This window comes from Stenella coeruleoalba (assembly GCF_951394435.1).
Source record: "Stenella coeruleoalba genome assembly, chromosome: 3".
In the NCBI taxonomy this organism is placed as follows: Eukaryota; Metazoa; Chordata; class Mammalia; order Artiodactyla; family Delphinidae; genus Stenella; species Stenella coeruleoalba.
This window is the reverse complement of record NC_137148.1, coordinates 126,064,309-126,205,264: the sequence shown is the minus strand read 5'-3', so window position 1 is coordinate 126,205,264 and position 140,956 is coordinate 126,064,309. Positions and strand designations below refer to the sequence as shown.

The 140,956-nt window shown below is 52.3% G+C and overlaps 4 protein-coding genes across 11 annotated transcripts in view; 2 read left to right on the top strand and 2 right to left on the bottom strand.

The window, feature by feature from the left end:
* The window catches only part of NDST1 (N-deacetylase and N-sulfotransferase 1), a 67,656-nt gene extending 24,591 nt beyond the window's left edge, over positions 1-43,065 (bottom strand). The window contains exons 1-4 of one of the 2 annotated variants that reach the window (XM_079916988.1): positions 42,677-43,065; positions 11,386-12,288; positions 4,458-4,952; positions 1,512-1,599 (exon numbers count right to left, since the gene is read on the bottom strand). In XM_079916988.1, coding sequence (XP_079773114.1) covers positions 1,512-1,599; positions 4,458-4,952; positions 11,386-11,898 — 1,096 coding nt within the window. In that variant the 5' untranslated portion in view covers positions 11,899-12,288; positions 42,677-43,065. Of the gene's footprint in view, positions 1-1,511; positions 1,600-4,457; positions 4,953-11,385; positions 12,289-42,231; positions 42,382-42,676 lie in introns of those variants that run through there. The other variant, XM_079916987.1, reaches the window with a different exon arrangement.
* A 23,803-nt stretch (positions 43,066-66,868) lies between these two features.
* RPS14 (ribosomal protein S14) lies at positions 66,869-71,347 on the top strand. Of its 2 annotated transcripts, none has more exons than XM_079917008.1 (5): positions 66,869-67,004; positions 67,871-68,021; positions 68,526-68,687; positions 70,217-70,293; positions 71,230-71,347. In XM_079917008.1, the coding sequence occupies exons 2-5, from the start codon at positions 67,873-67,875 to the stop codon at positions 71,295-71,297; spliced, it is 456 nt and encodes a 151-aa protein (XP_079773134.1). In that variant the 5' UTR covers positions 66,869-67,004; positions 67,871-67,872; the 3' UTR covers positions 71,298-71,347. The 2 variants fall into 2 exon arrangements, with proteins under 2 accessions (XP_079773134.1, XP_079773135.1); XM_079917009.1 differs by having other exon boundaries at positions 66,949-67,000.
* Positions 71,348-90,710: 19,363 nt separating this feature from the next.
* Positions 90,711-99,871, top strand: CD74 (CD74 molecule). Of its 2 annotated transcripts, XM_079915345.1 has the most exons (9): positions 90,711-90,940; positions 94,899-95,071; positions 95,300-95,373; positions 95,913-95,975; positions 96,745-96,840; positions 97,116-97,203; positions 98,234-98,425; positions 98,918-98,980; positions 99,251-99,871. In XM_079915345.1, the coding sequence occupies exons 1-9, from the start codon at positions 90,864-90,866 to the stop codon at positions 99,259-99,261; spliced, it is 837 nt and encodes a 278-aa protein (XP_079771471.1). In that variant the 5' UTR covers positions 90,711-90,863; the 3' UTR covers positions 99,262-99,871. The 2 variants fall into 2 exon arrangements, with proteins under 2 accessions (XP_079771471.1, XP_079771470.1); XM_079915344.1 differs by lacking the exon at positions 98,234-98,425 and having other exon boundaries at positions 90,713-90,940.
* Positions 99,872-101,245: 1,374 nt separating this feature from the next.
* On the bottom strand, positions 101,246-140,562 carry TCOF1 (treacle ribosome biogenesis factor 1; the record flags this gene model as incomplete). Of its 5 annotated transcripts, none has more annotated exons than XM_079916679.1 (27): positions 140,432-140,562; positions 137,971-138,026; positions 134,982-135,133; positions 132,846-132,919; positions 131,696-131,882; positions 131,061-131,134; positions 128,991-129,218; positions 127,936-128,118; positions 127,485-127,712; positions 127,103-127,309; positions 126,758-126,940; positions 126,370-126,624; positions 126,083-126,280; positions 120,489-120,626; positions 120,111-120,296; positions 119,777-119,983; positions 116,445-116,552; positions 111,540-111,723; positions 110,007-110,143; positions 108,333-108,446; positions 107,778-108,024; positions 107,228-107,313; positions 106,506-106,686; positions 104,026-104,565; positions 103,236-103,333; positions 102,440-102,483; positions 101,246-101,646 (listed from the first exon to the last, which is right to left on the bottom strand). In XM_079916679.1, the coding sequence occupies exons 1-26, from the start codon at positions 140,537-140,539 to the stop codon at positions 102,457-102,459; spliced, it is 4,386 nt and encodes a 1,461-aa protein (XP_079772805.1). In that variant the 5' UTR covers positions 140,540-140,562. The 5 variants fall into 5 exon arrangements, with proteins under 5 accessions (XP_079772805.1, XP_079772806.1, XP_079772804.1 ...); XM_079916680.1 differs by having other exon boundaries at positions 101,246-101,643; XM_079916678.1 differs by having other exon boundaries at positions 101,246-102,483.
* Positions 140,563-140,956: the final 394 nt, after the last annotated feature.

Below are 140,956 nucleotides of genomic sequence, written 5' to 3'. Positions count from 1 at the left end.
ACCTCACACTGGTCAATATGGCTATCATCAAAAAGTCTACAAACAGGGACTTCCCTGGGGGTCCAGTGGTTAAGACTCTGTGCTTCCAATGCAGGGGATGTGGATTCAATCTCTGATCAGGGAACTAAGGTCCCATATGCCACGCAGTGCAACCAAAAAAAAGTCTACAAATAATAAATGCTGGAGAGGGTGCAGAGAAAAGGGAACCCTCCTGTACTGTTGGTGGGAATGTAAATTAGTACAACCACTATGGAAATCAGTATGTAGGTTCCTTAAAAAACTAAAAATAGAACTACCATATGATCCAGCAATCCCAGTCCTGGGCATATATCCAGAGAAAACCATAATTTGAAAAGATACACGCACCCCAATGTTCGCTGCAGCACTATTTACAACAGCCAAGACATGGAAGCCACCTAAATGTCCATCAACAGACAAATGGATTAAAAAGATGTGGTACATATATACAATGGAATATTACACAGCCATAAAAAAGAATGAAATAATGCCATTTGCAGCAACATGGATGGACCTAGAGATTATCATACTAACTAAGCCATACAGAGAAAGGCAAATATATCACTCATATGTGGAAGCTAATTTTTTAAAAAATGATACAAATGAACTTATTTACAAAACAGAAACAGACTTACAGATATCAAAAATGGTTACCTAACTTATGGTTACCTAAGGGGAAACATGGTGGGGAAGGATAAATCAGGAGCTTGGGATTAACATACACTACCATGTATAAAACAGATAACCAACAAGGACCTACTGAATAGCACAAGGAACTATACTCAATAGTCTGTGATGAGGGAATTCCCTGGTGGTGCAGTGTTTGGGACTCCACACTTTCACTGCTGAGGGCCTGGGTTCAATCCCTGGTCAGGGAACTAAGATCCCACAAGCCAGGTAGCACAGCCAAAAAACAAAAAAAATTCTGTGATAACCTATGTGAGGAAAGAATCTAAAAAAGAATAAATATATGTATAACTGAATGACTCTGCTGTACACCTGAAACTAACACAACACTGTAAATTAACTATACTCCAATAAAACTAAAAAAAAAAGAAAAACTCGTGACAGTGCTCATCTCTGGGGTGGGTACAGTTATAGGGCATTTTCATTTTCTCTGCTACATATTTCTGTAAAATTCTTAAAATTCAACCAATTCCTTTCTAAGGCTTAAGTAGTACAAAGAATATTAAAAGGTGGTGGTGAGAGGGAGACAAGAGGGAGAAGATGCCCACCCCCCTGAACAGCAGAGCCTGAGGCCCAGGGACAGATGAGTGGGGGCCGTCGTGTGTTACCGCTGTCTCCAAATGCCCTCTGCCTGGGGCTGCGACTGCTCTGTGGGCTGTCTGGCTCTGGGAGAGGCCACAGAGGTCAAATGTGGCCCTAAGTGGGCCCATCCGCCCACCTGCTGACCCCACGGCATAGCACTCCGAGGGTCTGGATGTTGAGGGCCCCTGGAAGTTGCTAGTGGGGGCAGAGCCAGGCCCACTTACCTGTGTGGAAGAATTTCCCTGAGTAGCCCAGGTTGAAAGTGAAGTTTGGGATGTGTGTCCGTAGTTCGTTCTGCGTATCAAATAGGGCCTAGGATAGGCAGAGTGGGGAGAAAGGGGTGAGGGGAAGCCAGAAGTTCCCCGCTCCTCCCAGAAGGGTTCAGCTCCTGCAGGACCAACTATAAAGTTGGCAGGGCCCATGGAAAAATGAAAATAGGGGCCCTTGCTCAAAGATTGTTGAAAATGTCAAGAAGGAAATAGCAGAGCATTATCTTGAATATGGGCCCCTTCCAAGCATGGGGCCCTGTGTGACTATACAGGTGCCATACCCACGAAGCCAGCCCTGCGCTGCCACCTCCACCAGGCCTCTGGCAAGACAAGACATAGACTCTAGCCTGGTTCTGCCATGCCCTTGAGAAAGCTATGCAAATCCTCCAGGCCCCAGTTTCCCCAGGTGTGAAATAGGGATAATAATAGCTCCCTTATGGGGCTCTTGGGAGGATTAAATGAGATACTGCATGTAAAACAGCCTGGCATTTTGGTAAGTGATGAAAAACAGTGCCATTATCATGTCTGTGGTCACTGCCACTGTGAGCCTCATGTCTTCATCTGTCAAATGTGGGGGATTTCACCTCGTTGGTGACTGCAAGGCTGATGTCAAAGGACCACAACTTTTCCAGAGACGTACTGTGTGCCCAGCAATGCAGTGTTTCCATGCACAGCTCACCCACTGCTTTGCAAGTCAATGAAGGGATGCTGACACTTGTGAAACAAACATACAGTTGTCCTCTGGAGTCAGGACTCAAAAAAATCCCTACCAGGTATGATGCACAAGCCTGCTAGGAAACCTGTAAGAAGAGCCCGCTATCAGAACGCTTTGCAAACAAAAAGTCCTGGCCCTCCTTGGGGCCACCACCGGCACCTTACCAAGGCCATGCACTACCTGGTGGACGCCCATGCTCTAGCTGTGTGGCCTTGGGCCAGTTACTTCACCTCTCTGAGTCTTAGTGTCTGTAAAATGGGCTTTAAAACAATACCCACCTCACAGAGCTGCTGTGAGGATCAGATGATGCAATGCACAGAAAGGGCTGAGCACAGAGCCTGGCACTTGCCAAGCCTTGAATAAGCACTGCTGTTGGTATCATTTAAGTTGCACTGTACAGCCCGTACTGTACAAGTTAATGAGGCAACATTCATGTCTCTGCAAGGAAAGCTCAGTTGTAGCCAGTCCTTGGGATTAAAGAAAAAAAAAAAAACCTGCCCTTTCTGACTCAAAAGGATGTTTAAAGCAAATGGGACCTGGCTGGCATAGAGCTCTACAGTCTGCACTGAGCTGAGTACACTGAAGAGGGCATCTCTTTTGGTATTCTTCTACAGAAAAGGCTCCAAACTGCTAGCATTCCTCTCATTCCAATAATGGGGAAAATAAGAACCAAGAAGGGCAAGCCCAGGGTTCACAGGAGACACAGTGAGCCTGGCAGCCTGATTTCCTCATGGGGTCGACCCTGGACCAGTCTCAAGGACTCATCCTGGACAGGAAGCAAAGACCTAGGTTACAGCAGGAGAGAGCAAGGTTGGGCCACCTGAAGAACGTCCTAAGGAGAAAACAGAGTAATCTACTTTGCTAGAGGTGGGTCGGGGCATTGCATGACGCCTCAGAGCTGGAAGGCTCAACAGGAGTCGTCTCAAAACTTTCTTTCAGTAGGGGAGCCCCTGAGGAAGCGAAATCTCAGGAGCAAACCCAATGGGTAAAGCAGATCAAAGCAACACTGCTCTGTCCCAGAGGTAGATCCGGAAGGGCTCAGAGCCTGGCATCTGCACATGCCCCCTCACCCCAGCCAGCCAGGTCCTTCCCATCCACCCCATCTTGTCATTTCACCGCTGAAGCTCAGACAGTGGAAGGGACTTGCCCAAGTCACCCAGTCAGTTAGGGGCAGATTGGGACTGGAACCCAGGTCTCGACTCCCCAGACAGTGGCTGCTCCTCAGCAGCATCTACTCTGCTCTCCCCTGGAGGTGTACAGAGGAGCAGAGAGTTCACTCTAGACCAAGGCAGGAGGACGATGGACCCCGCCCCCTGCCCCAGCCCAGGGCCTTCCTTCCAGGACCCACGGCCAATCCCAGCACAGCACCCACACAGACGAAAGCATTCCTCTTAATTAAGTCTCCTTTTCCGTCCTCCTCCTATCGTCACAAAGAAGTCTTGGTTTGGTGCTAATACGTTTCTAACTCTCACTAATCTCGTATAAGAGAGGACAGGTCATCAGTAGGCAGCAGTACTTCGCTAGAATTTAATCCTCTGTTTCGTTTTCATTGGATCTACTGTTATGGTTGCCCTCTATTTATGGCAACTAATACTGATTTCCCCATTTACACTAGTGATGTTGTTCCTTTTGCATCCAACTCTGAGTAAAGTAGTGAGTAGATGAAAATGGTCTTAATTTGCAGGCTTCTCTTTTATAGTGATACATGTGTAAAATTTCATGGTTTGCAAAATGCTTTTACATACAGTTAGTTTAGTTTGGTCCACATTTTTTGAATTAAACACATGCCTTTCACTATCTATACAGACCGCAGGTAAAGTAGGCCTTGTGTATGATTCACACTCTAATTCTTGTTTTTTGAGTTTTGGAGGAGCTTTGGTACTGACACAAACATTTTTGAGAGTTAAAAATCATGTCTGGATTAAGAGGGAGGTACTCTCTGCACAGCTACCATCTCTCCGTAGTTACATTCTTGAGCTCCATATAACCAGATGCAAAATTCCTGTATATTCAATACTTCAAATAATTTTAAAAGGCACTTGCTCCTAATAAGACAATAAAACCAAGTGGCCAAGGGAGGGGGACTGACAGCACAGAGGAGGTGCAGACAGCAAAGTCACGATGGGGACAGTAAGGTCTGAAGGTGGCGAGGCCCACCCTACACGGTCTGGCGCCCCCAGCCATACCTTCACGTCCTCCACCTTCATGCGCGTGCCCTCCTTGCCCACAAAGATGTCGTCAATGTCCACCAGGATGTAGCGGTCCAGAGGCAGCGAGAGGCGCTTGCCTGTGAGGAAGGCCACGGCGTCGACGAAGACGAGCTTGTGCAGCCAGAAGTTGAGGTTGTTGCCGAACAGCACGCGCTGGATTCCGTCGTGGAGGCCCAGGTCCTGGACCACAGTGGCATGCAGCGCGGCGTGAAGGCCGGCATCCGCGCCCAGGTGCGGGATGGACTCGGACGACCGCGTTTTGGCCAGGAGCACAGGTTCGTAGGTGGAGTGGTTCGACTGGAATACGGTCCAGTCCTCGCCGGGCAGCACGCCCTTCTCCACCTCGCTGGGCCGCGTCACGTACAGCAGCGGGGACTTGGGGTTGATGCTGCAGTCCTTCAGGCCCAGGTTGGAGTGCAGGAACAGGGGGAAACCTTTGAGCTGCGCGCTCAGCAGGCTGTTCTCATTGGCCTGCAGCCGGGTGGGGTGGGGCAGGGCGGAGGGGGGGGGGGAAGAGAGCCGTCAGAACCACAGCCCCAAGGGACCACGGAGTATCAGTTGTGGACTCATAACAGTCATGTCAACAGTACTCACTAACATTCACAGAGGGCTCGTCACATTCCTGATCCTGTGCTGACCTAGCGGTGCAAACCCCACTCTGCCTGTCATCGTAATATACCAGCTAACACACATGCCGTGCTCACCAAAGCCAGGAACCAAGCTCGTGCACTTTACATGAAGGGGTGCCGTAATCCTCACAGTGACCCCACGATGGAGGCATCACTGCCATTCCCATTACACAGACAAGGAGACTGGGCCCAGAAAGGCTAAGTAACTTGTCCAAAATCACACACAGGAAAGTCTAGCAGTGGAGAGCATGGATTCTGCCACCAGACTGCGTGGCCTTGGGCAAGTCAGGTAACCTCCCCGCGCCTCAGTTTCCTCTGCTGTAAAACATGGCCAAGAATGGTAAATCCCTCAAGGGGTGATGGAGGAGGCTGAGCGTTGACTCCCGCAAAGCGCTTAGAACAGGGCCAGCGGCATCGCCCATCGCTCGTTCAGTCCTCACATCAGCCTCAGGAGGAGGGTTCCTCTGTCATCCCCGCTTCACAGACGAGGATACCCAGGCTCTGAGGGCGGTGCTGCCCTGAGTTGCACCGTGGTCAGGACGAGCCACACCTCACAGCCAGATGGCTGACCCCTGAGCCCACACACCTGACCACCAGGCTCCCCTGCCTGGGGTTTCCAAGCTGGCTTTTGTCACAATCCTTTCTTCAGGAGAAATCCTGGGCGGATGCCAACAGAGAAGAGATCAAAGACGAGGTATCTTCTGGGAGTGCAGGAGCAGACACTCTGCCCACTGTGCTCCCAACCCCCATGTGCCCCCAACACTCCCAAGGCTATGTCCCAGAGGAGCCCAGCTCCCTCTGCCTCCCTCTCCTCCCAGGACCCGCTGCTGTCAGCTCCCTGGGAACCTGCAGGCAGTACCCACAGCACCCCCTTTTCCTCTTCCCTAGACTCACAGCCCCTGCTCCTTATCCCTCACCCTCCCAGCCACCTGCCTCTGGATACAGTACAATTTGTCTTTGTCCCTGTGCCAACTCCTTTTGGTCTTCTTGGCCTGACAAACTGCTCATCCTTCAAAACCCCATGCATCAGGACTTCCCTGGTGGCACAGTGGTTAAGAACCCACCTGCCAATGCAGGGGACACAGGTTTGAGCCCTGGTCCGGGAAGATCCCACATGCCACGGAGCAACTAAGCCCGTGCGCCACAACTACCGAGCCTGCACTCTAGAGCCCGCATGCCACAACTACTGAAGCTCGAGCACCTAGAGCCTATGCTCTGCAAAAAGAGAAGCCACAGCAATGAGAAGCCCGCGCATCGCAACGCAGATTAGCCCCCACCCAAGCCCACATGCAGCAACGAAGACCCAACGCAGCAAGAAAGGAAGGAAGGAAGGAAGGAAGGAAGGAAGAAGGGAGGGAGGGAGGGAGGGAGGGAGGGAAGGAGGGAAGGAGGGAAGGAGGGAAGGGAGGAAGGGAGGAAGGGAGGAAGGGAGGAAGGGAGGAAGGGAGGAAGGGAGGAAGGGAGGAAGGGAGGAAGGAAGGAAACATGCATCTACCCTCTTCTCATTGGCCTCCCTGGGGCATTAAAGCCTCAGCTGTAGCACTTCTCACCTTGGCTGCTGCATTATCTGTTCAGAGTCTCCCCACCAGTCTGCACCCTCTCAAGGGCAAGTACTATGTCACTTCCACCTTGGATCCCTGGTGCCAGCACAGGCTTGACACCCAGTGGGAGCAAACGCATATCGGATGAGTAACTGGATTTTTAAAAGGAAAGAAGAACAGACAGATCCCAAATACCTGGCACATGACAGCTTTTCATTACGGGTTTCATTTGTTTATCCCACAATTGTTCACTATGCCAGGCACTGTGTTAAGTAACAGGGATACAGTGAGAAAAACAGACATGGCTCCTGCCCTCGTGAACTGTAAAGGCGAGCAGAGAAGAGAGAGAGTAGTCAATATAGCAGAAATATACGTAAACTTCAATGTGACACATGCTACACAGAGGAGGTTCATAGTCCCAGAAGAGTAGATAATTGGGCATAGTCAGCTGGCTCAAGAGAGGCTTCCTGGAGAAAGGGACTGAGTAAGCATCAACTAGGGGAGAGGTGGGAGCCAAGTTCAAAGAACAGCAAGTGCAAAGGCCCTGAGGTTGGAGAGAGCTCAGCACAGTCAAGGAATATCAAGAGGCCAGCAGAGTGATCAAGAGGGAGGAGAGGAGATGAGGCAGAAAGGTCAGCTGGGACCAGTCCTGCAGGACCCTAGAGGCTTGAAGTGGCAGTGGGAAGCCATCAAAGACTCCATCAAAGGGTTCTGAACAGAGGGATGACAGGTTCCAATTTGCATGTTAAAAAGGTCCATCTGGCCACTGTGTGAAGAATGAGTGGGGAGGGATGAATCAAGAGTGGACAAAGGGCAGCAAATGAGGTTGGAGAAGCAGGCACGGTGGTACACAGGGCCACCCTGGAGAGCTCACCACGTGAGCACTGACAAGGACACTCAGCTGAGGGCTGAGCCCTGGGCCTCAAGTAGAGCGACATCTGCCCAGGGGGCCTTTTAGTAATAACCTTCATGCACAAGTGCTTTTTTCTAATTCCCACGAAGGCTCTGCAGGGCCCTTGCCTCGTAAACTGAGATAAAGGGCCTGCATTTGACTCTCCACACACCAGGAGTACCTGCCAACTCCCACCCTGTCCCGAGCCAGCCTCTGTCTGGTGTTGACAGCCCCAAACTGAGAGGCCCCTCCCTCAGCCCCCGGCTCCCCAAGACCACTAAGCCAGCACTGGGGACAAAGGCAGGGGGGGCCAGTGACATTTCAGGCCCTGTCCATCACCTGCTGTGGCCTGGGAGGCCACACTGGATCACAGGCACTGAGGGATCCCATTTCAAAGCCCCGACTCTGAGCTGACTGCCAGGCACTGGCAGCTCAGCCAGCTGCCCAGCTGGGAGGCATGAAGGAAGGGAGGAAGCCAAGTTGCCGACTGTCCACCCCAGTCCGCAGTGAAAGCAACCATCTGGGGAAGGGAATGGAGAGTAAGCCTAAGCATCGCAGAGGCTGACCCCCACTGCGGGCCTCGCCCCACGGGAGGGGAATCCCTCCTATTGTTCGGCGCTGGGGACCCACGCAGGAGACACCAAATCTTCCAGTGGGGTCATCAGGCAGAGGAAGGAAGAGCCCTGATCAGGGAATGGGAGACCTAGTACAGACTTAGGTAGTATCTGGCTGCATGACCTTGGGAACCTCGGGGTCCCCAAGGTGCTACCTCTCAGGGCCTCACGTCCCACATCTGTCGGTCAGTTTGCTCCGACGCGCTCACCCGTGGTTGGCTTACAAGGGCTGAGCGTGGTGGGCGAGTCCTGGCTCTGACTGATGAGCTGTGTCGGTCTAGAGAGCCACGCAACTTTCTGAGCCTTGAGTCCTCACCTGAAGATAAAGTGCCCACTTCACAGGGTAGCTGTGAGAATTACATACGATAAGGTCTGCAAAGCCATGAGCTCACGGTATGGCATGTAGCACGTGTGCGATCAAGCATCAGTGGCCCTTGTCAGGCCTCCACCGGGATGTGCTCAACCCCGGGGCACCTGGAGCTGCAAGGCTGAGCCGGGAAGTGGGGCTACTGATGAAGAGCCGCTCCCACCCTCAGGGTCCTGAGGGGCACATGCTGGCCAAGCCACAAGACGGATAAAGAGCTACCACCAGCTGTGTGTGCTGAGGTGAGACGACAAGGCATGCCAGCTGCCATTTATTGGGTGGCTCTGGGTACCAGGCACTGGGCTAATGCTTCCCATCCACTGTCCCGTCTTCAACATGGCACAGTGAGGTGGTGCTGGGATTGGCCCCCACTTCACAGATGGGTGGAATATCCTGCCCAAGGTCACTCTGCCTAGAAGTGACAGAACGAGTTGAACCAGAGTCTGGACTTTTCAGCCCCTGCTCTCCCACTGACCTGGGAATCCAGTGCCAGCGGGCATTGGAAAGTGAGTGTCTCCAGATCCCTGGAGTCCCAAGCCCGATGCACAGCATTGAAGCAGGCCTTGCGGAAGAGCAGAAGGATGCAGCTTGACCACCAGATGGCTCCCGTTAGAGCAGAAAGTCACAGGCCCCTGATCAAAACCAAGGAGGGGTCTCGTCTTACACAGCAGGGTAGGAAGAGCATGGAGACCTGGAATTGCCACTGACCCCACAGGGAGACTCTGAGCACCTCCCTGCCCCTCCTTGGGCCTCGTGTTCACCTTCTGTAGAGCAAGGAACTGGGGCCTGATAGGATCCAAGCTATGTTGTACCGACCGTGCCCAATGACCACAGCCCACTGCTTGGTCCCCACAGACCGTGGGAGCTCTGTGCACCAGTTGTGGCCTCTGATGCAAATTCTACTAAATAGAATAAATGGTATTTGAAGTTCCTGGACTCATCCCACCGTGTAGGAATAAGCCTCTGGAGCCAGACCACCTGGGTTCAAATCCTAGGTCTGTGCTTATTAGAGGTGTGAGTGTGGCCACATTGCTTCACCCCTCCTTGCCTCAGTTTCCTTCTCTCTTAAATCAGATGACATCCACCTGGCTTGGAGGATGGTTTATGAGGGTCAAACGTGTTAATTCACATAAAGCACGTAGGACGTGCGTGGCACTGGGTGAGCACTCAGCAAGTGTCGGCCATTGTGATGTGTTTCAGGCCTGGGGCTCTGAATCAAGCCTAATGAAGTTCATGGCAGGAAAGGGAACAGAGTCCAGGAGCAAAGGGAAACAGACAATGAAGCTGTCTGACGCTATGCCACTACCCAGCCATAACCCGGGCCAGCGTTTCCCAGACAGTGAGCCATGAAATAAAGGGTTTGTCATTAAGCCAGCCGGGGAACAAACCTCACCAGGTTGCTCTACTGCAGGACTTCTAAGGGCCTTCAATTTCTTGGCCCACAAAACCTGTTTTAGTGGCAGAGCAACCCGATCCATTAGTGCATGAAAGAACACAGCCGTGAGAAACCCTCAGCGAGACCAGGCTCCTCCCAGCACGGAGCACGGGTCCAGGGCGAGGCTGTGCCGCCAACGCCTGGGGACGAACGAGCAGCCATCGGTGGACACGGCCCACTTCTGACCCATCTCCTGCTCCTCTCCCCACTCACACCAAGCAAGAGCCGGCCTTGGGACCCGTGTGTTTACTGTCCCCTCTGCCTGGAAGGCCCTTTGCACAGAGAGCCGCGGGCTCCTCTCACTCCCTTCTGGTCACTTTATCAAAGATGACATCACTGGTAATGCATTCTATCAAAACCAGCACCAACTGCCCATATCCATCACCCAGTGCCCTTCCCCGCTTTCTTTTTTTTTTTTTGTACTTATCACCACCTGTCACATGGTATGTTTATCTGTTCACTGTCTAGTCACCCACTGCACTGAAATGTCCGCAGCACCACAGCCGGGACTTTGCACACTTCGATAACCACTGTGTCCCCAGTGCCTAGCAAAGGACCTGGAACATGGCAAGCACTCAGTATTTGCTGAATGATGGAACAAACACCCCCGAGCACCCAACTACAGTCCCAACCACCCAGCTTGCGCGTCAGAGTTCTCTGACCAGAGCCTCTGGATCCCCCATCCAGCTGTTCACAACCTCCTCCCCAAGGACAGCTCCTCCACGACACTTTCAGCAAGGGCTGTGGGCCTAGCAGTTGCTCTGGGTACCCCGCGGAGCCCAGAGCAGCTCACCGGTCCACTGGGATTTCTTTCTTCCAACGCAAAATGGCTCTGGTTCAAGAGGTACATAAACTCCACACCCCTCCACAGCCAAGAGGAAAGGGTGCGGGACCCAGAGCCCCCAACTGTCTAAGTCTGGGTTCAGACCCTGGCTCTCCCACTTACTGGCTACATGGCCTCCTGTGACCTAACTTAATCCTCCTGAGCCTTGGTTTGCCCATCTGCAAAACAGGGACACACCTCATCCATTGGGAGGACCGACATGAAAGGTTTTGAGGGACCCAGCAGGGCATATGCTCTCCTCCCTTGCACCCATCCCTGGGGCCTCCCTTAGGCACGAGCCTGCTGTGTGCCGGGCCCCATGCATGGAAGGCAATGCCCCTGTCGTGTGCTCCCAATGAAAGCTAATACTTAAAAAGTACCTACTAGACGCCAGGCACCAGGCGCTCCAAGTGCCTTACCTACACTCACCCACTTACCTTTTTTTTTTTTTTTCCCCACGTACCTTTCATGACAACCTAGGAGGAGGCGTTACCATTACACCCATTTTTCAGGTGAGGAGAGTCAGACACCCAGTTAGCAAGTGTGGGGATAAGAATCAAACTCAGCTGGAGCTCTCCACAGCTCGGGGACCCGCTCCCCACATACCTTGAAGAAGCCGATGATGCCCACGCCGTAGGCCACGCAATACTTGTCCAGCAGCTCCCTGTTCCAGGCATCCAGGTTGACGTACTTGAGGATGTTCTCATAGATGATGAGGGCGAAGCGGCCGCGGCCCTTGTCGGTGAGTGTGGGCATGTCACCCTTGCCCGGTGCAATCTCTGTGCGGTACTTGAAGCGGCTAGACTCCAGGATGGCCACCACCTCCTGGCCCAGCTGGGAGTAGAGGCTCTCCACGAACACCAGCACCAACGGGTCCGTGCGGGAAGGGGCAGCCACCTGTATGGGCTTGAGTGGCAGCAGGCGGCTGGGGGCCACGGGCGGCGGGTCCCCACAGTCAGGCTCGGGGGCGTCCACCGAGGGCTCCAGGCCCCGCTTCCAGCCATATAGGTAGTAGGCCGAGACAAAAACGCTGAACAGGCAGAAGGCGAACAGCAGGAAAAGTACAGCCTGCGGGGACATGTGCCGACACAGCCTGCGGAGGCGCGCCAGGGCGGGCATCCTGGCCCCCGAGACCTCGGCCACCGGGGGCCCGGCCGCCCCGGCTGCCCCAAGGCCCCACGCAGGAGAAGACTCCCAAGTTGTCCACCGACCAACAAGTTCACAGAGACTCAGCGAGCAAGGCCCGAAGTGGGCAGTGGCAGTGGCAGTGGAGGATCCGGGCCCCAGCCCTTCCTCCCAGCCAGGGGTGCAGTCCGCGGCTGGTTGCGCTCCTTCCTTCCTCCGCGCCCCTTTATGTCACCATGGCAAACCCCCACGTGGTCCTGTGCACAGCAGAAGTGCCCCAGGGCGTTAGGGCCTCCTGGGGGGGCTGGGCAGTGGGCTGAAGGATGCTGGGCATGCCTGGGGGTGCCGCATGCCGCTCGCTCGGTGGGGCCCCCGGGGCTAAGGCTGTGGAGAGAGGAGGAGAGTCAGAAGGCGGAAAGTCAGAGTGTGGGCTCCGGGGGTCCGCTGACTGTGGACCCACACAGGTCCTGACCTCGCGGTGGGCCCAGATTCAATGACCGCTACCCAACCTGAGTTCATGATTTGGGGCAAGCTTGTCAATCTCTCTGAGCCTCAGCCTCCCCGTTTGTTGACAACAGTACCTGCCTCACAAGAGGCTGGGAGATTACATCCACTAATGTGTATAAATCACACTGGGCAGTACCTAGCATATGATGTCTACAATGATAGTTGCTATTTACCATAATGATCAGTCCAAGACTAAACCAAGAAAACTCCAGAAGCAGGAAGGACAAAGTGAGACAATAAACATTTGCAAGGCCTAGGAGCTAGAGGTGGAATTCTAAATCACGACCCAACACCGCGTTCTCACCATCTTCCCCTCACTTCCCCACGTGCTTCCCCACCCATTTCTCTGAATGCACCCAGCAGCCCCATCTGACAGACGAAAAGACTAAGGCTCAGGCTAGGATTCAAACTCAGGGCTGTCCTCAGAATGGGAGAAAATATTTGCAAATGAAGCAACTGACAAAGGATTAATCTCCAAAGTTTATAAGCAGCTCATGCAGCTTAATAACAAAAAAACAAACAACCCAATCCAAAAATGGGCAGAAGACCTAAATAGACCTTTCTCCAAAGAAGATATACAGAGTGCCAACAAACACATGAAAGAATGCTCAACATCACTAATCATTAGAGAAATGCAAATCAAAACTACAATGAGGTATCACCTCACACCAGTCAGAATGGCCATCATCAAAAAATCTACAAACAATAAATGCTGGAGAGGGTGTGGAGAAAAGGGAACCCTCTTACACTGTTGGTGGGAATGTAAATTGATACAGCCACTGTGGAGAACAGTATGGAGGTTCCTTAAAAAACTAAAAATAGAACTACCATATGACCCAGCAGTCCCACTACTGGGCATATACCCTGAGAAAACCATAATTCAAACAGAGTCATGTACCACAATGTTCATTGCAGCTCTATCTACAATAGCCCAGAGATGGAAACAACCTACGTGTCCATCATCGGATGAATGGATAAAGAAGATGTGGCACATATATACAATGGAATATTACTCAGCCATAAAAAGAAACGAAATTGAGCTATTTGTAATGAGGTGGATAGACCTAGAGTCTGTCATACAGAGTGAAGTAAGTCAGAAAGAAAAAGACAAATACCGTATGCTAACACATATATATGGAATTTAAGAAAAAAAAAATGTCATGAAAAACCTAGGGGTGAAACAGGAATAAAGACACAGACTTACTAGAGAATGGACTTGAGGCTATGGGGAGGGGGAAGGGTAAATGGTGACAAAGCGAGAGAGAGGCATGGACATATATACACTACCAAACGTAAGGCAGATAGCTAGTGGGAAGCAGCCACATAGCACAGGGAGATCAGCTTGGTGCTTTGTGACCGCCTGGAGGGGTGGGATAGGGAGGGTGGGAGGGAGGGAGACGCAAGTGGGAAGAGATATGGGAACATATGTATATATATAACTGATTCATTTTGTTGTGAAGCTGAAACTAACATACCATTGTAAAGCAATTATACTCCAATAAAGATGTTAAAAAAAAAAAAAACTCAGGGCTGTGAGGCATCAGCAGCTTGGCTATGCTAGGAGCCCCTCTCAAACACCAGTGGTCTCATCTGGAAAGCACCACCCCTGCAGCATCGGGGTGGGGCCAAGGGACAAGTGAGTGAATCTGTCAGAGGAGCCCGGCATAAGCAACACTCAAGAAATCGCAGCTGTCGCTATCTGCCCCTTAACGCAACAGGCATCTCTCATCCTCAGGGTACGTGCCCACAGTGGCACAAGGACAGCAGGCGACTGAGCCCCCCAACCTGAGGATCCCAAGTTGCCCAACATCCTCACCCAAACAGTGCCCCCCCATACCACGGTCCTCCAGTCTCCCTTTAACATGAGTGGAGGCAGCTGCTGAAAGCTGGCAGAAGAGCTCCCCTGGAGATGGGAGACGGGGACAAGGACAGAAGGTGTGAGGGACTGGGCTGCTGCCAGGGAGGGAATGTGAGCCTCAGACCCAGAATCGGGGTTGCAGGGAAGATCTTCAAAATCCCTCCCAGCCCAAGACTATATGATATGCTTAGCGTGGATACAGTATACTAGAGACCCTACAATTGTACTTCTAGGAATTTATCCTACAGGGAGTAATTGCAGAAGTGTGTCAAGATTTCCCCACAAGAATACGACTCCCAGTGCTGTTTATAACAGCAACGGATGTTTATAATAGCAAATGCCCAACCATAGGGGATTGTCTTTAGCAATTATAATGCAAGCATGTGATGAAATCCCAGGCAGCCATTTACAATATGTTGAAGGAGGACATTTACTGACATAGAAATATAATTACCAGGACTTCCCTGGTGGCGCAGTGGTTAAGAAGCTGCCTGCCAATGCAGGGGACATGGGTTCGAGCCCTGGTCCAGGAAGATCCCACATGCCGCGCAAAGCAACTAAGCCCGTGAGCCACAGCTACCGAGCCCATGCGCCACAACTACTGAAGCCTGCGCGCCTAGAGCCCACGCTCCGCAACGAGAAGTCACTGCAATGAGAAGCCCGCGCACCGCAAAGAAGAGTAGCCCCCACTCACCGCAACCAGAGGAAGCCTGCACGGAGCAACGAAGACCCAATGCAGCCAAAAATTTAAAAAAAAAAAAAAAAGAAAGAAAGAAATATAATTACCATATATATTGTTAAAGTGGAAAACATTTATAAGACCGTATGCATGGTCATACTTTTGTGAAAAATTTTATGCATAAGCCAGAAACTGGTACGAATCCAAAAAACAAAACAAAAATGGTAACAATTATCTCTGGTTTTTATTTGCCTTTGTTTCCTAAATTTTCTACAATAATCATTTATTATTTTTGTGAATATAAGAAAACAAATGTTTTTAAAAGATGTGCTCAGAAGCAAGAGGCAGGGGTGTGAAATGAGGACATGTCTTGGACATCGGGTCTGCTCCCAGTTCTGCCATAACGTGCTGTGTGACCCCAGGCACACCCTGCCCCTTTCTGGGCTTCTTGCCTGTTAGAGAGGGGCCTGGGCCAGATGGCGTCTGGGGGCTCTTCCACCTCTGATATTCTACAGTTCAGTCTCTACTATGTGCTAGCGTCACAGGGAAGCTGGGGCAGCCAAGAAAGCAAGCACCTACAATGCAGGGAGTGTGACAGGGGAAGGGAGGGTATTTGAGAGAACTGAGGGGCACTTAATCCCCCTGCAGGAGGAAGGGGGAGGACAACGGAAGGCTTCTTGGAGGAAGTGGTAGCTGAACTGGCCAGAAGACCAAGAAAGGGTTGACCAGGGGTAGGAACAGTGAGGGACACATACACAGCTTGGAGCTAAGGCAGTAGGCAGAGCTTTCCAGGGAGTCCCTGCAATTCCACCTGAGAGCAGGACCAGAAGGGGCAGGCTTCCTGGGTGGAGCCACAAGAGCTGAGGTGACTGGCCCTGCAATTATTCCCAAAGGGCACCCATGTCCCACTTCCCATTGATAAGGGCAGCCCTCTGCCCTGCAGCCACAGCGAGCCCCACCCCTTGGCCCGGGGCCAGGGCAGGAACACAGTGGGTGGGGAGGCAGAGCTGCCTCAAAGGTGCCCTGCCTGCTGCCTGGGGGCACCTGCCTACTCGGGCCAACTAGCCCCACATCCCCTGCAGGCCTGGGCACTGCGGGTCTCCGGCCTTTGGTCTATTGCATTAACAGCCTTTCCACATGTGTGCTAATGATGACACAACCAGCAGTCTCAGGCGTCTCGGGGGCACAGACCCCTGTGTGAATCTGACAACACTTCTCCATAAAAAATATGCACACATGCTAGAAAATGTTTTAACAATTTCAGAGTCCAAACCCCGTGTCCCCTACCCCATCCATGGACCTAAAGCCCTAGTTAGTAGAGCCTAAGGATTACGTGGGCAGACTAGAGCCAGGCAGCTTCGTTCAAACCCAAGCCCTACCACCCAGTAATTTTGTAATCTTGGGCAAGTTATTTAACTTCTCAGTGCCCCCAGCTTCCTAATCTGTAAAATGGGAAAACTTGACATACTTCCCAAAGCTGTGAAAATTAAATGAGTGGATACCTAGGAGGTGCCGTGCCTGGCACACAGTGCTGAGCAAGGGTCAGCCGCTGTTTTCATGCACTCCCGTTGCCTATTTAACATACTCGCGATGTGGGTAACACCTGAGCGCACACAGCACCATCAAGTTCCGTGCTCTCTCTCTCTCAAGTCTCTAACAGCCCTTGGAATCCCAAATCCCCATTCTGAGAAGCCGTGTCTTGCTCGGGAGCTGGATGGACGAGCAGAGGCCAGAGAGAGGCCAGCAGGCTAGGGAGAAGGCCATGCAAAGCCCAGGCCCGAGAGAGGGTAAAGGGAGAAAGAGAGTGGGCCAACTAGCCCCCGTCCCCAGAGAAGGCCAAATACCCTGGCAAAGTGCTGACCACCAGTGAGCTGGCAACGGGGGCCTCCAGCACTGGCCCCACTGTGACCCCTCAAAGGCCGGGCACCAGCCATTCAAGGCCCTCCGTGCCCGCCTGAATTCCTGTACCCCTGTAGCTCAAGGGATGGCAAACTGGGGGTTTCTAACCCCTCTGCAGCCACCCAGGCCTCAAGGACAGCCGGGGGGCTGAGGCCTCAACACCTCCCTCCCGCCCTGGGCCTGCCTGGGCCTTGCCGACATCACCAGCCGTTTTCCTCAACTCCAGCCTCGCCCAACCAGTCACCAATCTTGGTCATGCATCTAAGCCTTTGCTAATGAAGTTCCCATTGCTTGGAACGCCTCCCCCTACCCCTTGGGACACTTACTCATCCTTCAAGACCCTAGTTCCAATGTCATCACCTCTCTGAAGTCATCTCCACCCATCACCCCATTTCCCGCCCCCATGTCCCATTCCTTAGGCTCCCACCCCATCCCTAAGCTATAGCATGGAAGCTGAAAACCAGGACCCTCAAGCTAAAACAGGATGCAGCATTCTTGTTCCTTGACAGCATTTTTCTTGGAGATTAGCTATCAACATCTTAAAATCAGGAGATTTCATATAAAAGTCAGAACTTCTGACTTCTTTAAAAAGAGTACATTTTAGGGACTTCCCTGGCAGTCCAGTGGTTAAGACTCCGAGCTTCCACTGCAGGGGCACGGGTTCGATCCCCGTTCAGGGAACAGAGCTCCCGCATGCAGCACAGCATGGCCAAAAAAATAAAAATAAAATAAATACATAAAATTAAAAAAAGAAATATAAAAAGCACATTTTGGTGACACACGCCCACTGGCCACCATCAGCTGACACTATAAAGCGCCCGCCTCAGATGGGTTAACACAGTCCCATAACCAACCTCCCTCTCTCATGTGGCTTCCTGCCCAGCCCGAGCACATCTGAGTGTGTGGTCCATGCAGAGCAGACTTGGGGCATTTCTACACACGGCTCTGTGCCCTGGAACCTGCAGATCACGGGGCAGAACCAGGATATACTGACCTGTGCATGGGCAGGCCCTGCCTGGTACCTGGCACACAGAGGGCTTCCCCACATGCCTGGGTGCCCCAAAGGGCAGGGACAAGTCTGATTCATTGTGGAAGCTCCCATCACTTTTCCCAGCAATGGTCCTTACTGAATACTCAGGATATAAATGATGAGCAGCTGTTATTATTCCCAGTTTACAGATAAGGAGACTGAGGCTCAAGGTGAAGTGACTTTCAGTCCTCCATGAAGCCCAGGTGTTTCTATAATAAAAATAATAGCAATAATACCATTGTAATTATCATCATTGTTATTTTTAACTGCATTTACCCTGAGCCAGGCACTGTGCTAAGCACTTTCACATACTTTCTCTCAATTAATCCTTACAACTAGTACTGTCATTATTCACACTTACAGTGGCAGAAAATAAGGCTCAGAGATGCTAAGTCACTTGCCCAAAACCATATAGCTAGTCAGTGACAGAGCTGAAATTTGAACCCAGACCCCAAGAAATGGTGATGGATCCAGAGCCCATAGGGGAATCTTGGCAGGGACAGGGGAGAGCATGAGGGGGCCTCAGCTACCAAGGCCTCCAGCCCTCGGCCAGGCTTCCACTGTGCTCTCCCAGCCCTAGGCCTAGCTTTCCCTGCCAAGGTGCTGGGGATAATGAATGAGATGCTCTGGTTGTCATGGAGATGCCATGGCAACACTGCACTTTCGGGAAATACCACGGTAACTGTGGCCACTGCTCTGGAGTTGAAAGTCATTCACAACCCCACCCGTCACTCCAAAATGCTCTGGTGCCCCCACAATCCTCTCTAGGACCCAAAGGAAAAGGAGGCAGAGGTACAAGGGACTTCTCGGAGACCAAGCTGTCTAGAGAGCAGGACTGGGGAGGAGGTCCAGCTCTGCCATGGATAGACAGGTGGGCTCCAGGAATGAGACCAAGAGCTCCCTGTGCCTTTTATGGTAAAATGCACTTAACAACCCAACTCCCATGTACTTGCTGCCTACCATGTGCAGCAGGTCTCTTGTGAAGGGCCGAATGCATCATGCTGTTTCACCCCAACCGTCTGAGGGGCAGTGATGCAATGGCTGCTAGCATCTCTGTTAAAGGCTCAGACTGGAGCCAGCTTACGTGGTCTTGAACCTTGCCTCCATTATTTACCAGCCTGTGACCTTTGCACAAATCTCTCAACCTCTCTGAGTCTCCATTTCCCCAAGTATAAAATAGGGTTTATACTAATCTATCTTGCAGGGCTGTTGCCAAGAGTAAGAGAGATGATATGTGTAAAGCTGCTCAGTGCCTGGCACATAGTGATACAGGCTAACAAAATGATTATCCATTTAATGGAGTTGGAAACTGAGGCTCAGGAAGGAACTGACCCAAGGCCCCATATCAAATTGATAGTGGATCCAGAAAGAGGAAGAGACGTCAGGCTTGGGAGCACACTGGAAGTTGGGAACAAGCAGAGGATCCATTCCCTGCTCCCTCATTCTGTACCTGAGCACCGCCAGGTACCAAGCCTGGCACTGGGCATTGAAGATGCAGGCCTTTGGGCTCCAAGGTTTTATCTGGTGTGATGCTGTTGCCGGGTGAATGGAGCAGGTCCCCAGAGCCCCGCATGCTCACCCAGCCCATGCTCACCCTGCCTGGGTCACTCCTGACCATGCCCCCTACTCCCTCCCCTCTCACAGGCACACGAATGGACAGGCAAACTCACATGGTGCCGAGATGTTCCAATGGTGTCATCACGGGCATCTGGGTCACAGGCACGAGTATGGGGCGGGGAGCTGAGAGGAGTTCAGGGAGAGTCCCACAAGCAGGCTCAAAATTATTTGAATGGGCACCTGGCCTCGGGGAGGAGGAGTGGCTGCCAGCCGGGCACTGGTAGCCCCACATGCAATCCCAGGGCCACTCCCCAGAGCTGACTGGGCCCCTCCCATCCTGTCACACCCCCAGCACAGTCACGCCACCACCCATTACCCAGCCATACCCCACAGCCATGCTGCTCCACCAGCTACCCCGCCCTAGCCTGCCCCACCCCCCACATACAGCAAAGAAAATCCTCCACATTTGCTTCCCAGCTGTGCAGGAGTTTCTCCAGCGCAATTACACCCTTGGGAGGCGGAGACCAGAAGCAAATCCCTTCCTCTGCTGTAATCTGCTGCACACACCATCCCCCATAGCCCCGCAGTACCGCCTGGCTGGGGGCTAAGGTGCCGCCCATCAGTCACCCCGGAGTCCACGGTTGCCACCAAGGGACTGGCAGGAGTCTGGCTCAAGGGTCTCAGGGTGACAGAGTGTACAGTCCATCTTGCAGTGAACACATGGGGACACTGAGGTCCAGAGAGAGAAAAGGACCCCCCCCCCCCCGTGGCGTTGCCAGGCCTGCCCCACCCCCACCTGCCTTGGCCCATTTTCTTACCCACTAAAACCCTGCACGTCCTCCTCCGAGGCCAGCCTCAGCCGCGAGCTGGACTCTGCCAGCTGTGGATGTCAGAAGTCCTAGATGAGCTCTCCGGCTCCACACCCCACCATGCAGTGGATTTATGCTGCCAGATGTCGGCTGCAATTATAACTAGAACACTGGTCCCCAACTTCACCTAAAGCCTTCCAAGGCAGAAGCGGTCTCCCACCCACAGCAGGTACTTAAGAGCAAAGTGCCCTTGCCGACGACCTTTCCCTTTTTGAATGTGCTATGAGGAATCGCCAAGCTAAATGCATTAAAACATGAACTTCCATTTATTAGACATGATATGCCTGCACTACATGCCACTATTAATCCTTACAAGAGCACCATGACCTACGTTCCCTTCGTTTTACAGATGAGGAAACCGAGGCCCGGAGGGGGCCCATGACTTGCCCAGCCACAGAGCTAACAAGCGGGTAACTGGGAGTCTCAGCACAGAGGCGCCAGCTCATCATCCTTCAGCAACACACGCCCTCCGTGTTCACCTAGGACAGCTGACATAAGCCAGCGCCCATACACCCCATGCTCCACTCCCTTTGAATACCACTTTCCGTTTTCATTTTCATGCATTTTACGTGTGTTTTAACATCAAAAGCAGCCTCTAACGATCCTTCTTGGAAGCAGACCCACAAATCACGCATCAGTTGACAGGCAAACAAAGCATAAAGCGCCGGTTCACTCCCCAGTTCTCAACCTGGCGTTTGTTCTGGGTTCCCCGGAGGGGGACGCCCAACAAAAACCTCAAGAACTTATACCCGCCACTTGTTGAGAATTTGTGTTTCTTCCAACAAGCCCTGAGTTGAGAGTTTATCTTTGCACCAGCTCTGAAGAAAAGAGTTTACTGAGCAAACAAACAAGACAGCTGGGGGCAAGGGGGTTTGCAGAGTGGGGAACAAGACAGGTCAGGACCAGCTGCCCTCTGGTGCCACTGACGCTCTAGGGCAGACCAAGGTGGGCAGGACCCTCACAAGGCAAGCTCTTCGTTAGCCCACGGAACTCCCCAAAATAGGACTCTCTCCACCCAACCCCCAAATCCATCTACGCAGAGTCAAATCCATTCCTAGCTATTTTTCTTAGGCTCAGATCACAGGCACTTGAAAAAAACAGAAAGATATTTCTTTGCAAATATCATAACCTCCCTCGCTGACAGCAGCCAGCACTGACTGAGCTCCTGGTAACCTGCCAGCCCCACACCAGCTTTCCCTGATTTATCACACTCAATCCTCACGCTGAGAGCTGGTGTCGCCGATATACGCGCTCTCACAGGCAGGAAACCTAGGCTCAGAGAGGGTACGAAGCAACTGACTCAAGGTCACACAGCTGGGCAGGGGGAGAACCAGGACAACCCCAAGCCGGCCCACCTCGGAGCCCCTGCTTGTAACCTCCGGGCAGCTGCCCAGCATTCCACACCATTCCTGAACCAGGTCGGCGGCCCAGAACGTACCCAGAGACAGGCTTCCTGCAGGTAACCAGCCCCAGCTGCCTCAGCGCAGGCTGATTGGCTCCTCTGGCAATGGGAAAGCCTTCCTTCACGGGCAGACAGGGGCACCACAGATCCCCAGAGGCAGGACCTCAGCCACAGGGTCTTCACCTTCCCCCACCCCGGGGGCCTGTGTCATTCCCAGATAGGCAGAGACCCCACATGAGAAAGGGAGGCTGCCTCTATGCCCCAGGCAGAGGCCTCATGCTGAGGAATGGGAGAGAGAGGTGGTGAGGCTCAGACGCAGGAGATCTCAGCTAAAAGGGCCACAACTCAAAGGACAATGGTGACTGGACAGCCTCACAGGTCTGCTGCACGCCAGGTACAAGCACTTCCCAATCACGACCTCAGTTATTTGTCATCTTCTCTCAAAGAAGTACAGACAAGTTTACCATTATTCATTCCCCCATCTGCCACCCCTGCAGAGGAGCCGGGAAATGCTGGTCAGCCCCGGCCCCTGCCCTCCCACTTGCCCACTCCAGGTTGCCATATGATCCCTGACAGAGAAACAGGTGTATGGGGGGTGGGGGAGCCCTCCATCTCTAGGATGTGGAAGCAAACTCCGCGTGGGCCTGGAGTCCACATCAGCATTCCAGTGCTTCCATTGGCTCCCTCTGGGCAATACCCTTCCCTTCTCTGAGCCCGTTTCCTTACCTGGACAGCAAGGGGTAGAGATTAGATCAGAAGTTTGTGACCTCCTGCGGTTACAGAACCCTTTGAGAGGACTTCCCTAACCAGTGCAGTGGTTAAGAATCCGCCTGCCAATGCAGGGGACGTGGGTTCAAGCCCTGGTCCGGGAAGATCTCACATGCCGCGGAGCAAGTAAGCCTGTGCGCCAAAACTACTGAGCCTGCGCTCTAGAGCCCACGAGCCACAACTACTGAAGTCCACGCGCCAAGAGTCCGTGCTCCGGAACAAGAGAAGCCACCGCAATGAGAAACCCGCACACCACAACGAAGAGTAGCCCCCACTTGCCACAACTAAAGCCCATGCGCAGCAAAGAAGACCCAACGCAAAAAAACCAAAGAAATAAAAAATAAATTAAATTAAATTAAAAACAAGAACCCTTTGAGAGTATCATGAAGGCTGTTAGTGGACTCTCCCCAGACAGATGCCATACTCCATACAAATTCAGGGAGGTTGTGACCGCCCCCCTCTCCAAAAGCCAAGTGGAAAAAGCCAAATGGAAACTCTGTAGCAGCCCCTCTGACTTAAACAAGCCATAGCCTCACCGTCAAGATAGGACTGAAGCCATGAATGTAACATCTGAGCCCCGGGGACCTCGTCATTCCAGCTCCCCCCATGGCCTTGCAGTAAATCTTTAACTCGCAGACCTGCTGGCTTCAGGTGGATTTGTGAACTTGCTGAGCTGTCAGGAGAAGCTCAAAGAGAAGCTAAGCCCTTCCTTCCCACCCCTCAGCCATGGTCTCCTTTTCCATCAGGAATCTGCCAGGTCAGCCCTGGCCCATTTCCCTGGTGCAGTACTGGGGGCTGGGACACTTGAGGAACCCACTTCTGGTCCTGAATGCAGACAGGACCCGGTGCCAGGCTTAGGGGCCAGCTCGCCCTAACCCCTGCACCCCCTGGCCCCCTCCTGCATTGGTATGAACACGTACACACTGTGGGTACACACACATCAGACAGACCTGGGAGGACTGGACGGGAGGGAGGGGACACGGGGCTGTGGTCAGAGGGTACAGGGAGGCTGGGGAGAAAATGACAGGACCCACCCGAGCTCCAGGCAGTAGCCGCTCAGCTCCACTCCACTTCGCATCACCGCATCCTCTTAATGGCTCCACGCTCCTCACGTAACACAGTCACAACTAATCCCAGAGCCAGGACAAATAGCATGACTGTCCACCCAATTCCCTCTCTGGGAGGGAGCGGGTGGCCCTAGGGCACCCTGAGCCACCAACCACGTTCCCAGAAGCCTCCAGGCCTCCTCACCACCATGTCCCTTACCAGAGGCCACCGACCCCTACCTCCTGAACCTCAGGAAGAGGATGTCTTGTCTGACTCTGCCCCATGCCCAGGGGACCCCTCAGCAGGCAGGGATCCCGCTCGCTCACCCCTGCCCTGCCAGAGGTGCCTTCCATGGAAGAGGAGAAAGCATGTCCCTGACCCTGATGCCAATGGGCCCTAGGCTTCCTCTCAAGAAAGGTGGCAGCCAGGAGCAGCTGAGCCCTCACTGTCAGCAAGGGTAACCGGGCTCTGGCTGCAGCCCTGCCTGACTGCCTATGCGATCCAAGCAGGGCCCTTCCCCCACCCCAGGCCTCAGTTTCCCTGCCTGTCCTGAGAAGAGGAAGAAGGACTGATATCTCCTATCAGGCCAGCAGGTGGTCAAAGCGCCTGTGATGTTGGCTTTTGGTCCCTGACCCAACCCCACTCAGTGGCCAGGCCCTTCCATTGTCCTCCCTGCCCCGTCCCCTAACCCCCGCAAAGAAAGAAGGGTAACTGCCAGAGTGCGGAGGTGCTAGGGCTGAAGAGGGCCTTACAAAGCCCAGAGAGGAGAAGCAACTCGGCCATGATCACACAGTTGTGGTGTGTGGGCTTCTCATTGCGGTGGCTCCTCTTGTTGCGGAGCACGGGCTCTAGGCGCGTGGGCTTCAGTAGTTGTGGCTCACGGACTCAGCAGTTGTGGCTCACGGCCTCTAGAGCGCAGGCTCAGTAGTTGTGGAACACGGGCTTAGTTGCTCTGCTGCATGTGGGATCTTCCTGGACCAGGGCTCGAACCCATGTCCCTTGCATTGGCAGGTGGATTCTTAACCACTGCATCACCAGGGAAGCCCTGGTATTTGCCTTTTTAGAGGACACCAAGGAGAGTACCAGGAAGCTTGCTAAGTAGCAGAATTTCAGGTCCCAAGAGCATCAGTGGGGAAAATAATGGCATGTCTGTACATGTAGGGCCTGGGGATGGAAACTGCTGACTGTCCAAGGCCCCTGACATCAAACCACAAGGGTGGCCTAGGCTCCTGCCAGCGCAGGGTGATCCCAGGAACCCCTGCAGGGATTAGCAGCTGTGGCCACCTCTTCACAGGTCACCTGAGGCCCAGCCTGCAGGCCTGGAGGTGGTGACGGGGAGATTGGCCCAGATGGACACCCCAAGACCAAGGTTCCCAGAAGCCTTGGGGAAACTGAAAAGGCTCCAGGCCCTGTGGCCAGAGTGGAGGGAAGCCAGGTGCACTGGGGGCAACAAAGACGAAGGGAAAGCCTTGAGGCACTTGGAGCCACAGAAGCCCCCTAATCTCCTGGAGGCCTGGTGGGCACAAACCAGGCCTGCTAAGACCAGGGAAGCTTCATCAGGGCCCGCATGAAAGCAGCCTCGTCCCTCCAGACTCGCTGGGGCTTGTCCCGTGACAGAAGCCCGCCGCTAACATGCCTCCCCTCCAGGGTGAGGGGCTCAAATGCTTACATGGAGGCGCAGCTGGCACGGGAAGGGGCAGCAGGTGGGGAGAGGGGGCGGGAGGACCTCGCTTTCTCTGCATCACAGACCACTAGAGAGCAGAGACAGAGTAAAAAGCACCGGGCAGGTGACCTATTTATCGAAGGTCCTTTTTAAAGGGGCCAGGGGACCTTGGTGAGCCTCTACAAGGTAGCTGACAGGTGTCCCCAGACCCCCAAGGTTCGGGGACCAGTTCCTGGGGTCAGGAGACTGGCGCTCTAGTCCTAGACTGGGCTAGGGTGAGGCATCCAGGCAGCAGGCACAAACATGAAGGAGGCGCCCACTCCCAGGCGCTGGCATGCACCTGCATGACACTGGCCAGAGTCGCACCGCGGCCCCTGAGTCCCCCTCACAGTCTGCCTCTAAGGGCCTCCCTCGCCTCGCCCTAGGCCCAGCCTTGCACTAACCTGCCAGTGACCCCACCAAGTACCTGTTCCTGTCAGGCCTCGCTCTGTTCACCAGTAAAGTGGAATGATGCCAGATGACTCCAGGGGCCCTTCTAACTCGAAGCTGGGCAATTCTGGAGTGTAAGTGACCTCCACTGCTCATCCCCAGAAATGGGCACAATGACCCCCACTCCCGCCACCCGTAAGCCCATCAGGCACCATGCTCCACCACGATACAACCTCTCCCTATAACCGTGTGCTCTGCCCTTTGCTAAACGCTTGGCCTCTGCTTCATCAAGGCCTCATTTTACAAATGTGGAAACAGGCTCAGGGAAGTTAAGCAGCTGGCTCGAGCTTCCAGTTGGGAAGTGCAGAGCTGAGATTTGAACCAGTGCCTGGCTGTAATCCTACATTCCATGGGATCTGCCACAGATAACCCAAAACTCACTATGGCTCAGAAGATGCCATCGGGTCTTTGCACCTCCTACATCTTCGAGTGTGTGATGCTGAGGCTAATGCTAAAGGCGGGCTGCTGGAGGCGGGAGCAGGCAGGCAGGAACGGGAAGCCTGTGTGGGTGCTGAGCATTTGCAGACTGACCAGCCTCCACCCCAGCCAGTTGTCCACTGCTGTGGCTACAACGTCCTCGTCGCCATCGGCACACCACAGCCACCACTGTGCCATTTTTAAATCACTGCAGATGCGAAGCTTTTTCACAGATGCTGCTCTGGCATCACATGACAAGCTTCTAAGATCATGGCAGGGATTTCTTCCCTCCTTCTCAAATGAGGAAAGTGGGGTTCCTGGAGGAAGAGTGACTTCCCAAAAGTACACGGTGAGGCAACGTTTGGCAATGAACCTGGAGCCCACATCTTCTTCCTCCAGGTCCAGAGCTTTGTCTACTCTACCATGCCCTCCTTGACTTTTCAGTTCAACCAGCACTGATGGGTCTTTGTAACAATGACCTTTTTTTTTTTTTTTTTTGGCTGTGTGATTGATCTCAGTTCCCCGACCAGGGATTGAACCCAGGCCACGGCAGTGAAAGTGTCAAATCCTAACCACTAGACCACCAGGGAACTCCCAACAATGACCATTTTTGAGAGCTCATTCTGGGCAGGTATTATACCCAGCACTTCACGTATTATCTCATTTAGTCATGAAGACAACCTCATAAACTACGTACTGCTACTGTTTTCATTTCGTAGACAGAGCCACTGAGGCTCAGAAATGTGGAGTATCTTGCCCCAGTTCGCTGTGTTAGGAAGGGGCAGAGCTGGGATTCAAACTGAGGTCAGTCTGGCTCTGGGGCCTGCGCTCAGAGCCTCCGTGCTTTGTCTGGGACCAGAGGGGAAAGGAGGGCAGACACACTCGAACAGCATGTGTGCCTGGCAGGTTATGGCAAGATTAGGATAATAGGAAGACAAACAAAGCTCTTAGAGAGCCCAGAAGATGGAGGTTGTTTCAAACGTCCGGGCAGGAGGCCAGGAGTCTGAGCAAGGGACACGGGAACAGAGGGAGGTGACAGATAGGAGGGAGGCGGCCTTGTGAGACCTTGGTCAAGTGCCTTGCTCTCTCTGGATCTCAATTTACCCAGCTGTTAAGAAAAGTTCCTGGAATATCTCCAGAGCCCTCTCCATCCCGAAAAGCCCTTGGACCCTGGGAAAACAAGCAATGCCTGGTGACAGCCTGGCTGCCAGCCCTGGGGGAATCTGAAATGTCCTTGGCCGTCCGGACACGATTCAACTGCTGGGTAACAGGCTTGCAAAAGCACAGGGCTCGGCCAGCATGCCTGGGCACCACTGAAGTGTGGGTCCTAAGGGGGCCACATTCCGCCCATTGTCAACCTCTCCATGGTCCCAGTGGAGCAAGCACCACCCAGCCGGGACCCAGACCAGCAACCGAGGTCACATCCAAGTGCCCAGTGGAATGTCACTCCAGGCCTGCCCTGCCCCCGCTGATCCTGTCCAGACAACTCGAGTACATTCAACATCACCCACCCTCAGAGCCCCACACTCACATTCCCTAAGGTCAGCCATTGGGACGTAGAGACAAAGGGTTCTGTAGGAGATCGTCGGGAAAATGACCACCCCCATCCCCAAGGGACCTGTTCAAGACAGAGGTTGCCAGGGCTTCCCTGGTGGCGCGGTGGCTGAGAGTCCGCCTGCCGATGCAGCGGACACGGGTTCTTGCCCCGGTCCGGGAAGATCCCACATGCCACGGAGCGGCTGGGCCCGTGAGCCATGGCCGCTGAGCCTGCGCGTCCGGAGCCTGTGCTCCGCAACGGGAGAGGCCACAACAGTGAGAGGCCCGCGTACCGCAAAAAAAAAAAAAAAAAAAAGACAGAGGTTGCCCGTGCCAAGTCAGTGAAGACCCACAATTAAAGGAAGGGCAGGAGAGTCCATCAGGGCTGGCCCTCAGTTCTCACTCCGGCAGGTGGAAGGGGCTCAGCCCAAGTCTCCGAACTCACAGCAGCCTCCTCAGACCACATGAGCACCAGGTTTCTACTCGATAGCCTTCCATGGCCCCCACCACCTACCAGGCAAAACCCCTTCACCTGACCGACTGCACAGTCACTAACAGCCCCTGATAACTGGGTGTGGTGTATACCAGGGCCTTGGCTAAGTGCTTCGTGTGCATTTTCTCATTTAACCCTCACAGCAACTCTGGGATGCAGGTACTATGGTTGGCCCGTTTTCACAGATGAGAAACTTGAGGCTCGGAGAGGTTATGTCACTGCCAGGGTCTCACAGCCAGGCGGCCAAGCAAGGATTCGCACCCACACTGGACTTCAAGCCAGGTTCTTCACCTCTGCGCATCCAGCCTCCTCAAGTGCTCCCTGCCACCCTCAGAACCCGGGGGGCCAGCCTAACACGTCAGTGTGCAGGAGAGGAAACCAAGGCACAGAGAGAAACCTCTCTCTGTTGGCAGCCGAGCCAGGGCAAGGCCTGAGGCCTCTGGCCTCCCCTTCCAGGGCTCCCCCTAGCCCCCCACCCAAGAAGCACGGCAGGCAGAAAGGCCAGGGCCACCACCAAGACAGTGAGTCCTCAGAATCGGCCTTTTTCCTCTGTCCAGGAGGAAGGGAAAAGCAGGGGGAGGTTTACAAAGAAAGAAAAAGAACACGAGAGGCCCAGGAAATACTTATTCTTACAGACAGATTCTCAGAGTTCGGGAGGTCCTACAGGGCACCCCTCACACCCCTTCAACGACAGGAACGTGCAGGCCCAGGACCAACCTCTACCCATGTGTCTCCCCTCCCACCAGGTATGCTCCAACCTAAAACATCTGACCTGAAATCTCCATTTCTCTCCCCAAACCTGCTGTCCTGCAGCCTTCCAGTCCCTCAGGCCAGAAACCTTGCCATTGACACCTTCTTCCTCTCACAGCCCACACCTAATCCATCGGCACATCCAGTGATACCAATTCAGAATCTGACCCCGGGCCGCCTCCCACTCTCCACGCTGAGCCGTCCTCCCTCACCTGTGGCACCCACTGGCTGGCGGGCATCCCGCTTCCAGCATCCAGGCTTCTCTCCACGCAGCAGCCCACAGGATCCCTCTCAAACATGTGTCAAAACAAGGCAGCCCTCAGCCCCAGCCGCTCAGCAGCTTTTCTTTACTTTACCCTTTACTCAGACCAAATGGCGAAGTCCTCTCGAAGGGCAGGAGGCCCTAGGCAATCCCCTCCGCCCCGGGCAGACTCCCTCTGGCCACATCTCCTCCCAGGACGGCTCTTATTCTTCCGCCCCTGCCACACCAGCCTCCTTGCTGCTGCTCCTCGAGCACACCCTGCCCCCTCTTGCCTCAAAGCCTTGCGTTGCTGTTCCCTCTGCCTGGAATGCTCTTCCCCACATACCCCGTGGCTCCCTAGCTCCCCTCCTGGAGTCTCCTGTCCCCTTACCAGAGACTTTCCATGACCCCCAACACAGCAGCGCCACTCCCTTAAGTCACACTGTCCACCCCCAACCCAGCTTTATTTTTGTGGCAGGTACTTCTTGCCAGTTGACAGGTAGCTAGTATTCTTTGGTTTGTTGACTCTCTCCCACTGCCAGAGTGTCACCCCCAAGTCCAAAACAGGGACTGGGCTGTTTTGTTCACTGCTGTGTCCCAGTGCCCAAAAAAGTGCCTGGAACAAAGTAGATGCTCAATAAAAATGTGTTGGATGAGGGACTATGGCTGCCCTCATCTGAGCACCTTTTAGTTTCTGCAGTCCCCTAGGAGACCAGGGTTGCCTGGAGGCGGAAATGAAACTCCACCTGTGCCAGCTGGAATCTTGATGGCTGTCACATGAACAGTCCTGGGACAAGTAACTGCTTGGACCAGAACAGGACTTACGCCGGTTCCTGTCCGATACCTTTGCCCACCACTTCGGCCACTTTTGGGTCTGACAGCTGGGCCCACAGGGCGGCTCCAGCCCCAGCGGGAACATGGACTGGGCTGCAGCTGGGCTCCCTCCCAGCCCACCAGTGCTGCTGGGGTCCAGCATCTGACAAAGCCTGCCCCATGCTCCCAGCTAGAGGAGGCGGAGGAGGGAGGCCCCGTGCCATGCCTGCCCTTTTCCCGTTGTCGGCAGGAGGACTGTCAGAAGGAAGCTTTGTTCTCAGAATAAAGAGCGTGAAGCCCAGTGCCAGGCGGAAACGGGCACAGAGGCAGCCGGCCCACCAGAGACAGTTTAAGGAAAAAAAAAAAAATGGGATGGAGGATGTTTGAGAGGTAATTTGCACACCCAACCGGTTTCATGCCTCCAGGGTGGCTGTGACGATGGTGGCTTCACTTTTCCAGGCCCAAGCCTCAAGGCTGTCACAGACAAGCAGACTGTCCCAGCTGGGAGATCTGGCACCGACCCTGCAGAGTGAGGTGAGGACAGAGGAGTGGGTTCTTGCCCAGGAGTCAGAAGATCTGGGGTCCAAGCCCGGCTTTCCACACACTCACGTGTGACACGGGGGCAGTCCCTCCCTCCATGTACCTTAGTTTACCCTTCTGTAAATGGCTTGTATAGGCTTGTGCTTGAAGCCTCAGCCTGCCTGACACAGGATCACACATCAAGGTGCCCCTCAGCCTGTGGCCAGGTCACTGGGCAGCCCAGGCCAGTCCTCCAACCTCGTTGGGCACAGACCCTGCCCACTCAGACCGGGGCTTCCAGCCTGCCTCCTGCCCTGACATCAGGGCATTCCTCTTCTGAGCTGTTAGCTGAACAATGTGAAATCTCTGTGGGCCCTGCCCAGACACTGGCACCTGCCCGGATCCCCCGTCATCCCGTCCAAGGATGGCTCACCAGACGCTTTCAGCCACAACCAACAGGAGGAGCCCAGCGTATGAGTGCACCCAGGGTAAGAGAGAAGCCCGCAGAGGGAAAGGGGTAGGCGATGTCACACAGCTGCCATTCAGGGGTCCTCCCTACCAGCCCTGGCCTCCCTGAGCTAAGGCAGGGTCCTCAAAGCGTGTCCACAGACCCTTGCGTCTGAATCTTCTAGGGAGGGGGACACTGTACCCTGAAGGAATCAAAGATGGGGGCCGGAAACCTGCATGCTTTTTTTCTTTCTACAAGCTTCCCAGGTTTTTCTTGTCCCCAGCACAATTGTGACCTCTCAGCTAAGACCTCTTCAAGGAGGAGATAGCTTAGCCGGCCTCTAGGGAAGGTTCGGATTTCAATTAAAAGAGCGAAATACGCCTTGGACAGATAGATAGCTGGACAAAGAAGCTGGTGGCTAAAGCACACACTCTAGGAGCAGAATACAGCAGAGAAAGGCCTGAAGGAGGGGAAGCCTAGTCCACGGAACACCTGAGCTGATCCTTCCCCCCATCCCGCTGTCTCCCCAGGATGCCGAGGTCTGCACTCGATGCCACCTGAAGGCTGCTGATCCCAGCCTCCCTCTCCCCGCAAGCTCCTCCAAGCCCCCTGGGAGAGTGAAACGTGGGGACAGCTTCAGGAGAAACGTCCCTCTCCTTGCTTATACCGCACCGCGGGGACAACCCTCTGAGTGACTGTTTATCCGCAGCTTAAGAAGCTGCCTGGGTCAGTGGCTAAGCAGCCACAGCTTATCTGGGAGGAGGACTCTCTGGCCATGGGACAGGCTGATCCAGAGGCTTCCATTAAATGGAATCTTCACAGCTGGTGAGGAGTAGCAATGCCCCGCCTTCATTCATAAAGGAAGCACTTATTGTGCTCCTGCTGTGTACACAGTCCTGAGCCTGAGCACAAGGCTTCGAGGGACACAGAGATGAGTCAGACCCCCACCACCACCACCAAAGAGCCCACAGAGCAGACAGACGGGGGACCACACCACGGCGCAGGAGAGAAAGCTGGCCGTGCCTACAGGATGGGGTCAAAATTCAGACACCTGGGGGCTAGAAAGACTGTATAAGTGTGCGGGCGGGGGAGTGGGGCAAAGAGGAGCTTACGTGCTTCATCTCCAGTAGTGGCCACTGGAGCACTACACTCAAAGTTGTATGATCTTCTCATTTTTGAAGCCAGAAGTTGGGATTCTTACGTAAAATCTCCCGTTAGCAACTAGCTCAAGATTGGGCATGGGTCAAGTAAAAGCTGCCCGTGGGGCGGATGTGGCCTGCCAGTCTGTGGCCTTTGTTTTCTTAAAGAGAATAGAATGCAAAGCTCAGGAGATGAGACTTCCCTGCAGCCAGGGTACCAGGGAAGGCTTTCTGGGAGAGGAGGCTTGGCGCTGGGCTGCAAGGATGGGTAGGTCACTCGTGGGGAGGGAGTCATGGTGGGGGAGGGTACCCGTTCAAGCCATAGGGGCCATGGGTCAAGGGTGCCACCCCCCAGCTTATAGCCTGCCTATCCCCCTAAAAAGGGGGTCCGGTCTCCACCCCCAAAGCAGGCACAGAGGCATCAGCTCTGTCTGTCCCCAGGTAGCCAGGGGAGGGGCCGCTTGCCCAGCAAACCTCCAGACTAAATCAATTGGTGGCAGAATAGCGCGGGTTCAATTTCATCCCTGGAGCTTGGGGAACAGGTCAGCTAATGCAATAGCCCTGTGGGGGGAAGGGAGAGGAAGAGACAATGGAGGACAAAACGAGGTTGAGAATCATGTCCTGCCTGGCCGGGCCCCACTGGTTACATAATCTTGCCTTAGGACAAAGCTATGTTCAAGGCACCAGTGAGGGCCTGGGCTGGGGAGCCGGGGGATGAGGAAGGTTCCTCCTCCCTCCCCTATTCTCCAACCTCGCCCTGCAGCTCCTGAAAAGCCCAACAGAGCTGCAGGTGGAGACTAAGACCCCAAGATAAGACACTTAACAGGATCACACAGCAAATTAGCAGCCAAGCTGAAACTGATAATAATAGCAAACTTTAACCAAGTGGTTACTTTGTACCAGGCACCAGGATAAATTCTTTAAACACATTATCTTATTTGAAAGCCTATAACACTGTGAGATAACTATTCTTATTTTTCCCATTTTACAGATGGGGAAATTGATGCACAGACACAGTAACTTATCCAAGGTCACACAGGAGCTGGCTTAGAGGAAGAGCCAGTTTAGAGAAGCCAACAGTGGCCTCCAAGACCATACTCTGAACCAAGACACTACACTGCCACCACGCTACTTTCGACTAGAACCATACTGCCTCTCCAGCAGCCTTCTCTCAAGGCTGTAGAGCATGCATTCGGCCCCCTGCCCTCCCATCAGCACTTTGGGTGACACCCAGCCCTCCGACAGCCTGATGAGACCTACAGATGTTCTCTGCAGAAAAAGAATCCACGGAAATGCCCACAAAATGTTGCAGAAGATTTTAGGGGCTTACATACCCCTGCACTAGTGAGAACAGATGGGTCCAGATCGTGGAATACTCCAGAGATAGGAGGTAGCAGAGGAAGAGCACTCCCCCAGGTTCTCTGGTCTCCTCATGTCTGAACTTGGAGCCCAAACGGTTGGCCACTTTAGTCCACAGGCGTGGGCACTTATCAGGGCTCAGGGCCTAGTCATCCCTTCAGGGCTAGGAGGACAGAATGAATCACGATATACAATAGTCCCCGCCTCTGCACCCACTGGGTGTGACTCTCAGCTCCCAGCTGCTGGGCAGACAGTGCACAGCTGGGCCCCAGCATCTGGACGGGGGTGGCATCACCAAGCATACCACCATGCTTCCCCACCATGCAGGTCACCATCCAATGGGCACACCTCACCGCAGACTGGACCTGGCCTTGTCCTGACTCTAGCAGCTCTGAGTGTTTCCAACAGGGGACCCTCCACGGTCCCCGCGAGCCTCCAGGCCAGCCAAGGCCACGGGAACAGTAAGTCGAGACAACCGCCCCTTAAAAGGCACCGCAAGACCCAGGCTCCCATCCCAAGTCTTCTGTGCCTCACTGCGCAGCCTCAGGCAGCAGCCTCCTCACCGCACCTCTCAGAGCCTCAGTTTCACCAACTGTAAAGTGGGAAGACTACCCTATCAAGTCTTTCCCAGCTCCACAGCCCTGAGTCTATAAACAACAGCATCTGAGAAACTTCACAGAGCCCTGGGATCCTGCTTTCAGGAAGTTACATAAACATCCTTCAGAGAAACAAAAGTCAAACCTAAAGACTCTACTTTCTTTTTTTGTAAGGATATCGAGAAGCCCTTTTTATAGTCTGACTTCCCCCATTCTACTTCCATTGTTCCAGATATCCTCTCAGGACCTAGAAAATACATTTGGTTTCCGTCTGGGGTCTGGGCTTCTTGGTGTTCTTTCTCCTGGATGCTGCCCCACCCTCCTCGGCAGCTCTCTCCCCCGGACACACCCATCTCTACCCCCAGCACTGGTCTGGGCCACTCTGAGGGCTACAGCTACCCAGTCTGCCAAAGGAGGGGTGGGGGACAGGGACAGTTTTCAGGAAACAAACCCTTCCCTGGTCAGAACAGAGACAGCTCTGTGTCTGGTCCCAATCGTGACGCGGTGTGTGGCCCTGTGCGAGTCCCTGCTCCTCTCTGGGCCTCTGTTCCCCGCTGAGAGATGAAGGGGCTCCTGCACTGTGTCAGGAAAGCCCTTGGGCTCCTGGACCGTACCCTGGAGACACTGAGGCGGAAGAGGAGTGCAGGGTGGACACTGGGCACTGATCTTGACACCCCACCTCTCCTGCAAGAACCAGAGAAGACCCTGGTTTTTTCTCTCCGATTCCATCTCTTGCCCTGTGGGACCCTGAAGTCAGCACTGTGCCTCTTTGTGCCTCAAATGGTCCATCCATAAGAGGAGAATGACGGTGTCTGCAGTGGAGGCCCCAACTTGGAGGCCTGAGCCCTAACCATCCCAACACAATCCCATCACCCCCCACGGTAAGGCCCAATTTACTCATTTGATAGAATATATATTTCTGCAGCTTTATAAAGCCTGCTACCCAAACACTCCAAGACAACCGTCCACCGCCCTTCTTCCAATGGGATCATGTTTCCAAGCACCCCTCAAGGATTCCTAGATTCTACCTCCTTATGCCTGTGTGCCCTCAGTATTTTCACCTATAAAATGGGGCCAATAATGATGCTGACCTCATAAGATTACTTTGGGGATTACTCCAGATAAGATTACATGGAAGTGCTTATCCAGCACGGACAAGCTCTCCACAAATTGAGCAGCAATTATATGATCACCATTATTAAATTACTGAGATGCTTAAAACCACTGGGCTGGTGACAGCTAAGGCCCCTTGGCCCTCTTGGACCACATCTGGACACTGTAATCACACATGCATGCACATACCCCCGGCCCCAGCACACACCCTTCTCTGCGGCAGGACCCACTCTCTGACCCCAGCCCTGGCCCCAACCCTAGAACACAGCCAGCTTGTTCCCGGCACCCATCCTTGCCACCCACAAAGCCTCCCACCTTCGAGTCCCCCAATCCCACCTTCTTTAAGTGGCCCCAGCACTGTCTCCTGTAACCATGTTGGGGTTCTGTTCAACGGAACCCCATCACTGTGGCACAAGATCGTTTCCTGGGCAGGAGAAGCTGTTATAAGATGGTGGCTCTTTGAAGACAGGGTAGAGAGAAACTGGGCTTTCCTTTGGGTCCCCGACCTTTGCTGGTGTCTGAATACGTTAAGAGCCCAAAGAAAGAAGCAGCAATTTTTTTTTTTATTACCTAACCAAGTGTTTGTGGATGTTTAGCATGCACTGGAATCACCTGAAGAACTTCAACAGCTTGTTCGGTCCTCCTCCTCACCCCCGCCACCCCGCCCAGTTTCTGATTTAGTAGGTCTGGGGTGGGGCTAGATAATCTGCGTTTCTAATAAGTTCCCAGGTAATGCCGACGTTACTAATCCAGAGACCAACCTTGAGAACCACTGACTTAACCTGCAGGTGAATCAGGGAGCGCTTCTGTGAACAGGTGATGCTAACAGTCCTGTAAACGCACAGGCAGGAGCTGCCAGGTGTGAGGAGAGGAGGGCGGGGACCTGGGCAGAGGGTGCAGCCTGAGTGAAGGCCCTGCAATGACACTCATTTCTCCTCACCTGGCCTCTGCCTGGGCACGCAGCATAAACCAGCAGTGGCTGAGCAATAACCACAGCAAACCTCCAGCGACCGACAGCCCGGACCTGCCCGGACAGGCCGGTCCTCGGTCAGCCCACAGGTGAGGAGAATCCAAGCTACGCCTCGCGGACCAGACCTCGGCTCCCCACCACTGCTCAACCGCGTGAGCACCAGGATTCTGCCCCACACCTCCGGACACAATCCCTTCCATCCTGGCCAGCTCTGTTTCCTCGTTCCCAGTGCCTCACACAAGTCAGTTTCATCCGACCAGAGCAGACCCTCGAAATCACCAGACCCCGATGGCAGTCCCCCGAGTCTGAACCTCTCCAGGCCGAGCCGTCCGCCTTGCCGGGACTTAGTCACCGTATCTGCTAAAAGGGGGTGGTAACACTGCCCATCTCCCTACTGCTGTTGGGAGGATTAAAATAAGCTTCTTAGTCATTAACTACATCATCAATTACAACAATAACCATAACTAACATGGACTGGGTTTGTAGGTAAGCACCTTCCCTGCATTTTCTTTCTAAATGCTGTGAGATGGGGACAATTATTATCCCCCTTGTACAGATGAAGAAACTAAAAACAGCTTGCCCAAGGTCCCATAAGTACGAAGTGGCCCATCAGAGATTTGAACCCAGATCATCCAGCCCCAGAGCCTAGTTCCCAGCCTCTTCTCTATCTGTGTCCTAGTCACCCACCTTGAGTGAGATCTAGCCCAGGGCACCTCTCCCTGCCACCGTCCTCTCCCCCTTCCTGGGGCCCAGGGAGGCTGAGCAGGAGGTCTCTGGAGGCTGCAGCCTCCACAGTGTCCACAGTCTAGGGTATGGGTCCCTGGTCTCGAGGGCAGTCACAAGGCCTGCCAGCCAGGCCAACTTAACTGGCCCAAGTTTTAGACACCACTCAACGTGGCCACCAGGGAGGAGGCTGGCACTACAGAACTTGAGCACCTTAACCTTGATGAAAGAAGAGAAGAGGAAAAACAGGTGTAACCGAGAGAGGAAATCCTGCCAGGCTTCCAGGATAAGACGGGCAGGTCCCACACCCTAGGCAAATTGCCCTTTCTCTCCAGGCCTCAGTTTCCTCATCCATACAAGCCTCAAGTCATTAGACAGAAAGTTTAGAAACTCAGACTCCAGAGATTCTTCCCTCTATCTCTAAAAGGATAGATCATCTCCTAGGTATAAACAGTAATTATGACAACCATTGTTAGCTTTGAAAAGCTCCCACTTACTGGGTTCTTACAGTGGGTCAGGCACTGATCTGCTCAATCTCCCCAGCAAAACAGGACTGTTACTATCCTCACTCTGCAGCTGAGGAAAACGATGCCCAGAGAGATTTAGGTACTTTGATCAGGATCCCACAGTTAATGGTGGCAGAGCTGGGATGTGAAGCCAGGACTTCTGACTCCGCTCTGCAATGCTGCCCACAGCCACTGCCTCCAGAGCACAGAGCCTGGAGGAGATGAGAACCGGAATTCAAGACCAGGTGTGTGAAGGGCCCTGAAGAGGCCCAGATAACAGACTGTGCACATGGAAAGCAGGGAGCAGGCAGCGCGAGCTCTGCGGAATTAGGAAGAGGTCACGCTGGAGCTGGGCTGGGGGGGGATTTTGGGGTGGGTGAGGGGAAGTGACTGGGGGGCAGCACCCTCACTGTGAGCAGAAATGTGGAGGCAGGAGGGGGTAGGCGCACACAGGGAGGGAAAAGTGGCAGTGGGTGAGGGGCACTGGGAGGTGAGGCACTGTGGTCACAGAGCAGGCCACCTCCCACGCCTTGGCCTCAAATAAATAAATGCTCATTTGCAATGCACATTTTAAAATTAGACTAATCCAATCTGTATCAACAAATAAAAGAGGTAGGAATAAAAAGGGCCAGGAGGCAACTTGACACAAACCCTCCATCAAGATAAGAGCTTCAGGCCCCTCTGTAACTCCTTGGGTGACAGACTGGCTTTAGCCCTGAGGCCACACAGTCCAAGACATCCACATCCAGCCCTTCCTCGAAGTTCCCAACCTCCAAGCTGAAGCTGATGGACAGAGCTTTGTGCCAGCCCCACACGCAGGAGAAAGCACCTTGGCTTGTGACCCCTCAGGCCGGGAGGCCCGGCTTTACCCTCTAATGAGGGGAAGGAGGGGGACAGCCCTGCCCCCCCAGCCCACGCACCCCACCCCTCCCACTCCTCACTTTCAAATCCATCAGCCCTTTCCTCCAGCCCCTACTGATTCATCCTGACCCGTGATTCAGCCTTGTTTCCTCACATTTGAGGAACGAGAGACTGAACCCATTTCACAGACTGAGAAACGAAAGCAGAAGGTTCCAGTCCTCTGTGAAACCACAGTCCCTGGCAACCCAGACTTTGGTGGCTGATCCAGAAATTCTGAGGGGCCCCTCAAAGGTCAGCTGGGCTGAGTGTTTTCCATGGGGCAAGGGCTCTCCCAGGCAGAGCGCTGCAGGGGAACTTCTAGAAGGGGCAGCTATGAAAAGCTATGAGAAAAACGGAGTAGAAGTGGGCCGAGCACCACCCTAAGATTCTCGGGTGAAAAGGGAACTGAGAGAGGTCACCCAGCCATGACCCTCCGGTACATGCCTCCGGCACCCTAACTCTCTGGCCTCTTTGCATATACTGTCAGCAATGGGGACCTTGCTGCCTCCCCAGGCACTTAATTCCCGTTAGCTTCACTGTCACCCTTGGTGCTGTCTCTGCCCTTGAGAGCCACACAGGACAAGACTATGCCCTCTGCCAGTAGACAGCCCTGCAGGGAATTGAAAGCAGTGACACTGCCACTTAAGGGTCCTTCCCCAAACCCTAGACCACCTGTGATGACCCTATCCCCAAGATACCTACAAAGTCCTGCAGCCTCCCTCTCCTTCCCTCTCAGTCCCATGGCCTGAGTCAGACCTTTGTTCAACTTTCTGCAAGACCACAATTAGCATCATCTCTGAGCTGGTCTCAACCCTGCCAGTCTTGGCACCACCTTTGGCCAAATGACCCCTGAGAGGAGCAGCACGACAGGGCAGAAACTGTTCAAGCCTGTTCACTTACAGTTCTGTAAGTGACTCGACCCCTCGGAGCCTCCACTTCCTCATCTGAAAATGGGGTGGGGCTGGGGGTGGCCAGCAGCAGCTACTTTGCGGGGTATTGTGAGATCTCAATGGAGCATCTGTAAGGAGCCTGGCACAAGACACAGTAACAGGCATCGACTCAACGAGCTGCTTACAACCCTCTGTCCTCTCCACCAGCCACAGACTGAAATCCAAACCCCCGAGGAGGACACTGCAAGCTCCCCACGACCCCATCTTGCCTCCCACAGCCCCCTTTCCCACTGCCTGCACCCTCACAAACACTTCCTCCCCCAGGAAGCCCTGTCGACATAAACTACCAGAAGAGCTTTTCCCCTCCACTGACCTTCCAAAGCCCGTCTATCACTGATCACATCCTGCCTCTTCGCCATCACTTGATCCTTGCCTTCCCTCACCTGTCAGATTAGCGGCCTCTCCAGCCAGAAAGCAGGAGCATCTCACCTCATTTCATTTCCCAGTCACCCCCGTCCACAGACATTTTCCATACATATTTAACAAATTACCCTAACGTTCCAAGTAAAGAATGTCCAAGTCCTCCAAACAGTCCAGATATTTCAAGCCATACCCAAAACCAAATTCCAAGCCAGCAGAAGTCTGCCCAGTCTCTAGGGACTCGCAGGCCTGGCTTTGACACCAAAGTGCAGAAGATGGGTCAAGCAGGCCCAAAGCCCAGGGCAGAGAAAGCTCTGGGCTGCTAAGACCAGAGTCCATTTCCAAGTGTCTCACGTGCAGGTCTCTCAGTTGGCCCCTAGGTCAACCCCCAGCCTATGATTTCATATTCTTAACCACATTCTCAACTTGTGATTGTAAAACTGTTCTTTGTATACCCCTTGTGATAGGAGACTCACTACCCATCTTTTCATTCTTGCTGGCTCCTCCTCCCTTCACCTGTTGATTCTCTTGCTCTGATCTCAAGGAGAGTCTGACCACACGCCTAGGGTCATCCCCATCCCTCAGGAATCTTTTCAGCCCCTCCACTCAATCCCCCACACTTCTGGGCCCCCTTAAAGTCTAGCTAAGTAGTGGAATTTCCACTCTTGTTCCTACCAGCTGGCAGTGAACCGTCAGCCCAGGAGGACCCCCTATCCTCAGGGCCCAGGAAAAGCCTACGGACACTGCAAATTCCAGAAGCAGTGCTGGCACAGCCCTCGGAGAAGTTAGAAGAGTAATGCACAAACTTTCCTCTCCCCAGGACTTTTTTTCGCTATCTGCTCCCACTCCATTGTTTTAAGATATCATTCACTAACTAGCAATTTGTTTTCCATTTTTTTAGAAATTATTCAAGGCCCCCGCTCAGAGCCTGACCCACAGTCATGGGATGGTACCCCCACCAAAAGGCTAGGCCAGCACAGGGCACTAAGGTGAGTGAAAGTCTGGGCCACCCCACATTCACTCCTGGGCTATTTACATGGAAAATGCATGCCCTAGGCTCAGAAACCCACACACGCATGCATTTTCCATAAGGATTCTGCAATTGAGACATGTGCTCAGAGTCCACCCTTCATTACTGCTCTCAAGGACCCTTGGGGCTGGGGCATTACTTTCGCAATGAGGACCCTGCTGATGAGTCAAACAAGAGGACACCTGCAATATAAATCCCATCACCCCACGGGCTCCACTCCTGGCCCTACCTCTGCCCCCTGCTGATCTGAAAGTGACCTGGTCTGGATGGAGTAGAAAGGCTCTTCGGTCCCCTGGGTGCTGGGGAGAGGCCTGTTGACAAAGCCACCAGCTGTCCCCAGCCAGAGCCAGGGAGCACTCCTCCCTGCACCACCCATACTATGAAAGCGTTCCTACCACGGACCCAGCCAGCAACAGAACTTGGACCCTTAACGGAGCTCCAGGCCTGGGCTCCAGCTGCCCACAATAACAAGAGCCAGGGCACAAGACCTCAGCCCACACCAGTACCAGACAGAAGGAGCATCACCTGAGGGTAAGGGTAAAGGGAAGAGCGGCCTGTGTCCTCATGATTTCAATGGAAAATGAGCTCGGTCACAGCAGGATCTTATAAAGCCTTGTAGTTGAGACTCAGGCTGGGGGAGGGGAGTCAAATCCAAGTTCCACCACATCACAGCTGTGCGACCTTTAGGATTCTGTGCCTCTGCCCCGCTGTAAAATGCTGCTAATAGTAACATGGGAGAATTAAATGAGATAATGTATCTAAAGCAATTGGCCCAGGGCCTGACATATAGTACACATGCAACAAATACTTGTTGAATATAAACATGCCACCATTTACTAAGGTACCACAGGTTCTCATTTCATCCTTATTCTGGCTGATTCTATACTTTGCCCATTTTACAGGTGAGGAAACTGAGGCTAGGGGAAGGTAAGGAACCAGCCCAAGGCTACAGAGCTGGGAAGTGACAGACATCCAGGTCAGTCTGAACCTCAAACCAGGGACAGTAATGCCGCAGGCCATTCCAAACGCTCTGGGGCAGGGGTTGGGGGTGGGGGCGGTTTTACAGCACCCGGGTGTGATGGTGGGATTCTGTATCCCCTGGGCCTGGCACGGCTCCTAGCTGACCCGCGTGCTTAAATCTGGGAAAGAGCCAATTTCCCAGTCTGTCCCAGAGCCCACGCGTCCACGTACGCCCCCTCCTACCCCGTCCCAGGGTGTTAAAGGGCAGCGTTCAAAGCAGGGGTATAGTTGCTCCCGAGAACCTGAGGGAGAAGGGGAGTTAGAGACCAGGCCGATCACAGCCCACAGAAAACCGGTCCGGCTGCCTTACCCTTTCCGAAGCGGGGACCTAGCCTCTAACCCCGTCCCTCGCCAGACAAAAGTTTCCCCTGTTCGGGAGTAGAGGAGGGGGAGGGGGCATTCCTCGTGAGTGACATTATCCGTGACCTACAGCTGCCGCGCTGCCCTCACCGGCACCCCGGCCTGCCCCCGGCCCCCGCCCGCTCCCCCACCCCTTTGTCCTCCCACCCGGTTGCGCGGGGCCCGGCAGACTCTCCGAGCCCGCCCGGCGCCCGCCCGCACCAAACTTGCGCCGGCGGCCGCTTGGGCCCCGCGCGGCCTGCACGCCCAGCTCGGCTCGGGCCCCGCAGGCTCGGCGACAGGGGACTGGCCCGCCCCGGCCCTCTCAGCCTCTTACCTGCCACGGCTGGGGCGCCACCCGGGGCAGGGGGCACTCCCGGCGAGCTGCCGGACGCCTGGGTCCCCTGGGCTGTGTGCGCGCTGCCAGGCAGTGGCCCGGGCCGGGCTTAACCCCTTCGCGTCCGCCTCCCGCAGCTCCCACCCACGCTCCACGCCGCAGCCGGCGTTGCCGCCGCCCGCCCCGCCTCCCGCCCGCTCTCCTCCCCCTCCCCCTCCCCCTCCCTCTCGGTGCCCAGCCCCCAGTCCCAGTCCCCGGCACTGTGCTGAGGCAGCGCGCACCCTCCCCCCTCATCCCGCGGTGGGAGGTGGGGGTCTCCCTTTAGACTGCAAGTTGGGGCGCGCCGCCTCGCTCACCGCGGGCCCGCGGAGCACAGAGGGGCGAACCCGCGCGCCAAGGGGCCCCCAGCCTGTCTCCCCTTACCCACTCCGTCCCTGGCGCCTACCTCCCCGAATGTCAGCGGAGGGAGCGGGGTTCGATCCCGTGATGGAGCGTGGGTGCCGGCCGGAGATCTGCTCCACAGGCCCGAGCGGCCGGCTGGCGTGCGGCGCGCACCCCGGGGCGGGGGCCGGGGCGGGACCGGGCGCTGCTATCGGAGCTGGATTTCTCGGCTTCCACCCGGATTCTCCCTCGGCTCTCCCGGCCGATTCGGTGCTGCTCGGCGACCACGTGACGCAGGCTGCCTTTGACCCCAGTCTCAGAGCGGGTAGGGGGTGGGGGCCGGAGGGGGTGTCAGATGCGGGACCCACGAGGGCCCGAGGCGGCTGCCGGGAGTCCGGGAGGCGGTGACTCTGGGGAAACAAAGCCCGGGGGAAGCCAACAAGTTATTCGGGGGTCAAAGAGGGAACAGCACTGGGGGTCGGAGAGGCTGCAGAGAGACCGAGAGAGACAAAGACCCGCGCCCGCCGGGAGCGCCCTGGCTGGCCCGAGGGGGCCTCCTGGCTCTACCAACACTGGGCCGATGACAACCCTCCAGGGCCTCCTCAGACGGCTCCCCAACAGCCAGGTCTCTGCTGGAGTGACCCCTTCTGGGCAGTCCTTCCCAGCCCCACCTACCCCTTTGCCCTTACTCTCGAAAACCCCTTTATTTCCTTTTTCGTGATTATCTGGTTCACTTACTGGTTGCATTGTTTACTAGAATGTCATCTCCCCCAACAAGTTGTTCCCAGCTGAATTCCCAGCGCCTGGCACATAACAGGCAAATGAAGAGGTTGATGACATCGTGCAAATCTCTTCTCCCACTGCGCCTCAGTTTCCCACCCCCAGTGCAACCATCTCAAGGACCCTGCAAATTAGGCAAGATTACACTGGTCATCGTCATTACACAGATGAGAACAGCGAGGCCCAGAAACACAAAATGATTTCTGGGAGTCTCTGAAGTGGCTGAGAGCCCCAGCCTGCACTCAGATCTGACTGTTCCAGGTGGGGCTTTTTACCATCCATGAGCCTGCCTGTAATGAGGGACTGGGTCATTAGTTGATTGGTTGATTAGTGAGCCATAAGGAGCTTGCTAATGATGTAGATCACCAGGCCACCCTAGAGATCCCGACTCTGTGGGCCTGGGGTGAGACTAGCAAATTTGGAAAACAATGGATCGGTGGTTTCCGAAGGACCTTCAGAGGCTCGAGATTACCTAATTGTAGGAGCAAAGCTTAAAAAAAAATATGAGCAACCAAAGCAGAGCCAAGAGAGGTAGAAAAGCCAAGCTTGACATACGAAAATAGGACAGAATCATCCCAATTCCCCTAACGGGTAACCTCCTGTGCTGGGGGGAGGGGGGGAAGGGGTTTCAGCCAGCCCATTCATGTCTCGGAGGAGGAAAGACGCTGAGGCCTGAGCAAGGTTGATGCTGGGGAATGGGACCAGGCTCTGGACTCCCAGTCATGCCCATGTGACAGCTTTGCATGGAGTGTAGTCAGTAGGACTAAGCCTAAGGGTGGTGATCACAGGCCCACACTGATGTTCAAAGATAGGCTTGTGACTTCCTAGTGCACACTCCAGCCATGCCACCAATTTAGCCAGGGAAAGCAACATCCACTAGCAAATTCTCTTTTATAATCTACGTTCCTGTGGTCAATGATCTAAAGTTCTTGAATACTGTCTGGGTCTTGGGCAGGTTAAACAAGCCCCTAGAATCTTATTTTCATCCACATGAGGTCCTGTAGCATCTTCCCTGTGCCAGGCACTGTGTTCTTGGTAACAGGGTTGAAAGAGACATGGGTCTGCACTCTCAAGAAGTGTCGGGGTGTGTTTGGAGGTGATCTGCATGTCCCTCCCTGTGTCCGGAGGCTGGCTGAGCTGAGGGCCTGCTGGGGAGACCCAGGGCAAGTGCTATGGCCTACAATAAGAGGGGAGCAGAACAAGGGAACTTTGGGGGGAGGCAGCCTCTGAGCAGGATCTGGAGGGACCGGAGGGGATCAGGGCGGGGATACGGACATTCCTGGTACAAGGAACAACCTGTTACAGGCCACATGGAAAGCGTTCAGGAAAAGCTGAGTGTTGCATGGAGGGGGGTGGGGGGGAAGGGTAGAGGAAGCAGGAAGGAAAGAATGAGCAAGAAAACTGGAGAGGTGAGTTAGGAGCAGTTTATGGGTGACCTTCTCTGAGGGGCCCAAAGGAAAGGACATTATCCTGAGGGCCAGGTGGAGTGAGAAGGCTATAAGTAGGTGAGGGAGGTAATAAGAGCGATGCTATGGGAGGGTAGAGAGGGATGGAGGCCAGTCAGGTCACGGAGCTATTCTCCTGCCCAAGCTGAGCGAAAGCCAGTATCTCACCAATGGAGTTGCAGGTCCCGAGCATTGGCAGGGGGGAGGGGGGACAGCTGTGAGCTGGGGTGACTCCCCATCACCGACAGCTCTTCCTACTCTTTTCAAATCTTCAGTTACCGTTCACCAAGTTGGGCCCAAGGCCCTCCAGCTCACTGTTACCCAGAAAGCCTGCAAAAAGGCAAGGCCCAGGCTCCACCCTGGGCATTGGCCTCCATGGGTCTAGGTGAAGCTGAGGACTCGCATTTCTAACCATACCCTGGGAGGTTCTGAGGAAGATTGTCGAGGTGCCCTGCTCCTCCACCCCCTCAGGACCCACCCACACCTCCCAGAGCTTTGGGGCCCTTCTTTGTGCTGGTAACTTCCCCTGCCCACACCCCCTCCTCAGTCCAGTGTCCTCCCCACTGGCCACTTGACATGCTCCTTGGCTGCCCCAAGGTCCCCTTTATCCAACTCTGTAAACCAAAGGCTGAACTTCCAAACCTGCATCCACCCAAACCCGCTTCTCTCCCTCCTCCTATGTGTCCAGTTCACGTGTCCAGTCCAGAAATCTGTCACCAGCCCCTGTCCCCACATCCCATCCATGAGCCAGGGCCACTGGTTCCGCCTCCAGTTTTCTGCTCTAACCCAACCCCATCCCTTCCTCTTCATCACTACCACCCTAGTCCAATCCAACATCTTGTCTCTGCCTCAGCCTGTGTTAACAGCCCCTTCACTGCTCTCCCTCCCCCCGCACTTTGCCTCTTCTAATGCAACCTAATCATGCCCATTTCTTACTTAAAGCCACCAAAGCCTTCCCATTGCTCTCAGGATAAATTCCCCACCTTGTTGTCCAGCCTTACCTCTTGTCCTAAGTGGTATGCCTGGCCTTCCCCTTTACCTGACTAATTCCTCGTTCAGAGTGTGGACTACCTGGGTTTGAATGCTGGCTCTGCCACTTACAAGCTGTGTGACCGTGGGCCAGTTTTTTTTTTTTTTTTAAATAAATTTATTTATCTTTTTTTTTTGGCTCGTTGGGTCTTCGTTGCTGCAGGCAGGCTTTCTCTAGTTGTGGCGAGTGGGGACTACTCTTTGTTGCGGTGCGTGGGCCTCTCATTGAGGTGGCTTCCCTTGTTGCAGAGCACGGGCTCTAGGTGTGCAGGCTTCATTAGTTGTGGCATGGGGGCTCAGTAGTCGTGGCTTGCAGGCTCTAGAGCGCAGGCTCAATAGTTGTGGCGCACGGGCTTTGTTGCCCCGCGGCATATGGGATCTTCCTGGACCAGGGCTTGAACCCATGTCCCCTGCACTGGCAGGCGGATTCTTTGCCACCAGGGAAGTCCCGGTGGGCCAGTTTTTCAAACTTTCTATGTTCATCTCTAAAATGGGATAACAGTCTGTACTTCCTAGGACAATCGTGAGAATTAAATGAGTTAAACATGTAAAGCCCTCAGAGTGGTGTCTGTCACATGATAAGCACTATTAAAATGTTAGCTAAATGGTTAATTTTTATTTTTGGGGTATCAGGTTAAATTTCATTTCCTCCTGGGGCTTTTCCTCTGTCCCTAACCCAGACCACTTCCTGGTCTACATGTCACAATCCCTCTTCATCATCCTTGTAGTTACTTGTCGGCTGCCTCTCTCTAGAGTGTAAGCTGTGTGTGAGCAGGACCACATTTGTCTCAGACACAGCTGAGCTCTGGAACCCCACACAGAGCTATAGTCACAGGGCAGGCAACCAGCACATATTTGCTAACTAAACAGATAAAATGAAAGTCAACAGATTCATCACAAAACAAAGAACACTGCCTCCCTACAACATGCCCATCCATGGTACTTCATTCATTTAGTCATTTGACATTGATTAGTACCTCTCCTATAGTCTTCCTCACACCATCCTGGTGGGGGAGGAAAAGTAGAGGGACATAGAGATGAACATGACAGATGTGGGCCCTGTCCTCAAGGAATGTATGGTCTACTGCAGAGACAAACATGTAAATGCACCAGAAGATATGACGCAATGTAACCATGTTGTTATACTGGCCTGAAACAATTCTGCTTCCCAGGAGGTCTTTGGGACAGGAAAGTGAAAAGTAAATGAAAACAGACACTGTTGCCTACTTTAGCCCCTACCGCCAGGTCCTAGCAGGGTTGTCTATAACAGAGCAGGAAGGGTAGGTCCTGTCCCAAGGGCATTAAGATCACCCCCTCTTTCCCTGCCTGGAGACCTCCTATTCAGCCTTCAAGGCCCCACTTAAGCAGCACCTCCTCTGGGAAGTCTTCCGGTTCCTGCCAGGGCTCTCTATGGGACTTCGTCACGGCTCTAGTGATTTTCTGGGACTATGGTGGGATTTGTCACAGAGAACCCAAATTTCATGTCATTTGCTTCTTAAAAAAGTAAAAGGTGATTCAATGAATGTGTAACTACATGTGATTTCACGTTTTGGACTTCAGTGGAGGCAGAAAATAGCCTCTGTCAGACCATGTGACCTGATTTGTGGTTTGGAGAACATGGTCACCGTAATTACAGCATTGACCACATGGTGTAACAGTTTCCTCTCTCCTCTCTCCTCTCTCTCTCTCTCTCTCTCTCTCTCTCTCTCTCTCTCTCTCTCTCTCACACACACACACACACACACACACACACACACACACACACACACGCAGTTCTTCAAGGACAGGGACTATTTGCTTTCTGGCAGACCTTGATATCTGTTAAGCAAATGAAGGAGAAAAATCTGTGAAATGGGCAGGTTATCCATGCTTCAGATGGACAATGGATATAAACTGTTCTGAAAAGCAACCAAAGACTGTCTGAGGTGGGGGATGGGAGTAATTAACAGCAATTAATTGCTTACTCTGGTGCATACTACCTGCTTTCCGCCATTTGTTATTGAGCAGCCCAGAGAGTTGTAGCTCAGAGAGGTGAAGCAACTTTCCCAAGGTCACCCAGACAGGCGTGGCAGAGGAGGTTTCGAATCCAGCCCCACCTAACTCGAAGGTTAAGTTCTTAGCACTATTACCGCACCTCCCAGTGCCCGGGGGCAGTGAGCCTCCAAACTGTGCAGGACCACCTGGGTTCTGTGCCCTAGTCCCCCGCTTCCACAGGGTTCGCCCACCCTTCCCTGTTGCACCCCCACTTTCATCTACGCTGCTGCTGTCTGAAGAGCACTTGCAGCTGGTTTCCAAAGCAGTCCCGTCTCTGGGGCCAGGTTTCCTGTTTCAGGCAGAACCCACCCAAGGATGTGTGTCCCGCCTTCCCCAGCCCATTCCTCACTCCCAGGAGCTGCCTGGGCCAAGGACTCAGCTAGCACAATCCCTTGCACGTGCAGCACTCTTCCTGTGTTTTCTAAAGCATTTCCCAATTCTGTAAACCAATTCCCGGGGACTCCACAGCAGTCCTGAGGATTTTTCACAGTGGAGGCTTTTCACCCCCATTTGATGATGATTTTCCACCCCCAAAGGTGAGAAAATGGAGGTTTGGCCAAACCGTGGGAGATCCCCTCAGCTGATCAGAGAGCCGAGCTGCAGCTAAACACCATTTCAGACCACCGCCTCCTTCTTCCAAGTCCCTGGAAGGTTCAACTTGACCAAGAGAACGGAGATGAAGGGTGAAAGATCTTTGGAATCCTCACACAGAGAAGATAATAGCTTCTGCAAACAAATGTAAATCGGTTAATTTCCCTTTTTACTGTGTTGATTGTGATGCACTAATTACAACCTGGCGAAAGAAAAATACAAGCGTGTGTGGTCTCTAAATGACGCTACCACAATAGGCTCAAAGTCCTCTGAGGGCAAGGCAGGGTCCGGGGCTCAGTTCCAGCCTGCTAATCTGGGAGCAGAACCCTCTTCATGTGAGGGCAGAAGCTAAGGGCGGCGGCGGAACTGTTCCTTCCCAAACCTCTCCAGAGGAGCTCAGCACTGGCCTTGCCCTCACCCCCAGGCCATTTCTCATCCACTCCTCCACTATCTGGCCTCCTCATTCTTCAATTTCTTCACTTGACCACCAGGAGCTAACTCCTTTTTTAAAAAATTGAAGTAAAGTTGATTTACAATATTGTGTTAGTTTCAGGTGTATAGCAAAGTGATTCCGTTATATATTATTTTTCAGATTATATTCCATTGTAGGTTATTATAAGAATAATATTGAATATGGTTCCCTGAGCTATACAGTAAATTCTTGTTGCTTATATATTTTATGTATAGTAGCGTGTATGTGTTAATCCTATACTCCTAATTTATCCTTCCCCCACCGTCTCCTTTGGTAACCATAAATTTGTTTTCTATGTCTGTGAGTCTATTTCTGTTTTGTATACAGATTCATTTGTATTATTCTTTTAGATTCCACATATAAGTGATATCATATGGCATTTGTCTTTCTCTTTCTGACTTCTCTTAGTATGATAATCTCTAGGTCCATCCATGTTGCTGCAAATGGCATTATTTCATTCTTTTTTATGGCTGAGTAATATTCCATTGTGCATATATACCACACTTTCTTTATCCAGTCATCTGTTGATGGACACTTAGGTTGCTTCCATGTCTTGGCTATTGTAAATAGTGCTGCTATGAACATTGGTGTGCATGTATCTTTTTTAATTTAGAGTTTTCATTGTTTCCAGATATATACCCAGGAGTGAGATTGCTGGATTATATGGTAACTTTTTTTTTAGTTTTTTAAGGAACCTCTATACTGTTTTCCATAGTGGCTTCACCAATTTACATTCCCACCAACAGTGTAGGAGTGTTCCCTTTTCTCCACACCCTCTGCAGCATTTATTATTTGTAGACTTTTTGATGATGGCCATTCTGACTGGTGTGAGGTGATCCCTCACTGTGGCTTTGATTTGCATTTCTCTAATAATTAGTGATGATGAGCATCTTTTCATGTGCCTGTCGACCATCTGTATGTCATCTTTGGAGAAATGCCTATTTAGATCTTCTGCCCATTTTTAAATTGGATTGTTTGTTTTTTTGATATTGAGCTGTATAAGCTTGGAGCTAAATCCTTTTAACATGACTCAGATCAAAAGATTACATTCATCAAAGGCAGGGGGGGACATTTCTTCTCAAGATTCCCATCAATTATTCCAGTTAATTCTCACCACTCCCATGGGGTGGGGGGTGGGCACCACAACCCCCACTTTCTAGTTAAAGAAAATGTGGCTCAGGGTCCCAGCACCTCTGGCAAGTGAAGCAGGGAGGCTGGGCCAGGCCACCTGGTCTGGAGGTTGTTGTCCGGTTCTCCTGGGTCCCTGCACTCCTTACACATACCCAGCCTCCCTCATTCGTTTGCATTCTCCTCCTGGGCTACCTTGTCATCTTCGTTTATGATTCCTGAACTAATCCAAACTGCCTTTTTACAGATATGGAGACACTGAGGCCCAGAGAGGAACAGGGGTCTGCCCCCATCACCAGTGAGGCAGCCGAGCTACGACGACCCTTCCCCATTGCCCAGCTGTGTGTGCATCAGAAGCTGAGAAGAAGGGGGCACCAGTAAGGCAAGGATGCCCAGGGTCAAGTCTAGACATCATTCCTGGGTCCTTGGAGATGTGCCAGCGTATGGGGGGAAGGGCAGTGTTGACCCCAGTGGGAAGTTGGCTCTGGAACTGGCATGGTGGCCAGACTCTTGTCTGGGGCTATCTGCTCCAACAGGCATGGAAATTCTTATCATTCCAAGGCCTCCTCTTCACACAGACCTGTCTGGGCTGGGTCTGTCCTGAGATGGAGCTGGGGTTGCGGGAGGGGGCAGGAGGGAAATGGCAGGGATACCGCCCCCCATTCACACACAACATGGTCACACGCATTCACCCATCCACTGCACACACCACTCACCCCACCCACCTCCCTTTCCCCCAACCTGCCCTCCTTCCAGTGCTTAAGAGCTCTGGAGCCAGACTATTCTGTGTGGAAATCCAAGGTCAGCCTTCACTTACTGTCACTTAACGTGGCTTCAATTGTTTATTTGTAGAATGGGGATAATAGTACTTACATCGTAGGGTTATTGAGAAGATTAAAGGAAATATTAGGAAACCACTTAGCACCATGCCTGGCATAGCTATAGTTGTTACTGTTGTTTTATCCAGCACTCCCCTATAGCTCACTGGAGTTCCCCCTCTATTGTACATACACACCCCTCCCCAGAGGCCAACTCCCAGGCTGCCCTCAGCCAGCTGAGCCCACCCTCACAGCCCTACCGCCCGCCCTCTTACCCCTCTACTCCAGGCAGCCTGGGACCCTCAAGGCCTGGGTACCGGCCACGTGTGCCCAGCATTCCTTCTGCCCAGAATACCCTCCTCTCCACCTCTTCACAACTCTAACTACCCTCTCCTTTCCTTCAAGTCCCAGCTCCAGTCCCACTTCCTCTAGGACGCCTTCCCTGACTGACCTCTGATCTTCCTCCTCGGAATTGCTGAGGTGCTCTGAGTGAGTCATTGCCACTTAGTACTGCCTTGGAATTCCTGACTCTGTCAGTAGGAAAGCCTCTTCCTTCTTCCTCCCCACAATCTCTTAAAATTGAAAACAGCATTCTACAGGCAGATTTGAAGCACCCTAAATCAACCTGCTGATTCCTGTGTCACCCCACATCCTAGCACCTGGAGTCACCCATCACACATCTTCCTAGAGCTGGGAACAGGGTGGGGCTCAGAGACCACGCAGTGCAGGCCAGTTACCCAGACAGACAAACAGAATACTCTACAAACTGGGAGAGGCTGGAAGGATCCTCACTCTGTCACTGGGGTCCGTCCCAGGAACAGTTCTGCTGAGGAATGGGGAAGCAGAGAGGGCCATCTGGAGCAGAGGCTCCCTGAAACTCACCTGTAGGAACAGGTGTCGAGGTAGACCCTGCAGCCTGTAGAACAGTGGCCTGGGGGGAGAGGAGGGAGGGGCAGGACTCAGACTCCACACCTTTCATGGGGAGAAGGATGCAGACCTGTTCTGGGAGGCCCTGGAAGATGCTCTGGGAACCAACCATGAGGGTGGAAGAAGCTGCAGGAAGCAGATCCCACTCGACACCCAGGAACTCTAACCATTCCAAAAGCCCAGCAGCCACGGCGGCAGTGAGTTCTCCACGGGGAAGGTGGGGGGAAGGGGTAGGCAGAGGCTGGTCAGTGCTGGTCAGGGTGGGCTAGAGGATCCTTGCACTGGGTGGGAGAAGGATCAGGATTCTTCTCAGATTCTTTTAGGCTCTGAGAGTTAGTGTCTAAGACTCAAAGTCAGCTAGCAATATAAAGATCTGGAAATCTGGTTCTAAAATTCTATTTAAAATTCTGAAATGAAATACATGAAATTAAAAATTTTCCAGTAGCCATGTTTTAAAAGCAAAAAAAAAAAAAAAGTGAGATTCATTTTAGTAATACATTGTATTGAACCCAATATATTTAAAATATTATCATTTTGACATGTAATTAATATAAAGAAATTATTAATGAGATGTTTAAAATTCTTTCTTTTATACCAGGTCTTCAAAATCCACTGTCCACTTTGTATTTTACACTGTCCACTGTGTAATTAATATAAAGAAATTATTAATGAGATGTTTAAAATTCTTTCTTTCGTACCAAGTCTTCAAAATCCACTGTCCACTGTGTATTTTACATGTACGGCCCATCCCATTCAGAGTAGTCACATATCAAAGGCTCAATAACCACATGTGGTTAGTGGCTACAGTGTTGGATGGCACCGTTTGGAAACCTAAAATCTATGACTCACTTGTCTGAAATTCTGGGATGCTGTGCCTCTGAGATTCTAGAATTCTGCAGCGTACTCACGTTCTATAATGCTACAACTGCGATTCCACCAGATTAAAATGTTGCCCCAAGTCTGCGTATGGAGAAGGCTTCTCCCCACATGTCTTTTGTGTGGAAAGAAATCTAGGCCCCTTCAAAGCCCCTGGGTCGGGGGAGAGGGGAGCAAGGAACCCTCCCCTCAGCTGCCTCCACCATCTGGCCCAGCCGGTGTTAGAGGGGTGGGCGTGCCCGTGTGACCAGGGCACCGGCCTCTCCACGTGGAGCTGCCTCTCCCACCATCCCTCCGGCTCGTCATTTCTCCATCCGTGCACACAAGCCTGGCAGTGGGACTCCTGCCTTTGAGTCCTCCTGGGGAGGGGGCGTGACCCGGCCCCCCAGCCTTGGTTTCTGTCCACTCTGGAGAGCATCTGGGGAGGCTGCTGGAGCAGATGGAGCTGGGGAGTGTGGTTCAAATCCCAGATGGAAGCCCCTGAGGATGGATCTAGTCTCCATCTGCTCGAGCCTAGGGCCCAGAGACCCACCCATTGCACCTCAGAAGGTTCAGAGTGGTCCTGTGATATAGCCTCAACAATGCAGATGGGGAAAGTGAGGCCCAAAAGCAGAAGAGATTTCCCCCCCAGGCACAAGTCGAGTGTTGTGATCTGCCAGAAGGATGCCTCCTGCTTAGCCATGGGCCTCCTCTTCCTACTCTCAAACTCCCGGTTCCACCTCTGCCTGTGGGGAAAATCAAGACGCAAACCTGGAATGGCAGGGTGTTAGCGAGGCTGCTGGAAGGCCCCACAGGGGTTTATCCAGGCGGGTGACTTCTTGGCTTCGGGATGCTTGTGCAAGGCCCGGAGTGTCCTGCTTCCAACCAGGCTCTTCCCAGGCTCCCGCTGCAGCAGGCCCGTAGGCCCTACAAAGGGTCCCGAGTATGGGCACTGGGGCACAGGCAGGAGTCTGGGTGAGGCAGAAGCTGGAGCTGGGTGGGGAGGGTCTCGGTTGACATCAATCAGCTTCTGCATCTGCTGGTATCCAGTTCTGTCCTCTATTTCAAAGTCCTTTCACAGCCACAGTCCCATTTAACCTCATGAGAGCCCAAGAGGAAAGGTGGGAGGGAGGGTGTGCCGTCAGCCCATCAACTCCCAGCACGAAGGCCATGCAGAGGACCTGGTGCTGGAGTTTTGTTACTGTCCCACATTTCACAGGTGGGGAAACTGAGGCCCAGAGTGGGGCTATGACCTGTCTCGGACTATAGAGCCAGAGGGAGGCTGGGTCTAGGCCCCTGGGGAATCATTGGCTCAGCACCCATTCAGGGAGTACACCCACCCCACCCCCGCCCCCCCATCCTGCTCCACTCCCAGGCACCCAGACGCTCTGCAGCTGAGGAGACAAAGGTCAGCAGTTACCCGTAGCCATATTTTCCAGGCTGGGCTGCTTCCAGGCTGGGTTTCCCCTCGGAGGAAAGCCCCAAGGTTGTTCTGCGTGGTCAGGAGAACCAGAGAGGAAATGACAAAAATCCTGCTACAACGGGCCGCAGAAAACAGTCCGACCTTTGGCCTCTAGGGATCTGGTTCTGCCAACGTGGAGGCGCGGAGGTGGGGGGTAGGGGCGTGCCGCAGGAAGGTAGCCCTGGAATCCTGATTTGGAAAGGCATCAGCTTTGGAGTGAGGTGGACCTGGGTTGAGTCCCAGCACTGCTACGTAGTAGCTCTGTGATCTCGTGTCTGTGACTTCAGCTGGACTCTCTCCGGGGGAACTGGCTGATACCCATCTCCAGGGCAGTGGGCGTCTGAGTGTACATCAACTAAGCCCATAGTTAGTTCTTGCTCAAATGCCCTTCCAAGAACTGATCAGTTTTGGGGGCCCCCATCTGCCATACTTCGCTGTCATAAAAATGCTCCATAAATATTTTTTGAATAAGGAAATGAATGAATGATTTTTGCCAGCCAAGAATATAGCAAAATATAGGGGAAGGCTTTGAACTAGTCTCTCCGGAGATCTGACAGATTCTGTCACAGCTCACAGGGTAGCCTCATTTTTTAAAGCCCTTAATAATAACTAACCTTTCTGAAGCATTCACTATGTGTCACGCTTTGTTAAGAACCTTAAGAGCACCTAGTTCTCCCAGCAACACTCTGAGGTGTGACTATTATCCCCATGTTTCAGATGAGGAAACTGAGGCACAGAGAGGCTAAGTAACCCCGTGGTCACATTGCTGGTTTGCCGTAGCACCTAGACGTGGAGCCAGCCTTCCTGCCCCCAGACCCCATGGTTTTCACTTGCGGATGGCCGAGGACCCCTTTAGCTCTCCCTTCCAGGCTCCTCTGGCCAGGACTCCCATCACGGAGGGCGCTCCCCTTCCCGGGCTAGTGCTGGTGCTGTTCAGGGCTTCCCATGGGTTTCGGAGGCTCCCGCAAATCAGCCTTTGGGGGTGTATGTGGGAGATGAAGTGGGAGCTCTACCCACTCCAAGACTGTCACCCCGGTCCTTTGTCAGAGATTAATTCTCACAGCTTTCTGGCTACTTCCTGCCCAGAGGGAGGCAGGAAGTAAGGCCACCTGGTACTTGGGCTCCAGCTCCTTTGTTTTCCTTTAGCTTATCCTCCCCCTCCCCTGCCCAGCTGTGGACCTTCCTCTTCCTTGCCCAACCTCAGACCTTGACCCTGAGGTTCACTCCCAGGCAGACTTTCCAGTGTGAGGACAAGAACTCAGGGCTGGGAATCCAGGGACTGGGTTCTATGTGCTGCCAAGAATGGGGGAGGCGGAGCCTATTTTCTCTCCGTGGAGGGGGCATATTTGGAGAAAGCCTGCCCCGAGATGGGGGAGGTGGGGGTCGGGAAAGTGCCAACAACTCACATGGGCACATCAGTTCTCAAAGAAGCTCCACAGTGAATGTGTGGGATCACCCTGACCACCCTGGTTAGAGATGAGTTGGTTTATTATCACCCCAATTTAACAGAAGAGGAAGCTGTGGCCCAGGAGGATTTAAGGGACTTGTTCATGATTATGCAGACATTTAGGGGCAGGAGCAAATGTTTACCCAAGTCTCCAGAGAGTGTATGATTATAATAACTATTATTATTAATTGCAAATATTTACCAAGCTCTGACTCTGCCAAGAACTTTCCTCTCATTACCTCTTTTAATCCTCTCAGGAATTCTAAGTAGTGATCCCCATTTTACAGATGAGGAAACTTGAGGATCAGAGAAGCAAATCACACGCCCAAAGTCCAGTTATTTGCATCCACTAGTCAGGATGTGAACGAGATCTGAACTCAAATCTGTCCGGCTTCAAAGTCTCAGGTCTTACAGGAAAGACAGGGCCACCTCCACCTGGGGTAGAGGAGTCATCTTATTTCCCAAAACAGGGCCTGGAGCAAGCCTGGCCTCACCATCCCCTGTTTAGGGTGCTGCTTTGGGCCTGGTGCACATAGCCCCTGGGAGCCCCTCCGGCAACGGGCCCTGGGAAATGTAGCAGGTACTGCAGGACTCTGGGACATGTTGGGGCCATGTCTGTGTGTGAGCAGCATACCTGGTCTAGGCCTACGTGACCCTGTGACACCCTCACAGATGAGGTTGCACATGTGTGCACACAAATTCCTTCCTTCCTTCCTTCATTTACCAAATGCTAGCGCACCAGCCTTCATACCTTCATATTTCTACAGACATTCCTGTTTTTTTTAGACATTCACGTCGTTTGCTGACCTCCCCAAGTAGGGACAGCTACATAATTGATGGGGCCCAGTACAAAATGGAAATGCAGAACCCCTTGCTCAAAACTTAAGAATTCAAAGACAGGGACAACAGAGCATTCAATGATGCATGAGGCCCGGGTGAGTGCACAGGGGGCCTGCATACCTCAGCTCACCTTGGCCTCTTCCTCTGGGCCTCCCTTCCTGCCACCTCATCCTCCTTTCACATCCTCACAAGGTCCATGATCTTCTCCACCTCAGGGCTTTTGCAAAGGCTGTTCTCCCTGCCCTGAACACTTTTCTCAATCATTCTCTCATGAGGTCCTTCTCATTATTCAGCTCTCAGCCCAAACACCACCTCCTCAGGGATGCCCCCCTGGTCCTCCAGCCTCAAGTGGCCACCCACTTAGCTCTTCATCATATCTGCTGTTTATCCCTTCCAAGTGGGCATCAATCTGTGACCTCAAGTGTACTTGTCAGTTTACTGTCTATTATCCATCTTCCCCGGTAGAATGTCAGCTCCCCAGCGCAGGGTCGTGTCTGTCCTGGTCGGCACTGAATCCCAGAGGCCCAAGCCAGTGCTTGGCACACAGTAGATGTTCAATAACTATTTGTAAAACAGTGAATGAATGAATGGACATAGACATCCTTCCACCCCCCTCTCCCCACAACATTGCCCCACACCCTCCCTGTGCACCCCAGATAAGCACAGGGGTTCTCCCTGAATGTCCTGGTGCTCCAGACATCCCAACACAGAAAGCTGATGAGATCCAGATGGGCAGGCGGATCCTGAGGCCTTGAAATGAGGACAGACAGAAGAGGCAAGGCCTGGAGAAAAAGAAAAGAAGATAGAGAGAGGGAAGAGAGGGGAAGAAGGAGGAAAAGTGGAAAGAGAAAGGAAATGGAGCCAGAGGAAGGACAGAAGAGGTAGACAAAGAGGGGAGAATGCGTTGGGCTTGGTGATAATCCCGTTTCTCCTCTTTATTAGTGAAACTAATAATTACTATTAATACCTGGCCCCTCCCTCGTCCCTTCATCCAGGCTGGTGGGGAAGTTTTGAAGATGAAAGTCTGGGGGCGCCTCTCAGATGCAGCTTTCAGGGCTTCACAACCACTAATTAAACTTGGCAGCCCCTTCCAATTACCACCCCACACCCCCTCCCCTGGGATGCTCTGTTACCTGACTCAATGTCGGTCCAGGTGGAATGCTACCTGGGCCTTGAGGAAGGCTCAGTAGCTGCAGCTGGGGAGTGCAGGGTGGGGATGTCGGCAGAGACAGTCATGGGGGAGGTGCTAGAAAGAGGAACCTCACACCAGGTGGCACTGAAACTCAGGAGCCCTGCTCCCAGCTGAAATTACAGCCCCATCCCAGAGGCTGCCCTCCCCCCAGTCCCACCCCAGGGTCTGTGTCTCTGGGCCCTGCCAGATGGCAGTGGGGGAAGTGCCACTGGGAAGGAAGATCTCACCAGGCAAAGAGGCAGAGTCAGCATGTCCAGCTCCTCCACGCGGCCTCAGGGCCACCCGGAGTCCTGGTCTCTCGTATCTTCAGAGGCCATTTCATTGCACCTCCCTCAGAGAGGCCCCCCCTGCTCTCTAGCAGTCATGAGAGACATCAGCCCGGCTCCCCTGCACACCTGCAGCAATGGGACCCTCACTACCTCCCGTTACTGAGCTGCCTGGACTTTGGGCTCAGTGAGCTCATCCAATCCCTTGGTATTAAATACAATCTAGAGGCTCCTGAAGTTACATCAGCAGCGTTCGACCTTTCCAACGAGCCCCAACTGCCTGCCCCATCTTTCTACTAGGATGTCACATTGGTGGCTTCAAAAATAACAGGGCCTGAGCTTGGTTCCCTCCCTCCACCCACGTCACGACCTCCCCAGGCTCTCCCACCTTGGGAAATGGACCCCCTGTCCACCCATTGCTCAAGCTTGGTACCTCGAATCATCCTCACCCCTGCATCCAATCCATCTGAAAATCCTACCAATTCTACTTCCAAAGTCACTCTCAGATCTAGATATCGTCCTTCACCGTCACAGCTGCCATCGTGCTCGGAGCCATCAACGTCTCTCACCTGCGTGATCATCTTCACCTGAATCTCTAAACAAAGTCAGTGGACTTTGAAATACACAAATCACAACATGCCTGCCGCGCCCTGCTTAAAGCTCCTCTCCCTTCTCACAGTATGTAGGTTATAACACACGCTCCTCATTCGCCAGGCTCCCGGCCTCCTGGATGATTCCTCGCCAGTCCCCCACCTCCATGCGGTCCGTCAGCTCTTTTCCACCTTGGCTGCTTTTGCACTGGCTTTCGCCTCTGCCCGAATGCTGTTTCTTCTGCCGGCCTCATGTCTGCACTCAAAGTCCTGTCCCTGCCCCTCTAAGTGTGAGCCCACCCTGTAACCTTCTCGGGTCCGCCTGTTTCCACAGCACTTACCATAATCTGTAATGTTGTCAGCTGGCTTACTGGTATGATGTCTGGCTGTCTCCCCCACTAGACTGTACCTTCACGTCTACGCTACTCATTGCTTTATCACTCACCAATGCCTAGCACAGTGCCTGGCACATAGTAGGTGCTCAACAAATATGCTAAATGGATAAATGTCCAGGATCCGTAACCTGGTACCACCAGCCCATTGGGTCCTGTTCTTCCATTTGGGGTGACTCAGAACAGGTCCTGCCACGTGGCAAAGAGCACAGGGGCCCAGATCCGTCCTAGGAGGCCTGGTGGCGATCTCTGTCCACTTACTCCACTCTGCACCAGCCGAGCGACCTTGGGCTCATCCCCAACCTTCTTCTGCCCCAGTTTCCCACTCTGGAAAATGAGTATAATAATCTGAGCTCCTGGGGGTGTGATGAGGCACTAAGGGAGAATGTACACCAAGGCCACATCACAACCACGTCCCAGGTGGACGTCCTGAAAGAAGCGAAGATTTACACACACACACTCACTCACTTACACTTACATTCCCTAACCAACCTTGGGGCTCAGAAACTACAAAGCTAACTCCCCAGCCCTCCTCTCCCCAGTATACCAGCCCCAGCCAAGGCCTGTCCTTCCCCCAGGAGCGTGGTGATCGGGCGCCATCTAGCGGGCACCTAGGCGAGAGCCGGCATTCCAGCCCTCCCTTCCACTCCTCAGGGTGGGTGGGGCAGCTCCCTGGGACCCTGCCCTGACCGTCCTCACCAGGCAGAAGCAGGCCTAGGAACAGAGGCGCTGCCCATCAGGGCCCTCGGCCTCTCCCCAGCTGCTTAAAGTCCTAACCCTGAACCGCTGAAGGCCCACCTCCCCAGTCTTCGAGCTCACCTCCCACCATTCCTTCCCCTCCAGCCATACAGAACCTTCCCACAAAAGATCCTGAATAATCCAAGTTTTCCTCTTACCTCAGCCTGGGAGTTCTCCCCACCCTCTTCTCCCTGTTCTGGCTGACCCCTACTACCGCTCTGCACCTCTACTTGAATGGCACCTGCCTAGAGGCCCCTGACCAAGCTAAATCTGCCCTCGGTTGCCCCATGGGCCTCCTCACCCCATGTTGTTAAACTAGATCCACACACTGTGTTTCTTGCCCCCATTCCTCCTTAGACAAAGACATTGATTGCAGACCCTGTAACGCTCCCCTCTGCATGCTAAGTGCTGAGAGAGTCTGGGGCCCATAAGCTCAGACTGCGGGTGAGTTCTGTAAAAATCCGAAGCAGGGGAATCCCCTGGTGGTCCAGTGGTTAGGACTCTGGGCTCTCACTGCAGAAGGCCTGGGTTCAATCCCTGATTGGGGAACTAAAATTCCACAAGCTCTGCAGCGTGGCAAAAAAAAAAAAAAAAAAAAAATCTGAAGCAGGCGGGTCACAGCCTGTGGAAGATGGAAACTGAGGGGTTTCAGGAAGGATTCAGGGTGCTGCTTCAGGCTGGGCCCCATCTTCAAGCCCCAGAAACCCACTAAGCTGCCGTTAGTCTCTGACCTCTGGCTGTGTTTCTCTGGTGAGCTAACTCACCCTCTCTGGGCCACAGCTTCTTCTCCCCACTCTCCCCTTGCGCGCTCATGCAGAACTTCCTTCCAAGGGATGAAGCCCATGGGCAAATTAAAATATGAGTTGTTGCTAAGAATGGGAAGTATGGGGCCTTCCAGGCTGTCCTTGAGGGTGCAGGAAAAGGTCTGGATTTCTCAAAGCCAATTCTCTGTTCTCCCTTCATCCACTCAACAAATACGTAAAAAATGCCTGGATCCGAGATTAAAAGTACTGGGGCTCTGGAGTCAGATTGTCTGGGCTCCGATCCTGGCACCACTGCTGATGGCTGTTGGCTGCTTGTTTCCTTAGCTGTAAAATGAGGGGGATAAAAATTTCTGTCTTACAGGGTTATCGAGAGGATTCAATGAGAGGATATATGCAACTCAGTACGGGCTCTGGTCTGTCGTAAGGGTTCAATGTGAGGGCTATTGTTGCTACCGCTATTCACGGAGCAACTTCAGTGTCAGGTCACTGATCTCACACTGCATCTCTCCTCCATGCCACACCTAGGGCCTCCCTTGTCTCCTGCACTCCGGTCCCTAGGGGCTCTGGGCAGCCCCTCCCCAGTTCCCTGTCGGACTCCTCCTCAACGCCCGCCTTAAGGCCTTCGGATGCCCTCAGGAATTCCAGAACACCTGCAGTGGAACCTCCTCTCTCCCAGTCTTTTCTCTGAACGCTTCCGTCTTGCCGTAGGAAACCCGCTCTCCCCTGAGGATGCTGCGTTCCCCTGCAGACCTCCCAGTGGCTTCTCCTTTCTCTTCCATAGCCCATGGACAGGAGAAAAAATGGGGAGAGTGGAGGGAGAAACCACAGGCATGTTGTCCTCCTTGCCCCTCACTGTCCCTTTCAGGCTGTCTGTGTTCCCACCTCCCTAAAGGATGCCCGTTTTGAATCTCGTCTCCACCCTGCAGCACCCACACCTTCCCCTGGGAGCAGATGTCTACCAGCCTCTAGAGCACAGCCTCCCGTCTTTGAGGGCTTGCCCCTGGCCTCAGTGTCACTCTCAATCAGCTTGTTCCTGTTGTAGCTCTTGGTCATTCCAATATTCACAGAGATGCTGCTGCCATCACCTTGGCCTCTGGTACACTGACCTGTTCCTATTGATCTTGTCCCCCCCTCCCCCCGCCCATGTCAGCCACTCACTGCCATGGTCTGAAACTCCTCCCCAATCCATTATCTCAATCTCACGCCCCCTGTCCCTGATCGCCAGCTCAAAGTATCAGCTGGTACCTGGACTTCAGCCATCCCTTACCCCATTGGGACCTCGAATCCATTGTTCCCACCACCTTTCTGCTCCCCCTCACCCCCTTGATGCTCTCACTACCCCAATTACCCCAGCTTCAGTGCCTGCTCAGTGGCGAAAATCATTCCTGTACATTCAGCCTCCAATCCCCTGTTCTTCTCTCAAGTTGTCTTCTCTTGGCAAAAACCACAACCCTGGTTAAATCCAGCCCTCTGCCTACTCCATGCCTGCGTCCATGCAGCAGAACATGGCTGGAGAAAACGTCCAGTGGACCCTTAATGCTGCCCTGGAATCACCCCCTGGTCCCCTAGCTCTTGGTGAGGTTTCAAACCTTCTCTCCACCTTCAATCTTCAATATCCACCCACCCCCAGCCTCACAGCTGTTCGCCTCCTACTTCCCTGACGAGAACGTTCTCAAGCTCCCACTCCCAAGTGTGCTTACCCTCCAGCATCTCCCTACTCCCCGTTTGCACAGATGTGCTATCCACGCTCCTATCTAAAGCTGCTACCTCCATCTGTGCACTAGAGTGGGTCACCTCTTCCTGCTCAAGGACACGGCACCATCATCAACTTTTTTCAGTCTCTACTAGACCATTCCCATTGGTATACAAATATCTGTTACTGATGCAATCTTAAAACAGAAAACAGAAAAGAGCCTCTTGATCCTGCTTCCTCATTCTTCTGCCCTTTTGCACACCTTCGCAGCAAAACTCAAGTGCTGTCTATACCTCCCTTCCTCTCTTGAATCGGCTCCATTCAAGCTTTTGCACTCCCCTCCCCCGACCCCTGCCACACACACCTTGACCTCTTGCCAAGGTCCCCAGTGGCCTCCAAGCTGCTACATAAGTGGTCATTCTCAGCCCTCATCTTATTTTACCTCTCAGCAGGCGGACACAGCTGCCTGCTCCCTTCTCTTTGATTCCCTTTCTTCACCTGGCTTCCTGGACACCCCCTCTCTGGGTTTTCCTCCCATCTCACTGCTCCCCACTGCTTTCTCCTTGGCTATCTCCTTCTTGTCCCCACGCTTTAAAGGTCCATCCTTGTACCTCTTCTCTATCTGCACTCAGCCCCTGGGTGGTCACAAGCAGTCTCATACCATCTAGATGCTGAAGACTCCCAAATTTACACCTCCAGCCGAGACCCTCTCCTCAATTCCAAACTCACCTACCCCCAAAACCTTAGATATACAATAGACATCTCAAACTCAGGCCTAAGACTGAACACCTAATCTCCACCCCACCCTCCCCAAATTTACTCCACCCTTGGCCTCCCCACCCCAGCTCATGGTGACTCTGGAGTTAATTTTTTTTTTAAATGTATGTTGAAACTTATGTCTTCATTGGGCACTTACTCAGTGCCAAGCTCTGAGATACAATAATAATGGCACAAAGCTAGCACTTGAAAACTGGGTAGGAATTACCTAAACAAAGGCAAAACGAATGGTCTGGGTGGGGAACATGTATACACAAAGGTCCTGGGGTGGGAAGGCACTTGGAGAGCTGAAGGAATTAAAAACAGCTGGGGGGGGCTTCCCTGGTGGTGCAGTGGTTGAGAGTCCGCCTGCCGATGCAGGGGACGCGGGTTCGTGTCCCGGTCCGGGAGGATCCCACATGCCGCGGAGCGGCTGGGCCCGTGAGCCACGGCCGCTGAGCCTGCGCGTCTGGAGCCTGTGCTCCGTAAAGGGAGAGGCCACAACAGTGAGAGGCCCGAGTACTGCAAAAACAAACAAACAAACAAATAAACAAACAAAAAAACAGCTGAGGTGTTGTATGTGAAGGAGGAGGGATGGGAGATCAGGCTGGAGGAATTACAGGAAGCACTTTCTGCGGGCTCTTACTTCGCAGTTGCCTTGTCTGTTTTTCCCATCCCACCCAACCCCACGCGCTATCAGTACTGTGAGCACAGGAAACATATCTACCACCACCGCTCATAGGTGATTCATTCATTTAGTAAATACTTACTGATCACCTAGTAGGTACCTGGCACTGTTCTAGATACTTGGGATACATCGATGACCAGAACAGATAAAGATCCCGACCAACTTGGAGTTTACATTCTGGCAGGAAAGGCAGGCGTAGTACCTAAGTAAATGTCCTATTATGTTAGAAGATGACCAGTACTATGAAAGAAGAAGTCAAGCAAGGTAAAGGGTATAGGGGTGTGAGGAAAGGGGTGGGGCAGGTGCAGAATTAAATAGAGAGGGCAGGGTAGCCTTGTTGAGGAGAGATTTGAGCAGAGGCATGAAGGAGGAAAGGGAGCAAGCCTTTCCATTATTAGCGATAATCTAAGGGAAGAGTATTACTGGAAGAGGGAACAGCATGTGCAAAGGCCCAAAGGTGGAAACACCACTGACATATTCTAGGAAGAGCAAGGAGGCTGGTATGACTGGAGTAGAGTTAGTGAGGGGAGACAGGTGGGTGACAAGGGGATGTAATGATGAGAGAAAACGGGTGGTGGGGGCAGATTATATAGGCCTTTAGGTCATTGTGAGGATTTTGGCTTTTGCTTTGACTGAAGCCATTTGGAGGGTTTGAGCAGAGGACTGACAGAATCTGACTCATGTTTTAATAGGATCAGTACGGATGCTCTGTGGAGGATAGTCCCTCAGGCATGAGGGACTAAAGTAGAAGCAGGGGTCACAGTTAAGAGGTGAAAGATAACTGGTACCTGAGACCAAGGTGGCATTAGTTGGGAGATAAGGAAGTGCTCAAAATTTGGTTATATTTTGCAAGTAGATCCAACAGGATTTCCTGGTAGATTAAACATGGGACATGAGAGAAAGGGCTGTCAAAGAAGACTCCTCTCATCCAAAGCAGGAACTTACTCCACACTGCTCCAGACTCAGCCAACAAACCTCCTTTACTGGGGAACTCAGTGTTCGAGAACAAAAAAGGTTTTTCTTTCAAAGAATATAAACAGACAATTCACAAGAGAGACGCAAATGCGCAAAGCAATCCACAAAGAGGTATCTGACCTTATTAATTATGGAATAAATACAATACAGCAAGGAGACAGATTTAGTTTCTCAGTTTAGCAGAAGTGAAAATTGATATCAACTTTCTGGAGGGCAGTTTAGCAACAAATATCAAAACTTAAAATATATGTTCCTTTTGACTGCTGGTAGTTTACCCAAGGAAGGACTATCACAAGTGTGTTGCTGACACTTTTGTTTATATTTGAAAATTCTGGAAATAAATGTCCTACAATAGAGAACTGACTAAATAAACAATGGTATAGCTATAGAGAGGAATATCATATAGTAATAAAAAGTAACGCAATACAGGTATTCCTGGTTGCTTGCAAAGAAGAGGATTGAGTTGCTGGGGACAGAAATGACAGGAGTAGGGTTTTTGGGGTTTTTCTTGTTTTTTTGGAGTAGGGTTTTTTAAAACATACTTTTTGATAACTGCAATTTTTAATTTGTGTGAATACATGTAATATTCAAAATAATAAATGAAAATGTAAATATCTGTAAAAAAAGTATTGTAGATCTCTATTAGTTGTTACGGGAGGATGTCCACAATGTTGAGTGAGAAAAAAAGTTACCAAATGGCATATAGAATACAATTCATTTACATGAGATTGTATATTATATACTAAAAATATAGGTATAGATATAAGTATAGAAAGTTATTTCTGGAATGATGCTCCAATTTAATAATAGTGGTATCTCTAGAAGAAAAAATTTAGAGATGATTTTTACTTTTTTGCTATACACTTTTCTGTATTGTGTGGATTGTTTATAATGAGCATGGATTTTTTTTTTTATATTATCAGGGGAAAATATTGTAAGGTTATTTTCTTTTAAAAAGGAAGTGCAAAAAAAAAAAAAAAAAAGGAAGTGCCTCGGACTTCCCTGGTGGTGCAGTGGTTAAGAATCTGCCTGCCAATGCAGGGGACACGGGTTCGAGCCCTGGTCAGGGAAGATCCCACATGCTGCGGAGCAACTAGGCCCGTGTGCCACAACTACTGAGCCCACAGGCCACAACTACTGAAGCCCGTGAGCCTAGAGCCCATGCTCCACAATGAGAGAAGCCACCACAATGAGAAGCCTGCGTACTGCAACGAAGACCCAACACAGCCAAAAATAAATAAATAAAATAAATAAATTTATTAAAAAAAAAAGAAAACTAGAAACAGAACTACCATATGATCCAGCAATCCCACTCCTGGGCATATATATCTGGAGAAACCCATAATTTGAAAAGATACCTGAACCCCTATGTTCATAGCAGCACTATTTACAATAACCAAGACATGGAAGCCACCTTCGACAGAGGAATGGATAAAGAAGAAGTGGTACGTGCATACAATGGAGTGTTACTCAGCCATAAAAAAAGAACGAAATAATTCCATTTGCATCAACGTGGATGACCTAGAGATTATCATCCTAAGTGAAGTAAGTCATACAGAGAAAGACAAATATCATATGCTATCACTCATATGTGGAAACTATTTTTTTTTAAATGATACAAATGAACTTATTTACAAAACAGAAACAGACTTACAGACATCGAAAACAAACTTATGGTTACCAAAGGGGAAACGTGGTGGTGTAGGGATAAATCAGGAGTTTGGGATTAACATACACACACTACTATATATAAGATGGATAAGCAACACAGGTCTACTGTATAGTACAGGGAGCTCAGTGTTCTGTGATAACCTATATGAGAAAAGAATCTGAAAAAGAATGAGTATATGTATATGTATAACTGAATGACTCTGCTGTACACCTGAAACTAACACAACATTGTAAATCAACTATACTCCAATAAAACTTTAAAAAATAAAATAAAATCGCTTTCTTTAAAAGGGAAGTCAAAACAGTATCTATTTGACAATGTGGTGAGGATTAAATGAGGCAATGCATATGAATCGCTTATCCCAGGCTGGTATACAATGCTAAGTATTGAATAATTTATTCTTATTTTGCCAAGTACACAGAAGTTGAAAGTCTACGATCACCGTGGTTTTGTTGTTGTTGTTCACCTCCACACCACGAGGGGCGCTGCCGCCCCCAGGCTGACCAGGCTCAGGGTCAGGGAAGTCTGTCTAGCCGCGGTCGCCGCCATCTTAGGACACAGGCCTTCCACACCCACCGTGTGCGGCTGCCTCGTGCAGTCTTAGAAGCAGACCCGCTCGCCAAGACACCCAGCCTCTTACCTCTTTAGGCGCTCCTTTAAGTAAGCTGTATTCTCGAGGGCGTTTTAATCTCCTTGGAAACGCTAAAATCGGCGTCTTCCGGGAGCCTGCCTCGCCCCGTGACCGCAGACGTACACTTCCGGGGACACGTGCGTGACCCGTCGCCCCGCCCCCTCCTTCTCTTTCTTTCTGGTGGCTGATTCTGGATAAGACGAGTAGGTAGGGACCCTGGGCGAGGAAAATCGGGTGGCATCCTGCGGCACGGGGACCCGCCGGGGCCGGGGGCGCGGGGCTGGGGTCTTTCCGTGGAAGACAAACCAAGTGCTGGGCGAGAGGAGCTCGGCGGGCCGACCCAGACTCTGGTTCGCGCCCCGGCTCGGGAGGCGGCGGTCTTGCTTCAGGGAAAAGCCGGTAAAGCAGGGGTGAGTTCAGGTCTAGCCTCGAAGGCATAGGCCCTGCGCCACGACCACACCTGCGCTGAAAAGGCAGCACAGCATGGTTGATTGGGAAAGGAGCGGAAAATTTAGTCCTTTGTGACCTCCCACCTTTACCCCACCAGCTTTTTCGTGAGCGGTCGGAGGCCGGTCCCCTGATTTCTAGTTTATTTTCGATCTGGAAAGTAAGAGTAGTCGTAGGAATTCCGTGGGGATGTAGTGAGGATTCCAGAGGGGAATGCAGAAAAAATGGCCCTTCGTTAGGTGTTTCCTAAATCTCAGTGACTGCTAAGTCGGGCACGTTTTAATTTCTGGGCGCTCAGGGCAGGTTTCTCAAAGCCAGAAATTAGGAGAAGGCTTAATTTCTCTTAACATCGTGTTTGTTGAGCATCTACCGTGCGCCTATTGCCGCTGAAGGCCGAGACGAGGGACGTTCAAGTCTTGCCACGGTGGGCTGGGAGGTGCAGGGCAGGGTTAGCCTCCAGCAAGCGACACCTGGAAATCCTGAGCGCTGGCGTGTTCGCGGCGTGGGGCGGGAGCGCAAGTGCCCGCGTGTCCCGCGCACCTTTCTCGGGGGAGCAGTTATTCCCAGAGAAGTAAACCTTGGGGTTTTCTGTCGTTAACACTGGGATTCTTTTTTCTTTCCCTAAGAAATGGCACCTCGCAAGGGGAAAGAAAAGAAGGAAGAACAGGTCATCAGCCTTGGTCCTCAGGTGGCCGAAGGAGAAAATGTATTTGGTGTGTGCCACATTTTTGCATCCTTCAATGACACTTTCGTCCATGTCACCGATCTTTCTGGCAAGTGAGTACCTAGGTGGAGAGGCCCAGGACCCAATTAACAAGGGTTGGGGTTAGAAACGACCCTGGAACTGGGTGGCAGTTTAAGGGAATCTCTTGAAATAAATGTTGTAAAATGTTCAAATAAGGATATGTGCTTGGTTGATGAATCCACAGATGGTGTGATCTCCTAGGTACTGGAGTTCTGAGAGAGAAGAAGACATTTTGTGCTCTTATGGGCTTACAGCATGGGGACCTCGTATGTAACATGAGGAGGAATTACTCATGGAGTAATAGGAGGATTAAATGTAAAAGTACATGTAAATCGTCGATACAGAGCTTAGTTATCTAGGATCTGAACCCCATCAAGGCAGAGCCCATGGCAGTCTTGTTAGATCAGGATGCATGTTCAATTGACCTTCATTCTCTGCACTACCTGAGTAGTAGTGCTTTTTATTCATTAGGATGTGGTATGCACTCTGAATCCTTGTTGGGTAGGAAAGAAAGGACCCTGTGCATTTGTCCCCAGGGAAACCATCTGCCGTGTAACTGGTGGGATGAAGGTGAAGGCTGACCGAGATGAGTCATCTCCATATGCTGCCATGTTGGCTGCCCAGGATGTAGCCCAGAGGTGCAAGGAGCTGGGCATCACTGCCCTCCACATCAAACTCCGGGCCACAGGAGGAAATAGGTAAGGCTGGGACTGGGCAGTGAGGTCACTGGGCTTGGGCAAGACATCCTAGGTGTGTACATAATTAATACAGGCATACCTCAAAGATGCTGTGGGTTTGGTTCCAGACCACTGTGTTAAAGCAAATATATCAGTAAAGCAAGTCATGTGAATTTTTTGTTATCCCAGCATGTATAAAAGTTACGTTTACACTGTACTGTATGTAGCCTACTGAGTGTGCAGTAGCATCATGTCTTTAAAAAAAAAAAAAAAAAACCAGTGTACATAACCGTAAGTTAAAAATAATTTGCAACTAAAAAAAATTTCTAACTATCTGACAATGAAGGGTTGCCATAAGCCTTCAATTTGTTTTTTTAAAAAAGGCATTATCTGTGAAGTGCAGTAAAATGAGATATGCCTGTAACTGGTTCCCGCACCCTCCCCTGCGCTAACTTACTGTGTTAATTGAGCACTCAGCATACGAGGTACTGTGTTCTAAGTACTAGAAGAGAGTGATGGGGGAAAATAGATATGGTCTCCATCCTCTTATGTGGCTCTTAGGCTGGTGGAGAGACAGGCTTTAAGCAGTATAGAGAAGGGGAGCATGTGGTTTCTTTTTGCAGCAAGTGCTGGGAAGCAAAAATGTGTCAAGGATAGGTTGGTAATAAAGTTTAAACTAAGACCTAATGTTGTGGTTAGAAGTCAGTCCAGTGAAGGAAGGACAAGGGAGAGTATTCCAGCCAGGAACAACTGGAAGGAAAAGGTCTTGGGGTGGAAATGAGCTTGGCACATCTGTGGAAAAGTGGCATGAGGTGTGATAAGATAGGAGCAGGTGAGGTCCTGCTGGGTCTTGAAGAACCTGGTTAAGATTTGGACTTGGGCTGGGGGCGGGGGGGCATGAAAACTTGTTAACAGTAATGACCTGTTGAGGTTGGGTTGTATGATATTTATTTTATTGTTGTTATTTGTCTTTTTTTTTTGGTGGTACGCGGGCCTCTCACTGTTGTGGCCTCTCCCGTTGCGGAGCACAGGCTCCGGACGCACAGGCTCAGCGGCCATGGCTTACAGGCCCAGCCGCTCCGCGGCATGTGGGATCTTCCCGGACGGGGGCACGAACCTGTGTCCCCTGCATCGGCAGGTGGACTCTCAACCACTGCGCCACCCGGGAAGCTCTGTTATTTGTCTTTTAAGATGACTGCTGTGTTGGGAACAGACCAGATAGGAAGTTGTTAAAGTGGTCCAGTGGACCGTTGATAGTGTTGTGGTCTTGGGAGGATGGAAAAGGACAGATCACCAGAAACACTTAGAATCACAGCATGTGACCAAAAGGGGCACTTCTTTAAACAGGGTGCAGGCAGAGCAGGATACAAACTGTGACCCATGGTGCTGGGGGGAGTGTGTGACAAAAAGTAAGTGGCATACTAAACCTGAAGTATTTACGGTCTGGCCCTTTGCAGAAAGAAAGTTTGTAGAGCCCTGAACTAGAGGGTTGTGGGATCTTCTCATGACTTGGCCAAAAGCTTTTCTTAATTTAGATATTCATATCCTAGGACCAAGACTCCTGGACCAGGGGCCCAGTCAGCCCTTAGAGCCCTCGCCCGCTCAGGAATGAAGATTGGGCGGATTGGTGAGTGCCCCTCTTTGGCTTATGCTTGGATTTGCTTTGAAGCACTGACCCCGGAAAGCATGTGGTCTGCTCAGTGGATACAGGGCCTAGTCTGGTAACTTTTGGCAGTTAGGTTTGTTAATAGGGAGTGCAAGAGGCACCATGTGACATAAACTCTCTCCCTGAACACCCTTGTTGCCTTGATGTGAATGTCCTGCATTGGGACAGCGCCGTCTCATTTCTGAACTTCTGTGCCTGATGGTGACTGGTGGAACTGACAGGAGATGAATTGTCCTTTCCAGTGTTCTCATGGGGGTTGCTGTTGGTATTTGGGGGGGGGGTGTCTCCTGTGTGATCATTGACTACTCAATATCAGTAGGGCAGGCCAGGCATTGTGACAAGAGTGTATGGAGGGGGCAGTAGCTCCCGTGGTTGAGAATCACAGCAGTTCTCTACACTTGTGTAGTATTTATACCCTCACGTCTGATCTGGCCACTTATAGCTCTTAGGAGGGAGATGTTAGCCCTTCCCTATTGTTTCTGTGGCAACGTGTACTGATCCCTCAGTCGAGTGGTCTAGCCCTCTCAAGATTTTTTCAGAACATTTTCAGCCTCCTAGCTATTAAAAAGGAGATATTCTTCAGTTTATGAGGATTTTTCCACTAGAGTCAGTGCGCTAGGTGTCAGAAACCTGGATTTATCACCTGCCTCTGACATCCTGTGCAAGTGACCCACTCTGAGCCTCAGTTTCCCCTTCTGGTAAGTTGAGTTCAAACCACATCAGAAATTTTGAGGAAGCAGCAGATGGGGCAGCTCCACATCTATCTGTTAAATACTGAGGACTTAACTTGTGAAGCAGCAGGATCCACTGCTGATCCGTTAGACCAATTGGCCTAGGGAGGCCTGGACCCCTTCCCATCCAGCTCCAGGCAATGATGTTTTCTCTTCCTCCCCACAGAGGATGTCACCCCCATCCCCTCCGACAGCACCCGCAGGAAGGGGGGTCGCCGTGGTCGCCGTCTGTGAACAGGACTCCTCAAATTATTGTTTTCTGTTAATAAATTGCCTTGATGTAAGTTCTTTTCGACTCTAGTCTTTTCTCCTTTGTGTAGGGGCCACCCTTGGGGATATTTTGATTCCTTCCTTCTGTATTTAACCAGGGTGTGGGACTGTCTTGAGGTCATGGGTGCGTTGATAAACCAGCAGCCATTTAATAGATACATTGCTTCAGAGAATGTATCTAGCCTGTCAAAGAGGAGCACAAGAGGTACTGATTCAGCCCCTACCATGGGACAGGGTGAGCCTGTGTTCTGGGAACTGGTTTCCTGGGAGGAGGAGCCTAAGGAAAGGTGAGATAATGGTGGCTGCGGTTGGGTCTTTTCTACCCTGCTTGTTGTGGTGTTAAGTTACCTCAGTCATCTAAAGCCGACCAAGGCCTTGGAGACCTTGTTTTGAAAGTGAAGGTGTTGATTCCAAAAGTGGACCAGTTCTTAAAGAGCGGGAGTGGAGTGGAAACTGTTGAGCTAAGTGTATGTAGCCTGAGCAGAAGAGCCTTCCAGACAGCCATATATAAACACGTGTGGGTGTGTACTCGCCCCCCACACCTTCTGTGCAAAAAAGGGATCGCACTCTTGCATCTTGCTTTTTCTCACTTGGCAGATCTTGGAGGTTGTTCCACATCAGTACATAAAGTACATAAAGATTTGGTCACCCACAAATACACACCAAGCCCTATTTTCGTCGGTGATGAAAAAGAAAGTTTCTGCTTTCCGGAAGCATGCATCCAGCTCCAAGGACCCAGTGGCACCAGATGGTACTGAGTGTTCTGCAGAGGCTTAGCATAGCGCTGTGTGATAGTGACTGCTGCCCCAAGGCAAGACAATGGCATAATGTTTTCAGGGTTCATCACAGCATGTTTCAGGACTTCATTCCTTTTTATTGCTGATTAACGTTCCATTACCTTGATACACAGATCTCTTCACAGTTCTCTTCCAACTTGGAAGAACCTTGGAGAGGTGGGTCTTGCCATGGCTCCTACCAACTTACCCTGTGTGATGGACAAGCCATCTTTTTTGAGTCTCTTTGTTTCTTCATCTTAAAAATGAGTGATTACAACCCAAAGTATAAAATGAGTCCATGCTGCTGCAGGTGATTTGAATAAATTAAGCCATAAATCTTAAAAAGGATTCTAAATAAAAGTAGATGCTCCCCCTTCCAGTAAGTGGGACTTACTGTGGGCTAGACTTAGTGACTCACGAACATGGAAGAGGGAAAATGTTAACTTTGTTCTGGAGAGACCTTAACCAAACTATTAAGGTTGCTTAACACTTCTGATATATCATGTTGATAGTACTCTGATTTGACAAGATGAGCACTTCACCTCTGAATTCTCTCTGAAAACCCATAGTCCAGTTAGAGGACGTTCTACTGCGTTATCAACATTTAAATGGTCAAAAGTTACGAAAAACAAGGACTTAAGACCAGAGGAGGGACTTCCCTGGCGGCACAGTGGTTAAGAATCCACCTGCCAATGCAGGAGACACGGGTTCGAGCCCTGGTCCAGGAAGATCCCACATTCCAAGGAGCAGCTAAGCCGGTGCGCCACAACTACTGAGCCTGCGCCCTAGAGCCCACGAGCCACAACTACTGAAGCCCGCGCACCTAGAGCCCGTGCTCCACGACAAGGGAAGCCACTGCAATGAGAAGCCCGTGCACCACAACGAAGAGTAGCCCCCGCTCTTCGCAATTAGGCCGCACGCAGCAACGAAGACCCAATGCAGCCAAAAATAAGTAAATAAATTTATTTAAAAAAAAAAAGACCAAAGGAGCTGAAGGAGATGTGATATAATGCATTGGATCCTGGACCAGAAGAGGCATTAGTATAAAAGCTAATATCTAATCTGGAGTCCAATTAGTAGTAATGTACCTATGCTCATTAGTTTTGACAAATGTATTGTTATAATGTAAGATGTTAACATGAGGAAACCAAATGAGTGTTATACAGAAACACCATACCTTTGCAACTTTTTGGTAAATCTTAAAGGATTCCAAAATAAACATTAGGGGAAAAAATGAGGGTACTTTTCTACTGTCATTCTGGTTTCTAAGGCAGCACGTGGTGCACAGACCCTCAGGTATGCATTCCAGGATGAAAATCCCAGTTCCCCAGATTTAGGCTCTAACCTCAGGCAAATTATTTAACCCCTCAGCCCTTTAGTGAAAATTCCTGTGATAAGGGCAGCCTCATAGGGCATCACAAAAATAAGATTGAAGCGTTTAGCACAGTGCCTGGCGCTGAAGAAGCTGCTGCTATTCTTATGCCTGTTCAGTTCTTCTGCCAAGCAGCATGAATGACAGCTGGCTGGAATCCTGGTGGGAAAATGCTGGCGCTTGCTGGAGCGTTCTTTTTATTTCCTGTAATGGGACTTTGCAACCTGTCCTGCTGTTTCCTGGTAACAAGGGATGCAGTCAGCCAGGTCTTTGAAAGCAGTTCATTTCTAGGTTTTGTTTGCACGTTACAAGGAGAGCTAATTGGTGCAGCCCAGGTGGGAACGTAAGCAGCCTCCTGGCCACTGAGGTGGACAGGGCAGGACTCGAGATGTTGCCCCCCCCCCCCAAGACTGCAGACCATGGAAGCCCAGCTGCTGGCTGTAAGTGCAGCCTCAACCAGGGCCATGGAGATGGTCCCTACTTCTCGATCCTTTGTCTTACCTGAGCTCCTGCAACAGTCTCTCCAAGTCTCCCTGTCTTCCCCCAAGCCCCTGCCTATCCCTAGGCCACACTGCAGCTGTGTGATCTAAAGTTAATTGGATTCTGTCACTATCCTGCTATTTTATCCCTGCCCCACTCTTCAGTCTAGAAGCCAGTCTCCACGAATCTCCAGTGTTTTATCTAACCCTGCCATACCCTTCACCCTCTCTGCCCAAGCCAAACCTAGTTCCTTTCAGTTTTCCAATTCTCCATGCCTTCAGTCTTTTGCTCATGCTTCCCCCTCCCAGCCTGGGTCCTTCAGTATCTCCTCTCCCCAGCTTGGCCTCACTACCTTCTGTTCACCTGTTGGAATCAGCTTTTCATCACTCGCAAAGTTATCTTCCTGGATGCCCCTCAAGATGCTTCTCCACTCAGTTCCCCCAACACCCTTACTCTCCTCGTGGTACCACTAGTCTCCCTCTGTTCTAATAGCCTATTTCCCCACTAACCTGTGAGCTCTGAGAGGGCAGAGAGTATGTCTTGTTCAGTGTCTGCCAGCCCAGTCTGCAAAAGTAGGGGCTCTATAAAGATCTGTTTGCTGAATCATTGAAAGAATGGGCTTCGCCTTCTGTAGTCAATTAGATAGTTGAAGGACTTCTCTAGACCCTGGATACATTAAAACAAACATGCATTCTTGGGCTCTATTCTCAGGGGAGTTAAAGAAATGAGAAAGAAAAGGACATTAAGATGAAATGCGTTAGGGAGCAGAGAGCTGTAGGCAAAGAAAGTTGGGGTAGCCCTCTGGGCACATACTGGAGTTAGTGCCCAGAGATTAAGTTTAGGCTCTGCCCTCAGCCCCACCCATAGCCCCAAGGTGAGGGAACTGAACTTGACCTTCAATTTAAGCCAGAAATCAGATTTCAGAGCTAATGTGGTCCCAGGTGGGAGTGTCTGGGCTCTTTGTAGAAAAGCAAGTCCTCTGGAGAAAACCATCTATATTTGAGGTCTTGCCAGTTGTTTCTTCTTCCCGTTTGCTTCATTGACCTGGGTGATGGTGTCATGGCTCCCTTTTGCCCAGGAGAATACTATCAAGGCCATTCTCAGTCTCTTAATGAAGGATCTGGAAAACCTTTCCCCAAACGTGGTCTCAGGGGAGCATTGCTGACCTTAAGTGGGCCAAAGAGAAGATGTATAAGGGACTTTAAGTTCTGTCTGGGGGAAGAGGGAGCAAGCAGTCTTGTTGCTTGTAGTTCTTAAGTGGTAGAACTTGGCCAGTGGGTGGGTAGGAGTTGTAGAGAGATTTAAGCATCAGATAAAGAAGAGTTTTCTACAAGAGAGCTGCTAAGAGGAAATAAAACTGCTTCATGAAGAGTGGATCTCCTAATCATTGGAGGCATACACGTGTAAGCCAGACCCCCAAAGGCTAGTTACATCAGAATCACTTAGTGTGGCAGAGACAGTTCCCTAAAGTGCTGCTTTTTTCATTATGAATAGCAGTCTCAATTTTTAGCTGGATGTATAGTTGATCAGAATAGAGATTACAGTTCCTAACTATAGTCACCATGCTGTATATTACATGGACTTATTTTATAAATAAAGGAAACATCTAAAAGGGAACATTCCCTTTCCTCTAGATAATTGCTTTCAGATCTTTGCTGGAACTTGTCACCTTATCAAACAGCCCTTCCTTGATCATCACAGATCAGTTAATGTTTCTGCCCGCTGCCCCACCTCTAGCCATCATTCTTAAGCTGTTTACCTGCCACATTCTTAACACTTAACCCCAACTGATAGTCCGGAGTCTGTGCCTCTTGAGTCCAGTGGTTCTCAACCTTGAGCGTGCATCAGATTCAGTAGATCTGGGATGGAGGCCTGAGAATTTCTATTTCTAACAAGTCCCCAGGTAGTGCTGATGTCAGTGGTCTGGAGACCACACTTTGAGAACCACTGGACTTGTCTGTTTAGGTCACTGCTGTATCCCAGCACCAGGAACAGTGCGTTAAGTTGTGTTCTCTAAATATTTGTTGACTCAAATTGCAGATATTATCTCATTCAGTAGCTTTAAGGCAGGTACTGTTATCCACATTTTACATATGGGGAAACTGAGGGTCAGAGTAAGTGAGTTGTCCAGGGGCACATAGCTAGAAAGGATCAGAGTAGAGATTCAAACCTGCGCTTGTCTGTAACCGGGGAGCGTGCCTTCCTCAGTCACTGTGCTGTCATACCTTTGTCAGGCTGGGGCTCAGTACAGTCTGGTTGAGGAGCAGGAAGAGGAGGACCCTCCCTGTCCTTGCAGAGGATTGGGGAGTAGATGGCAGCAGAGTGCCCCTCCTGAAGGGAGCCCAGTGGCTGTTGAGTTTGCAGCCGTCATATATGGATGGCCACCAGGTGGCAGCATCGTACAGATAGGAAGCCACCTGCTGGGATGGGGGGAGGTGTCTGGGTTCTGCCACCATTAACTTCTGTGGCCCTAGGCATATCCCATTTCTTATGGGCTTTAATTTCCCCATCTTCACAGACAGAAGACTGGATCTCTATAATACATAAAGAAAACTTGCAGCTCAAATACCACCTATAAGAGACAGGTGCAGCTACTGAAAATCAAATGCCCCCAAACCAAATATACTGTTTCTCTTCTCCTACACTGAAAAAAAACCCCCAAACCCAAAAAAACCCACCACCAACAAACCCCCCGACATAACACTCCACTGTACTATCACTGTCCAAAACAAATATGCAAACCACAAAACCGAGCCACATGTAATTTCAAATTCTCTAGTAGCTATATTAATAAACTATAGAAAGTGACATTAATTGTAATAATACATTTTATCTAACCCAATATATCCAAAATATTTTCACTTCAATGTATAATCGATATAGAAAATTATTACCAAGATATTTTACATTTTCTTTCTCTACTAAATCTTTGAAACCTGGTGTGTGTTTTACACTTAACAGCACATCTCAATTCAGACTAGCCATGTTTCAAGGCTTCAACTGCCACATGTGGCTAGTGGCTGCCCTGTTAGACAGCACAGCCCTAGGATATTAATCGCAAATGTTTATTGAGATAGGCACTGTACTGTTTTATATACATTATCTTAATCAGTCCCCATAATACCCTATAAATCAGGCAAGATTATTATCAGTCAAATTTTGCAGATAGGGACTTCCCTGGTGCTCCAGCAGCTAACCCCATGACCCTTGGGGAGTTCGTCTGGGCTGGGGCAGATGGAGAAGGCTTTGGATGGGAGAAAAGTGAGGGCGATGGTAGCTTGGGCCAGGAAAGCTGTTTGAACAAAGCAGTGGAGTGAGACTTTGTGGATGATGGGGAATTGGTGGCTGGCTTCATGAGAGGTGGGGCTGAGGGTCCTGAATCCAAGATCTCACTTTGATGCGGCAGGGACCAAGGCAGGCAGGTGAGGGTTTCTGAACAGGGGGATCAGTTGAGCCAGGATCAGGTATCTGGGATTTGGAAGGTGAATCCAACAGCCACAGGAGATCAGAGGAGAGACTTGGGCAGGGAGACGGGAAGGTAGCAGAGACTCTAGGAGACAATAGGGATTTCTGGTTTATCCTCTGGGATCAGCTCCAGGAAGTTCTATTTCTGAAATGAAAGCAATCTCAACTAGCCCAGGCATGAGGACTAAAGCTTTTTGCGTCTCTGGAGGCAAATAACTATCACTGGACCTTGGAATCCAATAGCTCTAGACATTACCACCTCCTCCAGGAAGCCTCCCCTGACTTCCCAAGGAGGAATTCCACCCCGGAGTCATGTTCTGTTACGTCAGAACCAGGCCCACCTCCGGCTCAGCCCAGCTTCCCTCAGAGCTTTGACAATACTTGCTCATTCAATTGACCCAATTCCACCAGCCCAGAGAAGGTAAGGAAAGTGTATGTGGTCCCCTTCCCCGGGGAGATCTCAATGTAGCTTAGGGGACCAGCCTCAGTGACTGAAAGCAGCCAGAGAGCAAGAGGGGAGCACTTGTAAGCGGTACCCTGCATCTCCTATGAGCTTGGGACGGGCCCACTGCACCTGAGACTGAGGCTGAAGTCTCTCCCAGGTCAGCCCGGTCACTTCAAGGCTGAGAGCCAGAGGCTCTGACTGTTCCTTCCAGGAAGGCCTTATTCCTTTCTTCTCCCTCCTGTTCGAGGTCTCCATTTCCCTGCTTCCTCACTTCCCCAGAGCACGATCCAGGGGCCTGGGCCCCCACCCCGACTCTGTAGCAGCGGGCTGTACAGACTTCTTTCCAAACCAGCTGTTTTGTGACCTTTTGTGCTTAGAGGTTATGCCAGCCTGTGGCAAAACCACTGTGTACTGTATTTATTTATTCTGTTAGTTGAAAAAACAAGACTCAAATGCCCCTCCCCTGCTCCGCCCCCTGTGTAGTACAGCATGACACTCTGTCTCGTGTATCCCTCTGTCTGTCTGTCTGACTTCCTGTGACATTGTGACCTGTTCTTTGTCCTACTTGGCTAATAAAAGAATCTGGCAGCACACACACAAAAAAATGCGTCCACTGCAGGGGACACGGGTTCTATCCCTGGTCCAGGAATATCCCACATGCCGTGAAGCAACTAAGCCCATGCGCCACAACTACTGAGTCTGCGCCCTAGAGCCTGTGAGCCACAACTACTGAGCCCGCGTGTCACAACTACTGAAGCCTGTGCGCCTAGAGCCTGTGCTCCGCAACAAGAGAAGCCACCACAATGCAAAGCCCGCACACCACAACAAAGAGTAACCCCGGCTCGCCGCCACTAGAGAAAGCCCATGCGCAGCAATGAAGACCCAGTGCTGCCAAAAATAAATAAAATTAAAAAAAAAAAAAAAATCTCAGGTGACATGCGGTGTGGCCAAAAAAAATTAAAAATTTAAAAATTTAAAAATTCATTTTGCAGGTAACAAAACTGAGGTTCAGGGAGGCTTCTTGGCCAAGATCACACAGCAGGTAAGCAGAGATTCTGGATTTGAACTTGGCTCTGTCTGGCTCTAGAGTGTGTACCCTTCACCTTGACATAATCCTGCCCTGATAGACGTTTAGGATATGCAGTCAGTTAGGCCCACTGATTGGGATTCCAAAGTCAGGGAATGCAGAAGCCCAGGAGCCAACAAGAAGGCCTGTGAGGGCAGGAGGAGAGAGACCTTGAAGCTACCATTCTCCCACCCCCCTCAATGTTTGACAGCGTTGAGCTTGCCTAGCAAACAGCCAGTGACTCTGTCAAGAAGAAATCATGATCTTAGGAAAATCATGTTAGCATGATGAGTAACTGAGCTTGCACACACAAAAAAATTGGTGTCAGGAGAAAATGAAAATTGAGAAATGCAGGACAATAGGAATAGCCTACAGGGAGTACGGAAGAGGGCAGAATTCCAAGGGACAGGGCTAGGCCCAAAGTGTAGAAGTCATAGAGAGCAAGTTGTAGCTCTACCTCAGGAAAAATAGCAATAATGACAGTGTCAGTAGCTAAAATTTATTAAGCACTTACCAAGCAACTTAAATGTAGCATCTTATTTCATCCTCATTATCATACTAGGAAGTAGGTACTATTACTACGATTTTACAGATGAGGAAACTGAGGCACAGGATGCTAGTAGGAAGCAGAGTTGCGATTCAACCAACTGGAGTCCACACTCTGGATTGCCACACTATCCTGCCTAGAATGAGCTGCTTGTGGAGGTACTGAGCTCTGTGCTCTGGAGGCATGTAAGCAGAGCGCCAGAGATGTTGGGAAATGCTCCAAAAGGACCATTCCCGAGAAGGACAGAACTAGTGAACTGATAATTAAGCTTCTCTGGAGAGTAAGGAAGGTAGACACTGCCCACAAGGATTGGGAAGGAATCCTATCTGCCTTTTGAATCCAACCCCTTGGGAATAGGGGCTGTAGGCGGCATGGCCTTCACTAAGACCGGTGAAAGTGAGTTAAGGGCTCTATGGGAGGCAAGGTACTTAAGAGAATGGGCTCTGCGGACAGCTCAGACCTGGGCCCAAATCCTGGGTTTGCCACTTGCTGGCACTTGGCTAGTTTGTACATCTCATTTAATCTCCCTGAGGCTCACAGGGCTGTTGTGACAATAAAATGATGAGACAGATATCCGCCAAGTCAGGAAAGTCAGGAGCCAAGGCCTTGGTGTAATTCAGAAAGCTTCACTTTTTCCCCAAACCCAGTGGATGGGCTGTTGGTGGCAGCAATTGGGAAATTAGCTGCCAGGCTGAGGAGGCAGGTCTGAGAGCCGGAGAGCAGGAAAAGAGAGGCATCAGGGAGTTGGTCTGGTGCCTTCACAGAGAGGCAGTCCAGGACCGCTCTTGCCTGGGGAGGAGGCTGGTCAGCCACACAGGGGCGGCTCTGTGGAAGTACCAGGGACTCACTGCGCAGGAGCTCGGCAGAACCCCTCCTCCTCAGCATCATCAGTCCCTCCCTCCCTCCCGCCCTCCCTTCTGAGGCGTTTCCGTCTGGACAAATATGTTCAAACACCGTGACCTGTGTTCTCTTCCAGGGGCTACCCTCAGCTCTCTGCTCTCCCTCCCATGCTGGCTTCACTTCTTCCCTCCCAATCGCCTCCCAACCCAATTCTCAGAACTGCTTTTGTCAAGATCTCCCATGACCTCCATGTGGCCCAGACCAGTGGGCATTTCCCTCAGTGATATTTGGCACAGCTGACACTCCTTCACTCCTTTATTGGGATCTGTGATCACACCCTCTCCCCGTTTTCCTTCTGATCCCTGACCACTCCTCTGCACTGCTCAGAGCTGCTCCTCATCCGATCTCCACACATTGAGGGTCCCCAGAGCTCAGCCCTGATCCCATGGTTGAAAATGCTGCCCGTAATTTGGTCATTTACAAAGGTGTATGCTCACTCTTCTTCAAGTTTCAGTCATCTACCTGAGGTCAACACGTGGGTGTCACATAGAATACAGCCAGAACCAAACTCTAGGGTCTACCGATTCCAGAATGTGTTTCCCATCTTCTCCACCCCAGCAAATGCCACCATCCATTGTATAGCTCTAAACCCGGCCACCGTCTTTTTTTTTTTTTTTTTTTTTTTTTTGCGGTACGCGGGCTTCTCACTGTTGTGGCCGCTCCCGTTGCGGAGCACAGGCTCCGGACGCACAGGCTCAGCGGCCATGGCTCACGGGCCCAGCCGCTTGGCGGCACGTGGGATCTTCCCAGACTGGGGCACGAACCCGTGGTCCCCTGCATCGGCAGGCGGACTCTCAACCACTGCGCCACCAGGGAAGCCCCGGCCACCGTCTTTGAACTCACTCCCACAGCAAGTCCTGACATTTCTACTTTCAAAACAGCTATCGAACCCATCCACTTTTCCTTGTCTCCACCACCATCTCTCACCTAAACTACTTTACTCCTAACTAATCTCCAGGCTTCCACTCCTGCCCTTGGTAAATCTATATGCTGCACATCATCTAAAAACATAAACCAGCCCCAGCCCCTCCCTGCTTGACACCCTTTGCCAGCTTCCCATTGTGCTTGGAATAATACCTAAGCTGCAGCCCAGCCTGTCCCCTCAACATCATCTGAAACCACCCTTCCCCTCGCTCACTAGGCTCAGACGCACTGTACTTCTTTCTGTTCCTCAAATGTGCCAGGGACTTCTTGTTTCTGTGAATGACATCATCTCCATCACCCAAGCAGAAAAGCTCACCAAGCATCTTGGTCTCACCCCTCTATCCATATCCAGTTTTGCCTGAGTCCTGTGGACCTCCTCCTGACACTTTTATTCTTCGTCACCTTTCCTCCAGTGCTCCTAGCTATAGCCTCCAACAGGCCTGCCTCTCCAGCTTGACTTTTCACCACAGCCTCCTGACTGGTCTCCCTGCCTCCAGCCTCAGTTGTGACCTGACCCCAGCCACAGATTGACCCCGATCGCTAAGCCCAACCTCAGCCACTGGTAGCCTGGTCTCTGAGTGAGACTGGGGCTCAGCCATCGCCAGGTGTCTCCAAATGCCCCTGTGTCCTAGTGACAGGCACAGAACTGGTGCTTGATACATATTTGTTGGATGAATGAATTCTAGGGGAAGGCTCGGTCAGTCCTACTCAGCTGTGCTAGCTGAGATCATGTCCAAAGGTCATGCTATTAACCTACCTGCCACACGGCAGCTGGGAGAAGAGTAGGGGATTCCCAGATCCTAAATTGGTTGTAGAACATCTGACCTAGGGCAAATTAAATCCTCTCCTCACTCAATTGTCCCTTCAGTAGGATGGGAAGGAGTGAAGCAGCTAGTTTCTTTCTCCCAGAAACACTGTACTATACTCAGTATAAAATGTTTCCGCACCCCAGTTCTCCTTGGACCTTCACAGCAGTGCCATGAGGCAGTGGGGATTATCTGCCCCTATTGTACTGATTTCAACACAGCCTGAACCACCCTTTTAAACTGCAAGTCAGATAATGACACTCCTTTGCTCAAAGCCTTCCCATGGCTCTTGATTTTACTCAGAGTAAAAGCCAAGGTTGTGACAATGGCCACAGGATCTGACCCCGGAACTTGCTGACCTCATGTCCTGTCATGTTCCACCTTAGTGGCGCCGCTCTAGCCACACTGGCCTCCTTGCTGTTCCTCAGCCATGCCGGGTGCATCCCCACTCTGGGATCTTTGTTCTGGCTGTTCCTTCTGTCCAGGGAATCCTTCAGCCAGACACGGGCTGGATTAAACACCTCAAGCCTGTGCCCAAATCTCGCCTTGTCAGTGAGGCCCAGCCCAACACCCTATAAAGTACTACAACCTGCCCCTATCCTGCTGCTGCAGTAATACCTTTCCTTTTCCCGATCTCTGGCACCACTCTTTTTTTTGTTTTTATTGGGGTACAGTTGTTTCACAATGCTGTGCTAGCCTCTACTATACAGCGAAGTGTGTGCTATACAGCAGGTTCTCATTAGTTATCCATTTTATATATATTAGTGTCTGCCATCACTCTTTTTAAAATTAATTAATTAATTAATTAATTTGGTTGTGCCAGGTCTTAGTAGCGGCCGGAGGGCTCCTTAGTTGCGGCTCGTGGGCTCCTTAGTTGTGGCTCACCAGCTCCTTAGTTGTGGCATGCGAACTCTTAGTTGTGGCATGCATGTGGGATCTAGTTCCTTGACCAGGGATCGAACACGGGCCCCCTGCGCTGGGAGCATGGAGTCTTAACCACTTCGCCACCAAGGAAGTTCCTGCCATCACTCTTTAATAAATAAACTTACTTGTTTGTTTCCCACTAGAATGTAAACTCCGTAAGGGCAGGGATACTTGTCTGCTTTGTTCATTTATGTAGCCCAAGGACCTGGCACAAAGTAGATGTGCAATAAATAATTGTTGAATGCATGAGTGAGTGAAAGAAGTGAAGTAAGTGGCTTGCCCAGGCCAGGCATAACAGGTACAGGACTGTAGCCCAGGCCTGCTCCTTTCCCACAAAGAGGACCTTTTCCAACCCCTTGTTCATGGCCAAGGTGTGCTAGGGTCCCTGTACAGAAAGGATGGCCAGGCCATCCTGGGGTGGTAGATAGGGCTGGACATGCACTGCCTACCACCTGGGGTGGCTCTTTCCTCTCAGGGACTTTGGGACTAAGGAGGAAAACAGGATGGCAGAGGTCCTGGGGGATTCCACCTCCTGGCTCACTCTGGTGATCTGGCAGGAACTCACACCTCTGGGTCTTGGAGTGCCCAGACCAAGGGAGAACAGGCATCTCAACCTAGACTAGCTTAATGGGGACACCACAGGAGGAGACTCCCAGGATGATCCAGAGTGGGAGGGGGAGGCCCCCTCTGGCTCTGTTGAGCAGCTCCAAATCTCTGGGTACAGGCAGGGTCCCGGATTCAGATGCAGCAGATTTGCAGAAAAAAATTTATCACTGAACTACCTAACATTTATTGCACACTTAGTCTCTACATCAGGCATATGTATACTAATTCATTCAATACTCCTAACAATCTAATGGTTTAGGTTCTGTTAGTATGCCCATTTTACAGGTGAGGAAACTGAGGCATGGTGGAGTTAAGTAATTTGCTCAAAATCACATCCTGTAGTGGTGGAGCTGGAATTTTTTTCTTATCAAAACAAAACTTTTGATAGTTTCTGAGAAATTTCAAGGAGGCTTACAACACACATTTTGTGCTCATGCTGTGAAAGAGCCCACTGTCAATGTAATAATGTGTCAATAATGTGATGGGAATATAGTGTCGTCTTAGCAGCTAGCACAGTTCTTATATAGGAGGAAATTGGATTTGTACACAATTGCCTTTACGTTTTTTCTAAACAGTTATTATTCAGAATTTCAAACATACAGAGAAAATGTTCATACATATACCCACCACCTAGATTCACCTATTGTTAATTTTATCTATTATCTTTCTTTTTTTCCTATTTTGAAAATAACTTGCAAACCTCATGTCATGTCACCTCCAAGAACTTCATTCAGCCTTCGGCCTCTAGAAGTATATTTTTCTAGCAGACTAATGTTCCATTATTGCATCTAAGAAAAGCAGTAATAATTCCCAAGTATCAGCTAACATTCAGTCCATGTTCAAATTGCCCCAGCTTCTTAAAAATATTTCTTACAGGGACTTCCCCAGCGGTCCCATGGTTAAGACTCTGCGCTTCCAGTGCAGGGGGTGCGGGTTCGATCCTTGGTCGGGGAACTAAGATCCCACATGCTCTGCGGCACGGCCAAAACCTCCCAAAAAACAGGGACTTCCCTGGTGGCGCAGTGGTTAAGAATCTGCCTGCCAATGCAGGGGACACGGGTTTGAGCCTCGGTCCGGGAAGATCTCACATGCCGCGGAGCAGCTAAGCCCATGTGCCACAACTACTGAGCCTGCGCTCTAGAGCCCGTGAGCCACAACTATTGAGCGCTGCACGCCACAACTATTGAAGCCCGCACGCCTAGAGCTCGTGCTCTGCAACAAGAGAAACCACCGCAGTAAGTCTGCGCACCGCAAAAAAGAGTAGCCCCCTCTCGCTACAACTAGAGAAAGCCCACGCACAGCAAGGGAGATCCGATGCAGCCCAAAATAAATAAATAAATAAATTGTATTTTTAAAAAACCCAAAAAACCAAAAAACAAAACCAAATAAAAATCTCTTACAGCTTTTTTCCCAACCAAAATCTTGTCAAAATTTACAAATTGCATTTGGTTGTTACGTTTCTTCAATCTTTTAAAATATAGAACCCTCTCCACACCCACACATGCACGTTTTTTCATGACATTGACTCTTCGATGGGTACAGTTGTTGTTTGTAGACTGTCTCTGAATTTGTCTGTTTCCTCATAGTTTTATTTCATTCGTTCTTCTGTGTCCTGTAAACTAGAATTTAGGTCTAAAGGCAGATTCATTTAATGATTTTTTTAGCAAAGATACTCCCCAGCTGAGTATCTTACCCCATTAGGAAATACATAATGTTATGTTGCTCCACCACTGGTGATGCTAAAAGTTTGATCACGTGGTGGTGACAGCAGGGCTGCACCATTGTAGACTGCCTTTTTCTGTAAACAACCAGCAAGGACTTTGGGGATGATACTATGGCATGTGGATATCCTGTTCTCCCCCAACCCTTTGTCTCATGGTTTGGGCATCTATTGGTGGTCCTTGCCTGAGTTAATTATTACACTGGGGGTTACAAACAGGTGATTTTCTAATTCTGTCTTTTCTTTTACATTAGTTAGCTTGCATTCTTCTAGAAACAAGGGTTTTTCCTCATCAGCTGGGATTGAACTGTATAGTTCCTTTTAAAGAGGCAGGGTAAATTATTCTTATTGATGCTGGAATTGTCTCATATGTGGTTGGCAGGTGCCTCTTCAAGTTGGCTCCAGGGTCCTTCTGACAAACTCCAGCGGTCTTTGAGCACTTCTTCGCTTTCTGGGAAAAAAAGATGTCTCCGACTCACCTGTGTTTTCCCTTTCTCAGCCCTGGGATCTGCCATTTTGGAACTAGAATGTGCATCCAGCAAGTTGGCCTCAGAGCTCTTTTGTTTAGACCAGTCCCAGCTCTTTGTGACCTTGGGCCAGCTCCTTTCCGCTTTCTGAGCCAGATTTTCTTCATACGAACAGTGGGGGAGCAGAATCCTGCCTTAACCCTGGATACCCCTCAGGGTGTGGCAGATACCAAGCCTTCCTTCTTCCTGTCATTCTGTCTCCATCCCATGCAGGAGGGTAGGTAGGATGGGGCTGCTCCACCGGGCAGCAGGGCCTGTGTGACAACTGAGACCTCTTACCCTACTAGAAGCAAAGGAGGGAGCCATCATCCAGCCCACCCTCCTAGCTGGAATCGTCTCCAGCCTCCTGTGGGCGAGGACAGGATGACCCTTGGGGTCACCCTCAGCTTTGGCCTAAAGCTGCTTCGCAAGGAAAAGGCATTAGACTACCATTTTGTTATCACAGTCAGTTTAGAATCAACTGACTTCGATGTTGAATGGAGTTTTACTTCATATCAAAGTTATAAATTCACATATTTAAGTAATCAAATCCTTCTAAAGGGCTGGCTGTGAAAAACAGCCATTCTTTACCTTCCTTTTCATACCACTTTAAAACGTTTTTAGCTGATTCATTTGGTATTAACCTCCATATCTCTAAATGACTACTGGTATTGTTACTTCCAGATTGTTTCAGTTTTAAACATTATCTGGTTGGCTTTTCACTGTGGAAGACCAAGATTTAGCCCTCTTTTCTCCTCTAAGTGACTTTTCCTGACCTCTCGTCCTCCCAAATGCCTCTATTGTATGTTTAGTTAGGTCAGTATTCAAAGTTTACTATATTATGACAATGTAAATGCCTTTTTTAGCTGCATTATGTAGTATAGTATCATGACTATTCATTTCCTATATAACTTTTGTTTTCCCAAGAGTTAATAGTTGTCTTGGTTTTTCATTTGCTTAATTTTCTGTGAAATTATCATAATTCAACCTCATACTCTCCAAAAAAGGATCTAAGTCACCTCTTAGTATGTTCAGACCTATCAGCTATCTATCAATTTTATCTTGTTGAAGAAATGTCTTTCAGAGCCTTTGGGCCTGATCCAATATGGATATGTTGCTTTACTCCTGGGATTTTGCTGTACCATCATTCTGGGGATCCCCATTCCCTCTTGTGAGCTGAATTTCAGTTTCCTGTGTCCCAGGTCTTCCTTTATTTTTAGTGAACACCTTCATTTTGGTGGAGCATACCTTCCTGAAGCTTTCTGAGGAAGAAAAAATTTTTGAGATACCTAATGTCTGGAAATACCTTAATGACACCCTCCTACGTATTTAGTAATTTGGCTCAGTAAATATTCTAGGGTGGAAATCATTTTCCCATCGAATTTTGAAGGTGTTGCTCCGTTATCTTCTGGTTTCCAGGGTTGCTCTTAAGAAGTCCAAAGTCATTCTGATTCCTGGTCCTTTATATCTGTCTTGTTTATTTCTTTCTGTGGAATCTTCATTTTGTCTTTATTTTTCTGAAACTTCACTTGATGTGCCTTGGTGTGAAATTATTTTTATACTTTGGCCCTGGTACTCACTGGGCCCTTTCAGTTTGGAAATTTATGTCTTTGAGTTCTGGGAATTGTACTGAATTTTTTCCCCTCTATTTTCTCTGTTCCCTATTTCTGGAACTCTGATATTTGGCTATTGGGCATCCTGGACTGGTCTTTAATTCTCTTATCTTTTCTATTTCTTTCTTTTTATCTTTGTGGTATACTTTCTGGGAGGTAAAACACACACACACATACATACACACAAAACCTTTATCTTTTACCTACTGGTTGTTTAATATCTACCCTCATATGTTTAGTCTTTAAGAGCTTTTTTGTTGTTCTTCTTCTAACAGTACTTCTATCTTTATAGCATACTATTCTTGTTTCATGGGTGCAGTATCATCCTTTACCTCCCTAAGGCTATTAATGAGTGTTCGCTTCCTGCATGGTTTTTGGGGTTTGGTTAGTTGTTTTGTTCACTCTCTTTTATGTTAGAGGTTTACTTCAGATGTCCCATGACCCTTGATTGTCTAAAAAATCAAGTGGAAGCCGTGACCCATGTGAAGGGCTTATTCACTGAGGGCTTCCCTATAGGGTTATCTGGCTGGGTTGTTTCATTGTTGAACCCCAATATCAGAATCTTTAGGTCATTCCTTGTGGGATGGTCATACTCTCCAGGGAAGCCTTCTCTCATTTATTGCCTGGAGAAAGAAGGTCTGGCTTCTGGCATTCTGTGAACTGGGTCAGAGAGAAGGCTGGGACTCTCAGCTTTAGAACTGGGCCCATGCCCTGCACTGTGCCTAGGGATAGACTTCCAGTCCTCTTTCAGGGAGGGAGGGATAGTTGGGGAGGGAGAGGACATGGATATCCAACTGTTTTCATAAACAGACTTCCAACGAATCTTCTTTTTAGCCCCACCTGTACTCCCACCCAGTGTGCCTAATACCTCAATTCCTGAGCCTGTTCTATCATGTAAATTGGTGGCTTCTCAGCTTTTCTAGCTGCAGGTTTAGGATTAAGCTTTCTGGGGTCTGTTAATGACTACCTCCAATCCACCTGCTTTCCAGCTTCCAAAATTTTGCACTGTTTTCTCCTGTTCTCTTTGTCCTTATAGATTTACACTAAGAAAAAAAAAAGGCAACTCTTCGCCATTTTAGTGGCAGAGCCAAGTGAAAGAGGAAGCAAAGCTATATATGTGTTCTAGCGATCATTACCAAGAAATCTGTTTTTAAATTGAGCTATAAATTTCACATAATAGTCAAGCTTTTAAAATGGTACAATTCAGTGGTTTTTCCATATATCCACAAAGTTGTGCAACAATCACCACTGTCTAATTCCAGAATATCTTCATCACCCTGAAAGGAAATCCCATACCCATTAGCAGTCACTCCCCATCCCCTTTCCCCCCCCAGCCCCTGGCAACTGCTGATCTACTTTCTGTTTCTATGGCTTGCCTAGTCCAGACATTTCAAATAGATGGAATCATACAATATGTGGCCTTTTGTGTCTGGCTTATTTCATTTAGCATGATGTTTTCTTTTCTTTTTTTAAAAAAATAAATTTATTATATTTGGCTGCATTGGGTCTTCGTTGCTGCATGCAGGCCTTCTCTAGTTGCGGCGCATGGGCTTCTCACTGCAGTGGCTTCTCCTGTTGCAGAGCATGGGCTCTAGGCACGCAGGCTTCAGTAGTTGTGCCACGCAGGCTTCAGTAGTTGTGGCTCACGGGCTCTAGAGCGCAGGCTCGGTAGTTGCGGTGCATGGGCTTAGTTTCACCATGGCATATGGGATCTTCCTGGACCAGGGCTCAAACCCGTGTCCTCTGCATTGGCAGGCGGATTCTTAACCACTGCACCACCAGGGAAGCCCAGCATGATGTTTTCAAAGTTCATTTTGTGCCATGAATTAGTACTTCATTTCTTTTTTAAAAAATAACAGTTTTATTGTGATATTAATTCTTCTTTATGGCTAAATAATATCCCACTGTACGGATAAATCACATTTTGTTTACTCATTCATCAGTTGGTGTATATTTGGGTCGTTTTCACTTTGAGGCTATTATGAATAATGGTGCTATGAACATTTGTGTATCCACTATGAAGTTTTTGTGTGGATACGTGTTTTCATTTCTCTTGAGTAGATATCTAGGAATGGAATTACTGGGTCATATGTAACTCTATTTAACTTTTTGGGAAATCGCCCAATTGTTTTCCAAAGTAGCTGCACCAGTTTACATTCTTGCCAGCAATATATGAGTTCCAATTCCTTCACATCCTTGTCAACACTTGTTATCTGTCTTTTTGATTATAGCCATTGTGGTGGATGTGAAGTGGTACTTCACTGTGGCCTTGATTTGCCTCCTAACGACTAATGATGTGGAACATCTTTTCATGTACTTATACCATAAATTTGTTCATTTATTAATGAAAATTTAAACACACACACAAAAGACATAAAGATTAATAAAATAAAATAAGGTCTACAAGCCACAGATAGTCAGAAATAAAACCATGCCAACACAGTTAAACCTCCCCTGGGTACCCTTTCCCAGTCCCTCCTCATTCCCTCCCTGTAGAGGTACCTGCTTTCATGAATTTGAACGACACAATTTGAGCATCAGGAGGGAGAAGGGTAGAATGGTTAAAATCATGGGCTGCAATTCCTGGATGCACGATCCTGGGCAAACATGTAGCCTCTCAAAAGCCTCAGTGTGCCTATCTGTAAATGGAGATAATAAAATAAAACAGCCCTCAAAGGGTTACTGTAAAGATTAAATGAAACAAAGCAAGCAAAACGATTAGCACAGTGCCTGGCACAAAGGAGGGCTTGGTAAGTGGTGGCAAATATTAGTACCAGAGCCTTAGAACCATGGACTCAGGTTCATAAAATGCTTGAGTTAGAAGAAAGCAGAGGGAACAGTGAATCCAACTTTCCTCCTCCATTTTGAGATGACATAACTGAGGACTGAGAGAAGGAGAGGAACTTGTCTAAGTTCACAAAGGGGGCACAGCCCCTTTCTGCACCCACTCATCTATAGGTGAGAGGGGAGACAAACAAAGCATTTTGGGTATTTTTTGCTTCAAAGTGATTTCCTGTCTAGGGAGTGAACATTTGCCTGTTTCTCAAAACATCCAAAGAGCCTTATGAATCCACAGGTCTGCCCAGAAACAAGTGATGAGGGCCCTGGGCAGCCAGTGGAAGCATGCTGGCCTTTCCACCTGCCTGGGGGACCTCCCCCGACTCATCCTGCCCCCTTAAAGGAAGCTTTGCTCAAGTGGGGGGTATTTCCAGCTTTGTGGCTTTCACTTCCACTTCTACTAGGTGGGCGGAGTGCCCTCCTGTGGACGAATCAGATTCCTTCTCAGCCCCAACTTCAAGAGGTGAGCCAGGGGCTCAGCGTCCTAGACAGGCAGGAGGCAGCAGCAGCAGCAGGAGTGGGGAAGACCAGAGGCCGGAACCATGGAAGACCAACGCGACCTCATCTCCAACCATGAGCAGGTGCCCATGCTGGGCCAGCGCCCCGGAGCCCAGGAGAGGTATGTGTGAACGGCAGGAGAGCGCACACAGACCTTGGGCCGCACAGAGTGCGCAGGTGCTACAGGAGGAGCAGTAGACCGGGAGTCAGAGGAGGCATGGACTTGGGCTCTGACCCCAGTGCTAACTGGGTGATTTTGAGCAAGTCTCTAGCCCGCTCTGGGCTTCAGTTCTCCCTCCTGTAAAGTGAGGGAGCTCCTCTAGGACAGGGGTTTTAACTTTCTATGCATCATGCACTTCTCTTCTGAAAATCAAGAGAGCTCTGGACTCCTTCCCTAGAGCTTCACACAATATCAGCAGCTTCACAGAGTCCCCTGAAGCTGGGCCATGAGGCCTAGGTTAGAAATTTTGGACCAGATTTTGAAAATAGTATGGATCCTAGATGGAGCAGATTTTCTAAAAGAGATTGGTAGAAGCAGCTCATCACAGAGGAGTTTCCTCCTAGTTACCACAAATTGCTATATGTGTTTATATCAAGGGAATTATCGTTGCAGGTGTCTGTAGAGTAGATGGAGACCTCCTTTGCCATCACAGGAGGGAATGAGAGATGTTGGAGGGGGATCAAAAAAGGGTGAGGGGGTCTCTGGCTAAATTTCTAGAAGGGACTGTGGGTTGATGTGGGTGGTACCCTGCCTGTTCCCCTCTCCCTTGCAGCAAGGGGCCAGCACAGCCATCCAGAGGACCCCTTCCCAACTCCAAGATGGCCTCATCCATCTGTTCCCCTGAAAAGAAAAGGCGTGGTTAGAATGCAGCTACCCTAATGCCCCTGCTCCCCCAAATAATTCGCAAATGACAGGGACCTACAGTTGTGATGTCAGCTGTTGCCAGGCAGAAATGGGTTTGGGAGAGACTCTCAGAGGTGTCATGAGGAACTGCATACTGTGGGACAGGCAACTAGAGACCTTTAGAGACCATTTTCACAGCCTGTGAAAATCCTGGGGAATCCCATGGCTAGGAGGGCCGACTCTTACGAGGGCTGGATTCTGGTCCAGGTTCTGCTACTGTCATGTGTGACTTGGATAAATCAGTGTCTCTCTCTGGGTCTCAGTAGTAGTAATAATAACTACGACAAGAGTTATGATAATAGTTCCTATTCACTGTATACCTGTCACCAATCTTCAGTCACTGTTAGTCATTACTATGATTAATTTTGTGCCAGACATATAACTAAATGCTAAACTCAATCGTAATTCTCTTAGAAACCCTCTCAGTTGGGTACCTTTTTTTTTTTTTTTTTTGCGGTACACGGGCCTCTCAGTGTTGTGGCCTCTCCCGTTGCGGAGCACAGGCTCCGGACGCGCAGGCTCAGCAGCCATGGCTCACGGGCCCAGCCGCTCCGCGGCACATGTGGAATCTTCCCGGACTGGGGCACGAACCCGTGTCCCCTGCATCGGCAGGCGGACTCTCAACCACTGTGCCACCAGGGCAGCCCAAGTTGGGTACTTTTATTATTCCCATCTTTACATAAGAGAAAGTTGAGACATATCAGTAAGTGACTTACTTAAGTTATCGCAGCTACTGAATACTGGAGCCAGAATTTGAACCCCAGGACTAGTCTGATATCAAAGTTTGAGTTTATTCTACCATCTGACCTCCTTCTAGAGGCACGATTTGCAGGGAGGGAAGATGGGTCCCCCTCTGAGCTCAGGCCTCCCAGTGAGTTGCAGACCCAGCATGGGCTCAGTGAGCAGAAAGGGTGCCCCCTCGTCAAATCCTTGTCTAATTTTCCTTTTAGTTCAATTACTGCGTCTAAAAACTGTCCTGGCCTGTTTTGGACCCTTTTGTGAACACTTCTGCCTGGCAACATTTGTAGTTCTGGTTGGCTAGAACCAGTTCTGGTTGGCTAGTTCTGGTTGGCTCCCAACTTTGGCCAATTATTACTACTAGTCAAGAAAGAGGCAGTAGAAAGGAGGAAGTGAAGAGAGGGGTGACAAGGGCTTCCCTGGTGGCGCAGTGGTTGAGAGTCCGCCTGCCGACGCAGGGGACGTGCCCCGGTCCGGGAAGATCCCACATGCTGTGGAGCGGCTGGGCCTGTGAGCCATGGCCGCTGAGCCTGCACGTCCGGAGCCTGTGCTCCGCAGCGGGAGAGGCCACAACAGTGAGAGGCCCGCGTACCGCAAAAAAAAAAAAACAAAAAAAAGAGGGGTGACAAGAATTGGCCTTTGTCTAGAAGCAGGAGACAGGCAATCAAGATGCATAGATAGGAAGGCATCTAGATGCTCAAGTTAACTGTTAACTCCTTTGAGATTCGTGCTCAGTGTTACCTATGGGGTGCTAACCACACGCTGGGTATGGAGTCGAGAGTTTTACCCCCCGCTCTTGTTTTATATAACAACCTTTGAGTAGAGTAGATGTTCTTACCTCAAGTTACTCACTCAGAGAGGTTAGGTGGTGACTTGCCCCTGGTCCCCGAGCTAAGGGAGTGGCAGAACCAGGATTCCAATCCAGGTTACATGGTCTCGTCTTCATTATGACTCTCTAGAGTCTCAGGCCTTATGAGAAACTGAGGTTCAGAGAGGGGATGGCGGGAGGCAGAGCTGGGGCTAGACTGGGTGTGGGGCTGCTGAAGCGGTGAGACTGTAGAGCTTGAACTCAGGCAAGACCCAGACTTGGGTGGACTTTTCACCACTTCAGAGGCCAGGCCACCCCTGTTCCTTGGGAAGGCCAATGAGTAGGATTTGTTTTCCCCTCCTGTCGGTTTTTCTCCTTTTCTCCACACAGGCTTTTTACTTTCTCCTTTCAGAATAATAATCCCTTGGGCTGGGCCTTGGCCCAGAAATCAGAGGACTGACAAGCAGAGAGCCAGTGAGAATGAGCCATGTCTGTGATGTCATGAGTTACTAGGCAGCAGGGTGTTCCTGGAGGTTCCTAAACTATCCTTGCTGATTGCTGGAGTAAGCAGGGTGCAGTCTCGTCCTCAATTTCCAGTGGGGTCCTAGTAGTTCTACCCCTGGGGTAGGTGGGAGAAAACAAACCGGTCAGGAACTCTCAGGGTCCTGGGGTGGGATCCTTACTTCCCCGGCACGTAATATTTACATGTGCCCTCAAAAGTATATCCAAGGCCAATAGCTCCAAGGGCTGGCCGAGGTCCGGCCACCCCTCCCTGTGCAGACAGCCGGTCCAGAGAGCGTGAGACGTTCTCCCAGGTCATACAGGCTCAGGCACCAAAATCCTGCTGAGATACGCCCCACCCTGCTTCCTTACCCCCATCCCCGGTAGATATTACCATTCATAATACTTCTGTGGTCACAGACAGATCTTACTTCAGATGATGACCACCAAATTCTAGAATTGCTGATGTGAGAGGTACCCATGAAACAGGCCCAGAGAATGGCAGAGATGTGCTCAGAGGCACAGGGAGTGTCTTGGGCAGAGGATGTATTCCCACAGGGGGTGGTCCCTGGCCCTGCTCCAGCCAGACATTGTCTGATGCACCCAACCCACTCCTAAAAATGGCAAGGCCTCACTTCTCTTTTTCAGGTGGGCTGCATGCTCTGCTGTCCAGGCCCTACTTCCTTCCTTCATCTCTGATTTCACTACAGGGGTTGGGTGCATAGTGGGGGCTGCCTGGAGGGCAGCCCTGATCCTCAGGAGATCCTCTGGTAGAGGGAACCTGGGGAGACCCTCCACCTCGACCCATCATTGCACAGGTGGGACCAAGGTCTGGAGAAGACAAGCACTTGTCACCGCTTCTTCCCCACGCAGCCTAGGCCCAGGGGCAGCTCCAGGATTTCCACCTGGGAGGGCTATAGGGGCAGCACTGGTTGGAGGTAGGGGGTCAGGGGAACGTCTTCAAGCTGTAGGTTCATAGGCACCTGTTTGTGTTTAAAGTGTGTGTTTGTTAGGGGTAGCTGAGGGCCGAGGGCTGGAAATGGGGGGCACACTCCCCACTCCCTGCTAGTCCTTGGGGCAGCCGCCTCCGCGGACCCTCTTCTGACCTATCTTCCCTGCCCCCAACAGCAAGTGCAGCCGTGGAGCCCTGTACACAGGCTTTTCCATCCTGGTGGCTTTGCTCCTGGCTGGCCAGGCCACCACCGCCTACTTCCTGTACCAGCAGCAGGGCCGCCTGGACAAGCTGACAGTCACCTCGCAGAACCTGCAGCTGGAGAACCTGCGCATGAAGCTTCCCAAGTGTGCGTGCCCCACCTCTATCCCCACAGCCCTCACCCCCCCATCCCCACAGCCCTCACCCCCCTGTCTCTCACCTCAGAAGACCCCTCATTCCTGTACCCAGCTGCGCCCGCTGTCCCTTCTCTCTGGTCTGGAATTCCAGCCCCTCATCTGGGTCTGAGATCTCGGTCCCCGGAGCTGAGTGCCCTCTTCCCTGGGGCCACGCTCATGCTGTACCTTCTGCCCCACAGCCGCCAAGCCTCTGACCAAGATGCGGCTCAGCGCCCCGATGCTGTTGCAGGACCTGCCCATGGAAGGCCCGGAGGTAAGGCCAGCCCCAGGGCGGCAGAAGAGGGAAGCATTACCTAGCCTGGATGGAGGGCAGGTGCCAAGGGACAGGGGAGGACAGCTGGCCCGGGAAAAGTAGAGCTGGAGAGGGGGTCCTGACTGCTGCGGGAGGAGGAAGAACTCCAGAGGTGGGGGAGGAAGGAGCCTCTTGGGGCCCTCCCTGGGAAGAGGGCTCAGTCCTCCACAACTTACGAAATACTTCTCATTTCCCAAGCATCTCACAGTCCCTCCTATTCTCAGATCCCTTGATATCATATATGGATAACGTTTCGGTTCACTAAACGATCTCCCGTCCACAAAGCCTTGGGCAGGAAAGCTTATGCAGAGTTGACGAGTAGGATATTGAGGCAGGAAGGTAGTGACTTGCCCGAGCCCTCACATTTGGAGGTGGCAGAGGTGGGCCTGTTGAACATCTGGGAATCCACACTCTCACCCAGACCCCAGCTGCTGGCTCTGCTCTAGGGCCCCTCCTCCATGGGCCAGTGCTGGGAAACACCCTATTCCTTCCTTCCACAGCCCATGCAGAACGCCACCAAGTATGGCAACATGACGCAGGACCATGTGATGCGGCTGCTCCTGGTGAGTGGAACCTGGCCAGGCATCCCTGAGCTCCTGCCCCATTCCCATAAGCCCCCAGTGAGGCTATGCTTCAAGACCTGCGCCATGCCTGGCTCACAGCAGACATCCAATATGGGATCACCAGATTAGTGAAGGAAGACAAGTGTGGCCCTTAAACGTTATATGAAGTCCAGACCCACCACTCCCCGTTTTGTGTTTGGGATGGAGAAACCAAAGCCCAAAGTCTGGAAGTGACTTGCTGAAGATGCCTGTTTTTTCCTTCCCCAATTTTTGCTGCATGTCTACTCAGTGCCAGGCACTGTGCAAGGCTCTGGACCCACAATCGGGAGCAATCAGATCCAGCTCCTAGTCCCACGGAGACCTCAGGCTAGCATGGGAGACAGACAGGTGACCAGGTGATGAGGGGTGTGCAGGGGACTTTGTGAGGAAAGAGGCCGAGAACCCAACCTAGCTGGGCGGTTGGGATGAAGTCAAGGAAGTCCTCCTGAAGGAGGTAAGACCTGAAAGATGAACAGGAGCCTGCAAGGAGTAGAAGACTGAGGGTTATTGGTAGAACTGGGCCTGGAACTGGGTCTCCCAAATCCTAGCCCTGGGGTCTTGTAGCTGTGTAGCCGTATTACCCAGACCACTTCCCCTCCCCACTAGCTCCAACATGCTGAGGTCTGGGGTCCAGCCCTCAGAACGGAAGACCAGGGGAACATGGGCTGCACATTAAACCTTGCCTGCCAGGAAGCTTTTTAACCTTCCTTCCTGCCTTGCTACCCTGCAGAAGTCTGACCCCCTGAAGGTGTACCCGCAGCTGAAGGGGAGCTTCCCAGAAAACCTGAAACACCTTAAGGACACCATGGATGGCATGAACTGGAAGGTCAGCAGCTTCCCCTGCCCTGGTACCCTCCCTCTCCTGACATCTAGAGCAGCCCTGGGACGAGGCGGGGTGAGCAGGGAAGCCATTCTCAGGAAGCTGGAGGCGGCTTACCAGCACCCAGAAAACCACAGCCATGGAAGAGTGACCAAGCCCTGTGGGGTCTCTAAGGAGGAAGCAGGCTCCCGCTGGCCCTCCATGTCTCTGTCCCCAGGGACAGAGTCAGGCTGGGTTGGAGAGGGCTACTGAGCCTGACTCTCTGCCTTTATCCCCATTAGCTCTTTGAGAGCTGGATGCATCAGTGGCTTTTGTTTGAAATGAGCAAGATCTCGCTGGAGGAGAAGCCTTTTGAAGTTCCACCAAAAGGTAGAGGGAATGGGAGCCTTGGGGAGGCAGGGTTTCTGGGAGCTCCCTCAGGGGTAGAGCCTTAGGCACTCCCTGATCCATGCACAGGACTCTCCCAGCCTCTCAGCTCTCACTCCTGTCTCTCCTGCCTGCTCTTCTGGGCTTGGCTGCCCCCAGCCCCCATCCTGTCTGGGGTACCGAGTCCTCCCTTCAGGAGGTGACCCTCGTTGTGGCGGATGGTACTGCACAAGGGGGCCTGGAGCAACAACCACCCAAAACATCCCAGGAGTCATGGCAATGACCTTCCCCACCCAGCACTGCACCCTGCAGGTTCCCATGAGAGGGCTGGGCTCATGATTCTCGCCCTTCAAAGGGACCTCTCCCAGGTCACACAGCCAGCAGGTACTAGATAAGAGGGCCTTGGGGTTTTTCCATCTCACGGACAATGTATACCAGGGTTTTCAGCCCTAAAGCCTTTATGGGTCCTGTGTTCTCATCCTGGTGCTAATTTGTTGTGTGACTTTGGGCAAGTCTCTTCCCTCTGGGCTTCAGTTTCAGAAGTGGAAGATCAACGGTCCACCCCTCTCTGGGCCTCAGATTCTCCATCACAGAGTCATAGAGGGCACACTGGATGCGATCTCGACCAACTCCCAGCTAACGTCTGAATCCCCTCTATAACATCCCCATCACATAGTAACCCCCACTTCTACTTGGATACCCCCAGTAATGCAAGCTCAGACTTACCAAGGTGTCCATTGCTTTTCTCTAGAAGTCAGAATCACAGGTGCAATTCTAAACTTTAATAGGCATTGAGTGTTTGAAGAAATCATGTTCTGGGATGAATTAGCCACACAGCCATTCACTTCCTCTTTGATCCTGGACCTTGTTGGTTCAGGCCTCAGTTTCTCCATCTGTGCAATGGGTAGAGCAAGTACAGCCATTTGGACAGAAGGCATTAGGCCCACAGCAGTGGTATGTGGAGCTCTGGTTCTGCTGAGACCCTGGCCCAGAGCTTGCTCACTCACTGTGTTCACCGTGCCTGTCGCTTCAGTACTGACCAAGTGCCAGAAAGAGGTCAGCCGCATCCCTGACATCCACCCGGGCATGTTCAGGCCCAAGTGCGACGAGAATGGCAACTATATGCCGCTCCAGTGCTATGGGAGCATCGGCTACTGCTGGTGCGTCTTCCCCAACGGCACCGAGGTCCCCCACACCAGGAGCCGTGGGCACCATAACTGCAGCGGTAAGCAGTGGCCGCTGTGCCAGGAGCAGGAAGGACCAGGAAGGCTGAGGGGCAGGAGGTCTCTCCTGGCGCACCTGGGGCCAGGACACTCGAGGTGACAACTCCTGGGGGGCAGCCACTCAGCCATGCATCCACCCACCTGTGCATTCCTTATCTGTTTGTGCATTTATTATTTCTTTCCTCTGCCCACACTCATCTACTTACTCATTTACCCTTCAGTCCTTCCACTTTACCCATCCACGCATGCATCCAGGCGTCTCCAGATCCACCCATCTGATTGCATCACCCCCTCCTTGGCCTTGCTCACTTAACTCCCCGGCCGCACTTCATTGCCGCTTGCAGCCATCCAACAAGCATCCTTCCACTCATGTCTGTTCTACCAAGCACCAGGCTCGTGGCGAGGTTGGGCAGAACTAGCCCACCCAGGCCCCTTGTCAGCGGGTGCGGTAGTCTGGGCTGCAGCTAACACGTGGACACTGTGCTCCTTTGCAGACCCACTGGAAATGGAGGATCTGTCGTCTGGGCTGGGCATGTCCAAGCAGGATCTCGGTCAGGGTAAGGGCCCCTGCAGGGGATCTGGTCCCTAGCAGCTTAGCCCCCGAGGGGCCTACTCCCTCGTGGGTAGATGACCCTGGGCCATTCTCCAACATCCATTTCACAGATGAGGACCAGGGTTGGGGGTTTCAGGGGCTATGACGGTCAGTACTTGTACCCAAGCGGGAGGCAGTGGAGGGTAGAGTCCTCGACTGCTCTGAGGCCACAGGATGCTGGGAAGGGGCAGCAACAGGTGACTCCAACCCTAACCCGCTGTGTCTCTCTCCGCAGTCATCCTGTGAGCACAGCAGACGCAGACGCCAGCACTCAGCCAGCCCTGCATGGCCACAGCTTCCCTGGCCCCCTACCCTAGCCCCTCTCCCTCCTTTACACACCCCTCCCCTTGCCGTCTCCTACCCTGCACCTCATTCTATGAGACTCTGGCGCCTGGCTCTCCATCATCCTTGGACACATCAAATCATCAGAATAGCACAGATTAACAATGCAGAAGGGCCCTGCTGCTCAAAACCCCATCCACTAGCAGGGACATAAGGCCCGGGGAGATGGACCATGAACCAGGCTGACCCCCACTTCTGACACCACATGGTGCTCCAAGATCTAGGCCCATGGAAGAGGTGGGCAGGTGTAGGGAGAAGGGATGGCACTGACCCAAGCCCCAGAACGGACACCTCTGCTGTCCCCTCCCCCATTGGCCTCGGCCTTCCAGCCCATTTAACTGTGGGGGAGGAGCCACCCTTTCCCTCTCCCCAGCATCACCCACCCAGGAAGAACCAGCCTCTCCACCCGCAGCCCCTCCTTTCTACCAACCCCCAGTTCCGTCTGCACAGCCAAGCTTGTCATCGGCCCTCAGGGCCACGGCGCCTGTGAGAATAAAAGGTAGTGAGTAGAACACTCCCAGTTCCTGGCTGCTCTGTTGGGTCCGGTTCGAAGGGGGTGAACTGCAGACCTTGCATCCTGTGGTTTGGTGGGAGGACACAGCCCGGAGAGCCCAAATACAGATGCCTGTGGGGCGGGGCCGGGCCGTGGGGAGCAGGGCCGGGCCGTGGGGAGCGGGGCTGCAGTCTTTGGATGCGGACACGCTTGGTCTCCATGTTCCACACACAAGATACATTCCCTACTTCCAAGAAACAGGCTCTTGCCCACAGTTCTTTAAGCACAAGCTCCTCTGGGTCCGGCTTCTCACGTCCCCATTTTCTTTTCTATACTGAGAACAGTACAAGTGTGATGACAGATGGCAACAACATGGGCCCTTGTGTCGGGATCACCAGGGAGTGGCGGCTGTGGAAGTGGGGGGCCTATGTCCTAGTTAAGGGGCGGCCGCTGCAGTGCCCCAGCTGCTCATTACCAGGAGGAGCAGAGGCCCCTGTGGTCAGATTTCTGGACTTTTCAAGAGGAGCCCCAAATGAAGAAGTTCACTGAAATCTCTATTTCTAAGTCTGAAGACTTGCTGTGGGTCAAAGGAGCCCAATAGGACACTGCTCTGCGGCCTCTTTTCTAGATCAACACACTTAAGGGGGGAGAGGCTCCCTGGGGGAGGGCCTGGCCCAGGAGCCCCAAGTTAGGGTAAATGTGGATGCCACCCTGGCTCGCCCAGACCTCCCCAGCCCAGTGTTCTGTTTCTGCACGGCCTCTTGCTGCCTTTAGCAGAAGGCTAAAAGCCTTGGAGCGGACTCCATGACCTTGGGTGCTCCACACTACTCTGGGCTCAGGGAAGTGGCCCTCTGCATCACTGGCCATCACAAAGTCCTGCGGACGTCACCCTGACACATCTTTCACGTTCCTCCACTTCTTGCCTTCATCATCGCAGAACCTCTGTTACCTAGACACATGGACAACTCAGTCCTAAATGGGCGTCCTGCTCCTACTGTCCCTGCCAGCTACTCTCCACCAAGTACCTCAAGAGAGCCTGCCCGCAGCTTGTCCTAACTTCAAAAGGTGACTTGGAAGACCCCCTTCCATTTCTTGCTCCTGGGTATCTGCCTGACCTACCTACCACAGCAACCAGCCATGACCATGCCTGAGCTCCCCCTTAGCTTAGATGCCACCTCCTCCAGGAAGCCTTCCCCACCCCAATTCAACACCAGGGCCTTTTGCTGAGTCTCCTTCTCTGGCAAACAGTGTGTCACTCACCACAGTATCACAGAGCCTTGATACACGGTCAAGAATAAATCCTGAGCGATGGTTTGTTCATCTGCCAAGTGTCAGCCAGACTCTCCCTTCCAAGAATCAATCAATGGCAAAACGTTTGCCCCAGATGCAATGGGAACTTGCACCTTTCCTTCACGTCTTTTATTTTCTGAGTTATTACAAAAAACACACAAACAAAATGGGAGAAAACTGACAAAAAGGACAAAGCCTCAGCATAGCTGGAGACCAGGGGCATGGAAGGAGTCGCAGGCTGAGCCTTACTGGGTCTGCAGGGCAGAGGTGGCAAGTCCCGAGACCTCTGGGCATGTTGGGTCTGAGAAGGGAGGGGCAGGTCACTTAAAAAATATATATATGTATTGTACATGTCCATACGAGGCATCCTTTGTCGGCACAGAAGTCAGGCCAGGGTCAGTGAGTGGAGGTCACGGGAGCTGGGCGTGGTTCCTCCTCCCGGGACCAGCCTTTCTGCAGGGCTCACTGGCTTGGCCAGCACGGACACCGCAGCTGGCCATCATCTTCTGGGGAAGGAGGGGAAGTTAAAAATTCAATTCCAACCCTTGGTGGGCAGAGGGAAGAGGCACGGGGCTGGCCACCACTTGGCTAAGAAATCCTTGGGAGAAGGAAACGTCAGACTTCCTGACCTGTTTCTCCACCAAGGAGAACAAACTCAAAATCTGGCATCTCCTATGCAGGAGAGGGGCATTAACTAACCACGGTGGATACTTGTCAGTGCTGACCATGTCCCAGGAACTGGGCTGAGCGCTTTAGAGCTTAATTAACTGCACTGAATCCTCACTACCAGCCCAGGCCTGTATTACCCCCATTTACAGCAGGCTGGGGCCGGCTCAGCCAGGCGGATCACTTAACCACTTCACCACTACCTGGGAAGCACAGAGCCATCAGAATGGCTTGTTTTGAGCAAATCATCTTCCTTCCCATGAGGAAATGCCCTCGAATTACAAAATCATAAGGAAAAAGTACTGGCAGTGGCAAGGGAGAGACTGAGCTGTCCCCGACCTCAAGCCTTATCCTCACGTACAGAGGCACCAGACCAGCACCCACCTCCCACTGCACACTCAGTGTCGGTCACTGCCAGGACTGTCCCGGACACTTCTGATTCTACAGCTCTGGTTCCCGGCATCACCCACTGACCCTGAGGAATGCAACCTCTTTCACCAAACCCCCTTCCCTTCAGGGCCTACCCACGAAGCCCAGTCTAGCTCCCCGGAACCACGGTGAATGCTGGGCCTGCCCTCCCACTCTTCCCGGGGAGCAGATGGTCAGCAGGGGTTCCCGGGTCAGGAAGTGCACCTGCCGCCTGGCGTCCCTCAGACAGTCTGCTCTGCCGTCTTCTTCTGTGAAGAGAGGAGTACATATGAGAGGCTCCTGTACCTGAAGCATCTCCCCACCCACGCTGCCCCCACCAGGAGGGGATGTGACAGTTGTCTCCTGAGGATTCGTGGCTCCCCCAGAACAGATTTTGGGCATACAGAGATCCCGAGGGTAGGGATGGCGGCCCCCGTGTGCTCTGGAGGAAGGAGCTCAGGGCTTTGCAGCAGCAGATGCTCAGCTTTTCTGACCACAGCTGAAGCCCTGCTGGCCACGGTGAGAACTGCGCCTGAGTATAAGGTGCTGAGGGCCCCCTCGCCAGGCGATCAGCCCTTGACATGCATGAAGCAGACTGTGTGTGTTTCTGTGGTGGGGATGCCCTGCCCGCTGGGGCACACACATGCCAGGGAACGTTTCCTCTCACCTGGAAACCTGCAACAGCCTACCTGGCCTCCCTGCCCACCTGGGGGGCTCTGCTTTCTTCACTTGTCATAAGACTATCCTTCTATCTCACAGGCGAGATAGGGCCACTCCGTGGTGCCCATGTGCACAGACCTCGTGCCCCTCAGGGTGACGCCCCACCCCTAGCTCTTCTCTAGTGTATCATAACGCACAAGCCCCCGTTCTGGACCCTGAGAATGGAAGGGGCACAGTGACCAGGTCTGGCCCACACGAACCGCTACCCTGACATGCAGAGGCTGGGGCTGATCACATTCACCCTGGGGACTGGGTTTGGGCCCCCTTTTCGCGCCTGAGACTCCTCAGGAACTCACTCTACCTTTTTCTTCTTTTTCTTCTGCAGTGGTGAGTCAGGGTCTTTGGTTGAGGCCTTTTTTGCTTTCTTCTTCTTTTCTTTTTTTTCCTTGTCTTTTTTTTCTAAGGGAAGAAAGTGAACTTGTTAAACAACAGGTGCTAGTCTTAAATGTTGGCGTCAATGTCGAGAGACACAGGGGGCGGGTCTCCAGGGGCCCTGGAGCTCTCCCCCCACAAATGCCCCACACCATGGGGAGCCGTCAAAGCACAGGTCCGTAGGCCTTTGCGACCAACTGCCCTGGCCCTCGGGCCAGCCTCGTGATTTCTGCTCCACCCGTGGACCCTCTGGACTATTACCATTTTCCTTTAACTCACTCTGTAAAACGTCTACACATTTATTTTAAAAAGACCCTTTCAACCTGTAAATGGGAATGAGTTACCACCCATCATACAGGGCCGGAGTGAGGGTTAAAGGCAGCCCTGCCGCAGGCGGAGACCAGTGCAGAGCGCGCTGAGGGGCGGCTGCTGTCCAGGAGCCTGGATCGCAGGGGCCTGAGCTGCAAGTGCGCGTGGCGGTGGCTGCTGTGAGGGAGCTAGGGGCTCCGTGGGCACACGCCCTGGAGCCGTGAGCACCTTCTCAGCAGTGGTGGCCCCTGTGCTCCGGCACCTGGTTCTGCCTTTGCCCATCCTGCCCACCATGGACAAACCATGCTCAGCCCCATCTCTGTGCTGGCTGGGGGCTGCCTGCCCGGGAGGTGACCGACAGCGCTCGGCGGGGCTGGGGAACGCGCTCCGGGACTGCACTGGGCACTTACTCTTGTCGGCTTTCTTCTTCTCCTTCTTGCTCTTTGGGTTGCCTTGGTCTCCCCCCTCACCCTTCACCTTCCCCGGCTCCCCTTCTGGCTTCTCCTTGGCCCCTTGGGAGCCGGGAGACTCCTTCTCCTTCTTCTCCTTGATGTCACCACTCGCTTTGTCCCTCTTGGATTTCCCCTTAGAAGTCCTGGGGGCCTTTTCTGGGGAGACCGCACGCTCCCCGCCATCCCCGGCCGCCAGCTGCTTCTTCTTCTTGCTCCTGGGGGCACCGGCGGCTGTCTGGTCTTCGGAGAGCTTCCGCTTGTTGCCCAGGCGGCCCTTCCGGCTGCCCTCCTTGGCCGCACCCATGGCCTTCTTCTTCTCCTGCTCCAGCAGCTCCGCCAACACCTTCGCCACCGACGCCTGCACCTGCGCCTCACTCAGGGGCCAGGGCTCGCTCAGCAGGCGCCGGGTGATGTCGCTCTGCAGCGCCTGCATGGAGGCCTGGGGGCTCCTGGGCCCCTTCCCGGTCTTCTGAGGTGTGACGCTAGCCTCTCTTCTGCCTATGGAGAGAGGACCCGGGGTCACGGATCTGAGAGAATCAGGAAATAGACCACTCGTGGAATGAAAGTCAAGGGGCTCCAGCACAGACCTGACCTCCTCTGGTGCAGTACAGAGGGGGACGGCGGGGCCCCGCTGGGTCTCCGGCTCGCACCTCTCTGCCAGCTTCTAACTTAGAGCTCTCTTCTTGTCTCCCCACACTAAAAACTCAAGCTCAGGTTGGGGATGGAAATTAACTCCAGAATGTTCGTCAATGGGCTTGAAATCTACCAACAAATCAAAGAATCTAACCGTCAGGATAGGGATAGTATCTACCAGTCAGGAGTCCAGCGCTGGGAGGCAGGAGACCGGGGTTCTGGGTCTGACAACCAAACTCAGTTTCCCCATTTGTAAAATGAGGGGTTAGATGAACTGTGAGCCCCCTCACCCCAATTCTAAATCACAGACTCGTAATAAAAGCGAAGGCCACGCGGTCAGTCAACTCACGGCCACCTGTGCACAGTGAGTGGGCCCAGGCCCTCCGTGGTCAGGGGTCCAGGTGGTGTGGCCTGGGGGTGCTGGGTGCAGTGAACATGCACATGGTGGCTGACTAAGCAGGTTTACTGCCTGCCAGAGTGACTCCTGCTGCAGCCTTTGTTTAGAACTTTCCACGCCTCTGCTCTCCTTTGATAATTGTATGCTGGCTACACGTGTGAAAAACCTTCCACAGCCCCCTCTAAAACGTCTCCCTGTCACACCCGCCTCTCACAAAGAGAAGAACGCTGGGGAAGAAAGTGAGCAATGACTCCTCTGCTGACCCGGCACCAGGCAAGCTGCGCGAAAAGCCCAGGGACTGGGGGGTGTGGGACTCAGCATATGTCCTGACGCCGCCCCAACTTCACAGGTGACTTGGCGGGTCTCAGCCCCATTCGGGGCCTCACAGCACAAGTGCGCCGACACCCTGGGCTCGGGGAGGTGCTGGTGGCTTGGCCCTGCTCCACGTGGGGAGGAGAGGGCTGTTCCCGGCAGTGGGCCCTGCAGCAGCTCTGGCTCCAGAGCCCTAGTGGGCCAGGGGTGGTGGGCAGAGCGGGTTGCAGGACAAACGGAGGCCCAATTCAGTCCTCTGGTGCTTCTTGGCAAGGACAGGAGTCGGCTAGAGAAGGGAGCTGAGGAGGGCACGGGTGCCTCGGCAACCTCTCTCCCTGCAGCCCACTTCTCTGCTTCCTGTCTACCAAACACCTTAGAACACCAAGGCCAGGGAACCCCTAGAGCTGTCCCAGGTGTACCCTCTAAATGTCCCATAGTGCTGGCACAGTCAGCGGTGGCTGATGCCCTAGGCCAGGTGACCTGAGCACTCCAGTCTGCCCTCCAAACACTGCGTGACCATTTTCCACATGTGCCATTTTCTACGTGACATCAATGGATGCATCGACCCCTGCCCTGTCTGGTTAAGGCGTTGAGGTCCAGAGAGGCCAGGGGCTCGTCTGAAGCTTTAGAGAACGTCAGTCCATAGCCTGGGGTCCATCGCCATGTGCTGAAGACTTCTCCAAACGTGGCCCCACCTTCTGTCTGAGCAACCCTGAGTCCCGACGTCCCGCACCATGAGCCTACCTGTTAGGAAGAAAAGTCAACACGGACAGCTAGAGAGCGCCAAGGCCTGCCCTGAAAGTCAAGGTGCACCTCCTCTAAGGCAGGGGTCACCCTACCAGGTGCACCAGCATCCCACAGGGCTGGATAACCCAACCTCCAGGCTGCCCTAGACCACAGCAGCCAGCCCCGTGGGCGCAGGCCGCTGCCCTTTCATGAGCACCTCCAGGCCTGATGCAGGGGTACCAGGCCTCACTTGGGGAGGCCCTGCTGGCAGACAGGACCATGTTGGTGGGACGGCTCCTGAGGGAGGGAGAGAGGCCCCTGCCTCGTCCTTCCACATCCTGCTGTGTCCTTCCTGCAGCCCTCGACTCACCTGTTTTAGGGGACATGGTGCCTGCTGCTTGTTGGGGCTCCACTTCCTGCTTGCCGTCTGGGGCATCTCTGGTGGCCGGAGTAGAGGAAACCGAGGGGTTGGGGTCTGGCTTGGGAGTGGCCTTTGAAGCCTGGGAACTGGCCGGAGTTAGCCCAGGGGTCACATAACCTGAGAGGAGAGACTGAAGAAGCCCAGTGTGAAGAGGCCCACCAGTGTATGGCCTGCTATGAGGACACCAGCACAGGGACCCCAAGGGTTGGGCCAGCCCTACTGGGTGGTGGGCACACCAGCCCTCTGTGAGTACCTCCTGCACTATTTTAATTAATACATAGTTTTAACAGGCACATTTAAAAAGGAAACTTCTTATTACTAATGCAAATGGAAAAGCACTAGCATTGGCTACGTACAGATGATAACCTTAAAAGAAACCCCATCTGTTAAAGAGCGTTTTTATATGGGGATCACCTAAATCAAGGTAAGCCCTGTCTACAGACTCCAAGAGTCCGCTGCTCACGACTTTATGTTGAAAAGGGGCCTCGGGGCAGGAGCCAGCCTGGCTCCACACGGACAGGACCCTGCCCAGGGCCCTTGGGAAAAGGAAGAGCCCAGACCTATGAGCCAGGGAGTGGCCTCGGCCTACAACTGCACAGGTGGGCAAGAGCCTGGCCTGGGGCTCCTGCCCCAAGGCCCCCAAGGTTGCCAGCCCCTTCCCTCGCGGTTACCTGGGAAGGTGCCACCACCTCATCATCGCTGGAGTCTGCTGTGGTCTCTTCCACCACCGTCTCCCTCCTGGAGGGGGCTGGACCTACTGGAGAAGTACAGGTATCCTACTGGGAGTCCCAGGTACCCTGTGCCAGCTAGACAGGCCGGAGCCCTCAGGAGGGCCCCAGGACAGCCTGGTCCCTGTGTATGTGCCTCACCCTCCCGCCCAAGGCTTCATCTGCTCCCTTCCAAGGTCTACTGCTATTCACAGCATTCCAAGTGAGACACCTGAATGCCAAAACCTAATTCCCAAGGGAGGCATGGCCCTGGGATTTTGGGGCCTCAGTTAGGGGAGCTTGATACCAAAAAGTTGGGAGTGGCCAAACAGCCTAGTAGGAAGGCCTCTAACGTCATGTGGACCAACTCTGTTATGGGGTTGTGCAGCTGGGTAAACTGAGACCCTGTGTGGGATGGCTAGGCCAAAGTCGCAGAACAAGTGGAGACACAAAGCAGAGGCCTGAGGCGAGGGCTCCACCAGGTCCCCCAGCCTTTTCTTCCCAGGACCCTCACCTGGCCTGTGGGTCAATGGGGCCACCTGGGGCCCCTCAGCATCTTCTTCACTCCCTGAAGAGCTGCCACTGCTGTCCTTGCTGTCATCTGAGGTCCCAGAGGCCTTGGCCTTGGGGCGTCCCGAGGGAGTGGCTATGGCCCGCTGGGTTGCAGGAACCTCAGGCTTTCTGAGCTTGTTGGCCCCTCTGGCCTGCGCGGGGGTGCTCTGAGGACTCGTCATGGGCAGTGTTCCCCGAGCACTGTCAGTCTAATTTGGTGAGAGGAGAAAGGGTGAAAGGAAAAATTAGGGGAAATAAGATCTGGTGCTTACTGAACACCTCAGTTAAGGGCCGGGCACCGTGTTAGCTGCTTCGCACACAGGCCTCATTTAATCCTCCCACAACTCTCTAAGACGGGCAGCAGAAGCCCGGGAGGTAAGCGTGTGTGCTAAGGCCAGTGCTGGTAAGTGCTGGTGCTGGGACTCAGGCCCCTGCCTGGGCCCTGCCTTCTACCCTCTGCGGTCTCTGATGACCGTCCCCTCCAGAGTGGGGCCTGGCCCCCAGCTCCCCAGCTCACCCCACTTGAAGACAGGGTCCTGGCAGCAGGAGGCTGGGCCTCACTGGCTTTCTGGGCAAGGACCTTCAGGGCAGCCTGGGTCAGCGGGAGGTGAGCTGGGTTCCTCTTTGTCACCTGTGGACAGCCAAAGGCAGCCCTGAGACTCCCAAGTTCCCAGGATGCCACCATGCCACAGCCTGGTCAGATCCTGTCTGGCTGGGGTGGAAGGGGACCTGTAGCTGCAAGAGGAACCTGGGGCTGGAGTGGAGGACTGAGGGGCAAAGGGGCAACGCCACCATCTGGGCAGAAAATGGTGCCAGGCTTCAGGTTATGAGCTAATCATAGCGTTCTCAGAGGTCCAAAGACAGCTCCCAGCCCAGGGGAGGGAAGCAGCTCAGGCTCCACCGGAGGCCCCACCACTCAATCTGCGCCTCTAGCCTCGTGGCTGTAACGGCCTCCTTAACGGTCTCCCTGGTGCCACTCCTGCTTCCCACACACGGCAGCGGCCAAGGACAGAGAACGGAACGAAACCTGGGTGTGATCCCTCGCTGAAACCTCCAGGCCCCCCGCGGCCCTCACCAGGCCCTCACCATGCGTTGTCAGGCCTGGCCCCTCCGCCCCAGCTTCTTCCAGCTCTCCAACCCCCAAGTGCTTCCCCAGAGGTCCCTGCACCTGGGTCTCCCTGCTTGGAGGGCTCCCCAGCTCGCCCAGGCCTGGCTGCTTCTCCGGCCTCAGTGCTGCCTCCTCTGGGAGGCCACCCCGGCCCATCCTTTCTAAAGCAGGTCATCCCCCGGTTCCCTAGTTGGTGAGTACTTTAACTTCTGGTCTCCTTGTTTCATGGCTGACCCCCGCCTTGGGAACTCCACGAGGGCAGGGACCCTCCTTGTCTTCTTCCTGTTGTATCCTCAGTGTCCCACATGGACAGATGCTCAGCACCATCTGCTGGCTGAACGGCCACATGGATGCAGGTTGTTGGGTGCCGTGACCACAAGCCAGCCACCCACTCAGCACCCATGCTCCCAGGAAGCTCTTTTTGAGCTGTAGCTCGTGATGAGCCCCTCTGAGTGGAGGTGCCCAAGTCCTGCTGCCGCCTCCCCAGCTCTCCCTCCTCCTGCCTTCTCAGAAAAAACGGGCGGGCACAAGGGGTCAGGGAAACAAACCCTACAGCCCCGAGAGCAATGGACTGGGAGGCAGGAGCCCCGATTCTGACCCTGCCTGATCCTGGTCACATCTGGACCGTCTTGCTGAGGGCGTGGTGCTCAGTTTCATCATTTGAATGATGAGCCATTAACTCTCCCCTGCCCGGTTTTTAAGTTCCAGCAAGGACCAAATAAATAAAAATGCACTGAAATCCGTGAAGCCTGGGAAGAACGCTCATGGTCACTATGACAAATACTGACAATGGCAAACTTTTGTTCAAACCGGGAGAGAAAAAACAAACCAAAGGCCTGACATTGTTGAAAAAGCTGCTGAGGGACTCAGGGAGCAGGGCTGGCTCTGCCCGGGTGCCACGTGCCAGATCACGCAAGGCTAATTCGGATCAGGGCTGCGCCCAGGCCAGGAAAGGCTCTGGCTTCGAGGGGGCGGGTGAAAGCAACTGCGCTGCCACCCAGAAGCCCTGTGGGGAAGTGGGGGCAGACGAGGGAGCCCCGCAACCCTGCTAGCCCGCACAGCGACCCCCGGTCCGTCGGGTACCTGAGTGGCTGGCGTCTCCTGTTTCTTGCCTTCAGACACCCGACTGGTGTCCTCACTGCTGCCGGCCCCCACCACGCTGGCTCTGAGGGCTGCCCTGGGGTGGGCCGTGGGCACAGTTGCCACGCTGGTCCTAATGGCTGAGACGGAGCGGGAGGGGCTGCGTCAGGGCACAGGAGCCCGTGGCCTCCCCGGAGGAGCAACACCCAATCTCTCAGCCCATCCTGAGCGGTGCCCAGGGCCTTTGTGGTAGAAGCCCGTTAAATCCCCTCCCGAGCCTTCCAGGCAGGATCTGCCACTGTCTCCACATGACAGGGAGATGACACGACTGCTGTGGCTGTCACCCCAGGCCTCGTCCTCGCCACCTTCAGCCACCCCCCCGCCCCCGCCGCTGGCCAGGCCGCTCCTCCTGAGCAACAGGCAGAGCACTGGAGCCAAACGTGACTCTCCGCGCATGTAAAACAGTCTCTCTTGAGGACGGCCTTGGTCATGTGCAGAGGCTCGATTACACATGTTCACTGCAGCACTGTTCATGATAGCCAAACACCCCAAACAAAACGCTCAGCTTCCTCCAACGTGGTGCTGGCTAAGCAAACTGCAGGATCCCGCCCCGGTGACCACTCTGTAGCCAGCAGGCATCATGCTGTAAATATGTAACGTCACAACACACCAAGTAAGATTACTGAGCGTATGTACAGTGTGGTCTCACTAAAAACACATGGCGTTATCATAGGTTTTTGCAAAGTTAATAGTCGTAAAATGTTAACAGTAATTATTCTGGACAGTGGGATTCCAAGTGAGGTTTTTTCTTTTGTGCTAACCTGCATTTCTTAATTAGCCTACCAAGATCAGGTATTAATATCTTCATTAAAAAGTGTTCTAGTAATAATAATAGTAATTAACCATTTTCTTGCTATCACTGTTAGAATCACAGATTGTCAAAAGTCAAAGAAGGGCTTCCCTGGTGGCGCAGTGGTTGAGAGTCCGCCTGCCGATGCAGGGGGCACGGGTTCGTGCCCCGGTCCAGGAAGATCCCACATGCCGCGGAGTGGCTGGGCCCATGAGCCATGGCCGCTAAGCCTGTGTGTCTGGAGTCTGTGCTCCGCAACGGGAGAGGCCACAATAGTGAGAGGCCCGCGTACCGCAAAAAAAAAAAAAAAAAAAATCAAAGAAATCCCAGATCTGGTCCTGTCTCCAGGAATCCTTCCCTACATGTCTCTGTTTAGGGATTACCTAACCCCTCCCCTTTACATGCCACCAGGAACGGAAGGCTCACTACCTCACAGCCCTCTCCATGTTCAGTCAGTCAGTTGTTACAAAGCTCTTCCTTATACTACAAACCTGGTCCCTGCAGCTTCTAGCCTCTGGTCTGGGATCTACCCTTTGGAGCCAGCACAGAGAAGCCCCAGCAGCTACTTCTCCTGAGCCAGCCCAGTGGGGGTGTGTGTGCATGTGTGTGTGCACGCGGGTGTGTGTGTGTGTGTGTCTGGCAGTTGCAGCAGGGGAGTCAGCCCTGCACAGTGGGCCTGTGCTCACCAGGAGTCAAGCACTGCGTAGCGGGGATCACGTCCTCATCCTCACTCTCAGAGGAGCTCCTGGGTGTGCTCTCTGAGGCCTGGGCCTTCCTCGGGGTGCTTGTAGCCTGGGTTTGGGCGGGGGTAGCAGCTGGGCCAGCTGGACTACGATTAGGGTCGACAAAAATCAGAGGGGTTTTAATCACCTTGAAAAACAAAAACAAAACACACCCCCCCAGTGATTAAAGGCTTGGCCAGGGGAAGAGGAAGGGGAAGGTGGGTAGGGGAGGGTTTTATAAGGCAAGGGGTCCAGAGAGCTTGGGGTGGCTGGGCACAGTCAGAGGTCATTCTAGCTGCCCAGGGCACTCCCAGCTCACTCCCAGTCCACACACCCACTAAGACCCCGCACAGCACCTCACAGCTCACAGGAGCCCATCTGACCCTCACACAAACCCCTGAGGTCAGCAGCGTTAGCTCCACCATACAGATGGGAAAACCACAAGTCCAGAGAGGGGAGGAGAGCTGCCTAAGGTCACATGGCCCAACGGAAGCAGAGTCAGGGCCAGAACGTGCAATTCAGCTTCCCTCCTCTGGCTGACTTCAGAGACACCTGCCGCATGGGGCGCTCCCAGCAGCGCCCCCCTCAGTTGCCTGGTTGTTATACATGATTCACCCGGGGAGTTGTTCACAATCTAGTTGACCCATGCCCAAGAGTCTGATGCCACCTCCTGAGGGTGTGGCCAGGATGCAGCAACCCAACTACATCAGCCCAGTATCTTCAACAAATAAAGTACACAGGGAAAATCAACAGAGTAAGACCGAAGGGACCCAGTACAGTGTGTGGCTCTTACATGGACTCCTATCTGACCATGCCAGATATAGAAAACGTCATTCATGAGACAACTGGGGAAATGGGGACACTAACTAGGTGGGTCAACTTTTTAGAGATTGTGCTTAAAAAAAAAAAAAAGGGATTCAGTGGTGTTGGGGAAGTGAGTTGAAGGTTTGGATGAAACAAGCTTGGTCACAAGTTCAGAACTACCAAAGCTGGGGATGGCACTTGGGAGCTCTGTACACTGTTCTATCTGTGGGTATGCTTTGCATTTTCCAGTGAGACACTGAAACAAAGAGAAAGAAAGCAGGACCACCTGGTATTCTACAGATGCCTGGGAACCACAGCTCCAGTGAATATGCTCACTGCACAGGAGGGCATCTGGGGAGCCTACTTTCCAGTCCCCAAAGGTCAGGGCCGGTCTGGGTTCTGGCCCCAGCCCCACCCCCACGGGGAGAGGAGGGCAGCAGGCGGGAGCTGCTCACGGCCACGGTCTGAGACCCAGGTCTCTGCCCACCTCCTGAGCCTGACTCCACCTCCTCCCAGGGTGCTGCTGGAGAGGTAAAGTAAAAAGGAAAGCAGAAAGGGGCCCGCCCAAGGGGGGAAGCTCTGCTGGGCTTGGGCCCTTCCTACCCCTGCCAAACGGCCTCCCCCATGGCTGCTCGGATCTGCCACTTCCAGAGCCTTCCTTCCCACGTGATGAAAGAGAGAAGATGGAAAGTGGGAGAAGGCTTACAGTTGAGGGAGGGGGGATCTATATATATGTGAGAAGACAGAGGAACAGATTGTCGGGGATGAAGAGAGGCAGCAAGCCCACTGAGGCAAACAATAGTGTCTGGGATGTTAAAAGCAGCTCCGCAGCAGAAGCCTCCTCCCTGTTCCACCTGCCCACGCCCTGCACCCCTCCCTCCCCCGGGCTGGGGGCTGGGCAGGGGGCCTGGCTTTGGGGGCCGGGGCACGAGGGGGACCCTGGCTGAGCCCTGGACTGGGGAGGGTTCAGAAGGAGGGCTGTGCTGCCCAGGGGTATGTGGGATGCACTTCTGATCCCACCTCTGCCACGACCTCACCTTGTAGCCCAGCCCCTGAGCTTCGTGGGCCTCACTGTCCCACCTGCTGAAAGGGCTATTAGTAACCCCAGCCTGGGCTCACTCACCGGAGGGCCTCTGGTCTGCCCAGTACACACAGGGGTGACAAGGGCTTTCTTTCTGGGGTACGTCAGAAAAGACGCACTGGAAATGGAAGCAGCCCGAACATCTGGCTGGACACCCCGTGTAGGTGCTGCGCAGTGAGGGCCCAGAGGGAATGCAGGCGCTCCTTTCCTACTACAGGGTCTGACGCCTGTAGGACCAAACCCGGGGGCCTTCTAGAAGTCACAGCTGAGCGCATCACAAGAGTGCCCTCATTCCAGTCTGGGGCAGAGCAGGGGTCGGGTGGATTAGCCCAGGCTGCTGACTCCAAGGGACATGGCCATGAAGGTACCCGAGCTCTGGACGGTAGCACTTCTCCAAAGCCTCTCCCACAGCTGCCTGGGACTGTTTAGCAGATCCTGGGCCCACTCCACCCCAGGGAGATGAGAAATCCCACTCGCAGGGATGTGGTCTGGAGCCTCCACGGTTCACCAGCCCCCAGGGAATCTCACCCCAGGGGTTGAGAAGGCTGAAGCTCAGCGAGAGCAAGTGGCCCTACCCAGGGTGACCAGCAAACTGGTGTCAGAGACAGGGCTGGAAGCTAGTCCTCCAGGCACCAGACAGGAACTCCTTCCAGGACCAACCATGCTAAGCCTCTGATTTAACACCCTCATTTAGTTTCTTACAGGTCTCTTCTTTCTTTCTGACTCAACCTAAAACTCTGAAGGCAGGGCCTAGTCTTCTTAATTTGGTACTTACCCCAGATCCCAGCACAGACCCTGGCCTGGGGTTAATGCCAGCACAACAGGGCTGAGCCACGGACCACCCCCCAAGGTGCCCCTCAGAGCAAGGGGGCAGGCCCCATCCCCTGCATGGGGGGAGGCTGAGGCACAGTGAGGGGGCCTGGGAATGGACCACATCCCCTCTCTGCCTCCCAGCCTGGGGCTCTGCCCACCACCCTGGGATCAATCCCTTTCCCGCACGGACGGGCTAATAATAAAAACAGTGAAACTCGTCAACAGAGAAGTGCCTGATAAACGCATAATAACGATAATAATAATAATTAGTGAGCTTGGGATTAAGGAGATAAAAATGCCCCAGTTAGGAGGAGGCTGCAGCTTCCCCAGGCCGTGCCATCTTCCCTGAATCCTCCCGGGGAATGCACAAAGTGCTGACTTTTTTCTTTCCTCTTTTTTAATAGGGACTCCAGAATACTGAGGACTAACGTACCAATTAAATGGTTCAGTTTAAGCATGATGTTCATATTAATTGTGTTAGTCCACCCCCGCAGAGAAGGGCGAAGCGCCCCCCCCCCCAGCTGTTTCGATCCTACTCAGAGAAGGAGGCAGCCCCCAAAAGGCTCCAGAGAGCCAGAGGGCAGTGTCCAAGCCCTGCTTCCTTCCTGCCACGGAGAGGGGAGTGTCGGGGTAGTGCCAGAGAGCGGACAGCCTGGGTTCAAACACCAGGTCTGTCCCCTTGTTACAGCCCTGTGACACCAGGGCAGCTCACCCAACTTCTCTAGGCCTCATTCCTTCCTCCTCAAAATGGGAATAAAAGAAGCACCTAGGGCTTCCCTGGTGGCACAGTGGTTGAGAGCCCGCCTGCCGATGCAGGGGACACGGGTTCGTGCCCCGGTCCGGGAAGATCCCACATGCCGTGGAGCGGCTGGGCCCGTGAGCCATGGCCGCTGAGCCTGCGCGTCCAGAGCCTGTGCTCCACAACAGGAGAGGCCACAACAGTGAGAGGCCCGCGTACTGCAAAAACAAAAAACCCCCAAAAAACCAACAAGAAGCACCTATCCTCATAGGTCTGTTGTGGGGATTAAACAGAATAATGAAAGTATGGGGCCTAGCACAGTCCTTGGCACTCAGAAAGTGACCAATGGTAGATGGAGTTGCTCATGGTTATTTTTCTAATCTAGGCTATTAAGGAGAGAAAGGCAGTGAGCACCCCAGCACTGGGGGTGTGCAAATGGCATCTGACTCTACCGATGGACTGATTAGCACGTGGTACATCTAAGGGGAGCTGGTTGTTTTTTCAGCTGCACCGCGTGGCATGCGGAATTTCTCCGACCAGGGATGGAACCTGTGCCCCTTGCACTGGAAGCGCAGTCTTAACCACTGGACTGCCAGGCAAGTCCTTAAGGGGAGCTGGTTAAGGAGACCCACTGGTCTGGGGGTTGCGGGCTCCAGCATCTCCGAAGGGCCTGGCAGAAGCTTTTAGGAACTTGGGGCTAAAGGAGGACAAAGGGCAGTGCCAGCTGCACGTGAGGCCTGGGGTTCACACAGAAGCTCAGACACTTGCCAGGTGAAAGTGGGCCTCTGGAGTTGGGCAGACAAGGTGGGCTTGGTGCCGCCCTCAGGGGTAGAGTCAGGGGAGGACGGCCGGCAGCGTGTGAGGATGGGCCGCAGGTGTGTGAGTGCGGTCTGGGACCAGGCCTGTGGGATTCTGACAGGACCTGCAGAGAAGGCTCCCAGTTCCCAACAGGAAGCAGGGGTATCAGCGTCTGCCCCTTCCTTGGCTCCTTATGGGTCACAGGAGTCTGGGGAAATCACTTCAAGTTGTTGGGCCTTGACTCCTGATGCACCACCACGTGCCCTCCTGCCTTCACAGGCCCTCCCTGTCGGGCGGCACGCTGTGTACCTGTGCCAGCATGCAGAGCGGGGAAGCAGGACTGCCACCCTGCCTGTTCACAGCTGAAACAGCCGGGCCTCAGCATGGTTAAGGCAAGCCCGGGCCTTGGAGCTGGTGGGCGGGGCCGCCGGCTCTGACCCTACACCGTCTGGCCCTGCTGCCTTGGCTCTGCTGCCTGCCTCCCAGGGTTATTGTGAGGATGAACGTGTTAAAACAGAGGAAAGAGCTCAGGAAACTGGGAAGTGCTATTTAAGTGGGACAGATCTGCCCCCATGCCCGGGCCCACCTACCCAGCTCTGAGCCCGAGGGTCCTCAGAGACAATGCCTGGCCTACCTGTCTTGCTGGCAGCTCATCACTGCTGATTGAGGACACCTCTGCCTTCTTCTCCGGGGGCGCTGGGGCCAGGGTCTTGCTTCTGGCAGTTTTGGAGTTACCCTCCTTCTGACGGGACAAGCATATGGTGGGTGAGGGGGCATTTGTTAGCCAACGGGAAGCACAACTGAGAGGCCGGGGTGGGGAAACCACGGCCAGAGAGCAACGACCCTCAGTCTCCGGGGGAGATAGCATGACCCCCCTATATACACACGGGGGGCACAGCTGCTGGCCCGGCATGCCTCCCAGCTACTGGGAACACAGGTCTCCACTCTGTCTATCCTTCCTCCGGAGCTGACTCTGAACGTGAAAGGGATGTGTGAGTCAGACACAACTAAAACCCGAGGGCTGGCGTGCTGTTGGCCGGGCATCTGAATGAGAGGTGATAGTGGCCCGGGACGAAGTGGCAGGGGTGGGGCCAGGGGCCCCAGCACAGCTCACACCTGGCTGTCACAGCCCCAGCTACAAGCAGGAGTTGGCTGAGGGTGGTCCGAGCAGCTGTGATCCCCTCCTGCCCCCCTCCTCCCGGGCCAGGCGTAGACGAGGGGGGCGGGCTGGCTGGGAAGAGCCGTCAGGAGCCAGAGGATGACTCGGAGAGCAGTGATTAATCAGCAAGGCACTGCTGGTGACCAGCTCAGGGGAGCCCAGGCAGGTGCAGAGGGCAGCTCTGGGCCTCCCTACTGGTGCGAAGGCCCCTCTTTCACCACTCAGAAAAGCAGGACCCATGCTGCCTGAGCCTCCAATTTCTTAAGAAAAGCTGGAAGATCCTGATTTGTGTATTTCCCAATTTTTAAAATGAATCAACTACAATGCACACTGCAACAGCCACACCCCCATGGCTTCCTTGCTCACAGAACCCTGACTCTGTTCTGGGGGTCCCCACCACAGGCTTTGGAGAGGGTGGCTCCTTCTCCTAGCCAGTCACAGGAACTGCAGGCCTCTCATCAGTGAGTGACATTTTTGGGGGGTGGCAGGGGGCGGGCAGAGCACATGCTTTAGATCTGGTCAAGGAGACAAGGGGAGGGGAAGTCAACTGGGGGATTTCCTAGCTCTTTAGGAGATGCTGCAGCCCTGCTGTGACAATGAGGCACACGAGGCATAGAGACGGAAGAAATCTGAGTCACTGATGATGCCGAGCTGAAGGAACCACCTTTACAGACACCTTATTCTGAAACATTGTGCACTGAGATAACCAATCCCCTTAGCATCTAAGCGCTTGTGAAGTAGCTCTGTTTTCTCCTGCAGATTAGGATGTCCCGACTGATACAATAACCTGTTTATAACTTTACAGGGACTTCCCTGGTGGTGCAGTGGTTGGGAATCTGCCTGTCAATGCAGGGGACACGGGTTCGAGCCCTCGTCCAAGAGGATCTGACATGCCGTGGAGCAGCTAGGCCTGTGCACCACAACTACAGAGGCTGTGCTCTGGAGCCCACGAGCCACAACTGCTGAGGCCCGCGCACCTAGAGCCCGTGCTCCGCGATGGGAGAGGCCACCACAATAAGGAGCCCGCACACCGCGGCGAGGAGTGGCCCCCGCTCACTGCAACTAGAGAGAGCCCAAGCATAGCAACGAAGACCCAATGCAGCCCCCCCCCCAAAAAAAAAAAAATTAAAAAACAAACAAAAGAAACTTTACAAAAAGCACCACAGTCCAAAACGTGGCTGGGACCCTTGTGTCTTAGTCTGGCATTTAGGTCCCCATAAATGTTACTGGTAACAAGCAACTAGAAGTGACTATTGCCTACAGGACAGCTGGCCTTTGCTGAACCCACCTGACTTTACATCCCCCCTCCCTTTCCACACTCCCCTCCCCAACCTGGAGGGTCTCTCTCTACTTTTGTGTCTAGGGAACCCCAGGTCTTCCTCCAAGCTCAGCTCAATCATCTCATTTGGCCTCTCAGACACTTGTTTTCCCAGCACCATCAGAGCACAACCAGAATATTCTCCAATAATCCAGTCACCTTGTCTTGCCCTACAGACTATATGCTCCTTGAGGGCAGGGCCAACATGTTTCATCCTTTTGTCCCTATCAATAAGACAGCGTGTTCAGCAGTGGTCTGATGCACTGAAGGCAGAGAGGTTAGTGCTAGGAGCACTTACACTTCTTGGTGCTTGTTTACTCATGAAGAAAACAGAAATCTATGAGGGGCTGGAGCTCAGCGTGGAACAGGGATTTCCAGCTTCCCTTAAGAAATGGAAGATCAAGGGACTCCCCTCGTGGCGCAGTGGTTAAGAATCCACCTGACAATGCAGGGGACACGGGTTCGAGCCCTGGTCTGGGAAGATCCCACATGTCACGGAGCAACTAAGCCTGTGAGCCACAACTACTGAAGCCTGCGTGTGTAGAGCTCGTGCTCTGCAACAAGAGAACCCACCACAATGAGAAGCCCGCGCACCCCAACGAAGAGTAGCCCCCACTCTCCGCAACTAGAGAGAGTCCGCGTGCGCCCGGCAATGAAGACCCAATGCAGCCAAAAATAAATGAATAAATAAATTAATTAATTAAAAAAAAAAGAAATGGAAGATCTGGCCTTACAAAGGTCCATCTCCACCAGGTCATAACTGGCTGGAGCTGACAGGGACTGCTTTTCTAGATGAGACAAGGGCTCTCCAGTTTGTCCTAGTTGCCACCACTCCCTACTGTCTCTCCTGACACCAAGGCTCCATGTCAGTTGCCATCTATCACCCCTACCAGGCCTGAGCCTGTTGTTGCCATCACATGTCTGAGTCCTGGAGTTTGTCACCCTGAACTTCTTCTGTGCAAGCAGACAGAGGGAAAATGGTCAAGATAAAAGTCAGTTGCTCATTCCTTCCCTCTCCCCACTCCCCAGGCTTCATGTTAAGCTAGAAGAGCTCTCCTTGAGAGATACACATGCCTACAGGAGGTCCCAGGCCCAGGTGAGGGATGTGACTTCCTCCAGCTTCCCAGGGCCTCATGGTACCTGCATCACAGTCCAAGCCTCCTCATGGCCCTGTGACATCTTTGGGGGCTTGGCAGGAGTTGCTGGCCTAGCCTTCCATGGGGCTGGTGTGCCCACTCGTGCTATGGAGACCTTGGTAGATATGGGAGTGCACAGGACACCTTTCAGCAGGGAGGCCTTGGTTAGGGGGTTTTTACAGCAGGTTTCACCTAAGGAGACATGGGGTACAGCAGCTGGGGGAAAGGATCCTGGGGTCAGAGCCTTAATCTGGTCTTAATTCCTTCTTCACCTGGCCCTGAACCCACGTTCTGATGCAGGAGTAGGTGGCTCAGAGGCCTGGCACTGTAGCTGCTTCCTCGTGAGGCCTCACCTGGGCTGGGGGCACAGCTGCTGGCGTCTCCCCGTCACTGTCTGACTCCTCCTCGCTGCTGCTCTCTGAGTCCTCTTTCCGCTTCCCGGCCTGGGCGGCTGGGGCTCCTGCCTTCCCAGGGGGTGCTGGGGCAGCCCCTTTCCTGGGGGACCCCTTGGTGGAGGCTGAGGCAGTTCTGACCTGGGGGGTCTTCCCTGAGGGCTTCGCCTGGAGTGAGAGAAGCGGAGTCAGGGAAGGGCGACGGGAGACGGATGGGGCATGTGTAGCTGTGCTGTGGGCAGGTCCTGGCACAGAGGGGAAGCACAGGGCTGCTCTCTGCCCACCCGGGCCTCACCTGAGCGGGCGCCTCTCCCTCACTGTCCGACTCCTCCTCACTGCTCTCCGAGTCCTCCTGTGGGCCCCCGACCGGCCCCAGCTGGGCCTGGGCTGCTGCAGCCAGTGCCTTCCCCATAGCCGGCACAGATACCTGGCCCCTGCCAGAGACGGCACTGCTCTGGGGGGCTCTTGCTGGTGGCTTTACCTGAATCATGAGGAGGGAACAGTATTGGGGAAGGAAGAGGAAAGTACAGTTGCCCTTAAGTGAAGCCCCACCCAGGGCATGGCTGTGGGGAGATCACTCTCGCTTGTGCAGAACCCTTGTCCAGGCTGGGGCCACTGCTTGGCCTCCTCTACATCCCACCCTGGCACCTCTTTTGGCGCTGGTCCTACTTGCCTTGGCTGGGGACCCCACTTTGGCTTGAGCAGCTGCAGAAACCCCTTTTCCAGGAGCTGATGCTGCCCCTTTGGCTGAAGCCACTCTGGTGGCAGCTGGGTTGGCTTTGGTCTGAGTGGTTTTCACTGAGGTCTTCACCTGGAAGGAGAAAAGGGAATTACGGAAAGGAGGTGAGATGCAATAGAGCAGGTAGCCAAGAATGCCGATTCTGGAGTCAGATGCCTGAGTCTGGGTTCTGGCTCCTCCGGTAATAGCTGTGTGAACCTGGGCAAATCATTTGACCTCACTGGGCCTCAGTTTCCTCCTCTATAAAATGGGAATAAATGAGGCCTACCCATAGGGACGGTGAGGATTAAATGGGAGATTCCCAGTGTTTAACACAGTGCCTGGCACACAATAAGCACTCAAACTTATTACTGTGAGAACTTTTCTTACTGTTAGCTAAGTATAAGACTACCCAGAGCAAAGGTGTTTTCCAGGCTCCCTTTTAGCTAGGTGGCCATGTGATTAACTTCTGGCTAATGGATGTAAGTCAAGCATACATTTGACTTTCTTACACACGTAGGAAATGTGTCTTCTTCCTCTCTGCTGCCTGGAATGCTGAGGTAATAGCTGGAGCTCAAGCAGCCATCTTAGTCTATGAGATGCGAGCCAAGTACTCAGGATGGCAGAACAAAAAGGAAAACGACTGTTGTTTGAGGTTTTCTTCAGCTTATCCTAAACTAAACTGATATTCAAGGAACCCCCTAAAAGCCTGTCAGAGTCTATAAACAGAACTATAGACATAAGAGCAACAAAAAGCAAAATCCTTGATAAGAGTGTGAAAGCAAGCCTTGCTAATGTGAAATCGGATGAGGAATTTGGCATCATCTCAAGGCCCCTGTCTCCTTCAGAGATGTCATTTGAACAGTGATATGCCCTACAACCCAGCTTCCCTCATTCGCATGGGACCAAGTGAAATTATCAGTCATGAATTGAAGAAAGAAAACTCTCTAAAGCACGGACTATGTATGACTAAGGGTAAGGTGGTTAGCAGCACAGAACTCAAGTCATCCAGAGGAGAGTAATGTTTTTTACATAGACTTACAAAAACAAAACAAAAGATACCAAGTCTAAGTTGACCTAACAAGTCTTAAAAGTTTAAAAGGACTGAAATCATACAAAATATATTCTCCAGCCACACAGGATTAAATCAGAAATCAACAACAAAAAGAAATCTGTACAATTCCATATATTTAGAAGTTAAGCCACTTCTTAATAATACATTCAAAGAATAAAAATTTAAAAATACAACATTTCGGGCTTCCCTGGTGGTGCAGTGGTTGAGAGTCTGCCTGCCGATGCAGGGGACACAGGTTTGTGCCGCGGTCCGGGAAGATCCCACATGCCGCGGAGCGGCTGGGCCCGTGAGCCATGGCCGCTGAGCCTGCACGTCCGGAGCCTATGCTCCGCAACGGGAGAGGCCACAACAGTGAGAGGCCCGCATACCGCAAAAAAAAAAAAACATTTCAAAATTCATGAGACAAAGTTAATGCAGTCCTCAGACGGAAATTTATAGCTTTATATGTTTACATTAGAAAGAAAGAGATACAATCAAAAATCTAAGATTCCAGGGACTTCCCTGGTGGTGCAGTGGTTAAGAATCCACCTGCCAATGCAGGGGACATGGGTTCGAGCCCTGGTCTGAGAAGATCCCACATGCCTCAGAGCAACGAAGACCACGCGCCACAACTACTGAGCCTGCACTCTAGAGCCCACGAGCCACAGCTACTGAGCCTGTGTGCCACAACTACTGAAGCCCACGTGCCTAGAGCCCATGCTCCACAACAAGAGAAGCCACCGCAATGAGAAGCCCACACAGCACAACGAAGAGTAGCCCTTGCTCACCGCAACTAGAGAAAATCCGTACCCAGCAATGAAAACCCAACGCAGCCAAAATAAATTTAAAAAAGAAAAGAAAAGAAAAAAAATCTAAGATTCTACCTTAAGAGGCTAGAAAAAGAAGAGCAAATCAAACTCAAAGTAAGGAAAGAAATGATAAAGATCACAGTGGAAATTAATGAAACAGAAAACAGGAAAATGATACAGAAAAATCAATGAAGCCAAAAGTTGTTTCTTTGAAAAGAAAGAAATTGATAAGTCTTTAGCTAAACTTACCAAGAAGGACAGAAGACACAATAGGACAGAAGACACAAATTACCAAAAATTAGGAAAGAAAGCACAGAAGACAGAACAGAAGACACAAATTACCAAAAATTAGGAAAGAAAGCAAGACATCACTACAGACCCTATAGATATTAAAAGGATTATAGGGGAATATTATGAACAAATTTATGTTAACCAATTAGACAACTGAGATGAAAACAGAAAAGTTTCTAGAAAGGCACAAATTATTAACTGTGCACACAACTATTAACAGGTACAAAATAGAAAGTGATTCAAGAATAATAAAATCTGAATATACCAATATCAATTAGAGAAATTGACTTAGTAACTAAAAATCACCCCCCCCCCACAAAAAGCCCAGGCCCAGTTGGCTTGATAGATGAATTCTATTAAGAAAGAAATAATACCAATCCAACACAAACTCTCAGAAAACAGAGCAGAAAATACTACCCAACTAATTTTATGAGGCAGTATCACCCAATACCAAAGCCAGGCAAAGATATCACATGATATCTACAGACCAATATTCTTTATGAACACAGACACAAAAATCCTTAACAAGTGATTTGCAAACCAAATCCAGCAACAAATAAAAAGGAATATACACTATGACCAAGATGGATTTATCCCAAGAATGAAACATTGATTTAATACCCGAAAATCAACTAATGTAACACATATTAACAGAACAAAGGGGGAAAAATCACTTCAATAGAGAAAAAGCATTTGATAAAAACCAAACTCCAATTCATGATAAGAACTCTCAACAAATTAGAAATAGAAGGAAGCTTCCTCAACTGGATCAAGGGCATCTATGAAAAACCTACAGCTAACATCACACTTAAAGAGTGAAAGACAATGCTTTACCAGTAAGATTAAAAACAAGGCAAGGATGTCTGCTCTCCTCACTACTATTCAACATCTTACTGGAGGTTCTAGCCAGTGCAATAAGGCAAGAAAGAGAAAAGCCATCTGGATTAGAAAGAAAAAAGTAAAACTGCCCTTAATTTGCAGACATGATCCGTATACAGAAAATCCTAAGGAATCTACAAAAGCCACTAGAACTGGTAAGTATGTGTAACAATGTCACAGGACATGAGATCAACATATATCACAAGGTCAGGCCCAGAAGGCACCATACCACTTATCTGGCCATTCATCAAACAAATCCTGCCTTTCTCACACAAGGGCTGTCTTTCTATGATATTTAAGTCACGAATCATCTCCTTCCTGAGTCTCTGGCACATTTGGTTTTCCAGAACGGACTCTCTGACTTTGTTAATTTTTTTTTAATTAATCTTTTTTTTTTTTGGCTGCATTGGGTTTTCGTTGCTGCGTGTGGGCTTTCTCTAGTTGCAGCGAGCAGGGGTTACTCTTTGTTGTGGTGCACGGGCTTCTCATTGCAGTGGCTTCTCTTGTTCTGGAGCACGGGCTCTAGGTGCACAGGCTTCAGTAGCTGTGGCACGCAGGCTCAGTAGTTGTGGCTCGCAGGCTCTAGAGCGCAAGCTCAGTAGTTGTGGCGCACGGGCTTAGTTGCTCTGTGGCATGTGGGATCTTCCCGGACCAGGGCTCGAACCTGTGTCCCCTGCGTTAGCAGGCAGTTTCTTAACCACTGCGCCACCAGGGAAGTCCTGTTAATTTGTTTTGAACCTCAATTCCCTCAATGGATGGTTTACTTTGAGCTGGCTGGGTGTTTCTGAGCAGATCAGAGATTGTGACTCATTTCTGACCCCAGCAATGCTAAGCAGAATAGAACAGCATTTTGCGGGTGAGGCCATACAAGTATTATTTCAATCCTCATAATAACCCCACAACAGAGACAGTTATTATCCTCATCCTTCAGATGAAGGCGAGGAAAAGAAGGTGGTCAACAAGACTCCTATCAGCCCTGCTTGTTTTAGCAGAAGCTCTTCAGACCTCTTGAAGCTAGGAAAGGCAGTAGCTACTGACAGAGCGTCAGGCTATAAAGTCTACGCCCCTATAGAGAGGGACTGGCTGCTCAATTTTACCTGACAGAAAATAAGGCCCCGAAGTATGACCATTTCTGTGGCTGGAAAAGTTTTGGCCAAGATATAGCAGAAGGAAGTGGGAAAGGCAAAGGCTTTGGAGGCAGGCGCTGGTGGGGCTGGAGCAAGTCACCAAACAACTCCTCTAAGTTCCAATTTCCTCTTCTAGAAACCAAAGTAAATGAACACTGTCTCATGGTACAGGTGGGAGGCTCAAATGGGAAGACAGATATTAAGTGATCGGCACACTGAAACTTTTAAGGCATTGGTCTGGAATATGTCTGTAGCTTGGAAAAACAGGATAGGAGACTACTGACCTGAGACTCTGGGAAGGCCAAGAATAGTTTAAAATCTCAGTAAAGGAATGATAGGACCTTGGGTCCTACAAGATAATAGTGAGATCAGGACCAAAAAAAAAAAAAAAAAAAAAAAAAAATCCATAAAAATGTGTGCTTTGGTACAAGGAAACAAGAAATGACTAATTTGAGTGGTTAGTGAAAAGAAGAGTGACAATTAAAAATGATAAATGGTGGGTGGGTGAATATAGGGAGTGAGATATCTTCACTTCTCTCCACTCTCCCAGGCTGGAAGGCACCTCTTGATTCTGCTCCCTCAGGGAGACGGAGGAGAACTTGCTGTGTGCAGGCCCTTTGCCGGGTGTGGCAGCTGAGATCTCATCAAATTCTCAACTCTGCGCAGGTTGATTTCCAATTTACAGAAGAATAAACAGAGGCCCTAATGGATTACTTCATTTGCTAGGACGTGGAGCTAGGACTTGAACCCAGGCAGCCTGGCTCCAAACCTCCCACCATTCGCCATTCACATGGTCTCCCCTAGTGATCCCACCAGAATGTTCTGCTTGGGGAAACTCACAAAGCCAGGCACTCTCCCACCCCCTGGCTTTTGCGCAGGCTGGTTTCTCTGCCCGGAACACTCCACATCACCTGGCCAACTCTTTCAGCCCACAGTTTAGATGCCACTTCTTCAAGAGGTCTTCCTCTACCCAAAAACCTCTAGACACCATCACGTGCCACGCCCTGCTAGCCTAGGCACACATCCTCCATCTCAACCCTACTATCATACCACACTGAAATAATCTGTACATGTCCACGCCCCCCTATCTAGGCTGGCAACTCCAAGGGCCAGGGCCAAAGGAGCCCCAGATAAGTTGGCACCTGGCAGATGGGGTACTTAACAGAGCTTGTGTAAAAAGAAATCTCAGTGGGAGCTCAAAAGGTGATGAAGGAGACCCTGGAGCTCGACCCTGGAGCTCTGATGGGCGGAGGAGATGAGTGGAAGGTGTGGAATGAGGCTGAGCTGAGGCTGCTGCATACCTGGGGCAAGAGCAGCCTAGGTAAGTGCATCCCCAGCCCCATCCCAGGATGGTGTGGGTGGGGCAGGCTGGCTCCTCCCAGGTCTCACCTGTGCTGCAGCTGAGGCCGCCTCCTCATTGTCCGACTCCTCCTCACTGCTCTCTGAGTCTTCCTGCACCTCAGCTTTGACCTGGGCCACGGCAGGCCCTGCCTTCACAGGGAGCCCTGGAGTGGTCCGTTGCCCTGAGGGCCCCTTGGTGGGCGCTGAGGCAGCTTTCACAGGGAGGCTTTTCCCTACAGACTTCACCTGGAATGACATGGAAAAGAGGCATGTCACAGGAGCCAAAGGACCATGTGGGGGCTAGCCCTGACCCAGCCAAACGAACTTCGCCTCACCTGTCCCACAGATGTGGCAGGAGCCGTCTCCTCCTCGCTCTCTGGCTCCTCGCTGCTTGAAGAGTCCTCCTCTGGCCTCTGGGTGCCCCTGACCACGGCTGGGGATGATGTGCATGCTGGCGAAGTCACCGTTCCTGCTTTCCAGGGGGCTGGTGCGCTTACTTGCACTGGTGGGACCTTGGCAGATGCGGGTGTAATGGGGGTGCCCTTCCTTGGGGAGACCTTGGTCTGAGAAGTTTTCACAGCTGATTTTGCCTGCAGGGACACAGAAGTCAGAAGCTACAGAAGGATCTTGGACTCAGAGCCCCCATCCGCTCAGGGCTGGAGCCCCACTGCCATCCTCCCCCACAGCTCCCTGTGGAGCTGCTCCCCCGGCGGGGGCAGCTACCTGGGCTGGAGTCTTGGCTGTAGGGGCCTCGTCCTCACTGTCTGACTCCTCCTCACTGCTCTCCGAGTCTTCGTTGGACCTTTGGGTCTTGACCTGGGTGGCTGCAGGCCCGGCCTTCTGAGGGGGGCCCTGGGTGGGACCTGAGGCAGGTCTGACCTGCAGGACTTTCCCCGAGGACTTTGCCTGCAGCGAGACACACAGGCTCAGGGGAGAGCACCCAAAGTGTGGCTTTGTGCAGAGACGCAGAGACAAAGAGACAGAGAGGGTCAACAGGCATGGTGAGCGGAGGGGGATGGGGCTTCCGGCACTGAGCCGGAGAGAAGAGCCTGACAGCAGGGGCCTCACCTGGGTCAAGGCTGCTGTTCTCAGCGCCTCCCCCTCACTGTCCGACTCCTCCTCGCTGCAGCTCTCCGAGTCCTCCTCCCACTTTGCCACCTGGGCGGCTACAGCCCTTGCCTTCTGAGGGAGCGCTGGGACAGCGCTCTTCGCTGAGGGCCCCGTGCTTGCGGCTGAGGCAGCTCTGACCTGGGAGTTTTTCCCCAAGGGCTTTGCCTGGGAGTGACAAAGGACAGGGTCAGGATAGGGGGCTTGGGAGGAATGTGTGTGAGGTAAGACAGGAGGTGCGCAGGGCGGATGGAGGGCAGCAGTTCCGGGTGCAGAGGAGGAGAGGCCCACAGGGTCTCTCAGGCGACGCACAGGGCCGGGCCAGGCATCCTTCCAGCCTCACCTGAGCCAGGCTCGTGGTGTGGGGCACGGCTGTGGACGCCTCCCCCTCGCTGTCTGACTCCTCGCTGCTGCTCTCTGAGTCCTCCTCCTGCCCCCTGGTCTGGGCCTGGATGGCTGCAGGCCCTGCCTTGCCACGGGGTGCTGGAGGGGCCCCTTTCCCAGGGGAAAGCATCTGGGCAGGTGCTGCTGCGGTGGCTCTGACCTGGGGGAGCTTCCCTGAGGGCTTTGCCTGGAGCGAGAGAAACAGTATCAGGGGAGGGAGACTAGACGGTGGGCGTGAGGAAACACAGGAGAGCGGACAGGGTTAAGGACACCGCAGACACCACACCACATGGTGAGAAGGCGCAGGGCTCTGAGCACGGCTGGGGTGCGTGTGGAGCGAGAGAACAAGCCCTCTGAAGGCCTCCTGGGATGGGGTGCTGGCTGTGGGACTCTCCCTCCCCAGGCCTCACCTGCAGCAGGGTCTGGGCAGCTGGCGTCTCCTCCTCGCTGTCTGACTCCTCGCTGCTGCTCTCCGAGTCCTTCTCTGGCCTCCCTGCCTTCCCAGGGGGTGCTGGGGTGGCCCCTTTCCCAGGGGTCCCCTTGGCAGGACCCGAGGCAGCTCTGACCTGGACAGTTTTCTGGGAGGTCTTCACCTAGTAAAAGAGAAAGTGCAGTTTGCTCCCCTCCTTCTGAAAACCCCCTTGTGACACCTTAAGAATAAGGCTCGAAGCCCTAGTGAGGCTCGCAAGACCCCCTGCTTCTCTCTGGACTCCCCACCTTGACTGGTGCTCCAGCCGGTATGGCCGGCCAGCCAGTATGGCCATACCTCCTCATTCCCGGGGCCTTCACAACCCCTGCCCATTTCACCTGACCACTACTGCCTCATCCCCTGGGTCCCAGTTCCTTATAGCAGTTCTCCATGATGGCCCTGCCCCAGGGTGGGCAGGCTCAGGGCTCCCAGGGGCCTTTTACCACCTGTCTCACCCCTATTCCTCCCTGTTCTCTGATTCCAACAGCTTCCCAGCCTCTCTGGCTTTCCCTTAGGACATGCCCAGCTGCAGCTCTGGCTACCCAAGCAAGGAGAAGGGGGTCCCAGCAGATGGAATGGAAGCGGATTCCTGTTTGCTAACAAGCCATGGTTTGGCCTGAGAAGCCAGAGGACCAGGTAATTAAAACTTCTCAAGTCCCTTCACAGCAGGACTAGCTGGGACAAGGACAGCAGCCCATTTACTAGACAGGGAAACTGAGGTGAAGGGAGTGGTTATTGACTGGGTGGGGTGCAGCACCTGCCCTTTGGGAAGCAGCCACTCCAGGCCACTGCTTGGACAGGAAAGGTCATTTCCAGAAGCGGGTGGAGCAAAACCAGGTGCCCTTGCCCTTCAACTCCCATAGCCCCGCCTCCCTCTCCCCAAACTCCAAGGCGAGTCTCCTCTGGCAGGGAAGGTGCTCATTACACAGTTTCTCCACCAGTCTCGGGGCCAGGGAACCAGGGAACCCTGAGGAGCAGGCCTCCCTTGGGCCTCACCTGGCTGGGTGTCCCCGCAGGGGCCCCCTCCTCACTCTCGGACTCCTCGCTGCTCTCTGAGACCTCTTCTGGCTTCTTGGCCCTGCTGGCTGGGGTCATGGCACCCCCTCTGACTTGGGGTGTCACACATCCCGCCTTCCCTGGGGTCGGGGCTGCCCTTCTCCTTGGAGACTCCTTGGCCGCAGCTGCCGAGGCTTTGACCTGTGGTGGTTTTACTGCAGGTTTCACCTGGAACAAGGCGATGGAATCAGAGAATAATCCTCTCCACCCCTGAGGAGTATAAGATGCTTCATAGTTTGTAAAGCTCTTTCCTAATGTCACCTGGTTCTCAAACAACTCCCTAGGACAGGTACTATCTTTACACCTATTTTCCAGTAAAGGGCAAAAGGCTCAGAGAGGTTAAACCACTCAACACCAGTACTAAGGGGCAGAGCTGTGACTTGAACCCATGTCTATATGGCTCTAGGGGCAGAGCTCTCAACCACGATGCTCCTCTCCCACCTGGCACACAGGGCCCAGCAGAGGGGCAGCCACTCTCAACCAGGACAGCTCATGACTGTCCCTCCAGCTACAGTATCTTGTCATGGTGGCCACCCCAAGGGCCAGGAGGCTAGGCTCTGAACCCCAGTCTTGGCACTGGCTTGCTGAGATTCCTGGGGCACATTCCTTCCCTCTCTGGGCTCTGGCCCACTGAAGCTATGTGTTTGGCTGCTGGTTTCCCAGGGCCAGGAGTGTCGCTCGTTCCCTTGGCAGGGCCTGGGGGATGGGAGCCCAGGGCGTCCTTACGGCTGGCTGTAACGAGGACCCAACGGTGGGACAGAATGTGGGGAGCAGCCCACAGCTAGGCCCGGGGTAGCTGGGAGCAAGGTCTCTACCTTCGTGGGTGACTGGCTAAGGCAGGAAGGCAAGGTAGGAAGCACCGTGGGGGCCAGGGCAATCCATCCCTGAATGCTACTTTTCTCCCTCTGCAACACCTTTCCCCGGGTGTCCTGGCGCCAGGCACCAGCGTCTCCTGCCAGCACTACTCCAACAGCCCTCAACCACGTCATTACATCTATTCAGCACTGTCCTCCGATCCAGGCCACAAGCAGCCATCTTTCCGAACCGTAAGTCAGGCCACCTTGCCGCTGGGCCTGTAGCCCTGCAGTGGCTTCTCCCAGCCTCCAGAATAAAACCCAAATTCCTCTCAGCAGTCCTCGTGGTCAGGCATGGATCTGGCCCCCGCCTACTTCTGACCTCACCTTGTATCACTTTATGCCTCATTCATGAAATCGCAGATCACCGTTGCTTAAAAGCACCAAACTCATTTTGTGTCTGCCTCTGCCCCTGCTGTCCCTCTGTCTGCATCACATTCCTGTTACTGTGCCTCAGAGCTCTCCACACCACATTTCCCTTTCATAATAACCATCACCACGGCAGTTAAGTTTCTGAGGGACCCCTCCACTTCCCCACAGCAGCAGGAACCCCACCCGTCCTGCTTACCACTGTTTCCCCAAGGCCTGGCGCTTGGAAGGTGCACAATAAGGAATAACCAGCGGGGACTCCTCCCAGGTCACGGTTCACAAAATAGACACGGCCACTGACTAAAAGACCTGCCTACCCCTGGCCAGTGCTGAGGCCTGGCATTCACCAGCAGGCCCAGAGCCTCCGCAGCAGCCTCACCCACACCCCAATGCCCTGGACAGCCATGCTTCTGCCCCGGGGCCTTTGCCCCGGGGCCTTTGCTCGTGCAGTTCTTCCCGCTCGAATACCCCTCCCCCTACCTCCCTCCTGGGTGAAGCCTCCTGTGCGTCAAGGCCGCAGTCCAGTGCCGCCTATCCCAGGAAGGCTTCCCCCCACCTCACAGGCAGGATGGCGTCTCTTCCCCCCAGCCCCACACCTTCGCCTGCCTAGAGTGCAGGGAGCAGTGCCTGGCTCCCCGCCTCCGCAGGCCTCAGCCTTCCCAGCTCCCGGTCACCCTGACACCCTTGCTGAACTGATCTGGTGCCCCTGGTAGGTGAGGCCCCGGCCAGGCCCCCAGGAGGGTTAGAGGTTTGCAGAGGGCAGCTCCTGAGGATGGGCGGCAATTACCTCCACGTCCGTCTCATCGCTCGAGCCGGAGGTGTCTTCGCTGGAGCTGGCGGCCTGGCTGGCGGCCGCCATTCCTGAGGAATAAACAAGGAGGGACTGAGGGCCTTTCCAGACCCGCCCACCCCTCGCCGGCACCCTCCACGCCAACTACTCAGGGCCAGGTGCGAGCGCTCCCGCTGCAGCTCCTGCGCGGCTCTGAGGCCCCGGTAAGGCCTGTGATGTTAGGTCCCAGCACACGAGCGCCAGAAGCTGATGGCTCAGATGATCTCCTTCCACCAGCACACAGCAGCAGGCAGGGCAGACGCCTATTTTACATGGGAGATGGAGGCAAGCCCAGGCCTCTCAGCTTAGCCTCTGAGCCTCTGCAGCAGGCCCTGCACCCACCTGAGAGCAATAAGCCAGAAAGGGCTCCAAGCCCACCCCGGCTGCTCACACTCCCTCGCAAGGCCTGAGGTGTCCCTGCAGCTGACTCTTCCTCACCCGGGGAGGGGAAAATGGCCTGAGGTGGCTGTCCTCGCTGTCATAGAGACAACCTCCTGAATTCCAGAGGGTCCCAGGGCCTGACAAAGCAGCGCCCAGGTCTGCTTCCTCAGCCCGCACTCGGGGGGCCTGGTCCTAGGGGCAGGGCCGCTCACCAGGCTTGACAGTGGTTCTGAGGGCCGAGACACCGCCCTCCTCCTCAGTTTCTGAGACCAGGATGGTATTTGCAGAGGGCCCTGCCGCCTTCTGGGGTGACTTCCTGGTGAGGAGGTGGGCCACTGCCTTCCCGGAGGCAGGGTGTGCCGTGGAGTTCACTGTCTTGCTGGCTTTCTTGGTCTTTGCCTACACAGAACAGGAGTGACAGACAGTGGGTATGGCCTGGCAAATGAGAGCACAGACCACATCTGAGCCCAGCTCCACCACTTCCTAGCCCTGTGAGCTTGGGCACACTACCTCCCTAAGCCTCAGTGTCTTCATCTGCAAAGTGGGGCTAAAAATGGTACCTCCCCTCACAGAGGTGTGGAGAGAACCGAATTACAGTTCTTGGGACACAGCAGTTTTGCTCAGTGGTAAGGAGCATCTTGTTGTGGACATTACCATGGCCTCATAATTCTTTCTACATATTTTTTGCTAATGCTACAGGCAATATCAGAGACATAATCCTTTACGTGCCTGTGACACTGCTTTGTGGATGACCAAAAAAGGATATTCTACTTTCCAAGTAGTTTCCAGCCTAGAAAGTGATTCTTGAGGGAGTTCCCTGGTGGTCCTGTGGTTAGGACTCCACACTTCCACTGCAGGGGGCACAGGTTCTACCCCTGGTCGGGGGACTAAGAGCCCACAAGCCCCCCGGCACGGCCAAAAACAACCAAAAAAAAAAAAAAACCCAAAATAAAATGCTTCTCAAGCTTTCAGAGCCACCAGTGTCTTATCTGCTCTGGTGTGTCCACTGCCTTGTGCAGTGCCTGGAACATAACTGTATTGGTGACGATTTGCCGAGTGAACAGGTGGATGCAGGGCTGGAGGAGGAAAGGAACTGTCTCTTCCAGGTGTGTAATGTGCCCAGTGGCCCATGGCGGTAGGTATTAGCCCCATCTTACAGAAAAAAAAAACTGAGGCCGACAGAGGTGAAGGGACAGACCACAATCACACTGCGACTGAGGCTGAGATCTGAATCCAAGATCTGAATCCAATCCGAGGGTTGGGCAATTACCCACAACCCTATCCTTCTCTGACACAGGGGACTGTGTCCTACAGGGCACTTCAACTCCCACGGGCGACAGCTTGGAAGGTGGTCTCACTCACCTTGGCTTTTTCTTTCACACTTGAAGGCAAAACCATCCCCGTGGCTGAGGAGTTGGTAGATGCTAGTGCCGGGACTGCAAGACACAAACACTGGTTGGGTGAGCCAGATGAGCATGTTCTCATGGGTGAGTGGCAAACAGGCTCAGCTCGCCTAATAATTCGACTGGTATGGCTGCCTGGGGCTGGCATGAGATCTGAGGCTGAGCCTGGACTGGGAAAGAGCTCGGTGGTGCATCAGCCACATCCCCCAGGAGCAAGAGAGGAGAGTGACGACATGAAAGGCATGTGTCTGCATCCCCGATGGGGTCCCAATTCCCTGGTGGCACGAGACGCTGAAGCCCCCAGAGGAAAAGGGATTGGCTCCTAGTCCTGCCGCATACTATCCCGGAGGTCCCGCACAACTCCAGGGGTGCCATTCCCACAGGCTACCTGCCACACTGCAGCCCTAACGTCGCTCAGCGAGACAGGAGCAGGTCAGGCAGCCCAGGTCTACAGAGAAAGCTGCTCGAATTCAGCGGTTTCTCAGTGGAGAAGTAGCTGAACCATGAGACCGGGACCCTGTTAGATGTCGAGATTTCCAGATTCTTGTTGCTTTTACACGGGGGTATCGTCTCCTTAGAGCTCAGATTAGGGAAAGATTTCTAATGTATGCTGTGAAATAAACAGGATGTTGTTGAGATGAATGATATGATCTAATTCTTTTCCTGACATTTAATTCCCTCTCTCTCTATTTTTAATCATGGAAAATGTTAAGCCCGTTCCTACGTAGAGAGAAAGTGTACAAAACCACCCTGCCCCAACCGTTATCAACTTGTGGCCAATCTTATTTCAGCTGTCCCCCCATTCGCCCTTCCCTGCTGAGTATTATTCTGAAGAAAACATCAGACATCATACCATGTTGCCCACAGCTATTTCAGCATGTTTCTCTCAATGAGGACTCTTAAAAAGTATAATTATAATTCCATTGTTAGAGCTTAAAAAATTTATTAATATCGAGTAGCCCGTCAGTAGGAAACTTTACAATTTTTGTTTTAAATAGTGTGTAGGTATGGACGTAGGCAAATGTGGATGTCTATCTGTATGATTTCAGATACAAAGGAGAGCACTGTAAGGCTCCCCTCCAGGAGATACATTTAGGGAGTGGAAGGGGAGCAGGCGAGGGGAACAGGAAACCTCCCACTTTTCTTCTGTATGCTGTTGTACAGTTCACAGTGAACTTGCTTTGCATTATAATTTTAAAAGATTAAGCAAGGTATAAAATGCATATTCAGTATGATCTCAAGTATTTGAAAAAACATGTTCAGGAAAAATAAATGGAAGAATAATTTGCCAAATTATATGTGGCAAGAATATGGGTAATTTTTCCCTACCTTTCTGAAAAGTAATTTTCACATATTCTATAATGAATACTCCATAACAAAGCCTGTATTTCTTTTACAATCAGAAAACATATTTAAAAATTAAGAAATTATCTTCTATGTAAGTAAAAACCAATAATGCAAAGAAGAACGATAATTCCTCTGTGGAGCTATGACCACTGTTGGTTAAAGTACAAACTGCCCTGAGAACATGGGGAGAAGGGGCTGTGAAGGCCTCCCCAGGTCACCCCTGCCAACACCCTGACACCAGAGTGCCCGGGACGGCCTGCCAGTGCTAACCTGCACACTTCCAAAATAACAGGAAGATCGGCAACTCCTGAAGCAGCCCGTAAGCACACAGAAGAGGTGCCCGCCAGCTGCCCTCTCTGAAATCTCTCTAGCAGTTCTTCTGAAAATGTGGGCTTCTATCTTTACCAGAATCATCTGGAGGGCTTGTAAAAATGCAGCTCCTGGGCCCCACTGGAGGGGCTGACTCCACGTACCCCAAATTAGACTGTAAGGGCCATCCATGTTTTTGTTCACCATTGGATTCCTAGCCCCTGGGACACGATGTCTGGCCCAGAGGAAGGGCTCAAATCAAGACTGAAATAGGTATGTGGGACCCTTCCAACCTTCCCTCTAAAAGGGCCGGTCCTCTGAGGGCTCACTGAAGGAGAAGCTGGAGGTGGACCCTCCCCTGGAACAATCCAATGTACAACAGCCTGTTCCTGAAAGGTGCAGGGCACTGAGCTGAGCCCCTGGCACACAGCGCTCTTACTGGCTTTGGTGGTTCCTGCTTCTGCCTCCTGCGCCACCTCCTCCTCCTCTTCTGAGCTCTCGGAGCTGGTAATGGGGTCTGACACGCGGGTCTTCTTGGCCTGCAGGGCTGCATCTTCCTCTGCCTTCCGCTTCTGGCCAATCTCCGAGGTTCTGCAGGACAAGGGTGACTGGCTAGTTCAACCGGGTGACAAGGACAACCCCAGGAGAGTTGAAAAGGAAGACCTCCCCACATCCTCCCTGCCCCCAAAGGAAACATGCATGAAGAGAGTTTAAACAGTGATGAAACACAGTGTTAGATACAATTTTGTGTTCTGCATTTTCACTCATTTCATCGTATTTTTACAATTGTCTATGAGTCTTCAAATATTCAGGAAGGGTGGACAATATTATATAACAGCTGCTAAGAGTCACTGAGCGCTAAGTGCCGGCACTACAGACACTTCACAGCACCATCCAGGCTCCTCCTTCCTCCAGAACTTGTGGCACCTGCAGTGCCCTCTTCCTGGAAGAGTCTGCCCAGGTCGGTCCCTATTGTCCTTCAGGCCTCAACTCGAATACAGCCTCCTCAGAGAGGCCCTCCCTGATCACCCCCCCTCCCCTAAGACATTCTCTGCCCTGCCATCCTGTTTCATTTTCTTCAGAGCACGTTCCTCTCTCCTGTTATTTTACCTACTTCCTGCTTGAAGCCCCCACTGCACAGCCAGGCCCCTGGAGAGGAGGGCTGGCAGGAAACTTTTCCAGCTCCCTCAGTACCTTGAGCACATAGCATGAGTCTCACGGGCAAGTGAGTTGCCCAGAGTCAAAGAGTAAGTCTCAGGCACTGGGGAGGATAAGCACCCAGATGGCTGAGTTGCTGGAACTTTCGAGCATCATCTCCCCTGACCCCAGCCTCCTGCCCCGAGGGAGTCACTGTCTGTGCCCCATGTTCTCCAGATGGGACGGATGCTGCTCTGCCAGTTTGGGATGTGCTGCTTGGGTCCCTTGTTCCCAGGGAATCTTCTGCAAAAACAGGTTTCATTTACTACATGTTATCAGTTCACTCTGCCTCTCTCCTCCCAACAGAATGTAAGTTTCACAAGGGCAGGGATTTTTCTCTGGGTTGTTCCCAGCTATATCAAGAACAGTTCTGGCTCACAGTAAGTGCTCGATAAATACGGAGGTGAGTGGGGGTGGGAGGGGGATGCCTCCAATGGCTAGGTTTAGCACTTTACCATTATTATCTTCATTTTATGGATGGAGACAGACTTGGGGAGGCCAAGTTTGTCCAAGGTCATACGGCTAGTTGCTGGGTTTGAACCACTAGGTTAGGCTGTGAGGTCCTCATCCCAGTCAGTACTCCTCACCCACAGAAGGGGCTGGTGGCGGGGAAGGGCGTGTGCTGCGGCTCACTGAAGGAGTTCTCTGGGGAAGGAAGTGCTGTGCAAACACACAGACACCTAGGCAAGTGCGAAAGGAAGTGGGGGTGTGCCCTGTGCTCACCTCAGCAGCAGAGGAGAGCCAAGAACTGAGGGTTGATGGGGCTCTCAAAGACCTTAGCTCTCTACTGGAAGCTCGGATCCCTTCCACACCATGCCTGCCTTTGTTTACACACCTCTGATGACAAGGAACTCACAACTCCACTGTAGCCTACCTCATTTCTGGAGAGCTCTGATGACCCACTGCTTTTATTCAGAAGCTGAAACCTGTCTTCCTAAAGCAGGTACATGTGGGTCCCACTTCAGCCTCTCGGGCCCCAGGGAACACCCCACTCCCTTGGTCTTCAAAGAGGTGCATACAGAGGTCCCTTGCCTGCCCCTCTGACATCTCTTTCCCATCCCAGACGGTTCAGTATTCACTATCATTCCTCATGGGACATGACTGCAGGTCCTTCACTCCCGTAGCTGGCTGTGGTCAGGCCAGTTCATGGAGAGAACGATTATCCCTCTTTCATTTTCAAACCATTCCTCTGCTGATACGTCCTTAGATTATTCCCCTCCTTGTTTCCCAGGTTTTACAGGCATTTCACATTCAACATGTCTTTGAAATCTTTCCCTCCAAATTGGGTTCCTTCCATTCAGGTGTACAAGTCAGACACCTGGGAGTGGACTAGACTGCCTCTCCAAGCCATCCGCAGACCCTCATCTCATCCTCTCACATTCCTGGACTCTACTGTCTCCCTCCCATGTTATTACTGCCTCAAGCTCCGTCAGCTCTTGCCTGGATAATGATATCCACAGCCTCGACTGGTCGTGCCACGCTGCAGTGATCTCACCACTCTCTGCTTCACCCTTCCATGGCTCCCACGGCTCTTGGGGCAAAGACACAACTGCTCCCCATGGATGATCAGGCCTTGCATGGAGTGGGCCCTGCCTACGGTCCAGCCTCGTCTGCACTGTGCCCGCAGCTACAGGCCTCAGACCAGTAGTTCCCTCTGCCAGGTACGCTCTACTGGCCCCTCCACACCTATTGCCTCGTTCACTCCCCTACTACCTGCAGCTCTCAAATCAAAGGTCACTTCGGGGAGGCCTCCCCTAAACCCCCAAATGAGGCTAGGCTAACCTGTTTAGGTAGTTTTGGCACTGGGCACCTCTTTGCATAACCCTTACTACCACTATAATTTTACACTCATTTGTTTTTTCTGAGGTGTGCTTACCTCCCTGGACTCCAATGTCAGCTCCAGGAAAGAAGGAACCATGTATGTCTCACTCATGACAATACCTTTGTACTTAGAACAAAGCCTGGCATTCAGCAGTTACTCAATAAATGTTTACTGATTGAATGAATAATAAAAGCTGCTGAGAAGCTTTTGTCCTTAAGAGGCACTGATCACAGCTCAGTGTCCTCTCCATTACCAGACACTCGTATCTGTGACCTGGCTTCCTGGAGGTGATAACAGTATCTACGGTGGGCTATGGGGACAGATCTTAGACCAGGTTAGTAACCTAGCTGATCCCAAGCTGAGGGCTTGCAGTGTCCCTGCTGTACTCTCTCAGTCCCATTAGACTTACTGTTGCCAGTGTGTGTAGATGTCCAGAAGGGTTACAGGCTGAGTCAGGAAACTTTTCTGCAGAGAAGTAAAGAGAAAGCAGCAATCAATCCCCCAAGCACAGTAAGGGTCCTCCTTGGGCCCCACTCTCTCAACGTCATCATCTACAGAGAGGTGGTTGAGAAGGGGGTCTTTCTGCTCTGGGAAGTATGTCTGCTTGACCCTTCCAGTACCACCCAAACCTTCCAGAGACAAGCAGGGCAAGTATTTCCAGCTAAAACCTTTTAAGACAACATGTTGGTGAGGAGTACCTTTGAAGATTAGAGTTGGAATGTTCCAGGCTAGCATTTATCCAGCCCCCAGCCTCCCTGGCACTCTCCAGGCTTAGATGCCACGAGACAGGGCTTTTTCTACCCCTGACCTTTCAGAAGGCTTTCAAAAGCCAGGCTGGTCAATCTCCCCAGGACAGTACGAACCACAGCCCAGACACCGCGCTGTCAGCTCACCCGCTGGGAAGAGACTGGAACCAAATGGTGCCAGTCCTTTGGTAGAAGCAGAGGCCTTTGGAGCCAAGATCAGAAGCCTATTCCCTCTGCAAATATCAAGAACCTGGGGTGTCAAGTGCCCCAAGGAGGTTGAGTGAGTAATGTGGGGCGAGGGCAGTGCCGGGGATTTAGGCAGAGTGGTCAAGAGGGTGCACCTGGACTCAGGCAGAGCGCCTGTGTTAACTGGATGGGCTACTCTCTTCACCTCTTCAAACTTCTGGTTCTTTCTTTCTAACATGGGGATAACAGCAGTACCCACCTAAGATGTTGCTGTCAGGCCTGATGGAGACCATCTAGCCCAGCACAGGAGCCAGTAACATTGAGAATGTAACTGACAGTAATTGAAAGTGTCAGTTTCACTCTCCTCTGCCCCTGGCACACTGGCCTCCTCACTGTCCCTCAAATCTGTCAGGGCACCCCGCCCGCATGGGGGCTTGCAATTCTTGCTGTCTGGAATGCTCTCTCCTGCCAACTCTACGGCTCACTCCCTCACTTCCTTCAGGTCCTTGCCCAAATGTCACCTTCTCATTGGGGTTTCCTGACCACCCTATATAGATAATTTAACTCTGACATTCTTTATCCCCCCACACCTGCCTTATTTTTATAGCTAGCACCTACCATCACCCCACACACTGTATCATTAACTTTAAAAAAAAAAAAAAATCAGTCATCTTTCGGCTCCTGCTGGAACGTGTGCTCCATGAGGGCAGGATGCTTTTGCTTAGGTAAATGCCCCAAAGCAGATGGGTATTCTCCTTCATCCCCTGTAGCTGTTAAGTCATGTTAACTGGAGTAAGAAGGGCTACCGAGGTCCAAAGAAAACTGGAAAAAGCACAGGTAATGTCGTAAGGCCCATCAGCCTTTAGTTTCTCCAGGAGGTCCTGAGAGCAAGCATCATGACCACAGCCTCCACCACAGCCAAGGGGTACTGATTAACCAAGTCAGTAGCCACCATACCAGCTTAAAACTTCCCCGTGGCTTACCACTGCTCTTCAGATGAAAACCAAAGTAAGCCAACTCCCTTCCTCTGTCTCCCCGGGGACCTCTATCACCCTTGTACTCCACACTTCAGTCAACTTTCTGGGGCAGTACATATGCAACCATTTGCACCTCTGCTTGGAATATCCACCTCCCTTCTCTCAGATCTCAAAGCAACATCCACTTCCTCAGGAAAGCAACCCTGGATATCCCCGACGAGGGCAAGCTGCCATTCTTGTCTTAGCACCCTATGCCTCTCGTTCTTGGCACTTAAGACAGTGTTAAGTGTACGGGTGCTTTTATGGTTCTTTGATTTATGTCTATCTCCGCTACCAAATTCAGACTGTAAACTCTAAACAGTGAATTGAGGGACCGTGCTCACTATTCTGTCACCAGCACTCTGACCGCCAGATTAACAGCTGCTCAAAGAACGGATGAAGTGAAATGACTGCACCACGAGTTCGAATCCCAAAGCTGTCCGACTCAGTACAGAAGGGCTGCTAAGGGCTTGAGCTCCAGCTCAATTAAGGGGCTTCAGACCCCCTCTCTCGGCGCTCTTTCGCCCCACCAGAGCTGGTCGCAATCCACCTCTCAGACTCGCAGCAACCTTCTCGCCCCAAGGAGCCGCGCCGAGCCACGTGGCCCGAGACTTCGGAAACTTTAAACTGCCGCTCCCAGGAAGGGCGTGGAGGTAAGGGGCGCGGGGATTATAAAGCCCTGAGAGTCATATCTCACGTCCCGGCCCGCCCAGTGCACAGACAGGGAAACTGAGGCCCATAAGAACTGGGAGCCGCAGGGGTGGGGAGCAGAGGCTGAGCCTCCTTCGGCACCCCAGGCCGCGTCCCGGATCACCGCGGGTATCCGGCTCTGGGCGCCCTCCAGGCCGCCAGGGGAGGAGGCGCGGGCCTCCTCTCTTCAGATCTTGCACGCGGCCCTCGCACACGGCCCGGGCACGCTTACCTGGCCGCTCTGCTCCTTCACTTCCCGCGCCGCGCGCACAAAGCCCGCCTGCAGCAGATGCTGGTAGATCAGGGGAAGCAGCTCCCGCCGCTTCCTGGCCTCGGCCATGCCCGCAACCCCCGGCTTGTCGGCTTACCTGCACGCCCCCCTCAGTCCCCGCCCGCCACTTCCCTCTTGCCCTTAGACCTCGCGCCTCCCACTTCCGGCTCCTCCTTCACCCGCCGCGCGGCACGCCGGAACATGTAGTCTTATCTCCAGGAGTGGCCGGCCCCTCTCCGGTGGGTGTAAGGGGCGGAGGCAGGGAGGACAACAAGACCTCCCATTGGCTGGGAGGGCGTGGTCAGACCCGGATACGCCTCCTGGGCCGGCCACGATTCGAATGACTTCCTCTTAAATCCTTCGGACTCGTTCCTGGAGGAGATTTGTCTTCCACTTAGCTGTCTGACAGCTGCGGTCAGGTTTTACTCATCTCTGAACATCCTAATCTCCAGCTCTCTCTAGACCCGAACTTGCAGTTACCCACTC

Coding starts and splice junctions, on each gene's coding strand:
- RPS14 (XM_079917008.1), top strand. CDS start 67,873: ATGGCACCTCGCAAGGGGAAAGAAAAGAAGGAAGAACAGGTCATCAGC. Junction 68,022..68,525: donor GTCACCGATCTTTCTGGCAA/GTGAGTACCTAG, acceptor ATTTGTCCCCAG/GGAAACCATCTGCCGTGTAA. Junction 68,688..70,216: donor CGGGCCACAGGAGGAAATAG/GTAAGGCTGGGA, acceptor TTCATATCCTAG/GACCAAGACTCCTGGACCAG.
- CD74 (XM_079915345.1), top strand. CDS start 90,864: ATGGAAGACCAACGCGACCTCATCTCCAACCATGAGCAGGTGCCCATG. Junction 90,941..94,898: donor CGCCCCGGAGCCCAGGAGAG/GTATGTGTGAAC, acceptor TGCCCCCAACAG/CAAGTGCAGCCGTGGAGCCC. Junction 98,426..98,917: donor TGGGCACCATAACTGCAGCG/GTAAGCAGTGGC, acceptor GCTCCTTTGCAG/ACCCACTGGAAATGGAGGAT.